At 36.2% G+C, this 113776-nt stretch overlaps 1 protein-coding gene across 4 annotated transcripts; it reads right to left on the reverse strand.

Annotated features, from left to right (window-relative positions):
- Positions 1-1756: 1756 nt before the first annotated feature.
- On the reverse strand, positions 1757-61721 carry SP4 (Sp4 transcription factor). Of its 4 annotated transcripts, XR_896012.2 has the most exons (7): positions 60969-61721; positions 60438-60553; positions 58384-59938; positions 20568-20796; positions 13499-13698; positions 6138-6264; positions 5122-5249 (listed from the first exon to the last, which is right to left on the reverse strand). XR_896012.2 is itself a non-coding variant. In XM_023532808.1 (6 exons), the coding sequence occupies exons 1-6, from the start codon at positions 60973-60975 to the stop codon at positions 5002-5004; spliced, it is 2346 nt and encodes a 781-aa protein (XP_023388576.1). In that variant the 5' UTR covers positions 60976-61721; the 3' UTR covers positions 1757-5001. The 4 variants fall into 4 exon arrangements, 3 of the variants coding, with proteins under 3 accessions (XP_023388576.1, XP_011360978.1, XP_011360972.1); XM_023532808.1 differs by lacking the exon at positions 6138-6264 and having other exon boundaries at positions 1757-5249; positions 58384-59929; XM_011362676.2 differs by lacking the exon at positions 6138-6264 and having other exon boundaries at positions 1757-5249; positions 60438-60548; positions 60969-61720.
- Positions 61722-113776: the final 52055 nt, after the last annotated feature.

Here is a 113776-nt window from a genome sequence, read left to right on the forward strand (position 1 = left end):
CCTGTGAAAGTTTTGCTTGACTGTCGCCCAATTTTCCTGGTGGACTTCGCTAGAGAATGTACAATGTACTTAAAGCTGGAGTATCTGTACTTTACTATGAGAACAGTGATACTTTATCTTGAAAATACCTTTACTGTTTTAAAGAGAATAAATTTTATGACAGTAGTCTAATACAATATATGTATTGCTAATTCAAATCCTTATTGTAGAGTTGCTATATATGTACACGCATACATAAATTGCTTTCCTGGGCCAAGGTATTACAAATCGCATGTTGATATTTTCCTCTTATACATGGAAATTTGGGGTATTTATTAAAATTCTGAAACCTAGTATCCCTATTAATTTGGAACACTTTTTCTTTCAGGAGAAATTATCCTAGCATTTGCCAAACTACACCTTAGACAAAAATAAAGGTTTATAAGATCTCCCTTCTTCCTTCCTTCTTTCCCTCTCTTGCACTTGAAATTACTCTCAGGTATTTAAAATTAAATTATTTCATTGCCACCTGCTACTAGGAGGGACACAGCCTAATACCTATGCTAATAAGCAAATCTTAAAAGAAATACATGCCTTAAAAAATCCTCCTACACAATTAAGTTGGTTGTGTGTATATTAAACATACATTACTGCTTGGGCAGTAAATAGTCATATGATTCAGATGTATTGAATAAAGTTATTTCGCATTTCTCGCATATATCTGAAGTCTCTACACCCCTTTAAGCATCTGAACTTTAAAATAAAAATAACCGACTGTTTTTTCCTGACTTCTCGAAGTAAACCACTTTGTGTCAGCGTTGCTCTGAGCACTACAACTTTCCTACGCCAATGGTTCTTTTACACTAATAGTTTTATGTCGACAATCTGACAATCTACTTTTATGGCGTTCTCTGTGATTGTCTTGTTCATGGTTATTCGGTCCCTAGAAGTCCAAGAATCAAACTGGTATTACTATATTAAAATAACAACAAAATGTTAATTTTCTAATTGCATCATCCCCTCCTTTTATACAATATCATCCTAATGCTTCTAAATGTGAATTTTTCAAGTAACTGAAATATACATCTTAAGTTTTCACACATGTATCTTTTGAAAAATTTACTCCTTACTGGTCTTGTTTAGCAGAGTAGCATACATTTAACTTTTTTTTTTTTTTTTGATTCACAGTCATCTATGAATATATACGACACTAAGTTGTAACTTTACCTTAGGGCTTTGCTGTACGATCTACCCACATACTATACTTTATAGCCCTTAATTACTATACATTTAAACAGACTCTTTGGAAGCTTCCATCAGCGAGTGGGCCAGTGTACTTCCCCTGCTGCCTCACATCCCCCAGCCCTCATCTTGCTTTATCTAATCTGGCCTGGGCTTGAAAATCTAATTTAACTGAAGTTGTTACAATGGTGTATTCATTATGTCAATAAGGTTCTTCATAAGATTTGCAGGGCTCTCCCAGGAGGAAAACACAACAGCTTTTGCTTACAGACTTCTGTGGCATCTATGTGGCATATTTAATATTTAAGTAAAATATTTAAGTATTTATAAAAATATTTAAGTAAAAAATGACCCTAAATCAAGTTTTAATATCCATAAATGTCCAGAGCAATGGTTACAAATTAATATGAAATTTGAATTGGTCTTCCTTGGCAGTCTGTTCGGAGAAATAGTGACCAGATCTTAATACCAGGAATTATGAAGAGTTGCCCACGTTTTCTAGTGAGAAGCATTTACTTTCCAGTGTTCATTGTGATAAGGTTGATAGTTCAAACAATTTATTGCTGCTTTACAGTATACATAATTAAATGAAGAAACATGTTAAACTCAAGGGAATTTTTATAGGTTACTTGCAATTGTTATTGCAGGCAACAACTTGTACATGATTTTATTTCCAAATCCACAAAAAACAAATTTTATACAAATCAGCACTGTAAAAATGTCAATTACAGCCCCCGGAGGCTTTGCTGGCAGAATAATTGTCTAAATTCTAGGATATGGGAAACAGGATTTTTTCTGAATTCATCTTTTTTTCCTTTTTCTTTTTCTTTTTTTTTCTTACAAAAAATTTACAAGTGAAATGTTACTACAAAACTTTTTATAAGGAATTTTTGCAAAACATTTACATTTTACCATCAACTATTTCTGTTTTAAAATCATTATGTAGATTTAATACCCTATGCTGCACATCAATTTATGTGGGATGACAACCTAGTGACATGCATAAAAAAACACCACAAGGCATTAAAATGAAGACTTAAATACAAATATTGTTGCAATAAAACAGTTATAAAATTGAAAAATAGGACCTAAACATCATGCTTATCTAAGTTTGACAAATTAACTTTTTCTCCTAGATTACACACTTTTATTACTGCTCTCATGAGAGTGTGATAAATAATGACTTAACATCAAGTTCTAATGTAATCAGCAACACATACACAAACCTAACCAAAAAAAGAATACTGTAAGAAAAAACTATTCTAACACTGGAGTTCTACCATGATAAATACATAGCTTTGCACTGATAATTACAATAAAGAAAAGTTTTATAACAGTGGCAGAGAGAATGAACAGTGAAATGCCATTAAACAAGACTACTGCACATCTGTGCCCTATTACTTATAACAGCTATATCCCACTGAGTCAAATAAAGGACATTGAAATTTACGATTCATATAAGACAGAAGAGTGGATTCAGAATGGTATGCAGAACTGACTGTCAAAATATTTCTAATTTCAGTGGTAAAATGTGCACCTGCTAACACAAATTACTATATTTTATATGCTCTAAAGCTATCCAGATTCAGTTTGTTAAATTTATAATAGGCCTCATTGTTGATTAAAAAGTAACTTCCGTTGGTGAAGAGCATACATAGGTATGCATTAAAACTGGTTCATGGAATAATGGTGCAGAGAGCTCATACTTGGTATTATCAACAACAGAAAGTGTCACTCTGAGAAAACATGATTCAAACATTAGGAAAGTTTCTTTGCATAAAAAAATTTATAGCACTGATTGTGTAGCATAATGATAGATAAAATATATATTTGATGTTTCAGCTCCTATATAATAAAATTAAAATTAACACTACCAAATGCTCCTCTGTACCAAACAAAACAACAAACTGAGTCTGATGTCTTAAAGCCAGATACATCAGTTGTTAAGAGTACATTAAATAAAATATACAAAACAATTTACAAAATCCAACTAAAATTTAAAGACTTTGTTACAAGTCTACAAAAGCTTTAAGAAACTTGAAATTTATAACCACAGTGTAAAAATTTTTTTTCCTTTAATCTCAAAGCTTTTTTATACAAACTGAAAGCACAAAAGACCTTCAGTTTTATATAACGCTACAAAGGGCTGGCCTAAAGTGTACATAGTGTAAACAGTGATCATTACAGTATTTCTCCTTCATCAAAAATACAAGAAACATCACAATTTTGGAAGAGAATTCACATGAGTAGTACTTTTCCTGAAATAATAGAGAACACACAAGAAAACATTACTGATATTCAAACAGTCCCCAATCTAATGATGTTAATAAACCAAGCAGTTAAAAACTTTAGTTTTCAAACGGTTGACTCCAATTCCATTATGATTCTGTGTAAATACATTTTTAAAATAGGAAATATCTTACTAATAGTTAAGCTACTGATATAATCCAAACTTTTTTCATACGAAACTTTTGGCCATCTTTCCTATAAGACCCTTGCATAAACAATGAAATACATTTTTTCTTTAGTCACTTGACTAAAAATCATTCTGATTTTTAAAAAATAATTTTTGCTTCATAATATCACGTCTGTTATATATTTGTTAGGCTGTCTTTTTAGGGAAAATTCAGTTATTGACATAACACAGAGACATTACTGTGCTATGAATTCTTAATCAGCCTTCTAACACAGTACTAGAAATAAAATGGGATTAGCTAATCTTTAGTAGAGAGGAAAACGAAAATTATAATGTAGTTAAAACATAATTTTCTGCTGGCCTTAAAAAAAAGTGTGATAATTCTTTCTTTGGCTACCAAGTCAAAGCATAAAGAATTCTGCACATTGTCAACATAACTCATATTTACAGAATATGAAACTACAGAACAATTTATACTCTATGCAAATATTTCCAATATAAACATTTAAAATGAATTTTGTGGTACGACCTAGGATTAAGAATATAATCAATCCTAACTTCAAAACCTTACATGTTAAGTTGCCTCATTTTATTTTTCTGAAGCTTTTAAGAGTTTTGTTTTAACCATTTCCCCCCCACCCCAGTATTTTCCTAAGGTTTTAATCTAAAATTTAACCTAAGGTTTAGCTCTAAGTTCCTCTTGTGTCTCCAAATGGAGAAAGTAATTAAACTTCACTGATTGTCTGCATACACACTACTATAATGTAGTGGTCATAATGATCTGAGAGGCATCTCAGATTACTGTTTTGGGACTTAACTAATTCAACTGTTGAAGAATTCCTAACATTTAGAAAAGACGGCCAAAACCATTTTTAGTTGGCTTTCCAAAAATCAAGCTAAGAAAATAAAGTATTGTCCCTATCATCAATTAGCTATCTTGTTTCCTGTGCTGTAGGAAAAAAAAAAATCATGTACATTATTACTGATTGAATTTCAAAGAAAACAAGTCCAATTAAGGTCCAGCCTGTAAACTACTTGAGGTCTGTCTTTCTAAACACATTAACACATGATGTTAAGAGAGGGGAAGGTTCATTTTAAACATTATGTGAGACATTTTCAAATAACTACAACTTACAGTATGGAGGAAATACTTTTCTATCTGTTTCCAGTACATCAGTTTGCTTTTTGTGTTTTTAAAAATCCAACACTTCACATGTTGACTGAAAATTTTGGAATACTTAAAGAAGCCAAAAAATGAAAATGTGATTTCCTACTCTGTAATCCACTTGACCAGCCCATTTCCAGATTTTCAAAGATGTGTAAACTTAAGTGCAGCACTAGAGGTCTCTGTTATGAATGACTTTTCAGAATTCTTCCATGTTGGCTGAAACATTGGGAGTTGCTGGATTTGAATCTTGAGAAATGGCTGCAACTGTGACAATTCTTGGGGAGCCAAGCACCTCTGTAACCGACGAGTCCAGTTCTCCCGAGGTAACAATGGCAAGAGCTGTCCCACCACCTTTCTTATTCTGGTGCGTTTTGACATGTTTGGAGAGATGATCACTCCGCATAAATCTTTTAGAACATTCTGGGCATTCAAATCTCTTTTCACCTAAACAGAAAAATAGCAAATAAATAGTAATTCACTTTGTTTAAATAAAATCTTAATTTTAAGTAATTTCTCTTCTGGTCATACTACATTTTCATTTAACTTTTGACTAGCTGCAAACTACTTTGTTTTTATTTTAAAATGCTATCAAACAAGTAGTGTGGTTAGAGGAGAAAGAGCATGTGACTGAGAATAAAAGACCTGGGTTAAGTCCTGGTTTTATCAAGAACTGGAAATAAAACGGAGCAAGTGAAATAACCACTCTGGGCCTCAGTTTCTCATCTATGAAACAAGAGGGTTTCAAACGTGATCTGGAGAATCACTTCCAGGTATAAAAATATATAATGTTCAAAGGCTCACATTTACTCTTCCTTTAAAACTACTACCTGGGTTTTGGTTATAATGCCTAAAGGCATGAACATATCTTAGAACGATTTCAAATAAAATCAGTTAATAATTTAATAGTGTTTTGAGTTTCCTCACAAGGCAAAAATGAGAGTCAGACAAATACTACATTTCAACTAATAGAGTTTTTAAGTTTCCCAGAATAAGACTGTCAGGTTCTGGTATACAACGTGATCCTTAAATATGCTCTGTTTAAGATATAAGATAGGTCTTCTAGAACTAACCACTTCCATATTCTGGAATAAAAATGAAATGTTAAATAATAAGGGAAGAAAAACATTTCAATTTTGTGTATAATAGATCGGGCATGAAAAATCTGGTTAATTCGTATATTGTGATATTCACAATAGACCTACTATCTTTGGTCCTTCCTTCTAAAACTGTTACTTAAGGGAATGAAATGTTTTCTCAGTCTGACAGTAGAACTTGGATAACAAGGAAGTTCAGTTCAGCTGACTTCTTAGCTTGGCCCTGCTTTTGACTTACCAAGAGAAAATCTATAGGTTCAAGTTTGTCCATGTCAGATAATTTCCCCTCTTCTTTATGTGTTTGCCTTTATTTTTTAAAAAATTGCATTTGCAGTATCTCATTGAACTTTTCTTTCTCTTTCAGTCTTGAAAAATTGAATAAAAGGATAAATAAATGGTTTATACAAAATTCTCAAAGACATTAAAAATAAAGGCAGTTAAGCTTTAAAGTAAAATGACTTGCATTTTATGAATGCTAACACCTAGATAAGGATGGAAAGCAATTAAACAAGGGTTTAAGTTTAGGATCAGTTTTGAACTTTACACCTTGCAAGTTCCCCATTTGCTTTCAAAAGAAAAATTCTGTTGAAAAATGTTAAAGCTGGAAGAAATCTTAAAGATCTAATTTTACATTTTCATTTTATTGATGAGTGAGCGTTGGCTCGGAAGTTAATTTGCTCCATAGCAACAACGGCCAAGAAAAATCAAAAAGAAATCAGGTGGTGATGGCCTGATGGCACGCAATCATTCAATAAGCACTGAATCAACTGGGTGATCAACCTACACACTGGCTGTTCGATAAATATTTGTAAGCTGTAATGTTCAGGAACTTAGTCATTTTTCAACAAACATTTGTGGAACACTTGATGATACACTGGTGATACAAAAATGAAATAAATAAGTGAGAATTTCTTAGTTTAAAGCAACTTCCATTTTCTTGGGATAGTCATTTGCAACCACATAGAGCTATGGTTAAGTTTCCATTAAAGAAATCTAAGTCCTCAGCTACTCCACGGCAAACCGTAAGATAAATGGGAAATGATTTGTGTACAGACTTTGTAGTCTGTCTACTCCTAAGTGGTGTGGGTGTCCAATTAACTTCAAGCAATGAAAGTGGCTAGAACCTCTAAATAAGTAAATTATGTTGTACAATTAAACTATCCTTCCATACAGAACTATATTTTCTGTGGTATCAATTTCTAAATCTCCTACTCTTAGCAAACATTATCATTATACTTTATCTCAAGGAGGTACAGAGTTCTTGTACTAATTATACGTACTATAATGTTTTTATTATTTTAATTATTTCACAATTATTCTTAGTAGGCTAATACTTTTCATAATTAATGTAATTAATTATTAAAACTTGATATGAGTTTACTTATGATCAGCAGAATTGTCCCCCTCCCCCCCAAATGTCCATGCCCTAATCCCTGGAACTAATGGATATCTTTTATTACATGAAAAAAGAAATACTAACTAAAGTTATAGAGGTTAATATAAGATTATTCTGAAACATCTGAGTGGGCCTGATCTAATCATATGAGCTCTTAAAAGCAGAGAGCTTTCTTCAGCTGGAGTTGGAGAGATGCAGCAGGAGAAATCAGAAATCGGATAAATCAGAAGTCTGAGAGGGACTTGACCTACACTGCTGGAGAGGGCCACAGAAGAAGTATGAGAAAGAATGTTAGCAACTTCCAGAGCAAAAACACCAGCCCCTAGCTGACAGCCAGCAATGAAACAGGGACCCTTATCCTACAACAGCAAAAACTGAATTTGGCTGATAGCCTGAGTGATTTTGGAAGCAAATTCTTCCCCAGAGCCTTCGGTAAGGAACACAGCCCAGCTGACACCTTGATTTCTACTTTTTAAGAGGGTAAGTGGACCTAGACCAAGCTTACTCAAACTTTTGACTTAAAGAAACTGTTATATAATAAATGTGTGTGTTTTTAAGGTGCTAAATTTGTGGTAGTTTGTTACGGCAGCGACAGAAAACTAATAGTTATAGAAGATAAAACCTTGAAAGAAATAAAGCCTAATAATAAAATAAATTATAGCTGATACATTATATAGTTCAAGATCTGTAAAATGTCTTCATTACAAGTATCCAAAGCATGTCAAGGACAAATTTCATATTTTATTTCTCTAAAAAAATTCTCAAAAACAACCCAAATGATTCTGGTTTAATAAACTGATAGAAGAAAAAAATTGCTTCTTTTGCCTAATATGATGTTCCTGACAGTAATTTCTCTCAGAAAAAAATCTGCTACAATTTTCAAGTGGAATCATAGATTTGAGGGATGAATGGAATAAAACAGATCTTTTAAGCTTTATTCATCGGAAGTAACCATCAGGAACCGATCATAGCTGTTACAGTGCTGACTGTAACCTGATGTTTGAAATGTTACCCTCAAACCTAAGCTATTACAATGTACAAAACATTTTATGAATTATTGTTATTTCTGAATTTTTCATTTAATAACACACCTCCCTATATACAAATTAATTAATTTCAGGAGCTAACTAAGGGGCTATATTAGTTTCCTATGGCTTCCATAAGAAAATACCACAAACCGGGTGGCTTAAAACGACAGATATTTATTTTCTCAAAGTTCTGGAGGCTAGATATCCAAAACTAAGGTGTCAGTAGGGCAATGTTTCCACCAGAGGCTCTAGAGAAGAATCCTGCCTTGCCTCATCCTAGCTTCTGGTGACTTCTGGCAATCCTTGGCACTCGCTGGCTTGAAGCTGCATCTCTCCAATTTCTGCCTGTCTTCACGTGGCCTCTTCTCCAGTGTCTCTGTGTCTTCTCCGCTTTTTAGATGGTCGTCAGTCATTGGAGTGAAAGCCTACTAGGTCCTAAAACCTAGGCACCAGGCACAGTATCACCTCATCTTAATTTGCTCAATTCACAAAGAATCTATTTCTGAATAAGTTTGCATTCAGAGATACCAGAGATTAGGACTTGAACATATCTTTCTGTGAGACACAATTTAACCCACTACGTGGAAATGTTTATTTAAATATCTTCAATTTGTTATAGCCGATTATAAATACACCCTTTTTCAATGAGTAACTTACATCAAATGTCCATATGCAGCTATATACAATTTCTTAGAAAAAATAACCAGACTTTTATATATAACTCACATTACAAAAATATTTTTTTTGATTTGTTCTAAGAAACCTAGTAATTCAAACTGAGAAACCTGCAGTCTCTGGATCCCTCCGACCCTCCCCCTCCAGTGCCCTCAACCCATCAGGCCTTACTGGATACTCTTACCCAGCCTAGAATATCTAAACAAATCTTTTCATGAGTACCCTCAATTCTCCTTTATTATTACCTGTGGATAAAAGTAAATTAAAAGGGGGCATGATGACAATTTGAGAGAAGTCATGTGGATTTAATTTTCTTGAAGTAAAAGACTGGGAGTAAGGGGAGACTGAGTGAGAAATACAAGGGACATAAGAACACTTAAGGTGGTTTAGGTAATTAGTAAAGTACTAAGGAAGTTGACAAAAAAGGATAAGATTGATAGGCTACTCTGAGAGACTGGCTGACATCTGAGACCATGGATTTACAGGGACATCAATTTGCATAATGTGTAATTTTTCATTTTCTCCTTCAGCAATTATCTAGTCAAATACAGAAGTCCTTTGGTCATTTCATCATAAATGCCTTTAAAAAAAAAACGTATGTACACTAATAATATTAACTATTATCTATAAATAGATGACTACATCAAGATCCAGATTCCTTAACTCAACTGTGAACCTGACATCTCCTAGATGTGCCACAGGCAGCATCACTCAACATGCCACAAACAGAACTTATCAACTCTTTCCAATCCTTGTAATTCTTCAGAAATAAAGGGAGAAGGAGGAAATTATTAAGAGGTAATGTCAGTAAAGATGGTGACCTCCAAAAATTCACTCCTCTATGAAAAGAATTAGAAAATCAAACCAAAACAATCAAAATCAAGCCTCATAGAATCTAGAAATTAATCAAGGCTTGCAGTAATTCAGAGAGTGTTTACTAAAGAAAAATGGCTGAAATCTTGATAAGAACAGAAATCTTTGTGTTTTAATTGGCCTATTTCCATTTTCTATTCCCCAGTAGCCTAGAAGCCACCAGAAGAAGCAGAACAGAGCTGGAACTCTTTCAAAACCTCATTCCCCCAAAATTCTCATTCTCTGATCCATCCAGTGGTTCTTTGGAAAACTCCAAATATAAGATTGTTGTATTTAACCTGACTTGGAGGTAATCCAATAAACTCAAAGCAGGTTAAATGCAAAGAGATTGGCAATGAGACGCATAATAATAAAATGTTTAAAGTAAAAAAAAAACAAAAAACAAAAAACAAAGAGAGAATCTAGAAAGCAGCAAGAGAAAAATGACTCATTATCTACAAGGGATTGTTAATAAAAATATTTTTTTCATTGGAGATCATGGAGGCTGGAAAGCAGTTGGATGATATAGTCAAAGATAAAGAAAAAATAAATTGTCAACCAAGAATTCTCTATACAGAAAAACTATCTTTCAAAAGTAAGGAAAAATTAAGACATTCCTAGATTAATAAAAACTGAAATATTTGCCACCAGGAGATTTGCACCTACAAGAAATACGAAAGGAAGTTCTTCAGGCTGAAGTGAAAAAGGCACTAGATGGTAACTTAAATCCACATGAAAAAATAAAGAACAGGTGAGGTAATTATAGTTAAATGTAAAAGGCAGTATAAATGCATTTTTGATTTGTGACTCCTTTTTTTCTCCTATCTGGTTTAAAACACAACTGCATAAAGCAATAATTATAAAGCTGTGTTGATAGGTACATAATGTATGAAAATGTAATTGGTTAAAGTAACAGCAGATGGGGAGACAGAACTATATGGGAGAAAAGTTTTTGTATACTATGGATATAAAGTAAGTATTAATCCAAACTAGATCATTATACAATGTAATTATCATCCCCAAGGTAGGCAACCACTAAGAAAATAACTAAAATATATTATATATGATTAAAAATAACAAGAATTAAAATAACACATGAGGAAAATTTATTTAACTCAAAATGTCAATAATGGAGGAACATAGGAACAAAAAAGAAGACACACAGGAAACAAATAACAGAATGGCAGAAGTCCTTACCAGTAACTGTATTAAATGTAAATGTATTAAACTCTCCAATTAAAATGTGGATGAAGGAGAACCCAGAGTTGATGAGTCCAACCAGTTTGTACAATAAATGAAAATTTATGACTACATACATAATTACAAAATTAAGAGAACAATAAAGATTAAAAGAAAGCTCTTACAGTTAAAATTAGATGAGGGCATGTCAAAAGGATAGAAGAGACCATCTAAAACTACTTACATTGGCCAAAGATGAAACATTTGAGCAAGAAAAATAAATAATGACAGTAATGGATTATAACCCTCAAAATAAAATACTTGAGTCCATAATGATATAAATAAATGACTGAATAAACAAATAATTGGGGAAGAAGGTATAAATCTTCCTTACACAAGAAGTACAAGTGAAAACTGTACAAGTAAAATGACTTTTAGAACACCATAGCAATAACGGCTGTAGGCACGGTACAACGAGGAATGCTAAAAGTAAAATGTTAGTATTTTCTTTAAAGAGAAACAGGATATTTGTGTAGACTCGATGAATTGCCTCAAAAATATTTACTAATTACTGTGGTTTTCATGAAAAGCCACAAATTCTTTGATAATTCTCTTTACAGGAAGTAGAGCTTAATTTCCCCTCCCCTTGAGTGTGGACTGGACTGACTTACTTGCTTATAATGAAGTTATTTTTTTAGAGAGAATAAAATAACTTCACAGTGGAGATACCTGGCACATACTAACTTAACCAATTCATCAAGGTTAATATCGCCAATAAGACATACTGACTCCTGTACTCCCTGACATAATGTGCTGAGAAGGGCAATAATGTCTATGATATTTTTCCTAACAGCAATTCATAACCTCAATCTAATCATAAGAAAATATCAGACAAACCCAAATTGAGGGATATTCTCCAAAATACCTAACCTTCAAAAATGTCAAGGTCAAGAAAAGCCAAGGAAAGCAGAAAAAAATTTCACAGACTGCAGAAGACTAAAGAGCCATAAAAGATAAATGTAACGTGGTATTCTGGATTGAATGTCTGCTTGGAACAGAAAAAGTGCATTTGTGGGAAAGTTTTTAGTTTAATTAATAGTATTGTACCAATGTTAATTTTTTAGTTTTTATAAGTTACTGTGGTTACGAGAGAGGTTAATTTTGGAGGAAGCTTGGTTTAAGATATGAGAACTCTCTATACTATCTTTGCAACTCTTCCAAATGTACAAAATTATATCAAAACAAAAAGTTATAAACAAACAAGCTCTTAAAAGTTTAAGGGAAAAATTAGGTCACCTACAAAAAAACAAGAGAACAACAACAATAGACTTCGTATTAGTATACCACAAAAGAAGACAACAGAGCAGTGCCGTTAATGTTTTGATACAACATTCAACCTAGAATTCTGTATTGGCCGAACTATCAATTAAGTGGACAAGCAAAACAAAGACACTTCAGACAAACTTACTTCCCCATGCATTTCTATAGAAGGCAATTCAGAATGTTTTCCAGCAACTAAGGGAGCAAACTGAGAAAAACGAAGATATGAGATCTTGATAACACTGGGTATAAACCAATAAAGCAGGGAAAAAAAGTCTCAAGTCCTAGAGAGGAACCAGTCTGTGTTTGATCAGAAAGCTGGAGACCTCCAAGAATATGAACGTAGATGGAGTTGATACTATTCTTGAAAAGCTGAAATAATAAAAAAGTTGAAATAACGATGCAAGTGGGGAAAAGGCAATTAAAAACTACGAAAAAACAAAAAACACACAGGAAAGAATATGTAACCACAGTACATTACAGTCATAATGTAATTACTGTTTACTAATTTTAAACCTTAAAAACGAATAAGCTATTTTAAAAAAAGAGAAAGTGCTTACTGAAAAGAATGTAAACATTTTAACATTAAGAGAAAGAGAAGACAGTAAAAGTTTAGGTGAGAGAAGTTAGGAGGTGAAAGGGATGAGAAATGAAGAACAGACATGGTAATAACAAATCGGAGAGCAGTGAGTCAAGAGACAACGCCAGGCCCGCACACAGTTAAAAATAACTGAATGTCATCAGATGGTTCAAAGTGAGGTAAATTCTTAATTCTCAATGTAAGAAGTCAACAGATACTGTCTAAAACTGAAAGATTAACAAGTAACAGTGTATTATTTAAATATATGGCGGCCATCACAGGAAGAATAAAAATATAAAAATAGTTAAAAGATTAAATATGGTTTTCTTTGGACAGCAGAATAGGGGTGGGAGTAGAGTCTCCTTACATTGATAAAGCTTATAAAAAATAGGAAATATGTCTCAGAAATGAGATAAAGAATTTTGATCTTAACATCTTCCATATAATCGCCACAGTGAATTCTCTTTTTAATTTCTGTATTTCCAATTTGATAGCTATCTGTCACTGAAATTTTCATTTAAGTGCTGTAAAAACAAGCAAAAAGTACAAGTCCTAATAAACCAACTAACCTGTATGGGTTCTTCTATGTCTCTGAAGCTCATCACTCCTTGTGAATCTTTTGCCACAAAACATCCAGTTGCACACAAAAGGTCTTTCTCCAGTATGCCAGCGAAGATGTGCTCGTAGGTGAGATGTTTTGCCATAAACTTTTCCACATCCTTCAATATGACAGATATGCTGTTTCTTTTTTCCTGGTTCATTACTGCCTCTAACAGAAACAAAAACCAAACATTAATTACAATCCCAAACACCAAGCTTAACATTATGGAAAATAAAAGAGAAATTGTGCTTTTCTGAATGGGTTTTTAAAATTATGATGCCTTAACTGTAGTTAAATAGTAAAAAAAATCAATTAAAAAAAAACCCAGGTTATGTACTAAACTCAAAAATGCTATGAAAAACATTAATATCAGAGTGTTTATGTTCTGTCATGGACTTCATGTTCATTTCTTCATAGGCTCTTCCCTTAGGAAAAAAGTCTCTCAGCTTTACAAGACATTTGAAGATTCTTCTCTAAAATATCAAAAGATGATATTCCCCATTTAAACGTAAGATTCAGAGCTTCAATTCCAGCAAGACAGTGTGACACGCTCCATGGACCGACACCCCAATGAAACTGGTGAAAATTATAAAAAACAAACACCATCTAAAGTCTCTGGAAATGGCCCTAAGAGCATACAGCAAATAAAGAAACACTTATTCATGAAAATGGAATAGAACTTGGTATGAAAAGTGAGAGAATGTGATATGTGAACCAAGACGCTCCCTCTCTCCCACTCCTCCCTTGACACAGAAACTGCAGACTAGTGCAGCCAAGGACAGGGTTCCCCCTCCTCCCACCTTCTAGTGAGAGAACTATGTCCCCAAGCGGGGCAGGTCGTCAGCATTTCTCATTCTACTCCCAGCTACCTGTGGCTGAGGCTAAGGTGAGTGTGGATAACAGGTACAGAATTCCCTTCCCCCACTAAATCCCAACTCCTGAGACAGGGTTTACCTTGCATAGGGCACGAAGAAAATACTGGGGTCCAGATCACTATTAACCCAGCTCATTTGCAGTCCATAAATCAGAGGTCCCAAGCCAGGAGAGGCAAGCCAAGAAAATCTGAGACTACTGCTGCCCGCCCCCACATGCCCACATGCCCAGCTCCTAGAGCAGGGATGCCACGCAGAAAACATGCCACTGTCTCAACCCTCAATTCAAGACCTGTGACACAGATTTTGGCCAGAGGGAGAGCACAGGATAAAACAGAGGGCTCCAAATCTCCCCCACACTGTTGACTGACTTCATTTGCAACAAAGTGTGAAGAACTTTGAGCCTCAGGGGGCTCTTAAAAAACAGTGGAGATTGTTGCAAAAGGCAATTGGAGAAATGGACTAAACTATAGGCTTGCTTAGGTTGACAGAGAGAAGCCAGAAAAGAGACAGCTAGGAGGCAACTTCCAAGATCAGAATAAATTCTCAAACACAGACCTAGTGCTCTAGCACTTAAAGGAATCTGATCGGATCAGTCTGTGGGAGGAACAGATGCTCCAAGGCATTGTTGAAAATAATAGAGCAATCAGCTGGCAATTAGAGGAGTCTGATACCTGGGTGTGGTCAGGGAAAGAGGACTGTCAAAAATAGCTCAGCCAAAACCACAGTCATCCCAGAGTCATTATCAGAACACCTGAGTCTGCATCCACTGGGGAGTGACAGCTTCCTACTGGAGGTGGGAGGGGTGTCTCTAAAATAATCCAGCCAGTCACTAAACAAGGGAACAACAATAACAAGCTGGAGTGGGGAAACACAGGGGGCAAGTACTAACGGCTGCTACGATATAGTATCTAAACTGTCCAGTTTCTAACAAAAAGATTTCTGTAAACAAAAAATTGACTTAACACAAAATTGAGTTATGTAAACAAAAACAAAAAACAAAAAGTATGACCCACACTCTATGACCCGCACCTGGGAAAAAAAGCAGGGAAGAGAAACCGCCTGTGACAGCAACCAGATTTAACAAGACGTCAAAGGAGCCACTGAAAATATGTTCAAAGACCTAAAGGACATCATGATTAAAGAAACAAAAGCAAGATATAAAGACAGTGTCACATCAAGTAGAGAATATCAATAAAGAGTTAGAAATAAGTTTTAAAAGAACCAATGGGAAACTCTAGCGATGCGAAGTACATCTGAAATGAAAATTCACTAGAGGTATTCGAGAGAAGAAATAGGGATGTTGAATATACAACGGAGATCATACAACCCAAATAAACAAGAAAAGAAATAAAGAAAAATGAACAGTATCACAGAAATGTGGGATACCAACATAAATATGGGAAGGGAGGGATGGGGAGAGGATGGGAGAGTAGAGAAGTGATGAAAGAGTAGGAAAAAACATTCAAAGAAAAAATGGCTGAAAAAGTATGGAAAAACATGAACCTACACATTCATGAAGCTCAATAAACTCCAAGTAGGATAAATGCAGAGATCCATAAATAGACACCTTATACTAAAAATCTTGAAACCCAAATATAAGGACAAAAACTTGAAAGCAGCAAGAGAAAAATGTCGTCACTTACAAGGGAACCCCACAGAGATTAAAAGCTGTCTTCTCAGCACAAACAATGATGTTTAGAAGGCAGTGGGAAAATTTATTCAAACAAAAAATCTCAACTAAGAATCTTATATCCAGCAAAGCTATCTTTCAAAAATGAAGATGAAATAAAGATATTCCCAGATGAACAAAAATGGACATAATTTGTTGCTAGCAGACCTGCTTTGAAAGGAACACTAAAGCAAGTTCTTGAGGCTGAAAGCAAATGAACCCAAAAGCACACAAAGAAACAAAAGGGCACCAGCATCGTAATTATGCAATTATAAAGATCAGTTTAAGTGCATATTTCTTCTTTTAACTGGTTTTAAAAAGCAATTTTATAAAACAGTATGTATAAAATGTACTTTCAAGCCCATAACATTAGAGAAATGCAATATATGTAACATATTTGCCAATAATAGCACAAAAATGGGAGCAAAGCTGTATTGGACTAAAGAAATGACTCCAGATGGGATCTCAAATCCACAGGAACAAATAAAGAGAACTAGAAGTGAGGCAGTTAACACAGGAAAAGCTATATATACTTGCTGGCCTTCTCTTCACTTCTTTAAAAGTAAAATTATATAAAACAATCATTATAATTATTGTTGGGTTTGTAACACTAATAGATATCTGTAATAACAATAATACCACAAAAGAAGTAAAAGCGAATAGACCTCAATAGGAGTAACTTTTCTATAACTCACTGGAATTAAGTTACTATAAATCTTAAACCGATCCTAAGTTACGAAATATATATTAAGGCCTAGAGCAACCACTAAGGAAATAACTCAAAATAATACAGTGAAAAAATCATTAATGAAATTAAAATGCTAAATTATAAGTTAAGATGCTATATTATATTCGCTTAATGCAAAAGAAAGTAAAGGAGGCACAGAGGAACAAAAAAAGGCATGCAATACAGAAAACAAAAAAGAGCAAATAAATTCAACTACATCAGTAACATAAATGTAAATGGATTATACAATCCAATCAAAAGGCAGATTTTTTCAGATTGGAATTTTAAAAAGAACAAGAGCCAACTACATGCTGTCTGCAGGTGACATACTTTATTTGAAAGATACAAAGAGATCGAAAGTAAAATGAAAAAAGATGCCAATAACAACCACAAGAAAGCTGGTGTGGCTACACTAACATCAGACAAAAGATGTTATCAGAGATAAAGAGGGAGATTTGATAAGGACAGATTGGTGAATTCATCAGAAAGACATAACAACTATAAACATACATGCACTTAAGCAAGAGAGTGACAAAAGAGCACCAAAACATATGAGGTAAAAACTAACAAATGAAGGAATAGACAATTCAACAATAATAGCTGAAGTCGGTGATATTTTCATAAACAAGAACAGCTGTATGCCAATTAGTTAAATTAAATAACACAGATGGGATGGACAAATTACTAGAAAGACACAAAGTACCAAAACTGACTCACAAACAAATAATCAGAAAAAAACCGTAACAGGAGATTGGATTAGTAGTCAAAAAAACACCCAAAAGGAAAGCCCAGGAAAAAATAGCTACACTAGTCGAGTCCATAAAACATTTTTAAATTAATACTTTTTTTTTTTTCAACACTCTTTTAAAAAATAAAACTGGAGAACACTTCCCAACTCATTCTATGAGGCCAGTATTACCCGTACTAAAAGCAAAGACATTCATTATAAAACTCTCATGAACATAGACACAAAAACCCTCAAAAAAAATACTGGCAAACAAAATCCAGCAACAAGTAAAAATAATTATAATGGGGAGCTGGGAGAATGGGATGAAGGGTTAAAGAAGGACAAATTAGTTAACAGATGGACACAAGAATGGGGAACATGGCATAGGGAATGCAGTTAGCATTAATGTGATGGCTAGATGGAGAGCCAGAGGAGAGAAAGAGCAATTAGGGGGATCGTTTCATAAACTACATAAATGTCTAACCAATGTATTGTATACTTGAAACTAATAATAAAATAAAATTTTTTAAAAAGGGAAAAAAATTATAAACCATGACCAAGTTGGATTTGATCCCATGAATGTAAAAGTACGTTAACATCTGACAATCAATTGATGTAATATAATATACCCTTACTGCTAGAAAAAGAACCAAAAACTACATGATCATCTCAACAGATACAGAAAAACACTGGACGCAATCCAACACCTTTTCAAGATAAAAACATTCAACATAGTAGGAATAGACGGTGCTTTCTCAATAAAAGGCGTATTTAAAAAACCGAGAGACAAAATCATACTTAATGGTAAAAGAGTATATGCTTTTCCTCTAAGATGAACAAAAAAATGCCGCCCACTTTCACTTCTATTCAACATGTACTGTAGCTTCTGGACAAAACAATTAGGATAAGAAAAAGAAAAATCATTGAGAGTGAAAAAACTGAAATAAAACTATCTCTATTTGTAGATGACATAATCTTACAGAAAAACTAAGCGAACTAATAAGAGTTCAGCAAGACTGCAGGATACGCGATTCATATGCACAAATTAATTATATTTCTATACATTTGCAAGGAACCATCAAGAAAAGTTTCATTTACAATAGCATCAAAAGGAATAAAATATTCAGAAATAAATTTAATTTAAAAAGTGCAAAACATACACTCTGAAAACTATAAAACAGTATTGGAAGAAATTAGAGAAGATCTAAATAAACAGAAAAATACATACCACATATAAGGATCAGAAAACTTAACATTGTTAAGTTGGCAATATTTACTAAGTTGATCTAAAGATCCAATGCCACCCCATCAGAATCTCATCTGCCTTCTTTGTAGAAACTGACAAGCTGATTCTAAAAATTCACTCATTGCAAATGTCCCTATAGAGTCAAAACAATATCAGAGGACTTATACCTCCCAATTTCAAGTTATTACCAAGCCAAAGTAATCAAGACCATGTAGTACTGACATAGAGACAGATATATAGAACAATGGAATACAACTGAAAAGTCCAGAAATAAATGCATCACGGTCAACTGATTTTTGACAAGGATGCTGTGACCATTCAATACATGGGGAAGAGTTAGTCTTTTCAACAAATGGTGTTGAATAAAACCTTACCTCATATCATATAAAAAAATTTAACCTCAAATTAATCAAAGACCTAACTATAAGAACAAATGCTATAAAAAACTCCCACAAAAAAGCTAGGAGTCTTTGTGACCTCAGATTTGGCAATAGATTCTTAAGATATGGCACCAAAAGTGGAATCAATCAAAGACAAGACGGACTTCATTAAAATAAAAACTTTTGTGTTTCAAAGGACACTATCGAGAAAATGAAAAGACAACACAGACTGAGAGAAAATATTTGCAATCATGTATCTGATATGCTAAGGCACTCGTATCTGGAATATACAAAGAACCAATTCAATAATAAAAAGATAAATAGTTTAACTAAAAATGGGCAAAAGATCTCAATAGACATTTCTTCAAAGAAGATACACAAATTGCTACTAAGCACATGAAAATATACATCATTAGTTATCAGGGAAATACAAATCAAAACCACATTGAGATACCACTTCGCACCCACTAGGACAGCCATTAAAAAGAGTCAGATTATAACAAGTATTGACAATTATGTGGAGCGATCAGAACCCTTATACACTGCTCATGGAATGTAAAATGATACACCCACTTTGGAAAGCAGTCTGGCAGTTCCTCAAATGGTTTGACCTAGAGTTACCAGTATTCCATTCCTAGGTATATACCTAAGAGAAATGAAAACATATGTCCATACAAAAATTTGTATACGAATGTTCATAGCACCATAATAGCCAACCGGTGGAAAATGCCAAATGTCCATCCACTGATGAACGGATAAGTAAAATATTGTATATCCATACACTGGAATAGTACTTGTTCATTAAAAAGAATGAAATGCTAAGACATGCTAGCATATGGATAACCCTTTGAAAACATGTTAAATGAATGAATGAAACCAGTCACAAAAGACCACATATTATGTGATTCCATTTACATGAATGTTTGGAATAGGCAAATCTATAAAAACAGAAAAGGTTTAGTGGTTGTCAAGAGCTGGGAGGGTTGGGGAATAAGGGGATGATAGCTAAAGAATACATAGTTTCTTTTAGGGGTGACAAAAATGTGCTAAAATTAACTGTGGTGATGAATGCACAATTCTGTGAATATATTAAAAACTACTGAAATGTATACTTTAAATGAGTGAATTATAAGGTATGTTTTATGTCAATAAAGTTCTTTAAAATTTTACATAATTGAAGAAAGTCAAGAGAAGAAAAATAAATGAAGTAAACCATAAAAAAAAAAAAGTATAAGGTTCAAGGTAGAGGACCGCTGAAATCCCATTCCTGAATAGCTCAACTTAACCTCCTTCAGAACAATATTATATCTTGACTTCTGGACTACAAAGCTAATGATGTTCTAATGATCAAAGTACCCAGCCAATGGCTTGGTTTTAACTATTTTCTGCCCTCCAGAAAGACACAGCATTTACCTTCCTTCTCCTTCCCTACAATTAGGACAGGAACAGGCAACTCTTCGAAGCCTCTTGCCAGGCTGTACCTCTTGATCAGAAGCTTGCTGGCCTTGCTGCAAATGCACTTGTGTGAGTTGGTCAGGACTAACAGCACCTATCGTTGCATTAGCAATTCCTCCAACTGCTACAGTAACAGGAGCTATCGTAGCTTGTTGGACTTTTACGCCATCTTGTCCTTGCTGCTGACCTAAAAATGGGAGGGAAAAAGAGTATTATAATGTTTTCTATTCCTCAAGAAAGGCAAAAAAAAATTCCATGTGAACATTTTAAAGCTATCGTATTTGTTCTAATACATAATCTGTGTAAAGTACAAAAGCAAAGGGGTTAATGATTTACACTATGCCAATCCTCCACAATCTAGTATTTTTTACTTTAGTAGCTTAGGCTGCCTCTCTATCTGGTTGGTGGGACTATATACATAAATCATTTAACCCTCTTGTGGCTTAACTTCTCCATCTGTAAAATGAGGATAATAATACTTGCCACCTACCTACCTCACTGAAGTGCTGTGAGGATTCATGAGACATTATTTGAAAAGTACTTTGAGATCCTCAGATGAAAGATGCTATATAAATACAAAGCATTATTATTACCATTTCCACAGTAAGCAACATATCTCATTCACTCCAAGAAAATGAATGAAAAGTAAACTAAAAGGATTAAGTTTTGGACATTTCTCATTCCTAAATACTTCAAATTAAGCAAACATTTCTTTATTGATGAGCCTTTTTTATTACACGCATTGAGTTTGTTAAAATGCAAAATCACCCATAATTATTACATACTGATACTAGAATCATAAAACAGACATTTAGGATATTGTTACTTTGTTCACTTATGTTATATATAGTTTAGACTTCATCTCCCAGGTTAGCACATATACCAACTTGGCTTCACCTACAGAAAAATATGATAAATAATACAAAATATTACCCCAAAAAGCTGTTTACATGGCTTAAGCTGATCCCGAAGGGCACATGAGTATGGCTTACACTTATCCTTTCTTTCGCCACAGTTCTACTTTCAGGTGTGGGAATACAAAGTACATAAAATGGACAGAAAAGAAAACACCACCTATTTATGAAGGAATGCTCCCACCTCACAGAGTTGATATACAGATCAAATTAATTTTTACAAACCCTTGAACACAGTGCTTGGCACAGAATTGTACATTACATGCTAGCTATTATTATTATTAGTCTCAACTGAGTCGGGTGGCAATATAAGAACAAAATATGGTAGCAGAAATAAACATGTGAGTACTACATGTGAGTACTAAAAGGGCTTATTTTAAAGTTGCACATGTAGTACTTTAAATGTGTACAGCAACCAAGAAAAGATAATAAAAAATAGCAAGTAAGAAAACAGCACATATTTTTCAAACAAAATTAAACCTCTGATTCTGCCAGCCAAAATCAGTCTCACCTTCCTATATACTCACAGCACTCTGAAACCTTTGGTGGCACCAATAACTAAAATACAAATAAAAAATATGTATTTTTGTCACTGTTTTAGTAAGGATATATAGATAGATAGATAGATAGATATACACATATCTATATATATATTAGTTCTTCTACTACAGTTAAATTTTTGTTCACCTTTGAATTTAACAAGGTGCGATAGGTAAAGCAACACATGCTAAGTCATAAGTTGTGAATTCCTGTCCCCTTCAGTAACCATGCTCGGAAATCCTCAGTTTCCTCACCTCTAATTACTGCTGACCTCCCTAAAATCCCTGTCTCCTATCTACTCTAAAGAGTTGTTCATAAAGATCAAGTCGATTTCCTAGTGAGTAAAGACTGTAAGTTGCAAAGCAACACATAAATGTAAAGTAAAAAATATTATGCCTCATTTTATCTTTTGAGGACATAAAAGTTTTACATATCCAATAAAACCAGATTCCAAAAGGATGACCTTGACTAAGCAAACTATTCAAATTACTTGTATATTTAGAAGCACAGTGATACACATATTCCATTTACTGCAAAAAGAATGCACTGTTAGAAATGGGAGTTCTATCTGAATTAGTACTATATAGTGTTTTGTTTTGTTTTTATAGTCTTTATGACTTGGTCCCTATAAAGACACAGGTATTTTAAGTTGGCAAGTATTCTTTACCTCCTCTGAAGTCGTGAGATATTTCTGGCCATAATTTTTCCAGCTACTGTTCATTTAACAGTTGGTCATTCCTTTCAGGTTGCAATGATATTTAAGATACCCTTTATGTCAAAAAGCTGCTAGAGATCCCTGGCTAATCATTCCCCTCAAATCCCCTGACCATTTTCTCAAGCCTCCATATTGTGAACATTTGTTATTCAATGCCTAAACAACTTGGGAGGTTGTTTCAATGAATACTACTAAGCAATTCATATTTGAATTTATATATTTAAGCCTGACAATACACTTGACTTCTTTACCTAGATATTCTAGACAGTTCAGGTTCAACATATTTCAATATTACTTTTCTTTCATTTCTGCTGTTACTAATCACGTACAAGTCACTAAACTCCTTACCAAGGAAGGTCTTCAAGGCCCTGCTCAAGTCTAACTTTACCAACCCCTCATCATGGATTAGCCTATCACTTGTTTACTATGCTCCTGACACACAGGACTTTTATTCTGGCCCTCAAACAAATTAAGCTCATTCCCTTCTTAGGGACTCTGCACATACTGTTTGGTCTGGGTGGGGATGCCTTTGCATCCAGATCTCTGCAGAGCTGACTCCTTAGTAATATTCTGGTGTTCTCAGTTCAAACCTCTTCTCTTTAGAAATGCCATTTCTGACCACATCGCTTAAAATGGTCCCACTAATCCGTTTCTATACCATCACCAAGTTTTATCTTACTTGCCTTAAATTATCTTGTCCTTTTCTTATTTTTTCTGTCTTCGCCTCAACTTCTCAATGTTGAGTGCATGAGAACAGGGATCTTGCCTGTTACATTCACTGCTGTATCTCCAACACTTGGAACAGTGCCCAACGTACAGTAGCTTAATAAAGGAAAGCTTAAAAATGAATTCATCTTTAAATCTTGTTTCTACTAATGTTTCTGTTCTAGTAACTGCTATTACTACTCTCCTGATTCCCTACCTACACTCAAAATCTTAAAAAGTCAACTTTTAGGCTACTTCTTTACCCATTAATTTATAGGAGAGCCAAGTTAAAAGATACGTAATAGCATTATAATTCTTGGGTTCATCTTATCTTTCTGTTGTCAAAACTATCACCCTGGTCCTTGTTACTCTGTGCCTCTACCAGCCTAAATGGGACACATGCCACTTATCTCATTCTTCAAACTGCTGCCAGAAAAAAAATGTTAACCGCTGTTCTGATCATATCACTTCCCTGCTCAGTAACTCTCAACCATTCGCCAATGACCAAAATCTGGTACTCAAATGATTCTACCACAAGGACTTTGTCCCTGGTTCACAGGCTTCCTCCTAATGACCAAATCCAAGGTTCATTTTGTCAATAAGCATTACAGGATTGCTCTGCTGCATTTGACATCACTGACTCTAAATCCCTACATTCTCAGAAACCCCTTCTTCTATATTAGCTCTTCTTATCAGCATTTAAATCTAAGCTTACATCACAGTCTTAAAAGATTATCTACACAGGTTGCTTTTACTGCTCCTTTCCCATTCTCTCTTCAAACTAGTGAAATGAGGTGTCCAAATCACTCTGCTAAAATCATGTCAGAACTAATTATTTCTTCGTTGGTAAATCCAAAGGTACTCTTCCACTTTATTTTTCTCTGGAGCAACTGGAGCTGCTAATCTCACTCTCTTCATGCAATGTTCCCCGCTTTGTGTTTCTCTGATACTACTCACCACTGGTGTTCCTGCTACTTCTCTAACCACAGCTACACTGATGTCCTTCCTAGGCTACTCTTCACTGTTCTGACTTCTTATTCCAACTCTCTCCTTAGGTTATTGCATTCACTTTCATGACTTTCACTATTATGTGTATATAAACTCCTCTCTCCCAAATCTGTATCTTCTGCTCAAATACCTCTCATGAGTGTCATACTCTTATTGTTGTCTGTCAGGGAACATTTCCACCCAGATTTCTCACAGGCAATCTGTCTAAAAATCAGACAGGTTATCTCACTTTCCTAAACTAGCTCTTTCTCACTGTTTGAACAGAAAACTTGGTAGTTATTCTTGACTCTCCTCCATCTCTTTCATCCCCCACAACAACAGTAGCTATCACTTTATACTTACTTTACTGGATGTCTCACATACATTATTTTATTATCACCCCACATCCCTATGGGTTGAGTACTGATGTCTAAATTTTAAGTTGAGAATACTGAGGTTCTGAGAGGTACACAAGGTCACAAAACACTATGTGACAGAACTGGGATTTGAACCCAGTGCTAGCTAACTACAAAGGCTACTCTCTTTCCACCACATATACTACTTACATTGATCAGTAGTCCTTGTTGGGTCTATCTCTTCAAAATATCTCAAATTTGTTCATTTTCTCCATCCCTGTTGCCTGTATACATTAGCACAGGTCCTTATCACAATTATACTAGTTATTTCCATAATGCTGATACAAATCTGGTCCCCCCACGCCCCCCTCCCCCCGCCAAATTAATGGGCCCTCAGTGCATTCACAATAAGGTCAATATTACTTATCATAGTACATAAGGTTCTCCATAATCTAGTGCTTGCATACTTTTATAAATTCATCTCTTGGCACTCCTCCTTCATTCCCACTCTCAACACCAGCTACGCTGAACTCCTATTTCCTCTAATGTTGCATGCTCGATTGTCTCAGGGCCTCTGAATAATGTAGCTGGAATCTAACACATTCTCCCATCCCAAACCTCCATCTCCCTTGGTGTGACAAAGGCAACTCATCTTACAGAACTCATGCAGGTGTCATTCCGTTGGGAAGTCTTCTTGATGAGTGCCTCTCTAAATCTAAGTCAAATATCTCTTTCCTATTTTCCAATAATATCCTGTGCTTAATTTTGTCATTATCAACAGACAAATTATATGGTGAATTCATACTGCAAATTGTTGTTTATTTTGTCTTTCCTAATAGATGGCATATTGTCTTTGAAGAGCTAAGTACAACTCCCTCTGTTTTGCATTCCGAAAAGTGTATTGCCTGGGTATGTTAAGACTTATGAACAAATGATTGGCCCATATGGTACTGAATGCTGTCACTGTGTTGAGCTAAAGTCATGAGTATAGAAATTTCTCTTAAATTGTAATTTTTTTTATAGGATGACCACTACTAGTTGCAGTTCAATCAGGAAAGTCAGGACTATAATAAAAAAAAAATAAGTGCAGGAAAAAGCTGTTACACAGGAAAAGTAGTTGGTTAGTTGGACTGACTGTGTGTTCAATTTGTCAAGTAAAAGGTGATCATAAAGATGTTTAAAAATATAAGAAACCATGCCAATGACAATGTTGGTGACAATGGGAAAGGTAAGTCATTACAGAAACAAACTATGTTTTTACAGTTGTAAAATACCTTCATTATTGAAATGTCTGGAGGAAAAACGTTATTAATGCTCCTCTGAAACTCTAGTCTCTAACCTCTCTGTTACCACTGAAACTGTGTTATAACATAATTTTATAAATAACTGAAAATTTCTTGGTAATGTAACCTCTTCCTTCTGTGCTGCCAGAAGCAGAAAACACTCCAAGGCTGCTTGGAGCAACCTGGCTATCTTATGCCTTTCCTTTTTTACTGTCCCTTTTTTCAAATATAGAAACTGGGCCAAGGGTAACTGGGAGCAGTTGGTTAGTAGGTAGAATATTAGATTGCTAGATACTCAAGAACATCTAGAATAGGTATTCAGGAGAAACTCTGTTTCTTGCACATTTTCCTATGGCACCAGCTGGAGCGGTCTTTCGCCTCATAGAGTAGTAAGATCTGAGACTTGTATTTAAGCTTAAAAGGAGACAAGAAAGCAGATTTAATTAAAGTAAGATGGCATTTTCCATACAAACTAACCCAGTTCTCTGGAGTTTGAGGCAGGGGATCTATACCTAAGCCAGTGAAGTATTACTCTGACTTGAATTTCACTACACTTAGCTCCCTATGTGACCTCGGGGACTGGCTGAGTTGGAATTTGAGTATTCTTGTTTTCTCTAATCAGATACCATATCATTCTACCGCAGTATTAAACACAAATTATTTCTAACAAAAGCTGCTCAAGACAGAGGACCTCTGTGTGGTTTTATGTCCTTTGGCTATCAGAGTTCCTAGCACACTGGAAGTACTCAATAAATGTTTCTTAAATAAAGTGAATGGTAATCTAAAATGCACGTAAACACAGAAGCTTTCTTACAAAAGTAGGCCAGCAATAGATCACAGGACTACTAAATGACTTTCAGCTTGCAGAAAACATGCTATATGGGTAGCAAGATAGTAAGAAACAGAGTAAGTGGACACTTACCACAATGACAGTTCTCTCCTGCTTCACTGATCTGAATTCAGATCATTTAGGATTATGTTCCAGAGGATAAATCACAACCTAAAACCATTGTTTCTCTTCTCTCAGGTATCAGATTTATCCTATAATATGTGTTATCCATATTCGGCAATACCCTTTTTGGAGAGTATTATAAAGTGTACTTTTTAAAAAATTACAACTAAACTTACCATTTAATAAGGGAATAAGCTAAGATTTCTCCTTTTCCACCTATTTTGAAGGTAAATATAGCTTATTATTACAGATATAATTACTTTACGTTTTTGGTATTCTAATACTAACAAAGTATGGTCATCACCATAGAAAAGTATGAAGGAGCAAATAAAATCACATATTACTCACTCTTAGATTTCACTATTATCATTTTGGTGTATTTCCTTCTAACCTTTGTTTTGTGCATTTTGATAATGATGCAATTCTACTAAATAATTCTGCTTCTGTTCTTTTTTATTTAATGATAAGTACTTCCAAGTTATTACAAATTCTTTTAAGATAATAAATGGTTGCACAATATTCCATCATATATACACACCGTGATTTATAAAAAATTACCCTAATATTAGACATTTAGGTTATTTTGAAACACTCATTATAAGTAACATATAAGCAATATAAATAATAAACAACTTGAACAAAAATATTTTTCCTTATTATTTCCAAAGGATATAGTTCTAGAACTGAGATTACTAGTCAAAGGATATGAAACACTCTTAAGACTTCATATACAAATTAGAAAATTTAAAAAATTTTTAATAGACAAAAAATTGGTATCTCACTGTGGTTTACAACGAAGTGATTCCTACTTTCACCTCTAATCTATATATCCTGAAAGTAGAAGCCAATGCAATAAGATAAAGAAGTAACAGATATAGAAGGAAAAAAAAATTCTAGAAAATCAACAAAGTATTAGAATAAGACATTTCAGCAAGATGGCCAAACAATAAAAGCAACATAAAAAAGCTACAGCTTCCCTCTATATCAGCAACGCATTCACAAAGTAAAAGAAAAAATATTTCCTTCATAACAGCATCAGTAAGCATGAATACCCAAGAATCAATCTTATTAAAAATGTTCAGGGTCTTAAGGAAGAAGATTTAATAAAGGACATAAAGCAAGATCTGAATAGAGAGAAATATATGTTCTTATGTATGGGAAGAGTTCTTATTACAAATGTGTTAATTTTCCTAAAATTAATCCACATAAAGTGAATGAAATCAGAAATTAGTAAATTTTCCATGAAACTCTATTAGCTGACTCAACATGTGAAAGATAAGCCAAGACAATTTTTAAAAAGTAGTAGAATAATATGTTAAAAGCCATAGGAATTAAAACAATGTGTAATGGCTTAAAATTAGGGTAACAGAACTGAATACAAGGTTTAAAACAGATGAGTGAATATATGAAAATTTAGTATATGATAAAAATGACATCTCTGAAATCAGAAGGAAAGGAAATATATGTTTTGGCTTAGGATTATTGGCTATCTGAATGTGCATGGGGTGGGGGTAGAGGTAGGGCAAAGAAGTTTAGATAATCTCACACCATTTGAAAAAGTTTTTAATTAAAAAAACTAAATGTAAAATCAAAACTATAACAAAACACAAAACAAAAAAAATGTTAGAAGAAAATACAGAATAATCACAGGGTCTTTTAAATAAGACTCCAAAACAAAAGATAAAGGAAATACTGATAAATTTAACCATTATGAGTTTTAAGTTTCTTAAGATGAGTACACAACTCTACCTACCAATTGTTTATCAGCAGTCCTCAATCTTTTTTGGCACCAGGGACCAGTGCTCCTATGAGCATCTAGTACCTCATGATCCAAGGTGGAGCTGAGGCGGTGATGCCAGCGCTGGGGAGCAGCTGCAAATACAGATGAAGCTTCACTCACTTGCCCACCACTCACCTGCTGTGCAGCCCAGTTCCTAACAGGCCATGGACTGGTACTTTTCTGTGGCCTGGGGATTGGGGACCCCTGGCTTATATCAAAATCTTTGCAGTAAGCCTTATTCTTGATTCCTGTCTTTCTCTCATACTCTTTACCTACTCTACTGACTGCTCCTTCAAAACAGATTCAGGATCCAAGCATTTCTCTATCACCTCCACTGATTGTACCTTAGTCAAAGCTACCTTTTCTTTTCCCCTTGATTATTACATTAGTTCCTTGCCTCTATAAATGCATTCTTAACATAGTTCTCAGAAGATTCAACCTAAAACGTTAGGTCAGATCGTGTCACTTCTCTGCTTAACATCCTACAATGGTGTCTCATTTCATTCTGAGTGAAAGCTAAAGGCCTCATTATTGCCCACAAGTGGCCACCCATCACTTTTCCAATCTCATTCCCTGGCTCATTCTCAGCTTCACCATTGCTGGCCTCCTTACCATTCTTTGAACACACTAGGTCTAGTCCTAACTTCAGAGGGTGTTCCACTCTGATATCTCTGCCTAGAATTTTTTTTCCAGCATACGTATGTATGTTCAACTTTCTTAATTCCTTCAAGTCTTTGGTCTAATATCACCTTCTCAATCTGTCCTGCCTAACCTGACGGTTCTATTTAAAAGTTATGACCTCCCCTCCCCAGGAATGTCAACCCCCTTACACTTTGCTTAACTTTTCTTTTCCCATAGACCACCAAAAGATGCATACATTGCAGCAGTTTTTAAACAGTAAAAACTCAGAAACAACCTAAGTAACTATGAATTACAAGGAATAGGCAGTTAAATGTGGAACAGTTACACAGTAGGAATGTTCTGTACTAGTTAAAAAGAATGAGAAACCTTTATGTACTAACCTGAGAGATCTCTAAAACATATGGTTGAATGAAGCAATCACAGTAATCGATGTTTATACTATAATATATACCACTACAGGTATTATGTAGTTCCTACAATGATACTCACATGCAATAAATAAATGAGAAAAAGTCTGAAAGGTTATGTAACAAAGTGATTCAGAGTGCTTACTTCTAAAAAGGTGTCAGAGATTGGAGTGTAGTCAGCAAGAGCTTTAGCCTTATGTGTACCGGTTGCATTTTTTTTTAAAAAACAAGGAAAATGTTTCTATATATTACCAGCAAATTAAAGAATAATCTTAAAAGGAAAAAAAAGTTCATAATAGACTAATATGGCATTTCATTATTGCTTTTATCTGCATTTATTTGATTCCTAATGGAGCTGAAAACATTTTTTCAAATGTTTGTTGGCCGCTGAATACTCTTTCTGAAATGTGTGTTCATGTCCTTTGCCATTTGTCTACTAGGGCTCATGCCTTTTCTTTTATGTACTCTATTTATTAAAAATCTTTGGTCTTATTTGTTGAAAACATTTTATATAGTGTATAAATACTAAGCATATACATTGAAACCAAAGGAAATATGGCTTGGTCAACCACTGTGAAGTCAGCTATAAATGACATTTAAAAAATTCTGACATCTTAATAAAATTTAAACACAATGGGAAAATAGGGGGTAAAATAGAAGTAATAATAAAAGATGAAGGTAAAAACCTTATTGTCCAGTTCCTTCAACTGTTACTGATTTGATTCTTTTAGCATTTCACACCAACCCTTTGAGATAAGTAGGACAGTAATATTTCCAATGTATAGATAAAAAAATATATATAATCCAATTGTTCCTTTTCTAACGGGAAAAAAAATGACTTGCAAGTTTTTATCATAGTATTAGGTAACATTATTGTATAGGTAAAACGGAATCACAAATTTGAAAAATGAAACAAAACAAAACCAACTGTGTAAAAAATTTAACCCAACTACCAATTCACTGCAAATGACCTATTTAATAACAGTGAAGTAGCAGGTTCAACATAGTATTTTAGGTACATGTGTTTTACAATTGTGTTGTTTACACGTAGCCTAAGAAATAAAGTTATATACTAGAACTGATCAGGAAAAACAAAAACTGGTGATTTCTATGATATAAAACCTGCCATGGTGGGTTAGAGGGACTTCTTACTATTCTGAATAATCCTAAAATGATTCTTAACTCAGTTTATTTAGGTTTATGTATTTCCTCTACAGATTAAATTTAAAGTCTATCTAAACAACTATCTAAAGGCCTCTGAAGATACATACAGGATACAATGAATGTCTCTATGTCGCAAATAAATTTCAATAAATAAACATAGTCTGAAGTAGAATTTGGTTTGCTTTATAAAAACAAGTAAAGAGATTCCTAAACATAAAAAGATAACAAGGTATGTCTACGGCTGGAGGTTTGGGGAGGAAAAATGGGAAGACACAGTTAATGCGTCTGGGGTTTCTTCATGAGGTTATGAAAATGTCCTAAAATTAGATCATGGTGATGGCTGTAGAATTCTTTGAATATACTAAAAACCAGTGAATGTAAATTTTAAATGGCTATATTGTATAAGTACATGAATCATAACCCAATAAAGCTGTTCAAAAAAAAAAGGTAACTGAAAAAAAACCTGACTTTTCTTGGTTCTAAATCTCAACTAGTGGTTCTCAATGAGATAATTTTGTCTTCTAGGGGATATTTGGCAATGTCTGGAGATATTTTTGGCTGTCACAACTTGGGGAACTACTACTGGTACATAGTATGCACAGTGCCTCCAAAACAAAGAATTATCTAGCCTAGAATGTCAATAGTGCTCTGGTTAATAAGCTTAAACTGAGCTTCCACATAACTGCTGATCATGGCTCTCATTTATTCATATCATTATAACAACCATCACTAAAATCAAATATATGAAAAATAAAATATGGTATATTTGTGTGATACCTATAAAAAGTATAAACTGGCCTTTTGAGCCATGCTTCTCTTGCTCATGCTCACTTCCACATCTGGAAGTATACTTTCCCTTCTAATAAAACTTTTCTACTGTAAAAACAACAACAACAACTATAAACTACATGAGTCTTCATAAAAATAGTGAGAAACTACATGACTGAATTAATGCCTTTACAAAGAGTAATATAACTTTAGGAATAAATGAATATAAACTTAGGCTTTGACAGCTTTGACATATATATGACTTGCAAAGATTCCATAGTACAGTGAGTGTAAAAATTAATATTCTGAGTTTGGAAATTATGCTTATTAATTACAAAATGCTTCTTTATCTTATTCAAAAGCTGTAACTATGTGTTTTTCTACAGGTGAACTATAACCTGAGAATATTAAGAAATAACTGAGTGCTCTCAGTACTTCTTAAACGAAGGTGAACCATATTAGCCAATGACTTCCAGGACTATTTACATATCATGGGTCATGTTAATCTGTAAACCAATATTGAGTTACTGAGCAGATACAACAGTTTAGCAGAGTTGACAGATTAAACAGAGCTTTGGGGTGAGGCAGATCTGTCTCTGAGTTCTAATTTTCTCTGTAGTTTCTTCGTTTGAGGACTTGGGACTGATGGGAATTAACTGAGAACACACTTAGCACAATGTCTGGAATATGATAAACACTCAAGAGGAATGTTAACTCCAATACATAAAAAACTGCATAATTAATTATAAATACTTAATAACAGCCATTCAGATTTCTGTCTTAGATCTCTGATCTCTGAATGAGAATCTAGTATTATTCATTCAACAAACATTTCCTGAGTAGCTGCTATGTGTTTAATGCTGCTTAACTTGCTGCTAAGTTAATTCAAAACCTACTTCACTGATATGGATATAATTTGATTTGGAGATCGATCTATCAATCTATCCATCTATCTATCTAAATTGCTTTTTAAAAAGTAGCGTATTCATCAAAGGAATTATAAATTTCCTAAAAGTGTCATACCAAGATTTGAAGACATTGCTAATAAACAGCATGTAAAACCGTTTCTGACAAGGAACATTATATAGACTTAAAAAGTCACTGTACAAATAATTTTCCCTATAGAATTTTATATGTGGAAGTGTAACTAAAATTTAATTTTATCATGCTCTTCTTGGGAAAATCCAAAGACATTTTTAATGTCCAGTATAGAATATGGAAAAAAAGTGAATAGTAAAAATTTATCACTACTTATCTACAACTATCATATTGACAAAGACAACAACTAGAAGGCAACAATATTCTAGTTATTAGAAAGATAAACTCTCCAGTAGTGGATAGAGCTTCAATCTGGAGGAAAATCATAATGGCCACCATCAGGCACCATGTCAAGTGCTTTCACATACTTCACACATAACCTGCTGAGATAGGTGATTGCTCTAAAAGATGACCCTCCTCCTAATGCTCTGACTCCATGCTCACCAATTAATTTTGATTATTATTTGGTTTCTCAAGTACCTGACATCAGGAATAGAAGATTCCGAGCATTCCAATAACTGGAAAGATTTATCTCTTAGCTTATATTAAAAACAAACAAACAAACAAACAACTCTAAACATTCTAGTTTATAAACCAGTGTCTTGTGAATACTGATTTTTATAATACAATCTGTCTAGAATTTGAACTTAAAAACCAGTTCCTAAAATTGCAAAGCTAGAAAGTAAATCACAGATCTATTTTGACCCTATGAAAGAACACTTTAGGGAAGCTCTGTTCTGAAATAGGAAAACTACCTAACCATATTAAATAAAAATAATTACACACACACATTTGATAATGAAACAACAAATAATTTAAAAACTGCCTTTTAGAGTTTATATAAGCAAATATAAACAGCTTGCAAATTATGCAATAACATACAAAATACACACTGAGTCATAACAAATGTGCCTGCATAAGAACTCTGAGGAAGCAGTGGTAGAGACTCCTCAATTAATGCCCCAGAGACTGGCGATTCCCTAGTGTAACAGCGAAGTTAACAGACCTCCATAAATGCCTTGTTTAAAATATATGACACTGGCTCTTTTTAAGTATTTAAGTGTGTTCCCGTCACTTTCTAGAGTCCATGTTCCACGGGAAATCTTGTTTATAGTCTTATACTTAACTTGCACCAGATTATTTAATGATGAAAATATTTGATGTTCATAATAAAAGTTCAAATTTTCCTCCAAAATTACTGGGTTATAGAATATTACTAGACAATTCTCAGGTTACAAAGTAACAACTAGCAAACAAATAAAAGGACTCAATTTATATGTCTTTTTCCTCCTCATAGTTTAGGAGGTTGATGCATAAATAATCCAATGTATAAAGCAGCTCCAGTTCATGTATTCAGTTCAATTTACTACATACAATAAGCAATTATTCAGTGGCTTCCATGGTTTAGAAATACACAGATGAATAAGGCAGGAGTTGGGGAGAAAATCTCAGTCAAAACAAAGACATATACTCCTAACTTCTAGTTATTTCTATTCATGCTGGCCTTTATCCAGAGTAAGGGTCAACTCTTCTCAACTCTGTCCATAAAGGGACAAGTTTATGTGGTAGAAACCCTTTCCAGTTAGCAAATGACAGACCCCAGAAGAATCTGAATATTTCCTTTAAACAGAATTACAACACTGGAAAAAAAAAACTTCTAATTTTCCTACATTCCATTCATTCTTTAATGAACCATACTCATTTAAGAGGGTGGTGGGGAAAAAAAAAAATCAAAAGAAAACCTGACTACTTCTATGTGGAATTTTAATATAGTTTGTAGAGATTTAAAGCTTATTCACACAGTCCTTTAGAGGTAAATGAAGTCACCATAGGTAGTCCTGAACTGATACAGTCTCTATCGCCAACTTTATCCTACTTTAGGATCTTTCACTTCTTGAAAATACAATATATTTAAGTTTTAATAACTCCAAATTTCCGCAACTGGAAATCTATTTAGTTTTTGAAGAAGGAAAAAAGACTGCATAATAAAATCTGGGTTTTAGGACAACTCTGGAATGTCAAGTATGTGAAAGAAAAGCTAGAGGCAAAGAAGCCCGTTAAGAAACTATTTTACCTTCTAGATGATGAGGCCCTGAAAAAGAATACTGACAAAAGAAAACGAAAACTGGACACAGGAATAATTATTATAATAAGAATAAGTAGCTGCTAGCATTCAGTGAAAAATTTTCTGTGTTCTAAGCACTGTGCAAAACATTTAGCATGTATTATCCCCCTAAAGTGATGTGATGATTGCGATTATGCGAATGAGGACATTCAAATCTAGAGAAATACTTGATCAAGACGTATGTGGCAAAACCAAGACTTAAATCAAAGTCTAATTTTAAAGTTGAGGCATAAAACCACAAACTTTGGTTAAAAGCACTATTATTAAGATCATATCCATCTATAAGGATTCTGGTCTGTGCCACAAGGAGGATGAGCTCACTGACTGAGACAAAGGAACCCAGGAGGGACAACAGGTTAGGAAATCAGTCCTACACTCCAGATGCTTCCTACAAGCAGAATTCCAGCTCAAACTGTCATCAGTTAGACTGTTCCATCCCCCAAGATGTCAAGCGTGGCACTGCCGCTTCTCTGACCTCTCATTCTTCCTGCCAATACTTCTGAACGTCATCTTCATCCTCTTTGTTCTCCAGTCATTTGATTGGACACGTATTCTCAATCCAGCAACCCTCCTCCAGCTTCATTTGGCATCTTTTGCTCATCCCTTGCTTCTTTGAACTTTCACCATATCTGGTGGTAAATCCTCTGAAAACAATTTGATTTAATCTACTACTGCTTAGAAAACACTGAGCTTTCCCGTTAGTTTCCACTTTTTCTCTCCAGTACTTTCCTCTCTACTACCTCCACGTTCCTATTGAACCAATCTCTTTGAAACTAGATTAGCTTCCTGTCCTGTAAATCCACAGTATGCAATCTAAAATGTAAATTTGACCATGATATTCTACTTCCTAAGGTCCCTCATAACTTTCAGGATACTGTTTAAATTCCTTATCATGGTAAGGGAAAATCTCCATAACCTGGCTCCTTGCCATCATAACCACAGAACATGAACTTTAGTCTGAATACATGAAACTATCTGTAGCTCTCTGATCACATTGGGCTACTACGTGTGACTCTGACCTTTTGCCTGGAATATCCTTTCTCTGCCAATCTAGTTAATTTCTAGTCATCCTACCTAAGCTATTCTGTATCACACCTCCTTGAGGAAACCTTCCTCACAAATTCACTCCTCTGATTGTATAGTACACTTCTACACTCCTAAAGAAGACAGGTCCTTCCATTTAAAGCATTATCACACTATATCATAATTAATCTGATTTCTAACCTCCAACATCCTTGCTCCAATTACTTATTATACTCTTTAATGTCTTCTTTAGCATCATGGTGTAGACACCTACCTAGCACAGTATTTGGTAAAAAAAAAAAAAATAGGCCTTCAATGGATACTTAATAAATGAATGAACATAATCACAGTCTTAAAAAGCCTTTATCAGCCTCCATGATACTGTCCTCTTTCTGTTTTCATCAAACTTTTCCAAAGTGTATCCTATACTTGGTAGGTCAGTATTTTCACCACTCAACTCATCCATTTAAATGCTCTCAGTTTTACCGTAGCATTCCCTAAGCTTTATAAAGTAATACTGTTAACAGAACTTCCTGCAATAATAAAAATAAAAAAAAATCAGGCCTGTCCAATATGGCAGCCTCTAGCCACATGTGGCTATTAGCTATTGAAGTAGTTACAGCAACAGAGGAAAAACATTTTAATTTTAATTAATTTTACCTTAAGTAGTGACATGTGGCTGGTGGCCTTCATACTAAATAGCATAGTTCTCAGGTCTTATCAAATAATTCAAACACAAAAACCAATGAACTTTTCTCAACACTCACTCTCCAAGTCAACTTTTCAACATTCAACACTCTCTGAGATTCCTCTTAGCTGTTGATATACCACTCTGTTCTCTTCCTATCTCTGACTGCTCTCACTTTTCTTGACTCATCTTTATCCTTTTGTTCCCAGAAGACTGAGTATAGCCCTGAGGCTAGTTCTTATCTTTCTGCACTTCAAATTTAAAACCGTCACCCTCATCAATTTCCTACTGCTATAATTTCAACCATCAACTCTATATAGAAGACTTCCACATCTAGAATGACATCTCTGATCCCTTTTCTCAGATCCAATCTCCAAATACAAACTAGACATCCCCAATGGAATGTTTGACTATTAACTCAAACTTAAGAGATACGAAATTCAGATTCTTCATCTTTTTCTCAACGTCATTTATTTTAATGGTACAATCACTCTCATGGTCACCTCGTCTCAAACTCTTAAGAACTCTTGAGTTATTTTCTCTCTTTATATTCGTGCATCAAATTCTGTCAATTATTTTCTTAAAGTCTCTTGAATCACATATTTTATACCAACTTCCTATTTCCCATCATTGATATCTGAACTAACACTATGATCCCCAAATTGGCTTTCCTGTTTGTGTCTGCTAGATACTAAAACTAAAACAGCACTTTATAAATGAAACCTCCCCTCCTCTAACCTTTCCAAAATACTCACCTTTAGAGACTCCTTCAATGACTTGTCACCTGTCCTTGGTCTGACACTGTCATTCTATAATCAGACTCCTATCAACCTTGCCCACTTTATCTTTTACCATTTCCCTCAAAGTCTCCACTAACTTACATGGTCTACCAATTCTTTCCTAAATATGTAAAGCATATTCCAGCTTCCTCCGCTCTGCACCTGTTGTTTCTTTAGCCTATAATGCATTCCTTCTTTATTCATATTCTTTTTGGCTTTCCTTTCCTTTAAGCCTCCTAGGCTTCAGGAAGCCTTTCATTTCTGCCCTGGCTCTCAGTGACTTCTTTCTGCTCTTAATTTCAACATTATTATTATCTTTTATCATTCGGTTTGCTTCTGGTATATGCCATTATACTATTATAATATGTACTATTATTATACTAAATAACATGTACTATTATTTCTATGTACTTATCGAATATTCTGCTTCTTCAACCAGAACAGAAGGCAAGGACTGGGTCTTATACCACCTTTATGTTCTAGGAACTTAGCTTTGATCCTACATTTAGTAGGAACTTAAGGAATAATCATTTAAAAGAAACAGTTCTGTAGCTGAGATGTTAAAAATAATAAGAAAAAGAGAAAATCAGTGACCAGGAACACTAACAACTAAATGGTTAAAATTGGAAATAGTGGGGGGAAAAAAGCAATTTAACACGAGAGCAGAGAATATAGGCAAAGGCAGTCACAGAATCAGGCATGAGTGTACTAACCACCTAAAAACAGCAAATTCTTATAACAATAATCATCAAATGACTCTTGGGATTTTTGTTTTACAGGCAGTTCACCCAAGCAAGCAGTACTCAAAATAAACAGGTAAAACATATGGTTTGTGTTTTAATTTTTTTTCCCATACAATGGTTTTTATTTTAATGAAATCTGATATATCAAGGCAAGCTAGTAGCTTGTGCATGTGGGTATGAGAATTCCCAAAACATTAAAATGACAGCATTAATTGCATAGAAGTTTATAGCTGATCTGTACAGCCCCGGAAACACAGAACTGGCATTCAGGGCTACGAGGGTACAGTATGCTGTCAGTTCGGAGGGTTACAGCTTAAAATAGTTGTATAGTTCAGGGCCAAGGGAGGCTGGACCAATACTGTTAGGCTGTCATATCCAACCCCATAGATGACTATTTTAAGCTACATCTCTAAACAGCAAATGGAGCAACCAGGAAATAGTAGCTTTCTACCTTCAAGTGTAGACGAACTAGCCACAGATTTTCTCTAAAAACATAGAGAGGATCATTCTAACCATATAAGAACCATCCTACATCCTATACCATGCAATTCAGACCCATCTTCACTTGTGGGGAATTCAGTTCTAGTCATCTCTTTTCATTTCCAATTAAGATGAGGAGAGTATGAGCACATCTTTGGGGAAAAAGAGGATTTTTTTAAAAAAAAATTATATTGTACGTAAGTAACATTTGGCATATTTGGGGGCAGGAGGTTAGAACATAGGCAAAGAAAAGGTTTTATTCACTTACATGAATTTATAATCTGATTAACTTAAAAAAATCATTTCTAGAAATGAACCTTGAGACAGATAGAACTATCTGTGCATTTGATGGAAGACACTAACCTAAACAATTTAAAGACATGTGCAGACAAGAAAAGGAATAAACTTCACTACAAAATTATAATCAAAGAATAATTTTGATAAGCTCTACATTTCCTCTTCAAAATAGTTGTAATAACTCTTAAGTTTAACTAATTTGTCCTTTTAATTTCTCCATCACAGTAAAGCTCTAAAAGACCATGAATTTATAATACCTATATTACTATTTTACAAACTACTGGTTTATTTCCTTAATTGCTCACAGTTGAGATAGTTCAATATTATTTCCACATGTGTGCATTTAACAATGATATATGGCAACAGATAAATAATGGATATGAAGTGAAAGAACTAATGGCAAACAAAACAAAGCAAAACAAAAAACAAGGGATCACTTTCATATCTCTTTCTCCTTTGTCAAATTAGAGAGTTTAATTACTTTACATTTCTATTTTGCTGTCCCTTGGAAAAATTCAATGTGCTTTATTCAGCTTGGGCTGACAATCATCTATTCATTATCGAATACTCTTTGCCTGCTTACCCTTGATAATTCTAGAAGGAAAGGAATATGCAAGTGTTTTTATTTCCCTAGTAAATACTATATAAACAAAGAATGCCTTGAAAAAAAGAACTACATTTAGGTACATGTTTTAGAAAACTTAAAATGTTACTAACTTAAGTTCTTCCCAAGGCTGCTAGTAAATTAGTGTGACATGAAACTTTGTTTTAAGTAGTAAACAAAGAACTGTGAATGATTTTTAAATCCTAAACAAAAAAGTATAAAATTTGGCCAGATTTACAGTCCCTGGAATATAGCTGTCCAGGTAGCACCTAGGGTTTCAGTATGAAAAGGAAATAATGCTGAAACACACCAAAAAAACCAAAAAAACAAAAAACAAAACTTCTACTTTTAGCAGCAGTTACAAAACACCAAATCAACATAAAACTGATACTTATCATTAAATGAGATTTTATAGTATTACGAAATATTAAACTTTTCATGCTATCGAGGAATTCATAAAATTATCACCTTTTATTCAATTAAAAAAAAAGGTAAAGCATTCCAAAAGATGAAATCCAAAGTTTCCGTATGCTTACTACAGCTGAAATAACAGTCCTTAAAATAATTGACAAGTTTTGAAAACTTCCCACATACTCATAAATGGAATCAAGTAACTAAATACAAAGCAATTTTTTTCAACAGAGCTGCATGTATTCAGTCAAATATTTACCGAGCATCAACTTTTTGCAATGTACTGTCAATGTTCACTGGAAGAAGCCAAGATAATCAGAGTACATATGAGAAGTAGTACAGAGGATCATTACTTAGCTCCCATTTATAGCTGTTTATTTTCCAGTACAAAAGCTGAAGTCTGTGGCAGTAAGAACATCTCAGGGCCTTTAACAGACCAGGTATAAAAATTGGCAAGAAAAAGGTAGACAGTTAATCTGGTAGAAAACGAAACTGTATTGTTTTAATCCATGAGTAAACCAACCAGATTATTCTACATTATTTCTCCATGATATGAAGTTATACTATAATAGGTTAATAAGTTATACCCTGCTTAATTATGTTCTTCAAATGTGGAAAACCAAACTTGATCCAATATTTAGAGAAAGACACAGCAATACAGAACACAACAGAAAACTATTTTACCCCCAATCTTGTATATTTAACCTCTTAATATTATGTCTACCAAAAAATAAAAAACAAACCAAAAACCCGCTAAGAAAAACCCACTAAAATTCCTAACTCATTTTTTGGTTACCTATAATTCATTGGTCTCCCAACGATTTCTCCCCATATTATCTTGGTTCACCATATGATTATATGACCCAGTCAAATTTATCATAAAAGTACAAATACTGGAAAACATTTACCACAAAGAACCTAGCTTAATGGCCATTACAAGTTTCTAAGTTTGTGAATCTAACACCAAAACCAAAATTAAGAAAAAAAAAGCTGAGATACAAAAATGGATGAAATTTGGACATAAAATATCTAGATTCTACTATTAAAAAGTTTATGAAATGAAATTTAAATACCTATATTATATTTTAGTTTTGCTAGATGAAAAAACTATATTAATTGGAACAATTACTTAGCAACCAAACCACTGCCACTTGGGAAAGGAGAAAACAAAATTAACTTTCAGACTATTCCCTTGAGAAAGAGAAGAAGCAAGAAAAACTTGCCTATAAGTTCTTTCTAATAAAAAAGCTTATGACACTTGCATGTCTATTTAAGCCTCAAGGAGTTACACCTGGGTTATCCTGGCTTTGCCAACAACTAAAGATGTGAATTACATATCCACTTTGGCCTCCGTTTTTTTCACTTATCAACAAAAAGAGCTGAACCAAACATTATCTATAAGGTAGCTCAGAGGTCAGAATTTCTGTCATCTTCCAACTAGGTTAAATAAAAATTTTTATACACACATACATACATATATGTATACATGCACAGATGCACATATGCATATATTTACCTACACACAAACATTTATATCTCAATACCATTCTGAATCTCTAGTCAAGTTATTTCTAAAGAAAACTTTAAACTTAGCAATATTTAATACTATTTCTTAATAAGACTCTTTAGCATATAGATAAAATGAATCAGTAGCCCAGTAACCTGCTGTTTTAAAATATAATGTATTAACAGCAAATCTGAGGTATAGTAAGGCTAACAGATGAGAAGACCACCATTGAAAAGACAGTCTGTTATTTACAGTTCCCAAGGAGGGGGCATACCATGCCACAGGTGCCACATAGGGAAGCACCAGGATTTGTCAGGAGGTGGAGGGAGGGGGAAGAATTGTGGGCAAGAGCCTTTACTGTGGTTTCTACAGGAGGGGAAAGAGGCGGGGGAAACAGGCTTAGAACTGGCTAATCATTTCAGAGGATTCAGGGCATAGGGACTGTCCCTAGTTGTCTGGTACCTGGCCCCGGGGTGATTAGGGCAGGGGAACAGTGGCCTAAGTGTGAAGGCCAATGTGGTTGGGGAATGGGTTCTGGATTGGTTGGCATTCAAGGGGGAGTTGTTTACTATCTCTAAGAACAGGTTAACCCTGGAAGGGGTAGTCCCTTCAGAGTCAGCAAGGCTCCAGACATCAAAGCTTCAGAATACAGGAAATAAAACCCATAGTTAACATACCCAATAAAGCTCATTATAAAGAAGTCTCATTTTTACTGGACATTATTTATTTGAACACCCACTATATACTAGCACTGTATTATACGCTGCAGATAAAAAATGATCATGTAATAGAAAATGGGACTGCAAAATGCTAAACACATACACATGTTAATTGAGAAGAAAAGAATATGGGTCTATTTGTAAAAATTAATAATGGTTTACATCTATTTGCTTTAGCATTTACAAAACATTTTCATACGTTACTCCCTTCAATCCTCAGAAAAACCTTGTGCAGTAGGCAGTTTGTTATCTTCATTTTACAGGTGATTATGACTAAGGCTCAAGAAAGCTAAAGGACACCCGCACATCATAGATAGTAACTGGCAGGCCAGGGAACTGAAGCCTGGTCTTGAATTCTGTCCACCACTACTTTCACTAGCACCACAATGTCTCCTTTATTTTAAATTAAACCTATCGTATTATTGTATAGAAAAAAACCAGCTAATCCTAATCACCGAGGCTTGATTACTCAATGGCTTTTACTCTAACAACTGGGCTAACATATGGAAAAGCATATACATTCTTATTAACAAATAAAACATCCACTCTTTTACTAGGGTTATTTGTAAGTGGTATTTGATGGCACAACTGTCTTAGGTTTTGGGTTTTTTTCAACTTCTGTAATAACAGTAGAGTGCTAAACCTTACAAAACCTTTCTAAAACATTTTTTCTAAAACAGCCCCACAGGGTTTAGGGTCCTGGCCCTCATCTTAGCTGTTGCCGAAGCCTGGGCTTGTGCCTAGTTAAAAGGATGGTGGCAAATCATTTTCTAAAAAGTTCTGAGAATCCTTAATAATGACTCAAACCTAGATGACTGGTACCTTCTTTAAAGGACAATAGCATTAGATTCAATAATCATAGGAAATTAAATACAAACTTTTTAAAGTGTTTCTATAAACTTAATTTACCAAATGAAATCCAAGCAAATATATTAAAAATTATTTTGAAATTCCTGTTTTTTTAAAAAAAAAAAAATCTATTGTTAATTTTACAAAATTCTTCACAGGAGTCCTTCTACAAATGCATCCTGACATTAGTGCGATCCAGCATTTAAAGAAGTACTTTCTTCTCAAGGAAGCAGCCGGAATCTGATATTAAACTCCATTTGTGCTAATACCACTATCAGAAAACTCTAAAGTTCCAGCAGATAAAGATACTACTGCTCTGAAGAGACCTCTTTGTACTAAAAATCATGTTATATTTTTCACCTTTTGGAATAAGGAATAAAGTTTTCTCCTTTGCAAATGAGGTATAAAGATCTATCTTAACTCTTTTACTTCTGTATTTCTAGATTTTAACACTATTGTCACTGGGGCAGGCTGGGGCAGACTGACTAAGAAGTCTAAATCTAGAGATGCTAAGGTAAATGGATAGGTAGGTTGGCATGGTTACTGTGAAGTTGGAGCCAGAAGGCAGAAAGGACTACAGTAAAATCTTTGGTCTGAAGATCAGGAACTAGCTGGAAAGGTTAAGAGGTAATACTGGATAAGAGAGCTCTCTGCACAGTTACTGTGGCAGTGTTTATTCTCAAGGGGCTATCTATGCTGCTTATTAGCTAAAGAAGCTTTGGCCTAAGAAAGCATACTCCCCGGCTTAAAGGCAGCTGGTCTCTGACCAGGCATCTTCTATGTCTATATCCACTGGCAAGGGCATTTTGAGTAGTCAAATGAGGTCCCAGATGGCAATCTGAATGCCCAAGGGTTTAGGGCCCTGGCCCTCATCTTAGCTGTTGCCAAAGCCTGGGCTTGTGCCTAGTTAAAAGGATGGTGGCAAATCATTTTCTAAAAAGTTCTGAGAATCCTTAAAAATGACTCAAACCTAGATGACTGGTACCTTCTTTAAAGGACAATAGCATTAGATTCAATATTTGCCTTCAAAGATTTTCCAAAACAAAAACAGAACGCAACTTCACATTTTTGGAAATACATATCTCATTCAGAATTTTACTCCAAAAAATAATCAATTTGATTTTAAAACTAGAAATATTGTTAAATGATTTTTCCCAAGTTTTCCTCTTGCCTCAATGAAACAAAATATAAGCTCAACTGGTTTCCACACATTTCTGCTTAAAAGTATAGGACTTTAACACTAAATGAAAACATCTCAAATATTTCATTTTACAAAATGCATACATATAGAAGTACTTTCTTGTTACAGAAGAAAAAATCAAGACCTCCATTCCCAAAGGTGACGTAAGTATTTAATGGTAGAGATGACCTGAACAGGTAAAGAGTACAGAGCTCTTTCCTTAAATGTCATACTTCTGCTCATCACAAACTGTTTATGGAATGAAATGTTTGTCTTCCATTTTGAAAATTATACATAGTTATCATAACCAGTCAGATAGCTGCCAAGAGATCCTTTTAAAAACACTAAAAGCGGTCTAAATACTTTGATTTCAATAATCAAGTTTTCCTTGTGACTTGGGGTAAGAATGAGAGTATGAGGAGATGTGCTAACTTTTTAGAACTACTCCCAAATGAGTCGATATCTTTAGTTATATAGGGTAGGGTTGGGAGAACAAAGGCGATGCTAGGTCCGCAAATATGAGTAAAAGTACATATGTAAATATGTACACACATATACAAATTTACAAACACACAAAATGAACTCAATCACATCTTTTGCAAATATAGACAATTTATTCTCATATACTATAAATTTACTCTGGTGTATCGATCTCTTGTAAAATGTAAACTGGGCTTTAATTTTCTTTGATAGCTTGTTACCGTAAAAATGAGAAAAAAGTCTTTAAAAACTTTTCATGAAAACTAATTTTCATGGCTCCAAGGATTTATGATAAAACAGCAGTAAGAGTTTTGAAGCCAGATAGAAACTGGGTTCTTTCCCCAACACTCCCATGTGTTAATTCTGTAACAATGGGCAAATTATTTAACTTTGTGAGCCTTGATTTTCTCATATATTAAGAATGGCAATAATCTAAAATTGAGATAAAACAAGACTCACCTAGAACAAAATGAAGGCCCCATGAATAGAAAACATGTTTTATTTCCTCAGCATCTAGAACAATGTCTGGTATACATTAGCAAATACTCAAATATTTATTACTATTATTCACTAACCAGACTACAATAATAAAGTTATAGTGCCATCCCTGTCTTTTTTAACTGAATTAATAGCACATAAAAATGACATGCAGAATTATATGAAGAACACAAATTCTATATGTATAATTCTTACGGTCTCTGGGTTTTCATAAAGTCATTTTTTAAAGATATTTCCTTCAGAAAGTGACAAATTACTATCTACTGACATGTCACATATTGATCAAGAAGCAAGTCATAAAATATAGGCCTCGTACATTTTGACAACTTTGTTAATTTTATATTAATATGAATAGTAATGTATATGTTAATGTAAATATTAATATTACTACATGGTGACTTAAATTATATTTCATTATATTAAATGTCAATATTATTTCACAAATGTTATTGAAAATGAAATATAAGACTCCTGTATGGCTTATATTTCTAGAATCTGTTTTAAAAACCTCATTCAAAATTGGTTTATAGTATGCATAAACTTAACAAAGAAAATGTTCTAATCAGCCTCAAATTCCCAACCAATAGACTACCACAAAGTAATAACATCTTTTTAAATTCTCTCACTTTGTGGCATATATGTCCCTTGCCCCTAGACAGATAGAGTGCTCAACTAAAGATATAAGAATCAGTGCCTTACTGATTATACTACAGTAATCATAGTAAGATACTTAAGATAGTATTGCTTAGCTGTAAAGACAGGTGATAGTGCTGTTCACCTAGACTAGCCTTATACGGTATTCTCACTTACTGGCTGCTTAACATACTGTATGACCTAGAATTACCCCCAAATGGGTTGATATCTTTAGTTATATAGGGTAGGGTTGGGAGAACAAAGGCGATGCTGGGTCCACAAATATGAGTAAAAGTACATATGTAAATGTGTACACACATATACAAGTTTACAAACAGACAAAATGAACTCAATCACATCTTTTGCAAATATGGACTAAATTTATTCTCATATACTATAAATTTACTCTGGTGTATCGATCTCTTGTAAAATGTAAATTAGGCTTTAATTTTCTTTGATAGCTTGTTACTATAAAAATGAGAAAAAAGATATTAACCTTTGATAGCCTTGGTTTACTGTTCTATAGATCATCATTATTTTTTTCATAGAATTGCAAAAATTAAATGAGTTAATACACATAAAATGCTTAAGCACAGTGTCTGACACATAGAAAAAAAATTAATTCCACAAATGATCACAGAAAACACAGACATAGAAAGATATAGGGAGAGACAGCAAGTGGTAATCGTTAAAGTACGGGTTCCAGAGACAGAATGTGTTTGGATCATATGGTCTTGGGCAAGTTCTTTACCACTGCAGACCTCAGTTTTTGCACCTTACAATGAAACTTAACTTTACAGGGTATTCTGAAGAGTAAATGAATTACTATATCAAGTGCTGCATACAGTTTCTGGCATACTATAAACATGCAGTAAATGTGAGCCAAAATACAAAACAAACATAAGGGTTAAAAAAGAACCCTTTTATTTCGTTTCATTCATGAAAGAAAACTGCATGGTTTCTTTACCTATCAGAAGGTCATTATGAAAGTGAGAGTTCGGTTCCATATTATTCGACCTTAGAAGGAACACGGGAGCCTCATAATACAGGTGCTGAGTACCTATTTGCTGACTAAATTTAATGAATGCAGTCTGCCAGCAAGGAGTCCATGAAATGGACGAAAGTCTATCAAGAGGTTACTAAAACCAATTACTTGCCCTACCATTAGAATCAATGAGTACAAAAGGTGAGAAATTCTAGAAATGAAAATACAACATGCTTTAACTTTATAAAACTATATTAATAAAATCGCCAATAATCAAATTACTGCTTCGATAAGCATAGTTTGTAGTATTTGTGATGAATATCTGTCCAATGTTATGAACCAAATATGAACCAAATTGGTTCACATGTAGATTTAAATATAAGGGAAAACAAGTTGGATTTACTGAGCATAATTACTTCCCCTATATAAATCCAGTTAGTACTTGCCACCATATGCATCTAGTCTTTTCCTCTTCCCTCTTGTCCCTCAACTCTCTGGCCTAGATACCCTCAACTACAACCCAATAAGGATTTTACACCTCCTCTCCCAACCCCACACCAGGCACAGGTACGCACTTACCACAGCACAGATCACTATCTGGTTCCTATACTCCTGTGCAAAAACAGCTCCGCTTCTGTGGACAAAAAGCTATGGTAACTTGACTCATTTATTTACAGAACTGTACTAAACCCTCTCTGACTGGACATATTATGAGGCACCTATGTCATACCTTCAGAGGGACAGAAACAACCTGGAAACTTTAAATACCTTTAATTTCACTTATCAAAATTCCTTACTGTTAAGATTCTCACCTGTAACTGTACCAAAACATATGAAACAATCGGATGTATGTTCCTTCTATTTCATTTTACTAATCATTTTTATGATCATAAACTCTCTCATTCCTTTTCAAGTATGCATCCTGAATCTATTCCAAGGCTCTATCCATCCCAGTTTCCTATGAAATCAAAGTTTTCCACCTGTACCCTTTTTCTTAGTTCAATATCAGGATTACTGAGCAATGTTTCATCAATAAGTGAGATAAGATAAATATATACAACACAGCCCCTGCCCACAGGAGGTTCACAATTCAACTTTAATGTATACTAATATTCCTTCATCTAAGCCTGAATTTGGCAATGTTTATATAAGACTCCTTGACTGAATTTCCAAAGTGCATGTAAAATCCAACATAACCTGAAATTACCCTTCTCATCCTGACCTGGCAAATTTTTGGTCATTCTTTATGTCCGAGCTCAGTTATCACCCTCTCCATGAAAATACTGTCAGAACCCTACAAGCCGAAATACTTTTTCTTTCCTCTGGGTTTCTAGGTTTCTATAACACCTCACTCATAGCCTTTATAAATCAAATGCCACATTGTAATTTAATTAACTATATATTCATCAAATTCCTTTGAGTCTAAGATGTGAGTGATCATAAGAAAAAATCTGCTAATTAAACTGTGACGTGCTTAGGATATTGAGGTACACTACAATTTCAGAGATGTTAAGATGAAAAAAAAAAAAGTATGTCTTAGAAGCAAAGAAATGTGTTATGTCTCCCAAAACAGATAACATTCTGTGAGAGCAGCAAACATGTCTCATCCATCTTCAGTTTCTCAATGTCTATTATTGTGCTTGATACAGAGTAGAGGAAAACAAGCAAATCTGATGTTTTTCCCTTATCCCTTACCATTTCTTTCATGTCACCATTCTGTGCACTAAAGAAGAGTTTGACAACCTGTTTTTTATATTAAGCAACATCACTGCCATACTCTTTTTAGAGTCCACTATGAATTCATGACTAAATCACTGCTACAACATTCTTTTTACTAGGCTCCTGGTTTATTACTTTCCCACACTTTTCTGTATAAAGAAATATTCTAATATTAGCACCATAAATCTTTGCATTCAATTCCTTCCATCTACTAGATTCATGTTTTTCAAACTTATTATTTTGGCAGAATTTCATCTTCAAACAAAATGTTAGGAAATAATCCAATAAACACACAACCTCTCTAGTTGATACAGGGGTGGCAGGCTGCTCACCTGGCATTCCCCGAGCTACTCTGTTGAGACCACTATGCCTCTATGGAGCAGAGAGAACACCACTCCACCTCTCCACCCTCGAAGTCTCAGATATCCCCTTTCCAAACCAATGTTCAAGGCCTGTTTCAAGTCCTATCTCCACCACAGAAAGTCTTCCTTCCTTGTTTACTACAATCCACTGATCTCGCTTTTTTGAGCTTTCACACTCATTTTTCATATCTCGAAACCTAGTACTTAAGTATAAATGCTCCTATGCAACTGCAGCTGCCATGCCATTGTCCGACATATGGAAGCCTTATCTCCCCAACATAAGCACCCTTTTAAGACAGGTTAGTACACTCAGAGCCTAACACAGACTGCGCACACAGTATTTCTCACTACGCTGAAAGAGAGCTGCTTTCTCGCCTGTAGATACCGCTCCCCACATCCTTGGCTGCATTTCACTGAAGCTTTCAGCTATTCCTTTCATACAACTCTCTTCTTTAGCTCTGATACTGAACACAAGCTAATATCCATATCTAAAACTACTCATTCTCCCACTTTACTATTTCACATTCTTCTAGTGGGTGTCGCTAAGTAAAGATTTTAAGAGGCTACTAACTTCTATATGTAGTTTTCTTCATAATATGCAAAGCCTTTTTATACATATTATCTCCTCTGATCTTTGCAACCCTATGAGGTAAAGAGAAAAGGAATTAATACCACTAATTTATAAATGAACAAAAAAAGAATGAAGGTCCTATTATAACATGTTTGTCCAGGATGGAACAGGTACCACCTGTTGGGAGCAGCACCCAAGCCAAAATGTAAGAGCTCTAATTCTTAGTTCTGTTTTATTATAAATTTTAAAAGGTCATTTTTTTTTTCCTGCTGCCTCAACATCCCCACAAGCAGGCTGTGAGCACCCTATCCAGGCAATCAGGCGTCCTAGTGTGATGTGAGTGGCTTCTACCAGAAATACTCTTTCCTAGCTTCCCCCGTGACCTAGTAACATTTACACAACCAATGAAATTCCCTCACACCTTTACTTGTATACTCCACCCCGAGCCCCCAATAAAAGCACTTGCCCACGGGTCCTCGCTCTATTCTCTGCTTCCCATCCATGTGGTTGAGTCAGCTCCCTTGACACTCCCTCCCATGTGATCCTCTTGGTGTACAGTGACTGTCTCTCTAGGACCGGTGAGTATGATAAACTTTTTTTTCCTGTATCTCCTCTGTGGCTGCACCCTGACTGACCAACACAAAACATCTGCGTGCGAGGAGGACTCTCAGTACACACGTCTGCAGTAATAATAAACCTACTATTTGAATAGCACCTCTGACCAAGCACAGAGAGTTCCTACTCCTAGCTTTATTACCATTCCTAAGGAAAGGAGACCCTTCAATGAATTATTGTTTTTCAATTCAAGAGTCTCAGGTCTCAAATTTTCTTTTAAAAACACCTAGATGCTAGATATTCTGAGCCAAAAAGACAGGCACACTGGATTTGCTTACTCCACAGGGTAAATTAACAAATTTGAGGCTGTGAGTACTTCTCAAAGTTTTAAGTCAATTAGGATCCTTGATTTTCCAACTGCTCTCCAATTCCTCTCAAGAAAAAGTAATCACATTTTCACACTAAAGTGACAGTATCAGAAACATGACCATGGTTAAATAGCTACTGACAAAATATCCTAACTACAAATTCAATGTTGGACACTGAAGTATATGTTTAAAATAAGAATACTTTGGTAGTCATCAAATAAAAGTGCAAATGACCAGAAAAATACAACCTAAGAACACAGTAAGTCTAACAAATAATGAAGAACAAAAATCTATTAATTTGTGGCTGAAAGTACTGCATTTATTGTTTAACAGAATTCACCTTAACTCTGCCTTTCTAATTAAAAAAAAAAAAAATGGTAAATGTGACACTCACTCTCCCCAACCCCAATCCTAAATACTTAGTCAATTATGTCAGTTTAACTGACTGAGCACTCTCACCATATGCAGGATAGAAGTATCCGGAATGGGACCATGTACTCAAATACTCATAGAATCTTAAATTTAGAATGAGATGAAGACTCATAGTTTATCTAATCAAACTTTCTATACAGTACAAAAAATTCTTCTACATTCTATAATGTCTTTGACAGATGAACATCCAGCCTCTAATGATAGGAAGATCACTACTTCAAGAATCAAACCATTCTATTATTGTACAGCTTTAGTCCAAATACATATTCCACTATTTTCCCAGGGACAAACAAAACAGAACTGTTTCAATTTCAAAAAACTCAGCCCTTCATATATCCAAAGACAGCTGTCACACTTTCTCTTTTAACAATAAAAATGACCACTCTTCGATTATTGCTGGTATAAAATGTTTTCCACACTTTTCATCCAAGGAATCTCTTGATAATTTGCCTGTTTGTCAATGTCCCATTTAAAATATGCCACCTAGTACTGTACACAATACTGAAGAAATGGTCTAAGAAGCAGAAGGAGCTTTATTCTACTCTTAGTTCATATTAACTACAATAAATCCCAAATCACTTTCACAAGTCCTACTGCCAAGCCAGGTTTTTCATCTTGTAGGTACACACTGCCTCAATAGAGGATCTTACCTGTTGTATTTACCTTGCTAATTCTGGCCAAGCATTCTAGCCTTTTAAGATCACTCAGAATCTCAATTCTATTTCCCATCATAATTATTAGCAATGTCTCCCAGCTTTGTCTCATCTTTGAATTCAATAAATATGCCATCCTTCAGTCTGGTATTTGAATAAAGATGTTAAACAGGGCTATATCAAGGATAGAATCCTATGCCATAATACCAAAGGCTTCTACTGAGGTGGACAATCCCCATTTTTCATATAATTGAGCAACCAAGTATGAGCCTTTAGAGAAATCATGACTATCAATACTGAACTCAAGATACACTGTGTTGACGTTATTTCCTTTGTATACTCATTTGGAAACCCTAAAGAATGAACAGATGAACCTAGTTTAAAGTCAACCGCTAGGTAATTTATTCAAGGGATTCTGTTAAAGATGGCTATCTAGCTCATTTACCTGCAGTTTAGAATGTCTTTAAAAAGTGAGGTGCTTACTCATGCTCAATTTTTTCCTGATACATAATTTTTAAGTTAACTGATACTGGCCTAAAAAGTTCCTTCTGACCCCTAAGTTAGCTTTCATCTGGGTCACTGTAACTTCCGAAAAGCAATGAAAGGTCCCTTATCTCCTCACTTACCTTGAACAAATATCTGAGCGAGTTATAGCTCTAGTCATTTCAACTATAACTGCATTTTCCTTGCTCGTTAAAGAAGCAAAATGGGCAAGTTCTGCCTTTTCTGTTTTCTCCACATACACCATTTTGCTCAAGCAATGAGCGTCTCTTGCTTTGACTTCAAGCCTTATTTAACAAGTTGTTTAAAATAATTTTAAAAGCCTGATTTTATTATGGGGTTCTGTTTTCCTGACATTATTCTTAAAATGTCAAGCTGCTTTTTGTTTTTATTCTTAATCTTATGCGCTTCCTTCTATCTTCATACAGTATTTTAAAATCTGAGCTTAACACACAGGCCTCCATGCAGCCAGACTAGTTTCTATCCACCATATCTTTTACTACATTTGCTAATAATTGTCTGTTAGTGCTATAGAATGTTAGGGCTAGAAGAAAGCTTAACTGCATAGTCAGTATTTCGATTTTCAAAAGTGCGTTCCCTTCACAGGATTTTAGTATGCATCAGACACAAAAGGGTGAAAAACAGCCTTTATTTGTGGACTTACCCTTTCACCTTATGTCACATGAATGAAAACCTCAGAATCAGAGATGACTTAAAATCATGACTATCAGTTACTGGAGGGCAGAATTGCTCACAGAAATTAGAGCTCAGTGAGGCTATCTATAATGTGGTACAATAACACCAATCTTACAGGGATATTGTGGGTTTTAATGAGTTAATATAAATATCCAGCCCAGCATTTAACACACACTAGGTAAACAATAAATGTTTGTTTTTGCTCTCCACAGGCTTCATTTTAAAAATCCATTTCTAACTATAGTTTAGGAAAACATACATCCTCAACAGCCTAAGGATTTGCTTACCTACACATTCTATGTGTAGGTAAGCAAATCCTTAGGCTGTTGCGAATGTACTGATCTCTTTAGTTCTGAATGTGCTCTTTCAAGAAAGAACAAAATACTACCACTTAGGTTCCGCCGTTAAATTCAATAACAAAGAGACCTGGAGAATTGTGCTTTTCATCAATATCATCAATATCATATTCAACATACTAAGGCTGAATATCCAGTGGATACTCTCCCTCTCTGGCCCCTAAATTAAACCCAACTACATTTACTTATTTACTAGCAAAATATTTGGATGACAAAGTCATAAATACAGCACAAAGACAACTGGAGCAGAAGTCAAGTGTCTAGTCCTCATTTTGCCACAAAGTACCAGAAAGTCTTTCTGGGTTTCAGTTGCTTCATTTCTAAAGCACCCCTAAGAGTGAGGGAGGAGGAAAGATGGTCAATCATCTTTCAGTTACCAAGTTAACTACAATTTCATTAAGCCTTTATCTTACTACACTTGTATAAGCAATTTGTGGTTCAACAGGTTTCCTTTGCCACAATTTCCTCATTGACTAGGTGGCAAAATGATAAGTATTATGAACATTCAACCTCAATTCATACCTAGATCAGAAGAATACAGAAGAGCTTACACATACCTATGGTCTGGCACCTGGCCAGGTTCCCCCTTTCACTGTCAAGCCTCACTATGTCATCCCTACAGTACTTCATGTAGCAAGCACTGAAGAACCTCTGACCCATATTTCTGCTTTCACATAACAGTAAAAATACAAAATTCCTTTATAAATAGACATCAGCAGCAATATCAAAAGGCTACAACTGGTGAGCAATAATCTCAAAGATCCTTTCAAACTAAAATTCTATAATTTTGTACATCTGCTTTTTCTGCAAAATCTATGTATAGCGACTTTTCCCTATCTTCCTCCTTTACCAAGCTTCTCATTTTTTTCAACTTGCTTTTATCCCTGCTCCAGTAATCCTTAAGTATAACTTGTTACATATTCCCTGGTTCAAATTTTAAAAGCAGACGATTAAAATTGTTTCCCCTTGCTCTTCTCTCTATCCTGAAATCCCTCTCAAAGATGCCCTTTTAAAAAATTAATGTGGCTCTACATTGAGTACTTTTTTATCTTCCATGAAAATCTTAAAAATAGGCAACAATACTGTTGTTATCATCAACAAATCTTATATCATCTAATGGGTCAAACCAACTTGGTAGTTCAGAACCTACATCACTTGTACAGGGTATGATGTAAGTTCCTCAAAACAAATTTCAATCTATAATGAACAGAATTAGAAGATTTTAGAGAAATAAAATTAAAGAAGTAAACCTGGCCTCTCTGAAAAATGAAATAACAACCAAACACAGGATTATATGTAGACGTATACAGATATCTGTGTAAACGTATATACATGTGTATATACATTTGTGTGTATGTTTGCATAACATGTGTATATATAAAGATGCCTAGAAGGGAAATTCAAATTAATTAACTTTAAGAATTTCATCTCTTTAAAGACTGTAGGACATGTAGGAACCATTGGTATCTAAATCTCTAATTAGAATATATACAGCAAAGGAAAACCATATTTGTATTAAACTTCAAGTCAATTTTCTAATTTTAATAGCTCTAGAAAAAAGTGTGATGCAAGAGGTTGATTCTACTGAATTAAGTTAGGTTTTTAAATATGTCAATTATTTTCTTTGGTCCCCAATGTCAGCAACAATGAAAAACTGGGCCTTCCATTCCTGGTTCTGCTACATCCGCAGATTTTACATTTTAAATCCCCAAAGAAGTAGAGAAAAGTAAGAGTCAAGTTCTTGAAGGGCCAGCAACCTCTTATCCTCAAGTCCGAACTTCTTTTGTGTGAGAATTAGCATAAAAATGTTAATTGCCACTAAAACTGACAAAGAAATATCCATCCATAAAGCAATAGCATGATCTGTTACTCTATGTGATGATTACAGCCAAAAATCAATCAAATGCTAGCCAATACAAGGTAATTAGGGATTTAGATACCAATGGTTCCTACATATTCTAAATTCTTTAAAGAGATGAAATTGCTAAAGTTCATTTTATTTAGGGCTTTTTGACCACCACAGTACATTGTGATAAGACAGTTTTTGAGCAAATCATCTTCCACTTTCCTCACTTAATTAAAACAAAGGATAACTGGTTATCTTTGCTCTTATAACAAGTATTTCTGCTTTTCCTTTAGTCAAAGTCAAATTCAGAATCCCAACAAGGAAACAAACAATAGTTAGTAGAGGTTAAATGTATTTGTAGTTCCTACTATAAGTCTAACTATCTAAATGCTAGATGCTCACTCAGCCTGGAACTCAGGATTTCAAGCTGAGACCGAACCACAAAAATATATTATTCTAAATACATTATCAAGGAATGATGTTCCCTGCAGGTTGTCACTAACATTCTCATTTCATAAAGTCAAGAACTGGTTTTATTCAATCTGCCTCATATGATATTTTTTTCTTTTTCTGCCTTCCTCATACAGACCTTTCCCCTACCTCCTGAAGAGTAACACGAGGATGGATAGTGGAATAGTTTTAGTTCCTTGATCTTGAGTGAGCCACTGTATTCTGTAAAAGCTGACTACTAATAACTATTTCAAACTCTGGTAATAGTTGTCATGAATATTTAGAGCAAATTTTTCCCTATAAATTAAAATTAAACAATACCATTCTCCTGGGGTGGGGTACTAAAACAACCAAAAAGTACTAAAAAGTGAATGGGGACACAAAGTATAAGATCTGAACTCCCAGGGCTCATTTATAAAAGGGATATATAGTCATTTGATCATTCTCTCCCTTCTAGAGACAGTAAAGTACCTCATGTCCCACTCTTAAGGTCTTAAAAGCTCAAAACCAAAAGAAATTAATGAAAACAGAGCTATTTTATTAGCCTAATTAAAACTACTCCAGGCTATTGCTCACAATTCCAAGTTGCTATCTTCTCCATCATCTTCTACACCTTAATTAAGCAAACATTTGTCAAGCTCCTAATATGCTAGGAAATAGGGTAAAATCTGCAAACCAGGCCCAAATCAACTGCAATGACTTGTAGAAATCAGGGTACATTTCTGGTCTTTGTAACATGGCTACTTAAAATGATTGAGCATATCTATTAGAACACAGACTCTTCAACATCAACAAAATTTAAAATCTTTGGTTTCAGGAGGAAAAAAAAAATCCAATTATGTAAAGTTCAAATTTCTTCACACACTTAAGTGCCCCCCACAACATGTAAACTCTTTAAATTAAAAAAAAAAAAAAAAAAAAATTAGCCCTGAAAATGAAAGACTAAACACACCTATTGGAAGTGCTCAGCACGTGGCCAGTCAATATGTTTGTGGAATAAAAACTGTAAGTTGTATTTGCCATCAAAATCCATTCTCTGAGGCACATATGAACTAGTTCGACATCCATCTGCTTCCACATTTTTCCTCCGGTTCATTGCTGATGACTAGAAACTTGGTTCTGAAATTTCAGTGAGATTTAAAATCACCTGGAAAGTTGGTTTGAAAGGCAAATTCCTTGACCACATCCCCTCAAAATCACAGTTCCAGGAGCTGGATCCTGTATTTATAATAATGCATCATTCAAGTGAATCTGAGTCAGGCAGTCAGATTAGACTCTCAGTAACACTGGCTTAGCCCCACAATGGGCAAGGGAAAAACTCTACAGTGTAACTGATATTAATTAGAGACCAGAACTGACCATATCTAACATAAATTATAAATTACTCAATTCTCATAGTCATAATTCACTAACTAATGTTTTATAGACAAGATAATATATAAGTGGAATAACTTTTGCTCTGACAATGCAAACTTTCAACCCACCAAAAACAGCCATTTTTCTGAGATACTTATTGTCAACATATGGAAAAAGACTAGGAACAAAGCAAGCTAAGGATTATAATCCAGAGAAACATTCACATAGCTGTGTTGTAATAGTTTTAAGGGAAAAAGTACCACACACAAAATACTCTGACTACCCTACTGATAACACAGGAGTCACTAGCCACATGGGGCTATTTAAACTAAAAGTAAATAAAATTTAAAATTAGTCGCTCAGTTGCACTAGACACATTTTAAGTGCTCAATAGCCACACATGGCTAGTGGCTAATATATTGGATAAAACAAATATAGAACATTTCCATCATCACAGAAAATTCCATTGGATAGCTCTGGTTTACAGGTAATGAGTAAACAAAACATGTAACCTCTGTTTTCTAGAAGAGAACTCTATCCAGCAATTTCCAAATTTAAATATATACATCTACTTTAGGTATTAACTGTAAAACAAGAACCTTGCTTAATTTTTCTGAAATTTATTTTAAGAAAGTAATTCAAAAGTGATATGCTTATTCATTTCAGATTATCAAAATACAAATATTTAACCAAAGAGATCTGAAAATATCAAAAGCACTAAAACCACAACTAGGCTTTCACCAAATTAGAATCAATAAAGTGTTTAATTATTAGAAAACAAAAGGTATTAGGTAAAATAAGACTGGTCCAGAAAGATTAAAATACTCAAGACTAGTTTTCCAATTACTTCAGAAGTATAATTTATGTGCATAATAAATAACTGCTTTATAACTGGCTTTAAAATGACCTTACCGCAATTAATTCTAATTAGCGACACTTTACTAACTTCATTTTTAATTGCTTTCCACCAACTTCACACTAAAAACACCTATAAATAACGACGATTTACTTAAATACAATTTTATAAGTGAAGGACTATAAACTCAAAAGCTTGAGCAAATCCCAGGTTTAGCAGAAAAGCAGACAAAAGTTAAACAATTTGCAACTTAAAATTATCTCAACTGCATCGATATCTAGTCTAGAACAATGCTGTATTACAAAATGCAAAAGCATGGACAACAAGATGCTGAAGCATGAGAAGTAACTCCCAATTTAAGAAAGTTAGCCTTATTACAAAATTGAATTGAAACTTCAACAGACTCACAACTGTACTAACTCAGCATTAGAACTACTTTCCCTTAAGGAATATATAAACATCATTTTGACTAGAGTTTTCTGAAAAGAGTTCAAATGTACTCCAATATGATGTCTAAATTACAGAAGACAATTATGATTCTAATCAGCATGTTTTGCTCTATGGAAGAATTTTATTAAGCTGTCTAACAAATTTAACACATAATACCTAATACAAAAATGTCCAAAGTGAACAGATTACACTGGTGAGTTATAACAGTTAGTATAATATTCCTGTATATTTTAGATTCCTTAGTTATGTTTACTTCAGAGGTCTACATCAAACATAAGGATTAGCAAAGAAAAACAATAACTATTATTAAAAATGGTATAAACGGATCTTAAAAAGATTGTAGTAACTTACCTGCAACACTAGTGATTGTGACTGGAACTCCTTGCACTTGAACACCTGCAGCACCCAGGTTGGCAACGCTCACTGTCTGAAGGTTAGGCACTGATGCAAGCTGGGCAGTATTCAAAGTTATTGGGGCACCAGCAACAGCCACAGGAGCAATCTGAGCAAGAGTTGTGCCACCACTTGAAGACACTGGGGTGATGGTTAATTGTTGGGATAACCCAGCATTCTGAACTTGCAAATTGGAAAGACTCTGAATATTCTGAACCTGTACAGTTTGCCAACTGATTTGCCCTGAAGGGGTTAACGTTGGAGCCCTGATAAGCACCTGAGTCGGATTTACTGCTTGAAGTTGAACATTCTGCAAAGGCTGTTGCTGGATGGTCTGAATCGTCTGCCCTGGCTGGAGTTGAAATGACTGTGGTGGAATAGCCTGAATAATCTGTTGCTGAGGTTGTTGGATTTGGATCTGCTGTAAGATAGGCTGGCCTACAATTTGCACCTGCTGGAGAGAATTTGACTGATCCTGTGTATTCTGTATTCCATTAGACTGAAGCTGACTGGAGCTCTGGGCTTCAGACTCAGCAGCAGCAGGTGTTTGAGATTCTTCAACAGTGCGTTCAGAATTACTGGCTGATGTGCTTGCATACTGGCCTGTATCTGCTGAGCTCACTAACGTGTCACTGCTGGTCAGAGATGTTGAAGCAGTGGTTGTGCAGGTAGTGGAGGAGGAGGGAGATTCCGGCATAGTACTGGCAGAAGCGGTGGTGGTGGTGGGTGTGGAAACTAACTGAGTCCCATTGGAAGTCCCACTATCAGTAGTAGTAGCAGGTTGGCCAACCTGTCCAGTCCCTCCTCCTGCAGCCACATTGTTTATCACTGGCAAAGCCAAAGTCACTCCTCCAATGTTAATTGGTAGAGTTGTTACAACTTGAGCCTGAGTACCAGGAAGGGTCTGTAATTGCAGTGGTATTGAAACACCAGGTCTAATTTGAACTGGAACTGTCTGATTTGCCAAGTTTTGAGCAAGAATATTTCCAGAAGCTGTCCTGTTAGCAGCCGTGAGTATAGCTTGATTATTACCTGCAGAAATGAGCTGAATTTGACCCTGCAAATCCTGTAGAGATGAACTACTGGCTGGGTTGATTTGAATTTGCTGGCCTTCCACTGTCTGAAGTTGTGGAATCACTTGGTACTGTACACTACCACTTGGATTTTGTACTTGTATGACTTGAAACTGGCCAGGGGTGGAAGAATTACCTGATTTAGTTTTTGTAGGAGATGCACTCCCGTTATTACTGCTGGAAGAACTAGATGAACTAGAAGCTGGTTGAGAAACGTTATTTTCTTTTGAAGCAGGAGGAGTGGAGGCAACAAGTTGCCAAGCGTTCCCAGCAAGTTGTGTGGTTACCAGTTCTAGCTGTTGTGGTTGATTTTGAAGTTGCACCAATCCTTGGCTTGGATCTATAATAATTTGTTGTTGTCCAGTTGCTTGATTTTCACCAGGAGTCCCTATTTTGCTGCAAGTAGCTGCCAGTAAAGCCAGAGGAGAGGGCTGAGAGTCCTACCCAAAACGGGATGGTAAAGGAGAGGGGGGAAAAAAAGGTGGGCGGATTTAGTGGCGGCCAGTAGTTGGGAGGGGCTTATTTATTTACTTTGACAGCTCTACATTTCAGAACTTACTGAGGAAGTGGCAGAAATCAAAAAGAAATACTAACAAAAACAGTAAGATAGAGGAATAAGGAAGTAGATCCTGTAACATAAAGTTTAAATAAAAGGAAATTTTTTAAAAACTTTCTTAAAGTGTTATTTTTTCTAAACTCAAAATGCCCTTGGGAAAAATATACACCATTTTCGTATAGTCTGAGTCACATATGTAATTCTAAACAACGTTACCCTCAAACATGTGAAACCTTTATGAATTTACAATTAAACTTCCTCAGAAAGATGCTTTGAGTGGATAAACATTTTTATTCTGTTCTTCACTTCTGGGCATTTAAAGGGCATAACTCCCTCTCTCCCCTTACGTTTCGTGATTAATTTTTTTATATGTTTGCTTTTACCTGGGAGCCTGAGGTTTTGGGTTTTTTATTGTTATTCTCTGGCTCAGAGGTTTTCCCTCCTTCTGTAGCCATCGCCGCTGCCGCCGCCGCCTCCTCCTCCTCCTCCTTCTTCTGATCTGCAACAAACCCCCACACACACACACACGACAACAGGTTATTAGGATTATTATTCGTCTTCCTCCTCTTCTCTTCTCCCCCTCCCCCTGAACATTAATCTCCATAAACCCGCGATCCACGCACACCGGCAGGGGGTGGGGGAGAAGGAGGGAAGGGAGGAGGGGGATATCACAAAACGTGGTTTGAAACCCGACCCATCGGCTCCAGAGCAACACCCAGAAGGAGGTTGTTCTCTCTCAGACATTAAGACAAAACACAACCCTCCTTCCCTCCCCCTGATTCCCTCCCGCCCTCTCCTCCTCCCCTTAAAGCATCTCAGCGGCCCCGGGGGAGGGGGGAGAACCGAGCAGGGTCTGGGGAGGGAGGGAGGGAGGGAGGCGGTGAAGGAGACCGAGGGGGGTGGAGAATACGTACCGCTCATCCCGCATTAACAGGACAAACCCTCAGACGGAGACACTGGGATAGAGGTGGGTGGGGGTGGGGGCGAGGCGGGAGGAGAGGCCGGTCCCGCCCGCCCGCGGTGGCTCGGAGGAGGCTGTAGCTGGCACAGGCTCTGCCTCTTTTTCCGCGAATGGCCGCCGCTGGGCTGTGGCGTAGCAGCTCCTCTCTCCGCCCGAGCCCGGCTGACTCGCCCTTGATTGACAGCGGCGGCGCGCGGCGCGGGCGGTGGCGCGGGCCGGGGGCGGGGCCAGGGCGGTGCGAGCCCGGCTGACTCCCCACCCCCCTCGGCCTCTCTCCGCCGGAGCTGCCGACTCTCCACCCCTTCCCCCAGCGGATTGGCCGCCGACCTGCCGGGGGCCGGGGCGCTGGGGCCGCCTCCTCTCCACCCCCTTTCTCGGGGTTATTCTTTCTGCAGCTTTTCTTTTCCTCTCTCGGCTCCTCTGGCGCTCTTTCTCTCGACGTTCTAGTTCAGGCGCGCTGCCAGTAGGCTCTTCATACAGCCAAACTTGTTGTCTCAGGATATCCCGCCCCCTACTCATTCCCCAGCGCCCTCCCCTCTAAAATCCGCTCCAGCATCCCTCGGAATTGCCACTAAAGAAAAAAGTAGGGCTAGCGCTCAAGAGAAGTGAGAAGGGTGGACAAGGGTACGCACGAGCCACCGACGGCTCGGCGCGCCGGGTGAACTGCCCGCTGCCCCCGCGCAGGGAGCATGCCTTTCCTGAGGCGCATCCGGACCCGGGCGCCCTTTTTCCTTGGCTTGGTCCTCATTGGCTGAGCCCCTGGTGACGCGCGCTGAGTGGTAGGAGCGAGGGGGCGGGGCACTGCCGCAAAGACTGTCGGCCCTTGTAGTTTCCCGCGGCCGCGGCGGCCCCTCCGCGGCACCGCCCTCCCTCCCGCCCCCGACCGAGGCCGTACTGCCAAGCGGAAAGCTGCCCGAGGGGGCGGTGGCGGCAGGGCGTGGCCGGGCCGAGTGGGAGTTGAACTGAGCGAGGAGGAGGGGGAATGGGTGTTATTTGCCTGGGCCTATCCGCCGCGCGGGGCTGCCCAAACCACCTCTGCCACCGCCTCCTCGGCTCCAAGCCGCTCCCCGCGGGGCGAGCTCACACCCGGAGCGCGAAGCGATTGAGCGGGCGGTGGCATGGGGAGGCGGGGTTTGCTGTCCTCCGGGTTTGAATGAACCCGGCTTCTCGGAGAAGCGACTTCGCCTTTCCTTTCTTTGCTCATCTCCCTCCCTGAAGCCCCCGCTTCAAATCTGAGGCCTGCTTTCCCAGAGAGGACGATCTTCCATTTTATTTGTTGTCTCCGGCTGACTGCTGGAGCAGAGCAATAACACACCTTCTAAGGTTGCATCATGTTTGGCCGAATAGCCGGCGTGGTTCGTGGACTTATCTGCCTCACGAGATTCTCGTGGTGAAGAAAGCCCAGCTCCATTTGGGTCGGCACCAGTCACCATAAGCTTCTTGGCAGGTGGAATTTGCATTTGATTGTACAAAGTATTTTATTGTCATATACACTTTGAGCAGTCTACTGACCTCAGCTTTCCTCCAAAGTCCTGAAGTCAGGACGTTGCGTGGAATATATATAACAAGCGCCTGGTTAAGTGTACCAGAGGTGGAAGTGAATCGCTAATGTAAACATTGGCCTTGGGGACAAGGCGCCCTTGCACACCCAAGTTCACAGCCACCCACTTCCTTTTTACCTGGTCTCCACACACAGCCTTGAGCGTTTTTGTCTCTTGCCTGAGGCCTGACATGTTGCACGGGTGAGGTCCCAGGTGCTGCACTTGATTGGCATTTCCTTTGCTTGTTAAAGTAATTGCAACATTCGCTGATGACAAAGCCAGCAATGCAGCAAGACAAAGCAATCTGAATAAAGAATTACATAGTATTGTCTACCCCTTCCTTAAAAATGAGCCTAAGATCCTTTCAAAACCTGCTTTCCCCTCTATGTACAATATAGAAAGCTCAAAAGTGCTTCCTGCATGTACAGATACACTATTTTTTTCCCCCAATTTATTGTGATGAAGAAAGGAAGAAGACATTTTGTAGTCGTATGAATTGGAGCATTCCCTGTAGTTTTCTTAACTTAAAAAATCTGCTTCAGAGGGGCAAGGTCTGTAGCTCTGAACCAGAGGTTAAAAAAAGAACACTTATCCATTCAGTATGGATCTACAAAGTGTCCTAAATATTCTGCACCCTATAGATAAGTGGTAATACTGGTATTCATGACACCTAGTGTAGGGGAAGGAAAACAATTTTTCCTCTACTCTTTAGCTGACACTCTGTAATAAAATATTAAGAGAAAAGCAAGCAGAATTTTAATAAATGTATATTTATTGAAATTTTAATAATTTTAATAAATATACATGTATTTAATAAAATGCATGTATACCTCATGTATACATGTGAGATACCCAAGGAAAAATGGATGACTCCCCACGGTGGCTTAGAATTCAGGCTTTAATATTATCTTAATAGAGAAAGAGGAGAAGAGATTAGGCCCCTTAGGGAAGAGTAAATATTTTTTAGGAAGGATGAATGGGTTTGTAGCAAAATGATGGGAGTTATGATAGTTTGTGACAAAGTTGTCTGGATGTGGTATAGACTTCTCCTCTCCTGTGATGAGTCAATCTTCTGTGGTTGATGAAATTCCTGGGGAAGGGATTTATGACAACTGAGTTCTTTTTGGAGGATCTGTCTTTAGTCAGATAAGGGGAGTGGAGAGAAAGTCTCTCCTGCATTTGCTGTTTTTCAAGTACTTAAAGCTCAAAATAATCAAGGTGCCAAAGTGGCATATTTCGGGGTGGCATATCCTAATACCCTTCAGTAGTTAAGAAGCTCTCCTCTTCATGGTTGACCAAAGCTTCTGATCTCTGCCTGAGCCATGAGACCTGAGGCAAATGACTACTTAAAATTAATAACTCGTCAGGCGCCATCATTTTATCTATACAATAGAAGGTTTAGCTAGATGAGATAGCTACAAAGTTACATTCTTATATCACCTTCCTAATTTAAGCTATGTACCATCTATATTATAATTTACTTAATGTTTTTCTTTTAAACCAATTTACTTCTATTCCTAACCTAATTAATTTAAGAAGTTGATATCACCATGGTAAGTGAAAAGCCAGTATCATTGCTGTAGAGGTAACTATAAATATAAATTCAACATAATTCTCAGCCTCAGGCCTGTGAGGGTGGTCTCTTTCCAGTTTGTTGAAGGTTCCTTCCTACACTCATACTGCTCATAAAACAGTGGCTTTCAAACTTTTTAAATCATCACCCACAAGAATAAATATATTTTATATCATGACACAATGTGTATACATACACACTGAAGAAATGAGCATTTTTATTCAGAATGTTTAACAATGACATTGAGCACTGACCACTCAGATCAAACACTGCCTCAAAGCTCTAACAATATCCTAGAGGCCTCTTGCCATGCAATACCTTGGCATTAATGCTGGATGGAGAGCTCAAGAGGGTGGGGACACAATGCTGGCCGTGGGGTGGGTTTCAGACACTAATTATTTGTCCAGGGGTAACAGCTTTTAGAGCCATATCAATATGAATTAGTTGACCAGAAGCCAATTATGTTACTGAGAAAAAGTTTCAAGAAAAAATACTTAGTTTCCCTACTCTTGCCTCCCTCCTCCCACTTTAAAAAAATTGTATTAGCAACCCAGAGTTTGAAAGAAGTGTCCTATAGACCGTTTGTTTGTTTGTTTGTTTGTTTTTACTACCATCCACCTTTGTAGGACAAAATGTTCATATTTCTAATTACGCTGGGGAACGGGTCTAAAATCAGGGTAGATTTCTTGTGTATAGCTCTGTATACATAAATCAACTCTCACTCTACATTTGGAAAAATGCTGCTGGAATTTTACACAGATTCCCATCAGCTATGAAATATCTTGTGGTCCCTCTTTCTCGGGCTTTGCATTTCTCAATTGATCGTTCATTCAATCAACAAATCTTGAAGGCTCATACAATCATACAGAAACCACCGCTCCTTCCCCCAAGGCAAGCCCTTAGCTCTTTAAAGGCAAAGGCCAGGGCTCTTAATCCCCTACAATGCTAAGGATACATTTAGTGAGACTTTAATAAATATGCTCAGAGATGGATCTGATAGAAGCAGCTCCAGAGGTTACTTAATATTACAGGAGAAGAAACTGAGGCCCAGATATGACAGTTGACTTGAATAAAAGAAAGGAACCAATTTTGAATGTCTCCATCAAAATAATGGTTAAACTGCTTATTTTCTATTTGGGAAGTAGAAAACAAAAAGTTTGGAGAGGCCGCAAACTAGAGAAAGGTCAAAGTTTAACATCTACCTCTGCTCCAAAGTTCATTTACTGAGAGTATAGCCAACCAGTAATTCGACACAAGCTCAATGTATAGTGTGTAGTTCCTCTCATAATAAAACCCTGGTAGTGTTCAAAACTACATTGAAAAAAATAAATTCCTTAAATACAAACAATAGTTGTTTTCAGGAAGCAGAGAAAATTTTCAACACTTAATTGTAATGTAATTGGGACCCAAATATAAAACATTGATGGAAATAGGTAAAAGAGGCACCTGTACATGTGTAGGCCTTTAAGAGTTATAAATAATGTTTGTAACTGACACTGTCTAATAGTAGATAAAGACAGCCCCTCAGATTGCTTGTGTTTCCCCAGCAAGAGTTGATGACATTTCTATTCCTCATATGTACCTAGCTCTTTCATGGATTCTTCATGTACAACTTCAGAAGATTTAATTCATGATTTTTAAATGCATAAAATTTATGAAATTAACCCAGTTACATTTATTGGTAATTCACATTTTGAACATAATTAATAGTATTGGCAGTTATTGGGGCATAGTATAAATACCTATTCAATATTTTATATCAACTTATATATGTAAAGGAATATAATGAGGCTCATTGTTGCCACAAAACAAAAGATATTTGGTCAGTGTGTAAGTTGAGACACAGACAAATTAATTTTCTTAAAACTTTATATAAAATCACAATGTCACCATAATCAAAAAATCTTTATATAAAATTAATGATTAAACATCATGAAAATATAGAGCACAAATTCCCAGTTTGCAACTGAGACGATCAGAGTATGACAATTCCATATGCTCAATTTATTGTATTTTTTACTAATAAAGGAATCATTGGATTTTTGTTTAAAGAGTTTTAGCATTAGAATCAAACTACTTGGATTTAAATCCTGGTCTGCTTGTTACTAAAATTGCAACCTTGAACAAGTGACTTTAACCTCTTTGAGTCTCATACATTTGTCTCTAAAATGGTGAAAATGACGATATTACCATCTCATGGGGTGGTGTCAAGAATCAAACGAAATTAAAAGTTCTTAGGATCATCTCTGACATGTGATAAATGCTCATTAAATGCTACCCATCATTTTTGTCATTATTATTAATATTATTAAGATGTATTAGCTGCAACAAGCCAAACACAGGGGTCTATAAGTAAAAACCCTCTCTTTCCATCTACCTCTATTCTTAACACTAAATTCACCAATAATAACTGGCAAATCCTTTCTCAGTTTTATCTGGCTTACACAAATTATATATAATGCGGATGTGTGATTTCTTAATGTAAAATTTCACACGTACACTCACATGAACATATAGACATATATATGCAAACTTGCTTCTTTTTACCTTAATGTATAATGACCATATCTCCAGGTCAAAAAGTATAAGTCAAAAATCACTATTTTCATAATTATAAAGAAAACTGCCGTTTCATATTACCCAGGGAAATTATAGTAGCTTAATGTCTCTCCACAATAAGCATCACCCAACATTAGAACAAGTAACAAACAGTCTTGGATGGATTGCTAAAATGACCTTCCTCTGTAACATTTTCTGCAATCATGGTCTGTCCCTGTGATAGTCGAAGCTATCTTCTGTTTGACCAATGATAGTCTACGTAAAGCTCTTATACGACCCACGTAAAATGCTTAGAACTAGCCTAGAACATAACAAACACCCAGGAGACACTAAAAAAAAAAAAAAAAAAATCACAATTTTCATAAAATTTACTACTTCATAGTATGAATATATTTTATTCAATTAAAATATTCCTGTGATAGCTGCTCAAGTTGTTTACTGTTTTCACCCTACCATAAAAGTTTTGCAGTAAACTTCCTTGTATTGGTACTTGCAGAGATTTTCTTCTATGTTAGTATTTTTATTTAGTAGAAAGATTTCCAACAGTGGGAATGCTGTCACAATGTATATGCATATTTAAAATGTTAATATATACAGTAAGATTACTATACAAAAAAGTTATTTTATTTCACATATTCACCTGGTATGAAGTGCTCATTTCCCTATAATTTCACCAGCACTGATTATTCTCAGCCTCTTAAATTACTGCAAATCTGATGGGTGAAGAGAATATTTGCCCGACTGCTACAGAGGTTGAGCCTCTTTGCCTTTGCTTAGTGGACATGTGCACCTCCTACTGCAATAAATTGCCCGTTCCAACCCTTTCCTCTTTAATTTCCTATAGATTATTTGTCTTTCTCTTACCAATTTCTAGGAGCCGAACATATGTGATAATATTAAGCCTTTGCTTGTCGTATGTATTGTTAATATATTTTTCCCAATCTATTGTCTTTGGTCTTTTGCCGTATATTCAGTATAATATACTTTGAACTCTATTTCAGAAAGGATAAAACCAACCTAAATGAATTAATTTCATAGTTCATTAAAATGTTTATATACGGGGATAAGATACCTTTTGTACCATTTAGGTAGAATTGTTTTCTCCATTAAAGTGGGAGTGGATTATTATCTCTCTGCCCAGACTCTCTCTACCCCTCCAAACCACCCTTCCTCTGTCCATTACATACCATCCTAAATGCCTACAAGAGTGCTTGGACTATAATAAGCATTTAATTCATAATTATTGAGTCAATGAATGTTAAAGTTTCAGTCTATGATCTATACAAAGTTCCCCTGTCATCGCAAAATAGAACTATTCTTTATAAAATTTGCAAGCTATTTAGAATGGTCTGAATTAAAACACAGACTATGAAATTCACCAGAGGTGAGGGTAGAGGCATGTATACCCAAGGGAGCACCCCAAATATTATAAGCCACTATTCTCCCTAGCAGCTTCAGGCATTGATTTTTAATGATAGTTATGGATTCTCTCAGCTATCCTGAGGGCAGCCAGTAATAATAATTTTCAGGTCTATTTCCTTATTTATTCTCACTGATAACATTTTTCTTTTTACCAGGACCTGAGTCATATGTAATAAAACAGTGAAATAATAATAATAAATAATAAGTTGAAATTAAAAAAATCAAGGCCAATGAAAAAGATAAAACAAATACAATCATCAGTAGTGTCAACAGATATGTTTTATCTGAGCTTTAATTTTCACTCTAAGCCTCTTAGCAACCAGATCAAGTAGAGAAACATGATTGGTTCTATAGTTCTCATTATCAGAAAGGAGAAAAATGCCAATTTTGCAGAGAAAGCAAAGCTCTTCCTAGCTCCAAAGACTGATAACTATTCTATAAATGCTACTTTTATGTCAGGGCTGTGAATTTGTCATTTCAGGCATTTAAAATGCTTGGAAGAATTAATTATATTACATTTAAGAATGTGGTTTAAAATATATAATGAATTTAAATTAATTGGCTATATAAGATTATTTAGGAAAAAAATTATGTGTTTATTTTGAGATTAATAGAACATTAATCAAAGATCAGGTAAAAACAATTTTCTTATTTTATTCAAATACTCCTAGACTTAAAAATTTATCAAGATTTGAAAATTGGACTTGAAAGCTTGAGGGGGAAAAAATGTGATTTTAATAAATTGAATGTTAATGTAAAACCCAAGAATCTATCAATTTATTGTTCCAAACTGTTCAAAAGTCTCCCTTGGACATTTAAAAAATTCACACTAATATCCATAGGATAACTAAATACATCAACCCAAAACTAGATATCTAAGAATTTCTATGAATGCCAAATATTTTAGTTTCAACCCTTTCTATTATCAGGAACAATTATCTTCCGAGGCTACTGCTCCATTTCATGATACACCAAATCCTTAGTCTAAGTATATTAGCCAAACAGGGCTCAGGGGAACAAATAGCCAGTTCTTCTAAGAGTGAACTCAAAGTTTGAAGATGTGGCATAGAGAAGAGGGGAGGAATGTGAAACTCAGCGTTTGTTTTAAATTGTTCAGGATTGTTTTCAGGTTTGTCAAGCCAGTACTCTTCCTGCCTACCCTGATTCTTGTGGGGCTATGGAAATGCAGATTTATTAAGAACATCAATAATGGAGTTCGTGCAGCTTGGCTCAAAGCCACTCTAGAGTGAGTGAGGTCAGGCAGAATGAGTCTTTGCTGTTTTGGAACCTGGAAAGCAAATGTTCCCATCTTAGCTCCCAGGCAGGTTACATAACGGCTCTGAGTTTCCTGATCTGCGTGTAAAATCTTCATAATAGTTCCTACCATATAGGTTATCAGAAAGATTACGTGAGGTAATCTCCATAGCAGACACTTAATAATTTATTCGGATTTCTTTCCTTTCTGGTTCAGTGTTTTTATTTTCTTGCATGAAAATTAAGTTTTCATTTTGCTTCTCTCCTAACTCTAAAATGTAGTGAATAGTGTAACTGAGTAAATAATAGTTTCTGGGGTCATTAGTGGCCTTTTTGAGTCTCAGCATCTATAGGTATTTAATTTTTTAGAGCAATTGGTATGAAACTTACAGAAAGCAATTTAATGGGGGTAGGGAAAAGTCTCTACTTATTGCCAAAAGAATCTGAACTATGAACTTTACTAACTTCTCTACATAGACTGAGCAAGGAGTTTGTCCAACAAAAGGTAAAGGCATAAGGGAGACATGAGAGACTCTTTGGTATACATAAAGTGATGAGGAAGAAAAGTGGAGGGAACCGAAAGGCAATGAGCGTAGCAAGGCTGAAGCCTGCAGAGAATAAAAGAGCCTGTTTGGCTTCCCTCCAAAGGGGCAGATGGCCTGAGTGTGGAGTGCTCATCAGTGTAGAAGATGCCTAGGCTTGGGGTGCTCCTCCACCCCTACCTCACCACAGAAGATGAAGAGCTTCTTGACAGGACAGAGGAGATACTGGAAAAAATAAAGCAGAAGGCAAAAGCGATGAGAGGAATTCATGTAGAAAAGAATATAAATGGCAACTGTGACTAAAAAGAAAAAAAATCATAATTATCCTGTTCAATGAGCTCTTCCTATAAAGATTTTTTCCCAAATGTGATGAGCAGCTTGAGAAAAGCTACATTAAGAGTGTGATCATGAAGGAGGTGATGCTCGCCAAGGGGTATAGATGTGGTCGTCTTACATGCAAGGACAGCTGGAGGAGAGCCGTCCATAGCATGTGTCTGAAATGTGCCAGGAAGCCTTCTTACTAAGCCCTGCCAAATCCAGCTCCTGATAAATCACGTGATATGGATGACATCACCACAAAAAAAGCAGGAAGCATCTCCCAGGACTACGAAGTCTGGGCTAGGAAATAAATACGGGCACAACATGATCGGGTGAGCTGCGACAGTGAGTAAATTATAACAGCAGTGAGAAATGTCTACAGTGATAAATGCAGTCTTCAATAAATAAGTCTAACAAGGGAGTTACTTTGTTCACTGTCAGTCAAGCCAAACTTGGAATGCTCTTGGAGAAGGACCTCAAGGACTGGAAGAGAAGGTTGGCCAGGATGGTGAGAGATGAGGAATAGTTGTAAGCATTGAGGATGATTTGGGAAAGGGTACTTACAGAAACAGCCTTCAAATACTTTCAGACATATTAGATGGAGAGAGATTAAGTTTGCTTTGCATAGTTCCAGAGGGCTGAACTAAAATCAATAAGTGGATGTTGTCAGGAGGTAGATTTTGGCATGGTATAAAAAGAACATCTGAAGAAACAGAACTGTATGAAATGAAACAAAACCCCTGTAGGGTGGTGAGCTCTTAATTGGAGACAGTCAAGAGCAAGCTGAACTACTAGTACTTACTAGGAACGTTGCAAAAGAGAATTTATGTACCTGATAGCCATAACAGCAGATCCAAATTTTGTGGAGCCCAAAGTTTTTAAAGTTGGAGAGCCCTTTTTAAGAACGAAGAATACAAAATCATGAATTAGAGACCCTTGGAAGGAACTTTTGAAAGTGAGGGATCCTCAAAACTTAAGCTTCATTAGCTTTGTTGTAAATTCACATCGAGGTTGTCAGTTGATATCAAACAAATACAAGATCTGAATTTGTATTTAAATAACAAATAATTCTTAATTTTAAAATAATTATACATTTATCTATGGGACGGCATGTAGGTAGTAGAAAAAGAAGTAAATTAGATTTACCTGGGTTCCTAGCTTGCCTCTGTGTTTTTTTTCATAGCTGGGCAATGTTGGGAAAATTATTTCTCTGAGTCTCAATTCCTTCATCTTTAAAATTCAGGTAATGGTATCTATCTTGAAATATTGTTTGGGAAATAATAAATAAAATTATTCATGTAAAGCGCTAGCATATAGAATTAATTAATGATAGCTAATCTGAAGGGCTAATAAGATTTGGGCAGTCATAAGGAAACAGTTATTTAACATGCCATATGGAATTATCATCTGTCACCCTGAAGATAATGAATGACTTTGTTCTACATCCCCCAATTTAAGCCATAAGCCAAGAGTTCATGAAATGTCACCAAGCCACAATATTCACATTAGGCTTATTGCAGACAACTCTAGCTTGTGAACAGACTAGAAAAATCACTCCCAGAATTCACTGGCCAAGATAAACACATTTGTCCTCCTTCCAAAGTTTGGGATCAGAATCAAGGACATTTCTTGTCACTCCATCTCCAAAAAGCAGATTGGTCAAGTTCAAGTGTACACAGATGGGCTATATTATTTAGAGGGTAGTAACTTAGATGGAGTTCCTGTGCATCACACAGCTCTAGGTCACCATTCATTGAAAAGACTTGCTATTCCAAAGTGAGGTCCTCGGCCAGCAGCGATAGCATCAACCAGGCTTGTTAGAAATGCAGAAGTCCAAGCCTACCTTTGTATTTTAACAAAAACACCAGGTCCTTTGAGGCACAGCACAGTTTAAGAAGTGCTGATCTAGACTTCGATGTGACTGGCTTTCCCTGCTATGCAGTTGAGAGTTGAGGTCCCCTTCTTTGGGCTCTTGTAATGTGTTTTCTTTTATGAGAAGGAGCAAGGGCCCCGCGTGCTATTCCTAGGGAGAAGGCCCAGTCTACCTGATTCTCATGGACCTTTCGTTCAGATTCTCTTCCTCCATGTCCTAACTCATGAGATATGACAGTTCAAACTTGAGACGGCAAGATAAATGTGGCAGAAGGTTCAACCATCTCTCTCTGGCTACTACATTTCTTTCTAAGAGGTGGAAGAGAAAAGATGGGACCAGGGGTTGGTTCCCACTCCAGAGGGAGGCCCAGTCTCTCTAAACCACTTCTCTCTTTTCCCCTTCTCTTCATTCTCCCCTCTCCTGTCCTTCCTCTCTCTCTCCTCTATCAGCTGGGCAAAATAAGCCAGGGAACAAACTCCTCCAGCACCAGAAAGGCCAAGGTAGCAGACCCAACTAGCATTGGGACTCACTCTCTGTATATATTTTTTTTTATCTAATTGGTGTGTTCTGGATCCATCTTTCCTGGCCTGGGCTGTGGTCTTACAGAAAAGGGGAAAGAGGAAACCTATTAGGCCTGTATTACTTCTAAACCTCTAGCCTAGGCAGAATGAGTCCTCCATCTGTCCCAGAGCAGCTTCTCAGGGGTGCATTGGCATTGGGAAGGCTTATCTAGCACCAGAGGGCATGCTTTTGCTGGCATTGACTCTGTAGATATATTAATAGTAAATACTTATTTAGCACTCACTATCCTATATATAAGCACTTTATATTTATCGACTCATTTAATCCTCCAGTAACTCTACAGGTAGGTACTATAGTTGTTCCCATTTTATAGATGTGGAATCAGAGGCACTCAGAGGTTAAGCATTTTGCAAGGTAGCCCAGAAAATAAACAGTAGAGCTGGGATTCAAACCTAAGGACTCCAGCCAGAGATGTTCCTCTTAACCTGCCTGTGACACATTTCTCTCAAGAGCCCTTCAGGGAGGGGTGCCTGGTAGGAGTGTTCCCACTTCCCTGGCCAGTTACCATCCTAATCGCATTACTATTCCCTACAGAGCTCCTTTGTCAGAACACATCAACAGATTTGAAACCACAAAGATGTGAATGACTGAGGTTGTTTGTTTAGTTGACCAACCACATTTACAAAGAGAAAAGGAAACATATCATGGGCTCAGGAAGACTTCCCACAGCACGAGTAGTTTAAAAAAAAAAAAAAAAAGATAATCCTGTCAAAGTGAGACAAAGAGTTACTCTTTTCCCAGTGCCAATTTTCTAAGAGTAAGATTTTCAAAACAGAACCAATTAAATTTATTCCCTGTTCTCAACCACAGTTCTTGCTTTGGGTAAAGCTAGCGTGCTGTTTACAAAGGACTTTCACAGATGTTTACTGCCTGATCTTTACAGCACCCCAAAGAGGTGGAGTGTTTTGCCTAAAATAACCCACGAACTAAGGCAGAGTTCAGGCTGTATGTAGCCTGGTCTTCTGAGGTGGAGACGAGAACATTCGAGCTGCATCACCTGCTCTCTGTTCCTCAGTGGTAAAAGAAGAGTGAGAAGAGATTTGAGAACCTCACACTTTAAATCTGGAAATTTCCAGTCACCCAGAAATAACAGCTAGCAAGTATCGAGGGCTTTATCGCACGCCAAATGCTGACCTAAGAATGGCATGTGGTACAAGTCACTTAATCCCCACAATAAATCGATGAAAAGCATGTAATTATAGCCCCCATTTTGCAGATGAAGAAAATGAAATATGGAAAAGTTAAACAACTTGTTTACACTCACCCGTCTAGCAAGCGACAGAGCTCAAATTCAAACCAGGAAATTTGATTCTCTTATCCACCAAGCTCTCTGGCCTCTGCTGAAAATTTAAGATCAAATTGTTCGACAGAGAACCGAAAGCATCAGTCCTTGAAAACGTCTGTGAATGGAAAAGGGAGAGTATACAACACATTTATGGTTAGAAAAAATAATATTACAGTACTCTCATTATGTTAATAATCATTTGAAAGTAAACAGAACTATCATCTGGGTGTCAGCATTGAATATTAATGATTAATAAATTAAAGCCTATCAATTTATATGATCAGAATATCTTCTCTGTGTAAGGGTCTGTGTCCATTAATGTAAGGGCTCCAAAGGCAACAAAATCTGTCCCTGCCTTTAAGAAGCCTACATGGAAGCTAGAGAGACAGCAAGGCACCAACCATCACACACACGCACAAAGGTATACAACCCAGAAGGTATAAATAAGGGTTTAATGCAGTCATTGAAGAGAGATGTCAAAGGGCCATATGTAATCATGTATAAATTCTACAGTTAATAACTACTATAGGAGTTCAAGGCAGGGAGCAATCCTCTAGTCATGGCTGTAAAGGAAAACTTTGTCAGGGAGATAGAGTGTGGATAGGATCTTACAGGATGCCAAAAATATGAATAGCTCTAGGGGAGAGGAAAGGTGATCCAGACAGAGAAAAACACTGTGAATGTAGATGTATAGGCAAAAAAAAAAAAAAAAAAAAAATGCCAGAAGTGCACATTTGAGGTGGGCGGCGGGGGGAGGTAGTAAACACGAAGCCTGATTGGACCTGACATTATTTCAGGGCCAACCCTCACCCCTCAGAGATCCTGCTGTGGAGAACTCTTGGTACTAACCAATAGCTAACTCTACCTGCGCCCTGCCTGCTACAGAGCCCCTGGTAACACATCTGTCCATAGGAGGGGCAACCCCTTCCAACAAATCTTGTGATGCTCCTACACCCCAGTGACTATTATTGTCTCATGTGGATTCCTTTGAAAGTATAATCAGTCTAGAAGTGCAATCCATGGGCTGTTGGTTCTAAGTCTTTCCGAAATTCTAAAGCCTGCAATGTCCCCACACTTCTCATCCTTATCATTGTCTTCAGATACTTTCTGAAAGGTAAGTTCCTCCAATCATCCCATCTTGCTGTCTTTGTGTCCCCAGACTGCTTTAGGCTTCCTATCAATGACCTATGCCACGGCTCCACAACACACCTGAGTTCCTACTGGAATACCATTGCAAGGCAACAATTCCCAACATGCTCACATTCTTCCCTCTCACCTTTTCCTGGATTTCTCCCACATACTTCACACACTTAGGGTCAAGGTTTTTCTCACAACCCACTGCCACTGCCATCATTCAAAAAAAAAAAAAATTATGCCTCCTATGGTGTACTGCAGTGAACAGAATGGCCAAAAACACTGCCTTCTACCCTTGGGGGAGAGCTAGTAGGGGAAAAAAAAGTAGATCCATGTAAATTTAGATGGTGAAAGTGCTATGTAGGTAAACGAAGCAGGAGCATAGAATGGAAACTTCCTGTAGGAGTGGGCACAGGGAGAGATCAGGAAGGCCTTGCTGATTAGGTGGGAAGCAGAGATCTGAAGATGAGGGAACAGGCCGCTGGGGGAAGAGCTTTCCAGGCATAGTGAAGAGCAAGTGCAAAGGCTCTGTGGAGGGAACAAGTTTTATCCTGTTTAGGGATAGCAAAGAAGCCAGTGTGGCTGAAGCAGGAAGGACACGTAGTAAAGTGGTAAGAGATGAAGTCAGAGAAGAAAGGTAGGCAGGACAAGTAGCAAAGGCCATGGTGAAGATACCAGAGTTACTCAGAGGGAGGTGAGAAGCCATGGGAGTGTTTTGAATAGAAGAATAACACGATCAGAAATACACTTAAAAAAATTAACCCAACTGCTATGTGGAAAAGCAACAATGGAAGCAGGGAGATAGGTTCTGGATCATTCTTCCATTCTTTTGTAGAAATTCTGCATCTTTAAGGGTCATGTGATCCATCCTCTTCTGACCATCACCTTCATAACTCTACCTCCTCCTTATCATTCCCTGAAGACTTCAGCTCTTCTTATACAGTTTCTTTTCTCTAAGACTTGCCATAAACCAGGGAAATTTAGTGCCCACTTGGATGCTCCATTCACCTCATTGGATTTTCAGTTCATTGACTTCCTCAATTCCACGTTGTTTTCCCAATTAGCCATTCTGTCCCATTGCTAGGTCAAGATCGTATCGTCACCTAGGATCGATCTGCTTCTGAAATCATAAAATAGCACATTTCTTTCTCAAATCAAAATCTCCTATTTTTGCAGTTTTCTTACTTATTTGCTCTTAGTATAGCTGGTCCCCAAATTCATGGAAAACACCTGTTCATTTATTGTTCACTCAGTCCTTCCTACTCAATCCTTCTACAGTCATGGCTATTTCAAATTCCTGCCACCCTATCTGCCACACCCATCTCTGCTTCTTCCTTCAAATCCCACAGAATGAGGTTGATAAAGCCTTCACCTTGCTCAGCTTCTCAGCCTCTCCCACATTAGGCATCTTGCTCCACAGCTCTTCCCCAATCTGCTCCTGACTCTGGCTTCTTCCCTTCAGCATTTAAACTTGAGTCTTTCTTATCTTAGAAACACACACCTGTAACAAGACCAAACACTCTCCCCAACACACACGGCCTTCTGTCTCTTGCCTTATCTTTCTCTCCCTTGTAATAGCCAAGCTTATTGGGAAAATGTTCTAGTCTCTTTTGTGTCCACCTCTGCACTTGCCATTCAGTTTGGCTCCTACTTAATTCACAGGAACTTCTCTGTCTACATTCTCCAGATTCCCTCTCCAAGTCTCTTCTCTCTGCACCTAACCTTCTGAAGGGACCCACCGTTTGGCCTAGTTCATGCCTGGGACACTCTAGGGATAAGGCTAAGTTCCTGTGTTTTAACAAACCATTCAGGTTATTCTGATACAACTAAAGTTTGAGAACCATGGATCTGAGCAGACTGGAAATGAAGTTCAGTAGACAGACTTTTGAAACATCTTTTATGATGGTTCCCATATTGATCTGTCAGAAAAAATGGAGTTGTTATTTACAATAACTCAAAGCAGCTTTGAGTAATTCCTAACTAGGTTCATGAAGAATTATCATGGCTTTAGTGTAGATTATACTGTTAGTCATTTATTCCATAAATAAATGGACTGTATAATTATAAGGAAACAAAATGTTTTAGTGCGTTTTTTCTTTTTCATCTATTCTCTATAAATAGACTGTTGTTATCCAAATTAATAGTTGTAATACATTCTGATTTATATAATGCAATGTAAAATTGCCACAATTGCATTTCATGAAAAACACAGCTTGTATGGTAATGCTAAAATGATCAATATAATGTGACATCCTGCATAACTCGAATATAGGAATGCACCCAAAAGTTAGATCTTGGAAAGTATTAATCATAGATTTAGATTATAGAATGTACATTAAATAATACAATTGTGATTATATGTTATTAGTAATAAATTACTAATGAAAGTCAATTACATCTTTATTCTGGTATAAAATTTAAGAGAAAACATAGACATTTCAGATGCAGATGAGGAAATATTGAGAAGCTACACTTGATTGTCTCTAACAGCTAACATTTATAGAGCACTTACAAGTGCCAGACACTGTACTAGGTGCTTTAGCAAACACTAACTCATTAGAGCCTATAAACTTTCCTATACAGTAGGTTACTTTTATTAATTTACTCCACATTGGAGAAGAGGAAAATAAGACTTAGAAAAGTTAATACAATTTACCTAAGATTAGACAACTGGTAAATGAGGAATCATAGCTAAAACCCACTGCTTCATTACTTCAAAGTAGATGCTCTGACTCCCAAAATATGAGAGTAGAACAGCTCATGAGAAAACACAGAAGTAATCTTCATAATCTTGGATTAGGTAAGGATTTCCTAAATAGGACACCAAAAGCACAAACAACCAAAAAGAAAAAAAAAACAAACCAGATAAATTTGACTTTATAAAAATTAAAATCATTTGTGCTTCAAAGAACATTATCAAGAAAATGAAAAATAATACTGAATGGGAAAAAATATTTTAAAATCATATATCTGATAAGGGACTTAAGTCTAGAATATATAAAGAACTCTCTTACAACTTGTTATGGACTGAATGTTTGTGTTCCCCTCTCCCTCATTCATATGTTGAAGTCCTAATGCCCAATGTGGTTGTATATGAAGATGGGACATTTAAGGATGTAATTAAGGTTAAGTGAGGTCATAAGAATGGGCCTTGAACCAATAGGATTAGTGTCCTTATAAGAAGAGATACTAGAAAAACTAACACACACACTCTCTCTCTCTCTCTCTCTCTCTTCTTCCCTCCCTCCCTCCCTCTCTTTCTCCCTTCCTCCTCATAGGAAAGGCCATGTGAATACAAAGCAGTTGTTTATAAGGCAAGAAGAGAGCACTCACCAGAAACTAAACCCTGCCAGAACCTTGATTTTGGACTTTCCAAGCTCCAGAACTGTGAGAAAAAAAAAATTTATGTTGTTTAAGCCACATAGTCTATAGGTATTTTGTTATGGCAGCCTGAGCATACTAATATACAACTCAGTAATAAAAAAGACAAATAATCCCATTTAAAAATGAGCAAAGGATAGGAATAGACATTTCTTCAGAAAAGATAGATGAATAGCCAATAAACACATGAAAAGATGTTCAAAATCATTAGTCATCAGGGAAATCAAAACCACAATGAGATACTACTTCATATGTACTAGGATGGCTAAAATAAAAAAAGAAAACAAAGGTTGGCAAGGATGTATAGAAATTGGAACCCTCATCACATACTACATTGTTGGTAGGAATTTAAGGTGGGGCAGTCACTTCAGGAAATAGTCTGACAGTTCATCAAACAATTAAACATAAAGTTACTACATAACCTAGCCATGCCACTCTTAGGTAAATACATACCCAAGAGAAATAAAACATATGTCCACACAAAAACTTTACATAGATGTTCATGGCAGCATTATTCACAATCACAATAGCCAAAAGATAGAAACATCCAAATGTCTCTCAACTGATGAATGCATAAGCAAAATATAGTATATCTACACAATAGAGTATATTATTCGGACATGTATCTTCATAAAAAGAAGTCAAGTTCTGATTCATGCTACAATCTGTGCTAAGTAAAAGGAGCCAGTCACAAAAGACTACATATTATATGATTCCATTTATATGAAATGTCTAGAACAGGCAAATCTATAGAGACAGAAAGTAGATTAGTGATTGCCCAGGGCTGGGGACAGGGCTTGTGTGGTAATGGCTAAAGGATACAGGATTACTTTTGGAAGTGAAGAAAAGTTCTAAAATGGATTCTGGTAATGGTTTCACGACTCTGTAATTATACTTTAAAAAACTGAATTATACAGTTTCCATGGGTGAATTGACTGTTTATATCTCAAAAAACCTGTTACCGAAAAAAAGAGAGTGTAGAGAATGATTAGAGTCCTCAGGAGAGTGAAGGTTTAGGATAGCTGCTGGAGAAAATGTGGTAGGAATTAGCCAAAGATAACAAAATAATTCTGTCCAGTAATGAGAAACTGATTAAAACGAGGAGTTTCAAGCCTGCAATAGCAGAATGCTTCAACCCAGAGTCTGGAGGGCAGGAAGAGTGAACAGGCTGGAGGACTTGCACAAAGGGCTAAAGATCGGGGTGCCGACTTTGGTCACCATTTGTCCTTCCTGAGATTTGTCCTTTCTTCTCTGACATTTCATTACTTCATGCTCTCCTTTCTTTTATCATCCTTCTTCCACTGTCCATCCTTCAAATGTCTGTGTCCTCAGGGGCTCCACATGCCGGCCCTCTACTCTTCTTGCTCTACATACTCTCTCTTGATGAGCACATACTCTCTCATGTTTCAACTGTCATGTGTATTACGCTGAGTCCAAAATATACATCCCCAGCTTAGAACTTCCCTAAGTATCAGCCCCAAGTATTTAGCTTCCCACTAGACATTTCCACCTGATTGTCCCATACATGTCCTTACTCAAATGTCCAATATTGCTTCTTCTCCATCCAGCTTATCATCCTCTATTCCCTATCTTGGAAAATGAAAAGTCAGCTCAATTTTGTACACAGTAGAACAGTAGTTACATAAGGCCCAGTATTACAGAACACTGTGTTACCATTTTTGCCTGTACACATCAAAGCCAAAGGAGACACAAACAGGAGTTTGCCGCAAAGAAAGTAGAGGTTTATTTCAGGAAATGACTCCAAACCCGGAGACGGAGGTGAACTAGCTTTCAAAGACCTGCCTCCCTGATGGCCTCTAGAGGATAGGTTATCTAGAGAAAACTCATTAGTCATGATAGCTAAAGGAGTTGGGGTCATGGGCTCTACTGTGTGGTCCAGGCTAGGGTAGGAGGCAGTCGATCATTGCATCATGTCCTGATGTCAGTCACAGCGTTGTTCCGTCTGGGTTCAAGGGGATGCCAGCAGAGTCATTCTGCCTTCATGGGTGTGGAACTGTAAGATGTTATCTTTTAGTTGGGCCAAAACTCTGTTTCTGTGGTCAACAGACCTGGCTTTGTTCCTAAGACTATATGATGCTGACCTAAGGGCTTAATGATTAAGAGGCGGTCATGGGGAATGTGGAAGGATAAGGAAAGAAAAGTAGTAAGTGAGCCCAAGTCCAGTTTGAATCAAGGAGAAAGAGAAGAGAAAAGTCATTTTCAAGAGTTCCTGTTAGGTCAATTAACCAAGAATCTGGGGAATTTAATGTCTCCTCTTAGTAATTTTCTATCTACCAATGCCCCACCACCCAACTAGCTCCTTGGTTATAAATCTCCCCTTGTTCTGATTGTATTTGGAATTAAGCCCAGTTCTATACTGGAGTCTCTCTTCCCTTATTGCAAGGACAGGGCCAGAAGCTGCCGGCTACGAACCAGGAAGAGGGCTCTCACCGAAACTTAACAAAGCTGGCATATGATCTTGAACTTTTCAGCCTCTAAAAGTGTAAGAAATAAATTTTTATTCTTTATTAGCTACCCAGTGTGTGGTTATTTTGTTATAGGGCAGTCTGAATAGATTACAATCGGCTCTTAATTTAAAGATTATAATACTTATAGATTAGAAATATTTGTGTTATCTTATTATCATGAAATTTGTAATGTTTTATAATTTCTCATTCTAAATAAAGTCGCATTTATATCTAAACTTGTATTCCTTTTTCTTATTCAGAGTCTGAATAATTTATATGAGCCTGAAGCCTCATAAAAGCTGCCTATACTTCGCTTTGATTTTGTGGGCCTCTGCTTCAGTGGTGATCACTATTTTTTTCTTTTGCTTTTAATTATTTTTTTAAATTTCTAAAATACAGAAAATACAAAAGTTTCAAAGATCTAAATGAGACAGTATTGTATTATAGCTACCCAATTTCCTTTTCTAAGGGCAACAAACACCTCACCAGTGCCTTTTTACCCTTCCGAGGGTATTCTATTTAGAAGCATATATGTTTAGATGCAAATTTGGTTGATTTTTATTTATGTAATAAGAAAGTTATATGTATTTATTTTGGATTTGCTCATATTTGGTCTGTGTCCATTATACTTGATATTTTGTGTTTTCTGAAAAATGAGCAAAGATAATTTTGTGTTAACAAGATCTCAATTTTGTGTTAACAAGACCTCGATTGGAATTTTCTGTTAAAATTTGGATCCACTCTTAAACAGTCATCAGGCTACAGTAAAAGAGTCTCCTGCTTCATTCGATAGCACATCTCAATCCAGAATATCCCAAAGCGCACCCAAATAACCTATTCTAATGTACGATTTACTCTTAATGGAAATATGATTAAGTCAAAGAATAAAATATCATAGGCCTTGATTAGGGATGTTTCATAGATATCAATTGTTTTGGACTCATAAGTTTTTTCTCCCAACTTTATAGTTTGAAAAATTTCAAATGTATGTGAAAGTTTCAAGTAGATTATACATTTTTCCACCTAGATTTACCAATTGTTAACATTTTGCTACATTTTGCTACTTCTCTCCCTTTCTAATAATAATAATAATATTAGTAGTAATAAAAATAGTAAGAGTATATTATTATTTTTGCTGATATTTGAGAGTATGTTGCAGACATATCACTTGAATAAACCCATAGAATCAGTGTGGGCTTTATGCTTTACTGGCCTTGTCAGGTCATGAGGAAATGGTATTATCTCATCTCTTATTTCCTCTCAAAACTGTTGTACTTAATGTGGAAAAGAGGAACCTTAAATTTGCAATCCATCTCTTTGCTCAGCATGAAAAGAGGCTAAACTTGATCTCATTCACAATTTACACTATTTACCTTAACTCTGGATTAAGATCTGGAGTCATATTTTTATCTTCTTGCTGTTCTCTGTCCTCTGCGTGTTTAGACCATTCACATCTAAAGTACTGATATGTTAAGTTAAAATCTACCATCTCAATAATCGTTCCTTTTTTTTGGCTTGTGTTTAGGTTAGTAGAATATCTTTTATCTCCATTTTTATCTCCACTATTGAGTTATTATATATTATATTCTTTTTAATTTCTTAAATTATTTTTAGTATTTTTCCTAGAGCTTATAATGTACATCTTTAATTAGTCACAGTTTACCTTCAAATAATACTATACTGCTTGTATGTGGTATCAGGACTTTGCAACAGTAAACTCTTATCTCTTCCTCCCATCTTTTGTGACGCTGTCATTTTACTTTTACATATGCTATAAACTCCAAATACATTACTCTAAAAATTTTGCTGTACAGTTATCTTTTAGAATAATTTAAAAATAACAAAAAATAATAAAATATGACTTATGTTTACTTTATTTTAATTGCTTCTGGCGATTTATATTTCTTTATATTGATCCAAATTTCTGTCTGTTCTCATATATTTTTCTGCCTGAAGAACTTTCTTTAACATTTCCTCTAATGCAGGACTGTTGGTAATAAATACTCTTTAAAAATACCAATTTATCCTTTACTCTTCAAAAGTATTTTTTTCTGGGTATAAGAATTATACCCAGATTGACAGCTCTTTTTAATTTCAATACTTTAAAGATGTCACTCACTGTTTTTTGGCTTGCATAGAAGCCAAAGGGATGACAAAAAGTCTGCTGTAATTCTTACCTTTTTCCCTCTGTATGTGTTATGGACTAAATGTTTGTGTCTCTCCAAAGTTTATACGTTGACATTTTAACTCTCAATATAATGGTAGTAGAAGGTGGGGGTCTTTGGAAAGTAAGGAGGTCGTGAGTGAGGCGCCCTCATCAATGAGATTAGTGCCGTATAAAAAGAGAAGAGAGTGTGCCCTCCCTCTCTTTGCTTTCCACTACATGAGGATCAAAGAAAATAGCCGTCTGCAAACTAGGAAGCAGGATCTCACCAGACACCAGATATACCTCCAGAACTTTGAGAAATAAATGTCATTTAAGCTACTCAGTCTATGGCATGCTGTTATAGCAGCTTGAACTGACTGAGACAGTATGTAATGTGTCTTTTTTCTCTGGCTGCCTTCAAGATTTTCTCTTTACTTTTGGTTTTTAGAAGTTTGAATATAAAGTTTCTAGTGTGTGTTTTTGTTTTGTTTTGATTTATTGGTTTATTATTTATCTGGCTTGGGGTTTTCTGATCCCTTTAGTCTAAGGCTTTTGTCCGTGGGAGAGAAGAGTCTCAGCAGGACTTCCTGTCCTTCCCACAGTGGTGAAAACTCCTTTCTGTACTTGCATCATGAGTGAGGCTTTTGCTGGTTTTCTCCCATGACTCAAATCTTTCCCATGAGCATCAAACGAAGGCCTGAGGAGAAGAGTCCATAAATGAGTGTGGATTTCCCTGTTATCTGCAACTTCCATGGGTTTTATAATATACTGGTCAAAGCTAAGATAAACATCTTGGTTAAAAATTTTTATGAATTCTTCCTACACACTTACATGACAGCCACAAATAGCAAACAAATATTATAAAAAAATCTATTGTCTCTAATAATCAAAGCAACATTTTAGTACTATTTAACATCTATGAATTTTCCAATATTAAAGAATATCCAAACAAAACAAGTACAATACTGACATGGTACTAATCAGACAAGTTTTTTGGAAAGCATTAAAGATGATGCTTTCAATACCTAAAACTAAGTCTATCTGCTCACTGAGCAATATTACTTGTGGGATTTTTTCCTAAAGAAATAATACAATAGGACAATAAAACTATGTTCATCATCAAATACATGATTTTATTTATAATATTAGAAATTGAAAATAACCTCAATTATCATAAAATAGGCAATGGCAAATTAAGTATTGTCATACTAATTTGGTGGATGATTATAATTTCTATTATGCATCTAACTGAGATAGCTTAGACTTTCTGAAAATAATGATAAAAATGAGGTTAATTAGGGGTACCGCAGTGGGTTTATAAAATCCTACATTATTATGAGTTATTATTAATCATGCTTATGTGGAAAGATAGTTTTTGGATGATTAATTTGAGTGGGCTACAGTTAGCCTTAGGAGTTGGTGGCTAGATGAACTAGCTGCCCCTAAACTGTGACCTAAATATAATTTTAATAATTAACATGGAAACAATGTTTTCCTATGCTGGAGTACAGATCTAAAGCAATTTATAAACATTTTGGATATATCTACATAATCTATAAGTAACCTATTATACTGTTAAAAAAATGACTATCAAATAGTTGTCAAGGAGATAGACAACGAGTAACATATAAAAAGGGTCCTATAACCATGAAGGGGTACGAAATTCAATTAACTCTAATTGAAGGCAAAGTGCTGGATTCTATGTGGGGGGTGCAAAATTCTATCTATTGAAATCGGTCAATAAAAGGTTGAAAAAAGTTGCATAAATGTGAAATTTGAAATATACCCGGGGAATACATTTTAGTGGTGTGAAACTACATGGCAGCTAAAGCATGCTTTTGGGTTCCCTTGTTGATATGGCAAACAGCACTCGAGTAGAAAAAGAAGCACAGATCTGATCCCATGTTCTGGTCCCCAAACTCAGACCCAATTCCCAGATCTGTAATTGTATCTTAGTTTTGAATCTCTACCCAAGGAAACTGGGAAAATTTCACTCTTTAGTTGGATAAATGACTTTGTAAACTCAGAAACTTGCAGAAATAAGTAGAAAGATAATGAAATAAATCTATAGAAAGTATTAATACTGCAGTAGTTGGTTTATGTGGAGTATATTTTAAGTCACAATGACAATTTATGTTTCTTATATTCAGTTTTGCAATGTCCGAGAGATGTCTTATTAGAGAATATCTGCCATGTTTACCTTGTTCTTTCAATTAGAAATGTCTGATTGATACGTGTGACTTAAATTTGATATGCATTAGAGAATATAATTAATTAAGCTTATAAACAGTGTTTGAATGCTTACTAATGTTTTAAATTGAATTCATTATATTTTTTAAAGCTGCTTAGGAACTTATAAAAACCACTTTAGCTTATAAGCTGACCTTATTAAGAATGTGATATATCTGAGGAAAAAAACATTAAATTTGCATATGTAAGTTAAACATTTAAGGGAATTTAATGAATAAGTTTTTAAAAATGGATTTTAATAATAATATGAGATCACTAATATATTAAACTTATGAGTTAAAAATAAATTGAAAAATAAAAGTGATTATACTTATTTTTAATAAAAAATTATTTAATTCACAAATCAACCAGAAAGAATTATAAGTTGAATTTAGAAGTTTAAGGATAATTCAGTCTTATAATTATCTACAGTTACAAATTGCATATTTAGACAGCTTTAAGTGGTTCATTTTGCATATAAAAGCCCTCCCTTGGACATTAAAATATTCACTGACATGCTAAGTCCAATGATAATTGTCAACTGAACATGACAACATGACAAATGTCTAAGTCACTCTGGAAAACCCATTCCATTATACAATTTGCATTTGAATAGTGACATTCCTTGCATTTTAAATAAATATTAAATTTTAAAGCATTATGTTTATTATAAAAAATTTATGAAACAAAGTATAAGAAACAAATAAACATTACTCGTAATCTGCCAAAAGATAACAACTGCTAATATTTTGGTGTCTTAGCTCTCAATCTTTTTATATCTCTTAAACATTAATTAAAGTAAATTAGTGATCTACTAATTTGGCATATTAAAAAACCATACTGTGCACATGGGTTCTTTTTTGTATGTTGCTTTTAAAATTTTAGCTTTTTACCATGACAATGTTTTCGGATTTTACACATCAAGAAGAGAGAACCAGGAGACTTGGGTGACATTGGACACCTTGTGATGGAGGGAGCATGGGACTGAGGGTTTGAAAGGAGGGTAAATCTTGATCTCAATGTTTACTAACTGGGAAGACTTTGGACAAGTTTCTTAACATCCCGAGCCTCGGTTTCCACTCCACCTGTGAAGTTGCTTGTTGGGGAAATGAAGTATCTATTATCTAAAGTACGTAGGGCAACATGTGACACTCAAAAATAAGAGTTATTTTTATGCTTAGAATCCTAGAGCTTGGTTTCATTAGTGATTTTTGGCTAAATCTGAGACTCGAGGTAATTCCGAGGCAAAGGAATGTCTGAGACATGGAAGAATTCTTTGTTCTCTCAATTCCACAGAGTATAACTAGTTAGAACTATTCACTGCGGTTGCCAGCAAATGGGAGTGTGCTGTGAAAGCTACACAAGGACAGCACAGCCCACCTCACAGTGAGAAATTCAAACTCAAGAAATAAACCAAAGAAAAGTAGGTTAGGCAGGGTAATAACACCTGGATTTAGATAAAAGGATTTGGTCTTAACTACTTTTATGCATAGTCAGAAGCAAATAATTAAAAAGGACAAAAAAAGTACTTTAGAACAGGTACTTTTTGGAAAGTTCATCAAACATTTAAGGCCCTGGAGATTAATAGTTATGAACAGATAATACTAACAGGGTGCTCTCAGTTTTCAATAGGAAATTGGAGGCTGTATTCGTGTGAGTCCAATTAGTGCCACTCGTAAAATTTTGTCAAATTGCAGAATTATAAGTTAGTTTTTAAAAAATTCTTTATGTAGTTCTCAGAACTGACCGTGTCCTGTCATGATTGGGGACAGCTCTATCCATGAATGGTTCTTCTCAGGAAAGAAGTATTTCATTTTATATATGAGACATTCTGCCTTTTTATAAGAAAAATGAGCCTTACCAAAAGATCCCCTAGAAACAATCGGGAGAAGCCAACTTTTTCTCCATATATACATTTTGATTTCCAAATATTCACAAGCACTATCTTGGCTTAGAAACTCTCCTGCCCTTTATCTGGGGCTTGTTCTCTGACAAGCTTTTGCTCATATTATTGTACTGATATCTATCGTCAGAACATTGTAGATCGTGCTGGAAACGCTATGTAATTATATGAGCTTCCTGTGCTCAGTTACCTACCTCATGTATTTCATCACTATGCTTTTCCAAAGGGGGAAAAGAAACCCAAGATATAAGACATCAGTGGGAAATTGGCACTGTGGATATTGGAGAACCAATGACACTATATTAAACTTCAAAATGAAAGGACATTGATGGCAAAATTCACTTGCTTCTACTTTCGAAGGTCAACAGGTAACATCTCAGAAAGTAGAGTGATTTTTCAAGTGATCTGTAAATACTTCATGTGCTTAGAAATGAATGTTGTAATCTAATCATTCTGCTGGCTATAAATTGTCAGACATCATTGCTCTCCATCTTCCCCCTTATATCTGAGAATCTGAACAACATGTAGATGACAATAGGCTTACAGCTGAAGTGGACTATTGAAGTGATGTTTCTTTATTTTTAACTTAGTAAACATTTGAATACAATTTTTAATATATGCAGATTAAAAGTATTTTCTAAAAATGGAGTTTTGAATACATGTACACTCCATTTTTGCTTTGAAAAATAATATTTATTCTTAGAAGTTGTTTTCAATCAATTAGTGTTTCATTGGTAGCACAGCCAAGTGTTAAAAGGAAAAAAAATAGGAATGGCATTAAAAATTTAAAACAATCTATTTTAGTATCAAATGACATTGTTGAGGTGATCTGATCTCTATACTGCTGAAACTTCTAAAATCAGTGTCTTTCCTACATTGACATGGAAAAGCTCATTATAGAAATTAAGCAAAAACTAGGAATTATTGAAGTGTACAAGTCACACAATTTTAGAGTCTTTTATGAAGGTAATAAAAGTCCTTTAAAATGTCACATGATTAGTAACATAACAAAAGTAATAGATTTTTTTTTCCTTAAAGAAAAATCCTTTTGAAATCAAAAGCATTGTCTTCTCTCAGATCAGTAAAAATAATTTTCATTTCATTAGTTAAAGATAGAGAATTTATTATTCTTATTCTTGTAGCTCTGTCAAAGGTAGCTTACCCTGGTCAACTCTGGTGTCATCAATTTTGGCAGACAAGACTCTGAAGTAAATTAGGGATTCTAATTTTTAAGAACTCTTGTTGGACTGGGTTGGTGCACTTAATGGTGTCTTCAAATAATAATATGTATATTTTCAAATATGCATTTTAAAATAGATTTTCTTTTAAAGTCTAAAAATTTCTGTTTGCCTGACTTTCTGTTTTGAGGACCTTGATTTGTCCTCAGAGGTCAAGCACTCATCTCTGTCTTTTGAAGATAATTAACTCAGTCAAGGACAATTGACCTGTTTGGTTAGAGCAGAGTAATGAGTCAAGATGAGGGAAGGGTTCAGCCTGCGCAAGAGTAAATAAACATTCAGAAAGAGAAAAGCGTTACAGATATCCATAGCCCACGTACCCTAATACTAGCACCCTAATCTATGTTATTGCCCATTAAAGTACTAGAGATATAAAAGTAAAGGCTTCGTAGATCCCACCAGGAAAGGTGGAAACAAGCTCAAGTCTATCCCCAGATATTTTGGGACCACTGTGGTCATTTTTGTACTCACAGAACAGCACACTCATATTTAATAGTTCTAGATCTGCATCTGCTAAAGCCATGCACAACTTCGGGTTGGACTACCTCTAGAAAGAACTGTAGCTCCCAAAGAAATAGTTTTTCTTTTGCACACATGGCAACATTTGGGGTGCGTAGCTTCATCAAGGAATGTAACAAAGAGCAGCAGCAGCAGCAAAGATGTGTGAGGCAAAGAAAGGGCATAGTTGGCAGGTCGAAGGATAGTTTAGGTCAGGTGCTGGCAAACTATGGCCTGAAGGCCGACTGCCTGTTTTATAAGTAAAGTTTTCTAAAAAAAAAATGTGGTCATTATATATAACATAAACTTTACCATTTTAGCCATGTTTAAGTGTACAATTCAGTGGCATTGAATACATTCACAATGTTGCACAACCATTACCACTATCCATTTCTAGAACCTTTTCACAATTCTGAACAGAAAATCTGTACCCATTAAACACTAACTCCTTGTATCTCCATCCCTGGACCCATTTGGTAACCACTCTTCTATTTTCTGTCTATGAATTTGCCTATTCTAGACAGCTCATAAATACAGGATCATACAACATGTATCCTTTTGTGTCTGGCTTATTTAATTTAGCATGATGTCTTCAAGTGTCATCCATGTTGAAACTTGTATAAATAAAGTTTTATCGGAACCCAGCCAGACCCATTTGTTTCCATAGTGTCTATGGCCACTTTCAAGTTGCAAAGTTAAGAAGTTGTGACTTTACGGCCTGTGTGGCCTAAGATATTTACTATCTTATCCTTTACAGAAAAAGTCTAAACCCCCGTTTTAGATTAAAGAACCATAAACACCTTGTTTTTTAAAAGCCTGTTTATACTGTTACTTGCCTATGGCAATTTTGGCTTATTTCACAGTTTGAAAAATAGGATTAATGATCTGTTTATCACACTGTTATCATTAACAAGCAAGCCCAAATGTCAGGATTTAAAGTTCTTTTCTCACGACTAGTTATAGTGAAAAGGGCTCATTTTCACATGTTGCTGACACACGTTTTACATAATGAGGATGTGTGAGAGATGGCTGATTAGTCAATCAATCTTGGTGCAGAAAGTTCTAAAGCAAGATGGACAGTTGCAGCATCTAAAACCTGTACTGTTTCCTTGCCTTTGTCTTCTTTAATTATGAATTGATATGAAAGATCAAAATGTTTATGTACCATGTAATGTTTAAAAAGCAGGTTTTTACTTGAAAATCGGAAAAATAACCTTCTACCTGAACTATTTTATATAGTTCATTATTTTATTGTTATATTTAAAAAAATGTAAGACTCTCTTAATTTGTACCACTAAATTATATGTTGAAAAGTACAGACTAACCTGAGAAGAACATTTTCTTCTCTGTTATTAAAGCAACCGGCAAGGAAATTTATATGGCAGTTGTCAAATACAGATGAAAGGGTAGATGATGCTATTCCCAGGAGGTCAGTTTCCATGGTCAGTCCTAGCTTAACAAACTATAGCGTGAGCAAACTTTCCAGATAAGACAGTGCCCGGTTCTATCATATATAATAAAAATAAAAAGATCTGAGGGAAACTTTATGGAAATTATCAAGGCATTAATAACAAAACAGTAATAGTAAATATTTATACGACATTGACAGTGTCAGGAATGATTTTAAGGGTTTTGCATATATTAACTCATTTGGTCCTTAGGCAAACCTAAAGAATAGGAACTATTTTTATTATCCCTTTTTTACAGATTAGATATTGAGATACGGAAATATATATTTCTGTTTTTACTGTTCATTCAGAGGTGCAGGATAGGTACAGACCGACTGCTGTTTTTTTCAGTTTCAGTGGTCACTTCCTCTCCTCAGAAAGCCAGAGGATATAGTTCATACAGGGAGGAGGAGGTAAGGGGGAAAGATCCTGGCTAAAGTACCTAATGATGCTATAAATAGTTCAGGCCCACCTGCAGAGCAAATTAAAATTAAAGAACAGTTTCTGAGTGTCTGTCGCTTATCATGCTAGGTATTATTGAGGGCACAGAGAGTATAGGATGACGTTCCTGCTCTAATCGAGTCTTCAATCTAGTTGGGATATAAAACTTACACGTAGAGACACAAAGCAACAGAGTAAACATTAAGTATTTTGTGGATCATACAGATTGTGTATAAGGAGGAGAGAAGAGGAAAGAATAGCCGGAGAGAAGAAGATCATTAGATGTTTATCCTCACCAGAGGCTCTTTATTAAAACGTACCTATCTGGTTAGAGGCAATTGAAAGAGAATGCTTCAGCTGACAGGTGCACAGAATGCTATTCAGCTAGGAAGCCAAAGCAGTGGCCAGTAGGGGCCTGACAAGATTCAACATCAGGATTCTTCCAGCAAAGGCTCTGAGCAACACTAAAGTCTGTGGATTAAAAAAAAAAAAAAAGTTTGTAGATTTTTCAGTGCTGCTTGGGAACTTCCTTGTGGTGATGTTAACGTGGCAAAAATTGTCCTCTCCAAATTACATGCAGCTGTGATGGTGCTTATTTGTAGCAGAAGTAGGAGTAGATATGGGCAACCAGGTAATTGGAATAGCCTGATAGACGGTCTATGTGAGAGAAAGCTGAGTCGGTTGGAGGGAGGTGTGCAATAAGATTTTTTCAAAATCAGAGGACCAAGCTGCATTGTGATCTGCGTGAGGGTTAAGGCAGACAGGATGTGGCCCAAAACATGTTCATCTGTCAACAAAGGTCAAGTCAGCTAGAAAAGAGATCATGGTCTGAAAAAAATGATGAATCCAGGAAGAAAGAAAAGCTTCAAATGCAGAGGCTCTACGCTTTAAAAGAAAACAATTTTGGCTTGTATGATAGAATGGGTCCAGAGCCCCATGAGAAAGTCCCAAGAATATGCAAATTTCAGGATGGGTAGAATCAGCAGTGGACAAGAGGAAGAGAAAAAGAAGTACACTGTAAAAGAATAAGAGGTGTGTAAAGCTGCAAGAAGAGTAGGAAACGAGACTTAGCACCTTTGTAAGCCAAGCACAGATCATTTATGATCCAATGGCCGGACGCCATCAATAAGAGAATCTGTGATATCTTGAGAACCAATAGATAAATGCTAACACAGAGAAATAAAGGACAGCCTAAAAAAAAAAGTTTGTATTTCCATGGGGGTGGTATAATGATGAGACATAGTCTCACTGGGGACACCTGTCTATTTATTCATTTAATTTGTGTATAAGTCAATTACCCAAACATGGTCATTCGGTTTGCTCATATCATGGTGATTCTTAAACTCTGAACCCCACAGGAAACTGGAGACCATGACTAGAAATTTCCTTCATATGCCATCTCGTTCTGTGGAGTATAAGTAAGACACACCCTAGATTGTTTCTCTGATGCTGGGGCCACGACATGATGGAGAAAACATAGGTTTTAGCATCACAGAGTTGAATTTGAAGTCAGCATCACCAATTACTAGCTGAGATTCTCTGGATATATTTCTGATCTTCACTAAGTAACAGTTTCCTCTTTTGTAAAAGGAAAATAGCAATATAGTAATATTTATTATCAGTTGGTGGTTATTATTAGTGATAATATATAAAAAAGTGTCTAGGATAGTGACCAATACATACATAGCACTCAAAAAGCAATGCTGTCTTTAAAGTCTCTAAAAGCTTCCATCATTACTACAAAACTCATTGTCTTGTTGTTTGAATGTATTATTTTCTCTTTTCCTAGAAATCAGTGGGGGAAAAAAATTCTGTCATTCTTCACATTTCTTTCTTCATTGCATACAAGGTGATATTTCCAAGACAACTAACTTATCATGAGTGTATTTTACTGCTTTTATGGTTTTTTTTTTCTCTTTCTCTAGTAGCACTGAAGCTGGCTGGATTTTCTCATTTTTATTTTGTGCTTATTTCTACCAAGCAGGTAGAAACAAATTTTACTCCCTCTACCTAGAATAGAACAATAGACAAACCGTATCAATCTGCTAAGGACTGTTTTAAATTATCCTTTAGGTCCATCTTGGATATAAAGTATAAAGGCAGTGACAAAACGTTTCTAAGAATGGCAATAGAAAAATTTCTCTTCCCTGTTCAAAGAAAGCTCCTGACTATAAGAAATCTCAACCATCTAATCCTATTAACATTTGTCAATTTTACTTGTCAAAGTAATATATATATTGATTGCTTCTATTTAACTGTGTCCCTTCTTTGATCGAGTTTTTCATTTTTAATATAGTACTTGTGGCAGAATTTAATAATTTTATGAATGTCTTCTTGGCTTCAAGAAAAGGACTACCATTTTATGCTGGTCATATTTCTCCTTCCTCTTCTTCAGTGATAGGATGATGGTTAGCATTTAGAGAGTTGTTATTTTGAGTGCCTCATGCAGATCGCAATAACTCTCTTGCAAAATGTTTAAACAAGGCAGCTGATAAATCACAAAAGTCTTACCTTTCCCCCAGGGATTAGCTCTTGAAACTCATGAAGCAACAGTGGAGATTACTTTCTGATATCTCTTGGAAATATGTGGCATCCTGAGGTGCTGCTCCTCACGGGAGAAAAACGAACAAAGCTTAACATATTTTGTGGGGAAAAGAGCAGATCTATGAGCAGACTTCAATCTGGTTGAGGATACATCTTGATTTATCACCATATATACATATATATTTTAAAAACTTCATTGCACATATTTTCATTGCCTGACACTGAAAGAGTTTTTCTAGGAGTCAATTTACTGTACCTTGCAGGCCCCAATAACTTCACTTCGCTTCATGGAGGCCTACAGAAGTGCCCAAATGGATTTGACACTGAGTAACCTAGATTTTTCAGCTTTCTGCCAAGGAGCTGCTGAACAGTTTCCATGTCAAGGCTGAGTCTCTTCTACCAGTGGTTAACAGCTTTGCTCTGCCTAGATGTAGCCGTGGGTTACTGGCTGCTCTGAGAGCGAGAAGGAAACCATAATTCATCTGATGTGGCTCTTTTTTTTTTTTTTTTTTTTTGCTGAGGAGCATGTTAGCATTGACAAATGACAAACCATTATGCAAAATCCTGAGTAAGTTTCATATAACTAGAGAGTCATCACTTCCTCTAATACATATTCCTCCTGCACTGTTGAACGCAGAGCATGGCAAAACACTGAAAATTAGGATCAAGCGATTGATTTTGCAAATGGAGAAATGTTACTGTACAAACCCCATTATATATGTGTGTGTGTCTATATATATATACCTATATATATATAATCAATTTGATCATCTACATTCAAATTATAGGTACCATAACTCTTTACTCTAAATGCTTCCTAATTCATTCATACATATGTATATGTACACAACTAATATAGATTAAATCCCCATCGTGTGTAAATCACTGGACAAGGAAGTCTGAAGGGTATAAAATGAATCAGATATAGTCCCTGAGTTGAAACAAGAGCTTAAAAACATATACACCCCCAAACTGTAACATAAGCAGTGTGTGGTAGGTGCTGTAATAGAGCTTCTGAAGTTGTCAGGGATGGAGAGGTTGCTCCAGACTAGGGTGGTCCAGGGAAGCTGAGAAGAAGCTGGTGGTAGGAGTGTGGACCTTGTAGAAAGAGTGCAACTTGGAGAGTCAGAAATGATTTCAGCAGAGAAAGCAACAAGAAAAAAAACACAGAGAGATGGGCAACTGAGGGGATGAGCGAGAGACCAGCTTGAACAGAAAATATAAAATCTATATAAAATGGAAACCTAGGCTTGGTCCCAGGATGTGGAGAGCTCCAACTGTTAGAAATTTGGTATTTTTTTAAACAATGGAAAACTGCTTAGGTTTTTGAACTGGAAAGTGACATGATTAAAGAAATGTGTTAGGAAGATTATTTCAGTGGTGGCAGGCAGAGTAGATTATACATCTTCATCTTTGGGATGAACATGCTTAAAGATGGCCCTGAGGTAATTATAGCTATTGTTTTTATTTTCCAATCTAATGTTCTTACTTTTAGCTTGAAAAAATCAGAGTTGGCGATCCTACTCATAAATAGAAATTCACATTTATCACCCACATTTTTCATTCTTAGAGATTTAATAAGGTTTCCTTTCTTTTCTTATTCTGAAGGATATCAGTGATTCTCACATTTTCTTTTGAGTTGAGTACCTTAATGTTCTTTGATTTTGTGCACTGCCTCCTGGCACTCAAAGGAGATCTAGAATTGAATATCAAATAATGTAAAAACTTTTACAATAACCTTTAGAGACCTGACAGTCAATACTGATGATCGCTGCTCTCTATTTACTCTTGAAGGATGGTGAATAAAGTGACATGACTGGATCTGGAGCTATGCTAAACTCAGAAGACCTGGCCCATCCTTTTACTCAGCCAGTTTTCGTGGAGGAAGCATGGAGAGTGCCCTCACGCAATGCCCTGTGGAGTAGCACTTCTACCACACACGCTGGTTGAGTTTATAATAAGAGCTCTCCTCTGGTAGGTCAGTTTCCTGGAGTTGATACGTACTGCGACTACTAGAGGTTGACATATTCAACACCCTTTCAGACCCCCTGCCGCCGGCCCTCCTGGAGTATAGAGACTAGAAGGCTGAAAACTTCAATTTCCACACACTCTTGCAAGTAGGTTTCTGTTTGTGAGCTAGGTTTTGCTGTGAAAAAACTTGAAAGCAGAAGAGAGAAACACGAGGAGATAGCCACATATGGGAGAATTGCCTCCTTGGACAAGCATGATGGCAGAGGAGTTTGGTTCTTCTGGGATGACTCCTTTGAAGAGTTTTCTCTTCAGTTGCCAGCATCAGAGGCGCTAAGCATCTGTGGGTTTGGCCAGAACAACCTCATTGAATGGTTGACTGATCATTTCTTCTGGCTGTATCCAAACTTAGTTTTCCTCCTACAAGTTTTGTTCACTATCTGATGCTCTGTAATAAATCTTTTTCTGCTTAAGGTAGGTAGAGCGAATCCTGTTGTCTGCAAATAAGAACCCTGAGTGATGAAGCGTGAATTCCAGCTGACCATGGAGCTTTTCCATGGGAACAGGATGGCCCAGCAAACCAAGAAATGGGCTGCTGAGTCAGAAGTGTGTGGTGTACTTGCTCTAGATCTTCCAGAAGTTAATTTGCTTTCCTTCTCTGTAATATACAGATGATGAGGAATAAGAACAGGATGACTGTTTTGGTGATGTTCTTTGGATTGCAAGAACCAACACGGAAACTATTCAAGTCATAGGAGGTGGACGGCATAGTAGAGGGTGTTGTAAGCACACATGTGTAACAATGGCAAATGGGATATCAAGGGATTCCCAAAACAGGAAATATAGTAGAGTCTTAGAAAGAGTTGACATTTGATCCATAGTTGCTTTAGAGGCCCTAGCAGAGGGATTTTGAGGAGTTTCACTCTGGTGCTCTGCAATTAGCATGATCTAGCTAGATGTCAGTTAATTATCTATCCTTCTCTTATCGAATTGCATATTCATCAGGCTCCTGATTATTCATAGTTTCTGTTTCCTCATAGCTTGGGTTTCTCATAATTGTTCATGGCCATGACCCTACCCACCTATGGCTCTCTGCGTATATCTTTTCAGCTTTAGATCCTATTCTAAGTGCTGAACTGTCTCTGAGGTTCAAAAACAAAATTTCTAAGAATGAGAATCTTATTAAGTCAAGTTTTGTTTTATGCCAAGTATGAGGTCACTGCTTAGACTGGCCACATCGATTGAAGTTGGGAGGACAGTGCAGCAGAAATGGCACACTGTCCAGCAAAATTTGTGTTCTCTTTTTACAATATAGAATTGTCATTCAAAGCACCTGTATCTATTCTTTTATATAGTAGAGCCATGAAACCTGTTCTTACCAAAAAAAAAAAAAAAAATGTGAGCATAAATTTGAGTCACTTAAGGCATGTGTTCTACACTCCTTTTCCACAGAAAATAGTGGAGATATAAGATAAAAAGAGCCTGGGTTACTGAATCACCATGTGGAAGACAGCCACCAATATACCTATAAATTTACAGTAGATTATAACTAGTGAGTCTCAAACATCTATTAATAAACTACTGAAAATTTGAGGTTTTTGCACAGCCCTTAGCATTATCTTGACCATAAGAAGGTATAGGAAAAGTTATTATGTTAGTTTCCTAAGACTGCTGTAACCAAGTACCATAAACTGGATGGTTTAAAACAACAGAAATTTATTCACTCGCAGTTGTAGAGTCCAGAAGTCTAAAATCAAGGTGCCTGCAGGGCCATTCTGCTTCCAAAGGCTATAGGGAAAAATCCTTCCTTGTTTCTTCCTGGCTCCTGGTGGTTGCCAGCCATCCTTGGTGTTCCTTGGCTTGCAGCTGCATCACTCCCTTCCCTGCTTCTGTTGTCATATAGCCTTCTTTCCTCCTATTTCTACTCTGTCTATGTGTCTGAACCTTTCTCTCCTTTCCTCCATAAAGACACCAGTCATTACATTTTTGTACCTCCCTTAATCCAGTAGGACTTTATCCTAAACTAATTACACCTGCAAAGACCCGATTCTTAAATAAGGTCGCATTCTGAGGTTCGAGGTGAATTTTGGGGGACATTATTCAATCTAGTCATCTAGTACAAAATGTGGCTCTGCAGAGTACCGCTTAGTAGATAATATAGGCCCGTTAAGCATTATGTTCAAATATTTAGTGAAATAATGCCCAGCCAAAACCTTAAGAGAGGTTTGCCACGTGTGTTTGTGCAGCTTGGGCACTGTATGACCCCAGGGGACATCTTTTATATTGTCATCTATGTGAATGGGGCCCCTGGGTCTTTTGCAGAGCACAGTCTATAAAGCTGAACATGATTGCCTTGCTTAATGAGGGGTGGGTAGGAATTTGATGAAGAATGATAAGTGTGTGTGGGTGGAGGTGGTAACCGTGCTGGGAAAGAGGATAGACACTCGAGGCAGAGGTAACAGCCTGTCATAAGACCCCGATGCAGGAAGGTGCTTCACCTTCCCAGCTACCCAATATGGGGGAAATTATCTACTCTCAAAATCTATTATTTTTTTGGTAAAACTGGGGATAGTAGTACTCAACTGGCAGAGTTATTTTGAGGCATCGATGCACTGTGAGGAAGCACAGAGCCCAGCATAGAGTAGCATTCAGTCTCTGTGTTTTCTTTTTTATTTCCTAAAAACAAGGTGAACTTGGGGCCACCAATGTGACATTTAGTAAATAACAGCAATTAATTCACACTTCTCATACCAACGCTCGAGGTTCTGTAACCACCAGTGATTGCTAAATAAGACTTGCTTCCAAGCAGCCTGTATGAGGAAAAAAAAAAAAGCCATATCTGGACAAAATGAACAAATTATTCTAGGCTTGAGATGACCAAAAGGAGAACTGAAATTATGACACTGCACCTCCCTGCGGCACAGTCCACACCCTCCTCCTCGCCCACACTTGTCGGTTCTTATCTCCTGCCCAATCTGAAACTTTGATCTTTCAGGAGGCAGCCTAGACTGTTCTTTTTCTATGCCCCCACTCTGTTTTCTTTTCAACATTTTCATTTTCTTTTACTGTAGCAAAATGTACATAATATGAAACTTACCATTTAAACCATTTTAAGTATACAATTCAGTGCTATAAGCACATTAATGATATTGTGCAACCATCACCACTATATATTTCCAGAACGCTTTCATCATCCCAAACAGAAGCTCTAACTCATTAAACAATACCGCCCCCTTCCCCATCCTCCAGCCCATGGCAACCTTTATTTTTACTTTCTGTCTCTATGAATTCGCCTATTCTAGATACCTCACAAAAGTGGAATTATACAATATTTATCCTTTTGTGTCTGGCTTATTTCACTTACATGACTTCTTCAAGGTTCATCTATGTTGCAGTCTGTGTCAGAGTTTCCCTTCTTTTTATGACCTTTTTATATATATAGCATATTTTATATATATAGCATATATATAGCATATTTTGTTTACCTATCCCTTTTGTACAGTTATCTTATTGTAATGCTGTTGTTTGCCTGTTCCCACCAGATTGTGAATACCGTGATGGCAGATGTAATAGGTAGAATTTATACAATAGACCCCCACAAATGTCCAGCCCAAGACACATTGTTTCTGGCTTGAAGATGGAGGAGCCACATGAAAGGTACATGGGTGGCTTTAAGAGCTGGGAGAGGCCCTTATATGACAGACAGCAAAGAAACCAGAACCTCAGTACTATAACTGCAAGGAACTGAATTCTGCCAAAAACATGGACTTGAAACTGGATTTGTCCTCGGAACGTATACTGAGATCCTAGCCTGGCTGACACTTTGATATGGCCGTGTGAGATCCTGAGCAGAGATTCCTACCATGTCATGCTGGACATACAGGATTGGGAGCTAATAAATGAATGTTGGGTTAAGCTACTAAATTTGTAGTAATTTGTTACCGAGCAATAGAAAACTACTATAGCAGGCACTTTGCCTTTTCATGTTTAATCCCCAGTGGCGAGCCCAGTGCCTGGAACCAATTAGCTTCCCAGTAAACACAAACCAAATAATTGATTGAATGGGGAAGTGAGAAAAAGGGAGAATGAAAGGAAAAGAAAAGGAAGGAAAAATGAAAAAAGAATAGAAAATGGAGAGGGATGAATGGGAAAAAAAGAGATCAGGAAGAGGGGAGAGCATTTGGAAGGGGGGAGGTCTTCCCTGAAAAGTACATGATGAATGTTTCAAAAAAAGATCTGGGTTATCTTTCACACTTTCCAGGAATTCAGACTTGTCATTGATATTTTTAATTTTTACTAGATGTTTTGATAATTTCATTGTGTAAATCAGCCATTTGTTTAGTTTCCCGTGGGCATGCCTTATGACTTGAATGAACAGAAATGATAAACATGATTTTATTTTAATTAAGAATAGTTCTGATTTAAGGCTTGAACATTCATGCTCTGATCTCTTATGAGCCCAGATAGTAAAGCACAGCCTGCTGATAAAAGCCCCTGAGGGTAGTAAAGTCAAAGGGAATTGGGACATTAATGTGTCTGGATTTTGAAAGAACTTGGCAGAAGTAACTGTAAATTATTTTTGTGAAATTATTCCTTGTTCTACTCTAGGAAACAAAGAATTAGTTGATCCCATGCATGATCACATATCTGGATTTTGAATAATATAAAGCAATGCACAAGTTTCCGATACCTAAAATGTCACTTTTACAGCTCCTCATGTAAATAGGAGAATAATTTCCTTGACACAAAATATCTTCTGCATCCACATACTACAGTCCTTATAATTTCACCATTATACATTCATTTCTCTAGATTAATCACTGATGTTAATTGTTGTGAAATACAGCTATATTACTAGAAGTAATATGTACATTTATTAACCTTTAAATATTAACCTTTAAACATTAATATTCAATGTTTTTTTCTCTTCCTTACACATGAGCAACATACTGAAGAGAAATTGCATCGAAGTCAACTGTACTTTTTTTGGAGTTATCTGTAGTATAAGCCCTGACTGGAAAGATTGTAATTGAATTCCAATTAAGATTTCACAACCCAGTCTACTTCATGGTCAAAGGCATGTTCAACTGTCAAGGCAAAGAAGGTTGCCATGTAGCTTAGCTGCTTCCTTTATCTGATTAGATACATAAAGTGAGCATGCTCATCAAGATGTTTATTTAAATTTTTTTTTATCATTAATGCCATTCCTTTATTTTCTCCTTAAAACTTGTGTCATATTTTCCCCCAGCTTTATTGAGGTATAATTAACTAATAAGATGGTTCTTTTTCATGGTGACAGAATGACAACCTCACCTAGCTGAAGAAAAATAGGAATAACTCTGGGCATGGAGAGTCTAGAAGAGCGTAGACTTCTTCTAGAGACAAAAGGCTTGTGTGTCAAATGTTCTTGGAAACCTTGGCCTCTCTGGCCTGTTCTCTTTCTTCCCATCCCCTTTAATGTCCTTCTTCTTTCCATGTCTCACATCTGCTTTTCTCGGTGCTGGCTTTATTCTCTGGAAATGTCTTTCCTCTGGTAAAATAGACAGCATCCTAAAGTGTCCCCAGAGATATATTTTGCTTTATAGCCTGTAATTCCAGAGAGAAAAGATGCAGCACAAGTCCTGGGAATGATCATGATGCGTCAAGGTGGGGTGTCTTTCCTGTGCCTGAACTGAGATCGATTCCCTCTTCTCCCTATGAGAGAGAAGTTTTCTTTACAGAAGAAGAGGCGGGGGGCGGGGAGGAATGTCTTAAGCAGATGTTTCCACAATCTAATTTCTAATTTATACTGGTGGGATTAATCAATCCTTGGTTTTATTTTTTTTACAACAGAGGGCAAAGTCTTTATTTCACATTGATGTTATATGCTTTCAACACTTCTACAGCAGAGGTGGAAAAAAAAGAAAGAAGAGGAAAAAGAAAAAGCAATGCTGAAATTTTGTTTTCTCTTCTAGGAATACAACTATTGAATCACTGCCTTTCAAATCATGAAAAAATAATTTCAGAACTAGAAACATGCACTATTTTTGAAGCAGTTGGAGATCCACATTCCAATTTGATGGCTATCTTCTCAGAGTTAAAAGGTAGTTACATCTGGTCAAAAATTAAGTACTGGACAAAGATCTTTAAAACAAAAGGAAGAGTTCTAGGTTTGAGTCTGACTCCAACTCTTTAAGGGATCTTTGTTGTTAATGTTTTTTAAATAAAAAATATATAAATATTAATGACAATTTATAGAATTAATGAAGATCAAAGACCTCTACCTAAATAAGACTAGCACTATAACATTCCCAATGTAGAAGAAAAATGTATTTGAGTCTTATCTTTTTTCCCTTAGGAGTGTTTCTTATAGACTTGTAGGGGAACGTGTTTGGTACACTCCTGGTGTTGGAGACAAATCTGTTAGTGGAGAGAGAGCAGGGCTTCCCCAGGAAAGATGAAGTAAAGCCAAATCTTCCCAGAGAAGAATGCTTCCACCCTTCCCTTTATTGAGCTTTTTAAAAAGAAGCCTCAATTCTAAAAAATTTAAAATCCTGCAGACCTAAAATTACTGCTAAAACAGTTTCTAAATATTTACTCTCATATATTCACGTCTGACTGAAAAAGAGCATTGCCCTCTCATTTTAAAAAATATGTTTATTTTAAAAGAATTTTAAGCTCCCTAAAGATGCAAAAATAGTACAGATTTTCCGTAGATCTTTCACTGTAATAGTCCCCTAAGGTTAACATCTTACGTAACAATAATCAAAAGCAAGAAATTGACATTGGTATCATATCACTAACTAAAGTGCATACTTTACTTGGATTTCCCCAGTGTTTCATCTAATGTCCTTTTTCTGCCCAGGATCCAGTCGAGGATCATGGTCTCCTCTCATCTGTGATGATTCCTCAATCTTTCCTTGTCTTTCATGATCTCGACATTTTTGAAGAGTGCTGGTAAGTGATTTTGTAGAATATCCTTTAATTTGGGTTTATCTGACGTTTTCTCATGATTATATGGGGGTTGTGTAGTTTGGGGAAAGAGATGACAGAAGGTTGTCCTTCCCAGTGGATTGTGTCACAGGGCACATGGTGTTGCTCTGTCTGAATTCTAGTCATGTCATCCTTAATCACCTGGTGAAGATGGTGTCTTCTGGGCCTTTTCACTATAAAGCTATGATTTTTTTCCTTTATAATAAACATCTTGGGGGAGATATTTTAATACTCTGCAAATATCCCGTCGCCCCTCCAATTTTGCTCACCAATTCTGGCATTCATTGGAGGATCCTGTCTACAACAATTATTATATATTATTGATTGGAAATCTTCTGTAAAGAAGAGCTGCCCTTCCTAATTTATTTATAGATTCAATTACTTATCTGTTGTATTGGCATGGACTAATGGGTATGTTTTATTCCATAGGTTATGATCCAACACTCTCATTATCTATTTTGTTGCTTAAACGGTTCCTGTGTTGGCCATTTGATGCTCTTTAAGGCTGTCCTGTTCTTTACTTCTTATGACTTGGAGTGAAGGAAAGGAGGGGGTCACTTGTATTTTGAATATTAAAAGGCCAACTGATAAGCACTTTACATGAGTTTCTCCTGTAATTCTCACAAACAGGCCCTATGAGATAAGCATTAGTATCTCCAGTCTACATGGATTATAGATCTAACACTCAGCTAGGCTAAGCAGCTTGCCCAAGGCTACACAGCAAATTTGGAGTACAAATAAGATTTACACTTGGTTTGTCTGACTTCAGAGTCTCTTTCTGATACAACACACTGCCTTGCTTTAGGACTGACGACTTGCCTTGGGGCAATGTCCCAGTAACTGAATACTTAATATACGTACTCTCTCTGTATCAATTCCCCCAAGTCTGGACTCCCATCTCCCTTTTCCTGAGCCCAGAGGAACTGAAGCCATAGAATCACAAACTGTGAAGGTTCTAGAGGTTCTTAGAAAAATTTGGTTCCAAATCTCCCACAATGCAAGTAAGAAAAATGAGTCTCCATCTGGGGGATGCAAGTGGGTAATGAACTGAGATTGGACCCCAGTTCCCTTGACTTGCAGTCCCACATTTTCTCCCTCACATGATCAGAGTCCAGCTCTTTACAGTCAGTTCTCTGTCTCTGAGTTTGGAGAATGCATTCTGGAAACTGAAGGCTTTTCAGAGCTCATCAGAACACAGAGAAACATCTGTTCATTCATATTACTATACCAGCATCTCTATAAGACTGGGCCCATAAAAAAACTCCAGCACTTTTGAAATAAAAACAGCCATAGTTTTGATCGAGAGGGATCAAATGGATCTTTCCAGACATCAGGGAAAATTGGTTCTCTGGCACCTTGTAATCTTCCTACCCCATTTGAGTCTGGAAGGTCTCAGCTGGGTCACTAGAAGAAATGAAAACCAGAGAGGCATATATAGGGGGAGGGAAGAAGAGAAGACTTTTCTGTCAGTTAAACCCTTAAAGACTTTGCTATATTTGAGATAACCAACGTTAAAACTGTTACAGTTATTTCATAGAATACTGGCTCTCCAACTCCCCCCCCCCCGCCAAAAAAAAATGAAATATTAAAAAGATGTTAATGTTACAATGTTTAGAAAATAGAAACTAGTCTGAATAGTTAGAGCCTATTACATCTCAGGGTTTTGGAACTTGGATAATGCTATTTCCTAATAGCAGAGAACAAACACAGTCAAGGAAACGACTTGACGCTGATACAATAGTCATGATCTGATAGCTGGGAGATAGAAGCCTATGAACTGTGGACAAGTAGCTAGTAGCTGTACTAGGAAAAATAAGGATGGTACCATTCACTAATTGACCATCTAGGTACCAGATACTAGGGCATGGGCTTTATTCATATATTCTCTGTCATCTATATCAGGAGTTTCCAACCCCTGGGCTGTGGATTGGTATCAGTCTATGGCTTGTTAGGAACTAGACCACACAGCAGGAGGTGAGTGGCGGGCAAGCAAGAGAAGCTTCATCTGTATTTGCAGCCGCTCCCCAGCGCTAGCATCATTGCCTCAGTCCCACCTCAGATCATCAGGCATTAGATTCTCATAGGAGCACCGGTCCCTGGTGCCAAAAAGGTTGGGGACCACTGAGCAATATGAAAAAAGTGCATGACTAGTACCATTATATTCATTTTTCAGAAGAGGAAGCTGAGGTCAGAGAGACCAAGTTACTTGGCTAAGTTCACACAAGTTAAATGCCAGCACCACCCAATGTGACTCAAACTACACTCAATGTGAGAGGCAGGTGGTTCTTAGAAGAGGTTGTGTGATCTCAACCAGACCGATGATCTTGGCAATGGTTAGAGGGACAGCCAGTATTCTAGAGTCTTTGGGGCTGATAGTGTTATCGGGAAAGTCTGTCTTCAGTGTGTGCTGGGCTGGGGTTCAGGGTAACGCTTTTAGGCTTTGAGAAAAGTGACAAAGAGGAAATTATAGCATGGTGGATGAGAGCTGGGGCCCTCGAGCCTCTGGGCTAGAGATGAAAATGACAGTGATTTGTGTCCACAGGCAAGGTAACTGACCTCTTTAAATTGCAGTGTTCTCATCTGTCAAATGGGAATAACAGTCATATCTTTCTCATAGAGTTTTGTGAAAATTAACTGAGATAACAATATATGTAAAAATACAAGGAAGCCCCATAGTATGCCAATTTGAGATGTAATACGATTGGTGATTGTTTCTGGGCCTTGGAACCCTAGCTGCCTGGCTATAACTCATTTTTGAGTTATAACTGCCTGGCTCTCATCATTTCATTACACTTGCAATAAAAAACTTTGCATTTGATGTGGTTATATTTTTGGGACCCCACTTATAATCTTACAGTGGGGATTTACCTCTTTCAACTGTGCCTGAAACACTGCAAACCTTTCGACGTGCAATGGTAATAACGATAAAAGGAAAGAGGAAGAGAAAAAGCAAATATATCAGGAGCCCAAGCCTGAAATCATAAATATAGGTCCGAATTTAGGGAAAAGCCCTCTCCTATTTCTCCAAATCCAGAATTTTAAGTCAGGAGAGGCACAGAGGCCCAGAAATCAGTCCCGGGATGAGAAGCTGTTAAATTCTCTTTGTCTTGTGTCAAGAGTGACAGAGGACATGTAGCCTGCTGACCCTTTGAGAAGGGAAGTCAATGACACCGAGGGGAGTTAGAAAACAGACCTAAGAGAAATGAGATGAAGATTGATGAGTCCATCAGTGCTAAAGACATTTTAAACTGGGGAGAGATTGACAGGGATAAAAGCTCTCCATATATCACAGCCCAAATCTCTCCTGACAGTATTTCTGAAGATTCTTAATTGCCCCAATAGAACTGATACTTGATCATATATAATCTGCCTAGCAAAATCTATTTAAATTGTGATATTTAAAGAGTTATTTCTAGTACCTCAAGTAGCTTAAAAGGGGAGTTTTCTTTTGTACAGCGAAATCAAAATAATTGGTTTTAAACTGAATGGGAATGCATTGATTAACAATGGGAGTGATAAAAACGTGGCATTTTGGCTGTTTGTTTTCAAGCTTTTTCTTTCTTCCTGATCTTCCGCATTTACTTCTATCAATCTAGTGATTAGAAAAACAAAGTTCTGGTAAATGATGAAGATGCTGTCCAAACAAGAGCTATGAGCAAAACTGTATTGTGACAAGTAATGATGCTCTGTTTGTTTCAATGTGTTTGTCAGCAAGTGCACACAGCAATTTTCATTATGAGCTTTTACTAGAAATAAATGTGAACGCAAATTTAGGGAAAAGCCGTTGTTGATTTCCTCTTCCTGGGAACCCCATTCGGCTGCATCTTCCAACAGGCAACTTCCACATTCTGTTGATACTGTCAAAGCCAGAAACCTACAGAGTAATTAGTTGAGGTTTTGTCTACACAGAACCAATGTAAGCAATTGGAAAGTGCAAAATTAAGCCAAATAATTGGGCTTTGTGTGTGGAGGTTCCTACATGACTTTAAATAGCCAGTTAGCTCTTTTTTGTTCTGCACAAGGAAAATGCATTTGGACTAATTGGCTCTTTCATCACCATGTGGACCACATTATCAGTAATTGGAGAGTTAAGTATGTCGGAGCTTTTCTTTGTGATGGAATAGAGAAGAGAAGGAGGGAGAAGGTCGCTGAGAAACAGGGAAGGACTAGCAGGTTAGCTGAAGAAGCCCCAAGGGCAGGAACGAAGGTGTAAAGGCAACAGGCAGATCCAGCATGTGTAGATCCTACCAGTAGAATTTTTCTAAGAACCTCTAGAGCCCTCACAGGTTGTGATTCTATGACTTTAGTTTTTCTGGGGGAAGAGAGAATAGAGGCTTAGGAAAAGGGAGATGGGAGCGCAAACTTGGGGGAATTGATACAGAGAGAGTACATATACTAAGCATTCGGTTACTGGGACATTGCCCCAAAGCCAGGCCCAGTCCTACAGCATTTGTATCTCTTTTCCTCATTGCACCAATTCTATAGAGCCATGCTTCTTCACTTCAGTTTAGTGTGTATCACAGTCACCTGAGAGGCTCTGTAAAACACCGATTGGCGGGCCAACCCCCAGAATCTCTGATTCCATAGATCTGGGGTAGGGCTCAAGAATTTGCATTTCTATTTAGTTTTGAGGTATGTCAGTTGAAATACTGAGGTTCATCTCATTTACAAAAATATAAAGAAATGGTAGCAAATAAAAGGCACTTAATGAGATGATTGCCAAGAAAAAAGGCACTATTATAGTAGGCAGAGAAATTACTCAGGAGAGAAAAATCTGTCTTAATGAACATTCAAGTAGCCCAAAGGACCCTTCTTCTCTTCTTGGGGGTGAAAGGAGACTTAAAAACAGCAAGATAAATTTGAAGTTATGATCTTCCCTACTAAAGGGTATGTTTCAGCCCTCTACTCATAATTTAAATGAGCGTTCTTCTGAAGAAATGCAATACAAAGTGCCACAATAGTCTCGTGATTTAGAGTCTCATGGCCTCGTATGACACTTTGATTTAAAACCAAGCTGTGCGGCAAAAGTAGCACAGGGCAAAACATCCATTTTGCTGGCATAAATTGTGGCAGAGGCAACATGACTATGGGGTTGGCATCCGTGGTGGCTCATCATACGGATTCAGCAGCTTCCCAAGTGTGGCCAGTGCAGTGACACTTTAGGGGACTTGTTGTACGATGTGGCTCTGGGTGTCTTTGCTAGAACATGAACTCTTTCTGTAACTCTTTCAGTGATTTCATAGGCTACCTATCTGCCACAATAAATCTCTTAATTGAAACTGAAAGGGAAGGGATTCTGTCATCTACAACTGAGAACCAGTTCACTACACTTGTTATTTCTCAGTGTCAGCTAGATCTAATCTGTTATTGATTTATAACTTTGAAAAATATCATTGGAAATCATATAACCATGCTTGTGAAGACAATAAGCTTAATATATTTGGGCATCAAGTTTAGCGAAGTTTCAGAGTTTCTCTATTTTAGAGTAAAGTGCATAGTTTTTTATGTTGTTTTTATATTTTACTCTGAAATAGATTATTAGGGGCATAGTTTAGGGAACTGATGGTTAAAGATGTCTGGAAAAACAGAAATTAATATAAATTGGACATAGAATAAGGAAATATACACATTAAAATCCTCTAACTCTAAAAGGTAAGGAAGTACTTATATGAAAAGAAATATTCGAAATATCCTAACGTAGTCTCCCAGTTCTAAAATTTTGTACGTGATTTTTTTAATCTTTTCTCATAAGATATATTGTCTTTTTAATAGCATTATTTGTATTGTTTATCACAAATCTCATTCTATGGTACTGCCCATAAGGAAAGCTATACATAAATTGGTATGTACTCTAGGGGATGAATATTGAGACTTGATAGTCTGAAGATCCTAAATCTCAAATATACTGGCATCAGTAGCTCATTATAAAATTAGAACTGTCTAGATTTCTAATTTCTGATTGAATTTGAAAAGCAAAGTAAACATGAAAAAACAGAAGATGTGGTAAACATTTAATAACCAATTTATAAATCTGCTAAAGGTTAAGGATGAGTATTAGAATTAAAAATAAAAGAAACAGATAAATAGAAAACTTTATCGGATAAATCAAAACTTTAGATAATTTTAGTTTTTTAAAAAGAAATACATGATTAATAATGATAATATAGAACATACAGAGACAGGTACAATTTACTGTGATATGTTTAATTCCAGTATTTATTCTATAGTTTTTATTTATTTTGTTTTTACATATAGGGATAGGTATATGGAAATTCTATGAGCTGTTTCTTTCACTTAATTTTATAAGCATATTGTTTTTATTTTTACATAATTCGTACAATTTTGTGAGTGTATAATATTTTCAGTTAACGTCCGATGATTCAAGTTATTCCCCTATTAACAATTAACAAACTTTGGATAATTTTCAGTTTTATGATAATATAAATAATTGCATAACAAACATCTTTGTGCATGCAGATATTTTTCATATTCAAGATTCTTTCCTTGGGAGAGATTCACAGAATAGTAATTAGTGGAATCTCTTGATTCAAATTAGCTAAAAGCTTTCTAAATGAATATTTTAAATTACATTCTACTTGAAGTGCCAAGTCTTTTGATTAAAAACCCCGAGTAACAAACCAAGCCACTGGGAGCAAAATAGGGTGGTGGAGGGGCAATTGCATCACATTAATTTAATTTGAGTTTTGTAATTACTAGTGAAATTGAACATTTTCCCATATATTTGTTAACTAGTTGAAGCTTCTCCTTCACAAATTATGCCCTTTATACATTTATTAATTGGATCTTGGTGATCTTTTTTTTTTTAATTTTTTTTTATAGAGATGAAATTTCAATATGTGGCCTTAGTCAAGGTCATAGGTAGTTAAGAGACAGACAGATCTCAGAGTCCAAGCAACAACCTGGGTCATATGTGCCAATTTTAAATAAAAGTCAGAGCAGACACGGAGACCAAAGAAAGATGCAAGGAATGAAGACCTCTGTCAAAAACCAGCTTATTGGTATTCTTATGGCCTCATAAAAGAGTTCGTTGAACTAATTCATATTTTGGGTGCTTTATTATGATGGAAAAGGTATGAAAGTTGAAAGACCTGACTATCTTTTGGTCAAGTGTCTCTATGGGGTAGATAGAACAAATGGCTACAAATTCTTTCTGTCTCTTCATACACACTCCTTTACAATGTGCTTTTGCAGCTCCATCAGAGATGGAGCCTATTTTTCTAATACTTGCAGTTATGCTTTGTCACGTGACTTGCATTGGCCAGTGGGCCATTATTAAACATTAGCAAACAAATATGGGCAAAGAGAATCATTGCATGTTTTTGGGCAGAATGGAAACATCTGAACTGTGAGTTTTAAGGCAACTCTGATACTGTTATAAAGAAGGGATTACGGAGGGGAGAAATCGGAGGCAGCGAGACCCATCAGGAGATACTGGAGGTGTAGGTAAAACATAAGGGGTGTCTGCAGATGAGAAGTGTAGATAGCATAACCATTGAAGGAAAAGATACACATTATTCTGGAGGTAGGATTGACTGGGACTTAGAAAGTGATTAGATATGTGGAGTTAAGGAGAGAACTGAACCAAAGACAGCAGCAGTTCCTAACTAATGGTACTGGGAGAGTGGGGCTGCAGGACTGAGGTGCTGGCAGGCCATTCATCCGGAGATAATTAGGAGGCACTGAAGATAGTGCCATGCATATACTTTAGTCCCAAATCACTTTGCTATTTTTCAGCCGGCTCCCTTGATTTTGCTGTGTGCCTGCTCCGTGAGTCTATTTTAGGATTCAAAATGCTCAAAGGACATTTGTGAAAAAAGAAGCTATCATTATAACTCCAACTTATATTTCAAAAGTATAGAATTAATTTGTTCTATGGTTCTGGTGTTTTGGTTGTTATTTTCCTCCTTACTGTGTTATACTAATCACCATAATATTTCCTGTTTTAATAGTTATATTGTATCACAGAATATATGTAATTGTAAGTATGCTTAAGAATGTCTCTTCTTACATTTTGTCATTCATTGAGTACCTTCAGAAAAGGAAAGGCAGTAACCAGTAAAGACCAAAGTTAGGATTGCCAGGTTTAGCAAATAAAAATACAGGACACCAATTTGAACTTCATCTAAAAAATAATAATAATAATAATTGTTCTAAGTATGTCCATACAATATTTGGGATATATTTATACTCTTAAAAAATGTTTTTAAAATCTGAAATTCAATTTTAGCTGGGAGACCTGTATTTTACCTGGCAGTGCCACCTGACATGTCTTTTATGGAACATTTCTTTCTGAAATATTGATGCATGTTAAGTGGAAAAATTGTTCTATAGACTAAAAAAAATAGAAAAAATGCTGGAAAAAAGTAAACAGATTTCCTTTCCTTCAGAACTTTTCAGAACCTTTAATTAGCTACTATACATAATAAGTTTCCCAAAAGAAGATAGTCTAAAGCATTTCCTACCTTTTATTTGACCAGATGTTTCCTCAATGCTTTGTAGATATTGTGTGGAAGATGGTGGTTAATCTATTTGTGCCTCCACCAATGTAAGTAATAGGTGGTGTGATGTGGTTGACATGGCATAACATACAGATTCAAAAATCTACGTTCATATCCTTGGCCCATCAATCACAGGATATTTGAAACTGAGCAAGTCACCAAACATACTGAGCTCTACCTCCTCCCCTAGGGAAAACATAACACCTAATTCATAGGATTCTTCTGAGGCTTAGAAGTCAGCACATAAAAGAGCAGTTTGCACACCAAAAAGTACAGTACAGTATAATGCCAAAAACATTATACCAAGAGGAGAGAAACAAAATGAAGGGTTAGACCCAAGGAGGAATTTCCCAGCAGGGGCTGGAGCTACATATTTGCCAGCACACCTGTTCCCTAAGTCCCCTGGTCATAAGACTCTAATTTGCAGCTGTCTGATTCACTGCATTTTACTCACACCACAAAGCCGCACCAACGGCTGACACTGCTGTGTGTTCACTGATCGTGCTGTCTGCGGGACGCTTCCACATCATGGTTGTGATGGAAACTTGCTATCGGTACAGATGTCCCTTTTCCTACCCAGTTCTGCCCCTGAACACATAGTTGCATCCTATGAGCTTGATAAAAACACAAAGAGCAATTTGTCTCAAAGCCAACTTAGCTAATTTACTTGTTTCCATTAATTATTTAGTTTCAGCTGACTGCTTTTCACTGTCATCACAATGGTAGTTGTTTCTGGAAAAAACTCATAATGAAAATTTGAGGGATGTTCAGTTTGTCCTGCTCCAGCTTCTTACTGCAGCTGGAAACTGAGGCAACATAAAAGGGAGAAAGGACGGAGCCAGCGGAGACAGAGGGGCTCATTTGAATATGAGAGATCTTTATGAAACGATTTTTCACTAATACATTATTATTTTTAAAGATTCTTCAAACCTAATATTGGTAAATTAGTTATCTATTAATGGCTTCTAGGAAATTGATCTAGAACCAAACAGGAACATTAACAAAGATTGTTGAGGGTTCCTGTTTTCTTTTTCTGGAAAGCCACTGAGTTGTCTTGTCAAAGCTGGAATAAAGTCCGGGGAGTGACCAGAAGAAGCCTCTTTGCACTGAGACAAGGGGAGGAATAGCAATTTATACATATGCCCATTCTTAACCTTTTATATTCTTAACCAACACAAAATCATAAGAGTGACAAGGAAACTTTGATTCCCAAGTACATTTCTAAAGAGAAATGTGGGGCTTTCAGGCTTCTTTTGATTGTTAAGGTTTATGCTGCTTATTTCTTGAGACTTTTCAATGGGTTATACTGCATTCCCATCACTTAGTTTTGACTCTCAGATGATTTTGGTCTCTGGTTTCATTGTCTGTGAAATAGTTTTTAATGGTGATACTTAGACGGGCTTCGTTCCTCTGAACACTACTAATGGCCTAACAAAAAAGTGCATGATTTAACTTGCCACCTAAATGCATAACTGTAGCTGCGTAGAACAAATGAAGAGAGTATATGCTACGAACTGGTATTCATGTGACCTTTAACATTTTAGTGATATATGGCTGCTATGAACATAACTGAATTATAATCAAGAGAAAAGAATTCATCTTCTCTCTTCAAAGTATCATACTCCTAAAAGCATTCTCTCATCCAATTTGTTAACAGTAAGAGCTTATAACAGTAAGAACTTGCAAAAGGACAACAGAATGAGTTTCAATGTATTTTGCCAAAGGGAAATTTACCATCTGCCTGTCTTCATGAATCACATACGCTGAGAATAATATTTTAAAAGATACTGACAACAAGATGCAGTAATTCGTAAATGAATATTACTGATGCTGCCCTTTTAAAAGCAATTTGTGGAATATATCAGTACAGCAATCTATAGGATTACATGTCAAAGACTTGAAATAAAAGAATAATAAACTATATTATTGGCTTTTTGTAATTGTAATAAAGATCCCAAATCTTTAAAATGTAATTACTTTGATTCACATTTCACTGTTGCCATATGCATCCTCTCAATGTGCCCCTGAGATAAGTAGGATAGGAAAATACATCATTAAGCCGAGACTACAATAAAGTCTTATCGGCAAACATTGTCAGACATGCAATTAATGATCATAGAAATATGTCATTGACTCATTTAATTTCTCAAAAAGCATTCCCTATGGCACAGATCTTAAAGGTGTTATCAGTGGAAGACTTCAAATTGATATGTAGAGAGCTAACAAAGACATGACTATACCTCCAGGAAAAAAAATATAATTTAAAACTATGGAAATTTAATTAGGAGTTTGGAAATAAGCAAATATTTTCTAGCAATGGCCTAATAAATGTTTTTGCTTTATGTATTATAATTTAGAATGAAAACTATTCTTAGTTGATGAAAATTAGGAAATAGGTATCTTCTCTTAAAATTTGGTTTGGAAACAGTATTAAAGAAAATGGAAGAAAAGGGTTGTATAGACAGTGACAATTCTATCTAAATCAGGAGATTTAAGCCTCATTGTATGTGGGCTGAGAAACCAGGTTTTCTCTTCTCTCACTGTGTCAGTGGTGATACTGATACTGCCATACTTTCCTGTCGACTAGTAAAGGATCTTAAGAAGCTTTTCTAATGATGGAGGGATCCCATGAAAGGCAAGTCTGTGGTCAGTGAGGAAAGGTGGCCCACGACAACTGCCATTTTTCAGAACAAGAAGTAATATTATTCTTCTTTAAAAATTGAGTAAGAAGAAAGCTTCTGAAAAGGAAAATACACATTCTGGCAATATTTATGTATGTTTATTTTTTTACTTCATTCTTCCATCGGGCTGATTTTTTCCTAAAGAGTGACAGCATATTAATTATGTTTATCTTGTGGATTGGCAAAGAAAAGTCCCATGGTTTCATAATTATCACTGTACTATACACTAGAATATGTGATAT

Source organism: Pteropus vampyrus, unplaced genomic scaffold, assembly GCF_000151845.1.
Source record: "Pteropus vampyrus isolate Shadow unplaced genomic scaffold, Pvam_2.0 Scaffold4, whole genome shotgun sequence".
NCBI lineage: Eukaryota > Metazoa > Chordata > Mammalia > Chiroptera > Pteropodidae > Pteropus > Pteropus vampyrus.

What these genes read in the sequence shown, in the direction of transcription:
- SP4 (XM_011362670.2), bottom strand. An exon ending in TGTAGGGAAGGAGAAGGAAG is followed by an intron (nt 13,699 to 20,567) that starts GTAAATGCTGTG and finishes TGTTTCTGTTAG; the next exon opens with AGGCAGTAATGAACCAGGAA. An exon ending in ACATAGAAGAACCCATACAG is followed by an intron (nt 5,250 to 13,498) that starts GTTAGTTGGTTT and finishes TTTTCTGTTTAG; the next exon opens with GTGAAAAGAGATTTGAATGC.